Source organism: Engystomops pustulosus, chromosome 4 (assembly GCF_040894005.1).
Source record: "Engystomops pustulosus chromosome 4, aEngPut4.maternal, whole genome shotgun sequence".
Classification (NCBI taxonomy): Eukaryota; Metazoa; Chordata; class Amphibia; order Anura; family Leptodactylidae; genus Engystomops; species Engystomops pustulosus.
Window position 1 is genome coordinate 85,450,134 of NC_092414.1, and position 144,179 is coordinate 85,594,312.

The 144,179-nt window shown below is 42.3% G+C and overlaps 1 protein-coding gene and 1 long non-coding RNA gene across 2 annotated transcripts; one reads left to right on the top strand and one right to left on the bottom strand.

Annotated features, from left to right (window-relative positions):
- Positions 1-18,144: 18,144 nt before the first annotated feature.
- On the bottom strand, positions 18,145-114,702 carry LOC140129025 (uncharacterized). The gene is made up of 3 exons (XR_011855254.1): positions 114,599-114,702; positions 107,342-107,556; positions 18,145-18,770 (listed from the first exon to the last, which is right to left on the bottom strand). It is a non-coding gene; the product is annotated as an uncharacterized lncRNA (long non-coding RNA).
- On the top strand, positions 34,503-39,263 carry LOC140129024 (parapinopsin-like). Its single transcript, XM_072150673.1, has 4 exons — positions 34,503-34,882; positions 35,724-36,052; positions 37,445-37,690; positions 39,110-39,263. Exons 1-4 carry the CDS (start codon positions 34,555-34,557, stop codon positions 39,242-39,244), a joined length of 1,038 nt encoding a protein of 345 aa, XP_072006774.1. The 5' UTR covers positions 34,503-34,554; the 3' UTR covers positions 39,245-39,263.
- Positions 114,703-144,179: the final 29,477 nt, after the last annotated feature.

A 144,179-nucleotide genomic window follows, 5' to 3' on the forward strand; every position in this document is an offset into this window, starting at 1 on the left:
TAAGCCCCAGTCCAGAAGTTGATAGGACCAGTTCCCTGTACATCTCAGCCATCTTAACTGTTATAAACCCAGAGCAAAAGCAACAGGAGACAGACGGGTGTTGTGGAATTAATTTAAGACAGCCAGGAAAGGAGTCATCCAGTGTTCCACTATAGGGAACAGGATGTAACCTAAGAACAAAATCACACCTATCAATGTATCCTCAACCATACTTTATGCATGATCAGGCATAGCTACTGCATGTAGCTGTGATTAAAGTAAAGGAGGATGGTTTTGATATAAAGAAAAGAAATAGAGGTTGCACGGCTACCAAAGTGTATCGAATGGAAATGATATGTATTGGAACTTGTCTTGTAATTGTTGTTATTGATACTAATAAAAAAATTTTCTTGGTAATAAAAATGATCAGGCATAGATGTTATAATAGCTAAACCAGTAGTTATCTTATAAGTGAAATCGACACCCAACTGTAGCCAGGCCTCTCATCTAGCCAAGCCAGTTCCCTTACATTGAACTTACATGTGTATTTGTGGCCCTGATGTAAAATTTTGAACCATTCTTTATTTACAATTTATAATAACTGTATTTATGTCTTGATCATTTATAGGCCTTGGGAGCTTCTTTGACCATCAGTCACTTTCAAATCTTTAAATAATTCCTCTGGATCTAGCTGGAACAGGTTACTATTTCATTATGATAATCATGAATATTCAAAACCTTCTCATATAATGGTAATTTCATCTTACACTCTGTTTTCCATGTACCAACCATGGCCAATGGCTAGACAAAACAAAGCCTCTTTCATCACAACAATCAATTATTGTTTTTTGGATCTTTCATCGCACAGCACATTAGGGATGCAGGTATTTGTTAAACTAAATGTTAGAATATGTACAATCAAACTTAGGCAAAGTCTCATATATATTCAAAAGATGTTTCTTCAAGAGAAAAGCAAGCTGGAAGGCTGCATGTTGGGATTATATTACACAAATGTTAAGGAATTTTCCTGTAGACTATGATGTGTCACATCCTATGAAATAATCCAGCATCAGTGTTAAAGTATTTTAATACTTTGACAATAAAAATGTAGATCCAAAAACTATTGCATTAAGAAAAAATGTTGCCACATTTCTATTAAGTCAGAAGGCAAATCATTAAGTCTCTAATTTAAAAAAAGCATCATGTTTAAAAAAATTAAACCCAGTTATTTTTTTTTCAGTAACCTATGTGGTGTTAACATATTCTGCAGCTCTGTATAGGGATTCACATCTATTCTGTATACTTATTAACATCTATTCTCTGAATCCCATATATGCCAGGCCCAAATTTATAGCAAGCCATTGTTATGTTTTAGTGTAGGAGGAAATTCTGAAAAACAGTGTCGCATATTTTTAATCACATATTTCTTTGTGTAGTTAGTAGAAGCATAACTGTAAAAATTGACTTTAAATCTAAGGTAGCTGATATGTGGGGGCCTACACTGCTTTACTTTTCAAGGGGCCCCCACCAGTTCTGGACAGTCAGAACTCAGCTCAGCTGACTCACTGACTGTCTCTGTGTGCGATGCCCAGGGGTCCGTAGCCACCCGAATCACACACAAGGATCATGGATCATCGATGGGGAGATCACCAAAGCACTGTTTAGGTGGAAGTGATGGGACACTGCCGGCATCCTATCACTACAAGCTGCCACTGAAACATTGCTTCTGCGATCTCCCCCATCAAAGGGAGCTGTGTCTTCCCAGGGGCTGGTGGCTGCCCGACAGAAGAGAAAAAAAAGATGGCTTCAGTATTGTAGGATCACTGGAGGGGAAGATGAGGTGAGTATATAGTTTCATTATTTTGTGGCAGGGAGCTGGCTGGCTATACACTACAAGGGCCTAGTAGGCTATATACTATAGGGGGATGTCTATATACTACAGGGGATAGAAAGGCAAACAAGGGGAAACCAAATAGCGCTCAAAGAGTAGTATTCTTATTCGAGCATGGGTGATGCTGATAGATGAAGACCATTGGACTGAGGCTCACCAGATGGGGTTGTGCTATGTTAGGCACAACACTAATAAGCGTTTGGTTGTATGTCGGTGAGTGAGGGGGTGCTGCCTACAGACAGTGGATATCGGGACGTGGTTGCCAGGACGGTCACGATCAAGATATGCAGAGGTAGGTTAGGAGTTGTCTGTTGCGGCGCACACACAGGTTCAGATACGATACGTCATATTAAGGATAGCATTTATTGATAATCTGGGATCACAGGAGACATTCAGACTGTGTTAGTTTTTTGTAGAGTTCAAGTGCAGAATTCACAACATCTCTGGGGAAACCTTTGTCACAAAATCTTCTAGAAAGGATTTCACTCTGTTCAATAAAAGTTTATGTCTCCGTGCAATTTTTGCGTATATGGCGGAACTCGCTCTAAGGAATATTCCTTTTCCATTTTGTGTGATGGGGGGCCTGGGGGCCGGCTGGCTATATGCTACTGGAGGCTGGCTATATACTACTGGGGGTAGGCTGGTTGGGGCTTGGCAATCTCCATCAGCTGCATAGAGATGAATATAGCAAAACATTTGTTTACTCCATTCATTTCCGTGAGCAACAAGGTGTCCGATGCAGGTACTTTAAACCCCTATTCTCATCATCTGTGGGGGTCTCACCCCCTCCGATCAGCACCTTGATTGGTGGGGAAACCCCTTTAATAATTCAAATGGGTGTGGGCTCTTTATATAGAGGCATTTACATGCAGGCAGTATATACATTAATAAATTCGAAGGGTCTGTATGTAAATGAATTTGAGTGGGGCTGTAGATAATATAGATAACATATAAATTTGTCATGGTTGCACTGTGTTGTACGTAAATGAATAATGCTGGGGTAGGGTATATTATTAAAATTACTCATATTATGCAGTCACATGATGCATTTTCTTTGTGTTTTGAAATGCATTGCAAACGCATTGGCAAAATGCATGTGTTGTGTATGTGGAAATGTGTGGGGAAAATGCACAAGACTTAACATTTAGAATTGTGTGGCAAGACACGCACTTAAAAGCACCGGGAAGAAGAAGGTGAACTCTGGCGGACCTTTGCGTGGAAGCGACGGATGCAGGAACTCAGGCGCACAATCTTCATGAATAGTGCCGGACTATATCCTCGTCGGACCGTCTGAATCGGGGATCGCGACTGGACCAGGTAAGTAAATTTGCCCCATTGTCTATGGTATTTTTGTAGCTGCAGTGTGATGTGCTGCTGGCGCTGAAAACATATAGCGAATCTTGTGGCAGATGAACCATGGCTGGGAGAAGAATAATTAAAGTCCCTGATAGCAGGGCATATTTCCTTACTCTCATCACTATGTACCTTCCCAGGACATAGGAAGCGACGAGCACTGCAGTGGTGAAGGAGACATCAGCTCCGTTCCCTACTACATGGAGCAGTAAGCGGAATGACAGCTGCCAGGAGTAAGAGACATCAACAGGGAACATGGAGAACCCGGAGTAGAGACAGAAGTACATATTATTTGTAATTATGCAGGGGGGGGGGCACATTGAGGGGAGTTGACATTACTGGTGGCTCTGGAGAACATTAAAAGGGGCTGCCTGTGAGGACTTTATTGGCGGCTTTGCAGACTTTACAGGGGCCTGTGAAGACATTGGGGGCGTTGTGGGGAACTTTACAGGGGGCATTGGAGACATTACTGGGGGATGTGAGGAATATTACGGAGGCTGTGTAGACATTAGGGATGGCTGTGGGGAACATTACCGGCGGCTTTGGGGATATTACTGGGGGGCTGTGGAGACATTATTGGGGCTGTGGTGGACATTACAGGGGGCTTTGGGGACATTACTGGGGGCTGTGAAAACTTTGGGGGGGTGAAGATTATGGGACCCCCACAGCTTCATTACAAGAAGCTGTGGGGGTCATTACAGGGGCTGTAGCAGACATTTGGGGGGCTGCGAGAACATTCGGTGTGCTGTGGGGCACATTACAAGGAGCTCTGGGGATATTAAAGGGGGCTGTGAGTACATTAGGGGGACATTACTGGGCACTCTGGGGGACTTCTTAGTCGGCCTGTGGGGAACATTACAGGGGGCTCTAGGGGATATTACTGTGGGCTGTGCGGACAGTGCTTAGTGTACTTATTATTAAGTGAGGGGATTCTTTATGTGAGCACGATTAGGCAGGGCTTTATATAGTTACGTGTCACATTGAGGGCATATTAGTGTAGATTGCATTCTTACTTGTTAGTTCAAAATTAGGGAACATTATAAGGTGAATGTAATGTAAATTATGGGGCCTTATACTGTGGTGGGGCAGTAATTGTGGGCTTTATTATAATAATTAATAATAATACCACTATTTATGTAGGTCACACAGATTACATAGCGCTCCACAGAGCTTGCCAAATCAGTATAAAGTGTGGGGGCCACACAATGGGTACCAATTACTTTGTGTAAACCAGAAAGTTTGCAATATATTTATATAGATAGATAGATATACAGGGGTGGACTGGGAATTTAACCCCTAGGTGCACCAGGACGTTATAGTACGTCCCCGGCGCTACATGCTCAGCGCACGGGGACGTGCTATAATGTCCTGCTTCTGGCACCGGCTAACGAACGGAGCCGGCACCAGAAGCAGCGGCTGTCAGCTGTCTATCACAGCTGACAGCCTGCGCTAACAACCGTGTGTTAACCCCTTACACGCCGCGGTCAAGCATGTGCCCCGGAGCTGCCCGATGTCCGAGGCAGTCAGACCCCTATTGGGTCTGACTGCAAACTGTCTGAGCATGCGTGAGCATGCCAGACTGATTACACTGCTCTACAATAAAATTGTATTGTAGAGCAGTGTATTGAACTTTAACCAGCGATCAGAGCATCACTGGTTCAAGTTCAAGTATGTATAAGTAAAAAAAAGTGAAAAACACTACACATTACAATAAATAAAAAATAAATACATTAAAATATACCGTATATACTCATGTATAAGCCGAGTTTTTTAGCACAAAAAATGTGCTGAAAAACGTCCCCTCGGCTTATACACGAGTCACAACGAGTTAAAAAATACTTAAAAAAAAATAAACTTATATACTCACCCTCCGGTGGCCCCGATCTGCAGCGCTGCTCCCCCGATGTCCTTTTCTGGCTCCCCCGATGTCCTCTTCTTCAGCGCTGCTCCCCCGATGTCCTCTTCTGGCTTCCCGGCGCCTCTCTGCCCTCTGTACATCGCGCTGGGCACGCCCGGGAGACAGCAATGGCGGCGCCCAGTGCGATGTACAGAAGACGGCGCGGAAGCCAGAAGAGGACCCGCGCGGACATCGGGGGAGCAGCGCTGCAGATCGGGGCCACCGGAGGGTGAGTATATAAGTTTATTATTTTTTTTAATGCTGGGCTGGGCTGTATACTACTGGAGGCAGGCTGGGCAGTGCTGTATACTACTGGGGGCAGGCTGGGCTGTGCTGTATACTACTGGGGGCAAGCTGGGCAGTGCTGTATACTATTGGGGTCAGGCTGGGGTGGCTGTATACTATTGGGGGCAGGCTGGGATGGCTGTATACTACTGGGGGCAGGCTGTATACTATAGGGGGCTGGCTATATACTTGGGGGGGGGGTTCTGTGACCAATCCATTTCCCACCCTCGGCTTATACTCGAGTCAATAGGTTTTCCCAGTTTTTGGTGGTAAAATTAGGGGTCTCGGCTTATACTCGGGTCGGCTTATACTCGAGTATATACGGTAAGCCCGTAAAATGTCACTTTCCCATAAAAACACTTAATAAAGTATAAAAAACACAAAAACACAAAAAAAAAACCCTGCATATTTGGTATTGCCGTGTCCGAAACAATCTGTATAATAAAACAGAACCGTTACTGGACCCGCACGATAAACGCCGGAGAAAAAAAATGCAAAAACGTTCTGAAGTGCTCTAAAAAGTGATTTCAAAAATGTTATGCACTCTAAAATAAGCCCAATCAAAAGAGCAACTCTTCTCACAAAAAATAAGCCCTTAACCAGATTTGTCAGCCAAAAAATAAAAAAGTTATGCATATGAAAAGATGGTGATGCTAAAATGAACAAGATTTTCTTTAAATTAGTTTTTATTCAGTACAATTGAATAAAATACACAAAACCCCCACATATTTGGTATCCCTGCGTCCGTAACAATCTGCATAATAAAACGGAATCATTATTAGAACCGCAAAGTGAACCTTGTAAAAAAAAAAAAAAAAAAAGCTCCAAAAAAATGATAATTTCCAATGAATACTCTATAAAAAATGCTCTAAAAAGTGATTTAAAAAATGTTATGCACTCTAAAATAAGACCACTAAAAAGAACAATCCTTCTCGCAAAAAATAAGCCCTTAAACAGATTTGTGAGACGAAAAATAAAAAGGTTATGCATATGAAAGACGGTGATGCTAATTTTCGTATTCGTGGCGACCCATATTTTTATAGTATGTTAACCACCAAAAAAAAAAACATAAAATTTTCCTAAAAATTGATGATTTTCATTTCCTCCACCAACAGAGTTAATAAAATCTCACCAATTAGCTATAGATGCCCCAAAATTACATACCAGAAAAGTGCATCTCATGTGCCCCTATAGGTCCACATTAAAAAAAGAAAAAAATTATAGCCTGTACATAGCAAATCTGATCTGTATGGCGCCTCCTTCCCTTCTATGCCCGGCCGTGCGCCCATACAGCAGGTTACCACCGCATATGGGGGATTAGTACTCGGGAGAGATTGGGTAACAAACTTTGTGGAGCCTTTTTTCATTTAATCCATTGTAAATGTTTAATTTTCCACCCAAAATGAGTGTATTGTGAAAAAATATTACAATTTGCAGACTGCACCTCCATTTTGTTTTAACCCCTATAAAACACCTAAAGGGTTAACAAACTTCTTAAAAGTGGTTTTTCATACGTTGAGGGGTGTAGTTTCCACAATGGGGTAATTTATGAGTCTCGCTATTATTTAGGCCTATCAGTGTCAATTAGAAGTTGTGAAGGTCCATCTAAACACAGGTTTTGGTGATTTTACTAAAAATGTGAAAAATGATACCTAAATTCTGAGCCTCATAACATTCTAGTAAAATATGTGGAATCTTAAAAAAACTATTCCAACATAAAGCAGACATTTGGGAAATGTAAGTTATGAATTTATTTGGGTGCTATCATAACTAAACACAAAAGATTTCATCCAAATTTTTAAACTAATTTGAAGTACAATGTGTCACGAGAAAACAATCTCAAAATCCCCCGGATATCTTATAGCGTTTAAAAGCTATAACCACTGGCCACTGGCCACTGGCCACAGTGACACAGGCCAGATTTGAAAAATGGGGCCGCGTCCTTAAGGCTAAAAGAGGCTGAGTCCCGTAGGGGTTAAAATGGCCCTGGAAAAAACAGTAAACAGTAAAAACAGTGGCCCCATTCTGTGGGTGGGGTAAAAACAATTAGGCGTGGCCATGTGATGTGGGTGGAGTTACTAAACTCCACACTAATTGTTTATAGTATATAGTACTAACAGTATACAGCCAGACCCCCCTATATATATCTGCATATAGCAAGAGAGTGCTCCCAGTATATAGCCAGACCCCCTGTATATAGCCAAACAACCCCCCAGTATACAGCCAGGCAGTCCTGCCAGCATATAGCCAGCCAATCCCCCCCCAGTGTAAAGCCAGCCAGTCCCCCCAGTATATAGCCAGCCAGTCCCCTCAGTATATAGCCAGCCAGTCCCCCCAGTATATAGCCAGCCAGTGCCCCCAGTATACAGCCAGCCAGTCCACCGAGTATACAGCCAGCCCCCCTTTATATAGCCAGCCAGCCCCCGTGCATATCGCCAGCCAGCCCCTCCAGTATACAGCCAGACATTCCCCCCAGTATACAGTCAACCAGTCTCCCCAGTATACAGACAGACAGTCCCCCCAGTATGTAGCAAGCCAGTCCCTCCAGTATGTAGCCAGCCAGACCCCCCAGTATATAGCCAGCCAGTCTCCCCAGTATACAGCCAGCTAGCCCCCACAATACATAGCCAACCAGCCCCTCCCCATTATACAGCCAGCCCCCCTGCATATAGCCAGCCAGTCAACCCCCAGTATATATCCAGAAACCCCCAAGTATACAGCCATCCCCCCAGTATACAGCCAGACAGCTCCCCCACAATATATGGCCAGCAGTCCCCCCAGTATGTAGTCAGACAGTCCCCCCAGTATATAGCCAACCAGTCCCCCAGTATATAGCCAGCCAGTCTCCCCAGTATACCGCCAGACAGCCCCCCCCCCAGTATATGGCCAGACAGTCCCCCTAGTATACAGCCAGCTAGTCCCCACAATATATGGCCAACTAGCCCCTCCCCATTATACAGCCACCCCCCTGTATATTGCCAGCCAGTCCCCTAGTATACAGCCAGCCCCCCTCCAGTATACAGCCAGCAAGTCCCCCCAGTATATAGCCAGACAGCCCCTCCCCAGTATACAGCCAGCCCTTCCCGTATATAGCCAGACACCCCCCAGTATATAGACACAAAAAGCTCCCCCACAATATATGGCCAGCAGTCCCCTCAGTATATAGCCAGACAGCCCCCCCCCCCAGTATACAGCCAGTCCCCCCAGTATATAGCCAGACAGCTCCCTCCAGTATATGGCTAGCTAGTCCCCCAAGTATATAGCCAAACAGCCCACCCCCAAAATATGGCCAGCAGTCCCCTCAGTATATAGCCAGACAGCTCCCCCAGTATACAGCCAGTCCCCCCAGTATATAGACAGACAGATCCCTCCAGTATATAGCCAGACAGCTCCCCCAGTTTACAGCTAGACAGCCCCCCCCCCTCCAGTATACAGCCAGTCCCTACAGTATATAGCCAGACAGCTCAGTCCAGCAACTTGTGAATGACGCTGAGCGGGGATGTCATCAATTATTGGTAATTTTGTCAGCTCAGACAGAAAATAGGATAGAATTAACCACTGCTTGGCTTGGACTAAACATTGTGTAAGTAGAAAGTTTATAAATCAGGTCTCTATCAGTTTAAGGGCAAATCTGGTAAGTCTGTTGGGTTTCCTAACACAACATTAGCACACGGCGACGGAAAGGTGTGCGATCGGTAACCAACTCCCAGTGTCTTTCATTTATACAATAGAATACCCCGGGTCCTGGTTACCGGTCGCATGGGGAACCATTATTATTTCCCTTGAACAATATTAACTTAATTGAAAAAACATTGTTGGAAGGGCCCCCATCAGTTTGCACCCAGGGACCGCTACCACCCTTAATCCGTCCCTGCTCTTCCCTCTGCTCTGAGTGACAGCTGTAGTATCCAACCCACAGCTGCACTGCTGCCGCTACATGAGCATAAAACTCTGCTTAAACCAAAGCTAGTGCTAGCCTCAGCAGCACTCCATATGCATATTAGAGGAAAGGATGTAAAACAAAATCACACAAAAAGTGAAGTAAGGGAGACCTACCTCCTTATATTTGCTCTAACGTCTTTGAATATATGCTTTCCCATCGACTTCTTTTGACTTTCTATGATATTCATAATTTTTTCGTTAGGTTAGAATCAGGTTGAACTGCAACCACTAAGGGTTAGACAAACGTGATAATTTATATCTGAATCATCCAACATCCAATATCTGAGTGGTAAAAGCATGGAAACCTTTGCTTTCAGTATCTGGTGTGACCAAGCAGTTGATGTTGATTCCCCGATACAAAGTAGCATTAACTCTATTATGTTGGTGGAACTGTTTGATGTCCATTCACAAGATCAGTATAAGTATCAGTATTCTTTATTCCTCAGTACCATTATTTGGTAGAACAACATATGTGCTTGTCAACTCTATGCACGAATTTAGACATTTCTCAAGGGTTCAGAAGTGTTTAAGGCTGCATTCATACAAATGTTTAATTTTCTCGTATTTCTGTGCTGTATGATACTGTATGTATGTGGCGTTTATTTTTATATCTGTTTGCAGCACATATTTATTTAACCCATATTTTTACGTCCCCATAGACTTCTAGGGCATACTGAACTGAAATACGGGAGAAAATAGGATTTTCTCTATATTTTTAAATGGCTCGTATACAGTACGGTATGATGTAAAGAACAGCAATGTAAATGGTTAGATGTTTTGTCCATTGAAATTAATGTGGCCGTATGTAACCTGTAAATAAATGGTTTGGTACGGGTAGCATATGGCCATTTTCATACGTTTGTGTGAATGCGGCCTAAAGCACCACTGTATAAAGTAAACCTCATATGTTCTAATAAAAAGGGAAATGGGTAAAGAAGGGAAGTTGAAGGTCTTTAAAATATCACCTTTATTAGATATGCATTAAAAATGGTCAGTGTCTCCTTGGCTTATAAAGCAATACTCGGATCCCAGCCCACCTCTGTCCTTCTGGGAAGTGGAACTAAAACAGAACTTCTTGGAAGTTCAATGGCAGATAGCCCTACAAAATAAGTATACATTTTCCCATTGTAATAACCACCTGGAGGCCTCACAGAAAATTTTGAACAGGTGGTACCTACAGGGGGTACCAAGGGCCCCCTGAGTGGCCCTGTTATGCCCGGGGATGGACTCTCTAAAAAAAGGAGGATAGGGCTATCAGCTTCCATATCCTCTCAATATAAGGCGCACCTCTAATAAATGCCTGCTAAGACATCTAGGTTCATATATAAGGCGCACTGGAGTATAAGGCGCAGGATCAAATGCAGTACCTAAAAATGACCAGCAGGTGGCAGACCTGTGCACAGTTCAAGCCAGCTACACTTCCCGGGAAACTTGTCTTCAGCGTGTCAGAGAGCTCTGATCTCAGAGGTATGGGCTGCTGGGGGTTAATGCAGGGTGATGCAGCAGGGTTTAAGGGTCTCCGTCTGCCCCTTCTCCTTCCCTCCTCAGCCAGGGTGTTATTCCTGTGGGGTTCCCTGTGGCTCCTTCTCTTTCCCCTGTTACAGGGCTGGCAGGTATGGGGGATTGTTTACTGATGATGATGATTGCCTCCTGGTCGGCACTATGGCAGCTCTGGTCTCTCCGTGCTAGGGGAGGACAGGATGGGCACAATGTTAGTGTGGTGCCAGGGCACTTCAGGAGCTAGGGACCCTGTATACTGTGTGGGAAGGTGCAGGAAATTTCTGGGGATGGAGCTATTACACACTGGTAAATTTACAGTACATCTTGTCTGTAGTACATTTCTGTATAAGTTCATATATAAGGCGCACTGGCCTATAAGGCGCACCTTTGATTTCAGAGAAAATTAAAGGATTTTTGGTGCGCCTTATAGGCCGAAAAATACAGTACAAGAATGAATCTAGCTTGGTTGTGGAAATCTGATAAGATTCCTGAAGTCTCTGCAATAATAAATTAAATTCAATACAATTGTGTTATTGGGTAAATTGGCTTGGTTTTAGTGATCTCTCCATACTCACCTCTTCTTAATATAAATATTTGCACAATATGTAGCTCCGGCTCTCAGGTCAAGGAATAACTGTATTTAACTTGTATTAATGTATTGCAGTCAGAGGTGACCTATATGTTAGGGGTCTCCATCCGCTTTTGTTGTATGTAAAAATATTTAAAAACATCCCAATAAATAATATGTTGAAAATAAAGAATTGGTCATAAACTTGCTAAAAACTCATGAAAGTATAAAGTTACGTTAGAACCAAAAAAATTGGTAAGTGTCATGTATTCACACTTACTAAAATTCCATAAGAAGGTTAGGTGCTGTGTGCACAAACTTCTTATTTGCTAAGGGCCTCTATTCAGGAGTAAGTCCCCTTATCAATATGTCCTGGTACTCCTGATTGTAGAGTGAGTGCCTGCTGTTGTCTAGGACTTCAATAACAACCAGTGGGTGAGGTTACCTGTGTGTATATATCACCACTGATAGGGACACAAACACGGCTCTAGGTAGCAGCTGTGCACACCAACCAATCAGTTTCAACCAAGGATGTCTTCTATTGGAGACAATGACGCTATTTTAAAGTTGTAAGAATCATGTGTATTTGGGATATGAGCTAATAGTTAATATTATGAGTACATGGTTCTTTTGGAAGTGATCAAATATTTCCCACTGAGGTTACACATAAACACAGAACAAGCTACTTAGAAGGTTTTAAAGCCACTAATTACAATGGTCAAAGTAGTTTAGTCACGGAATCCTGAAACAGGAAAGTGAGACAATGGAAAATGAATAGTACATCCTTAGCACTGTCTAGACATTTTTCCTGCAGATTTTGGTGTAACTTTAAAGAAATCAGTATGTCTGGTAACAGAGAGAAACTGACCTTATGTGAAAATAAGTGATACACAAAAATGTTAGAAATACAATCAGCATTGGGTTTATAATGGAAATGACGCATCATGTGGCATAATATATAAAGTAGACCCTGCTTCTCCGACACGCCGTATATATATTAGGAGGCTCCCTACCCAGCATATAATTGCATTCTAAGCTTCGCCAGAACAGGCATAGGTAATAGCTAGTGCACAGGATTGGGGATGCCCTGCATTAGCCCACTTCACTGGCCAGCATGGGAACAGGAATAATGCAACTATTTTTCCTCTTACAACACTTATAGGGGTGTGAAGGGGGAATATAATTGCAATTCCATGTGATGCAATGAACTGTAATTATTTCAAGGCTTGCGCAGCAGAAAACTGGCATACAAGCCTTGATAAATGTCCCCCAAGTAGTACTAATGGTGACATATGGACATTGACAGTGCGTCTACGAGTGGGAATACTGCATAATAGATTGTGAACTCTTCCAATTACAGCTCTTATTATATAATCTAAGGTTAATCTTAAAATTGAGCATTTATAGTCCAAGTAGCAACAAGCTTTTAATCAAACATGTAAATAACATTTGATGATTGATCTGGTGCTGGCACAGTAAAATTTTTCGGTTTTTTAAGGATTATACATTCCATGGAATTAACATGTATCTATTGTTGAAGATCATATGACAGCAGTCACAGCAAGTCTTGACTAGTTTTTATTGTAGTTGCCCACTAACACTCTTCATGAAGACAATATTTCTTTAATGGGGTTTTCCAACTAAAGAAAACTTTAAAATTCAATCCCCTAGTGATTGTACACAATAAAGATAATTTTTAACCCCTTACTTTACAATTTTACTCAGTTTTATTGCTGTTTTAGCTCCTATCACTCAGTGATGGTCAGTGATAAATCCCAGAGTATGAGCCGACATATTATGATCCCTCTAGTGCTGTGTGATACAGTGCGCTGACAATGTGGTTAGATTATTAGGGCAGAGGGTTTATATACACTTTCACACATAGAAAGAAAGCTCTCCTCATGCTGTGATGTGTTGGTTGCCGGCAGAAAGTCAGTGTGTGCGAGCTTGTGCTTGAATACAAGGGTGGGGCTACAGGCAGAGAGCAGAGAATAGAGAAGAGCTCAGCTCCACAGCATCAGCAAAGATGGCTGCCGACCCTAAAGTCAGAAGATACAGGGTCAGAAACCATGGGCAACTGAAATTGTGTACACCAGGACTGATAGAGACAGGCTGGACTCCTATCTGTGAAATGCTGTATTTTTGTTAATAACAGTGAATTAGAGTATGTGTTATTTTGTTATCCTGAGTACATGTAAGAAACTTGTAATGTAATGTTTCTGCTTTTCAATATCGTATAATATAATCTACAAAGAATCAAAATAGTATACATAACACTTTAACAGCAAAATATTTGGACTGTGTCTCATAATGTGCTCAGCATGTAAGCTGGGAGTTTTCCTGGGATATAAGCTAAGAATATGCATAAAATGATATGTAAATATAGCCTACTTCTGTTATCTTATTTACATCACTGACAGAATTATTATAGTCGTAATAAGGTGAACATCGAGTACAGACCATAGATAATGTCCCCACTTATCAACACCTTCCATCTTCACAGAGCATACCCAGAAAAGTATCCATAGGTCCCAATGAGTCAACACCAGAGCATTGCGGCCTATTGTCACAATGGTGCCTTAAAACCCATCACTAATCATGCTACCATAGACAGATTGGGGGCATAAAATTTTCCAATCATCCAGAAATAGAGAGGAGTACCTATGCAAATACCAGTTAGGATTTTAAGAATATACAGTATTGTTCAAAGATGCCTTTATTTACTATGCTGTAAGGTAAAAAAATATATATTAGTATATACTAGTTTTACAAGTGTTCTTTTATTCCACCGTTTCAGCCTCTTGTTTTCTAAAAAGATAACATTCCACTATTTAATAATCTTTATTTATATAACACCATCATATTCTGTAGCGCTTTACAGGCTCTGGGGAACATATACAAATAAAATAAGACATTACAGAGTAGTCATAGAGAACAATAGGAGTGAGGCCCTGCTCACAGGATGAGGAGGTGACACAAGAGGTATAAGAGCTTATATAATGGTCCAGCCATTCTTTATAAAGGAATAGAATAAAAATAATGCTGCTCCATGATCCAGTCATGGATATACAGAGGCATTAGGACTACTGAGAATCCTGCAGCTTGGTATTTAGATTTTTACCACATAACAGATGGGAGGAGTACATGGGATGGGTTAGTAAAAAGAGAGTTGAAGTGCAATGCAGTTAAGGAATATAGTGCTTGTCTAGAGAGATGGTTTTTAAGAGCATATTTGAAGCTTTGGGAGTTGAGTATTAGCCTGATAGTTCGAGGAAGGGCATTTCAGAGAATTGGTGCAGCTCGGGAGAAGTCCTGGAGATGTGAGTGGGAAGTTTGAATAATGAAAGAGAACAATCTAAGAGAGGTGTCTGCCATCTTGAATGGTACTATGATAGCCAGATGCCCAATGATGCCTTTTTTAGATGTTGTACAAGGTAGTGTGGCCATATACATCAAAAGCTATAGTTTTATAGATGAGACTATACATGTAGTTGCAAAAAAAGTATGTGAAACGATCTGGATTGTATGCAACTTCTGAGGTTTTCGAACAGAAGTGTCACTGTGATGTGATTGCAGGATAACAGTCAGCTTCAATCGGACTTCGAGTGCAGCAGTGCACCAAAATTTCAATAAGTGTTCTCTTTTGGTCAGTGGCTACACACTAGGAATTTGCATATACCTGACTTGAGGTAATCTATCAGGTTAGCATGCTTGCACTGCCCTGTTTCCCTGCTCAAGAGCAAAACTAACAATGAAGAAATCTTATATAGATTTCTGACTAGTGCTGACCCAAGTTGCTGCATTCATGGTTGCCTACTTATTCATCAAGACAGAAGTTTACTCTGCAATTATTTATCATTTCTATTAGGAAAAATTGTCAACAGCAAATACCAATTGAAATATGATTATCTTTGGCAAACCGCTTCAATTAAAAGAAACCTCCCATGATGAATCTACTATCAGAAGATCTCCTGCATGCCTCTGCCATAATCTGTAATTTAATAATCTGAAACCTAACCTTTTAAAAAACTTTATTTTAGTAATATGTAAATTAACTGCAGAGGCTACTGGGGCGTGGAGTAGCCTTAGCTCACAATTCCCGACCAGGCTAGTACACGCCCCAGTAGCCTCTAACGTTAATTTACACATTAACGGTTTCACCTCAGTATTATCGGTTTTACCTTTGAGTTCCAAGAAGTGCCAAGATGTAGTTCAACTTCAGGAATGAGTAATAGCGTCAGAAGATCCAGTAAGGTGCATATTCACATCAGGATGCTTTAGGACAGATATTAAGTAGTAAAACTATCATAATTGGAAGAAAGATTAAACAAAAAATATTTGTGCACTATCTGCATCAGTCTCACCATTTTTGGTCTCTGGCGCAAAATGTAGACTACACATCACATGCAATTTAGCTGTGTAAAATACAACTACACCGGGTTTTGGAACTGTAGTGGAATTGCCTGGTAAATAAGTCATGCCAGCTTTTTTAGTGTTGCGCTATGTAAATGTAACTTTCAACAACAGCAGCATTCTGAATATGCCCTTTGTGATCAATATTTCTGTTCATGAAAGTAGGACAAAATGAATAGAAAAGGCATCTTGAATAAAGCACAGTACACAATACAAATCTTCCTCATGCACACAAAATGGCTCTTGGCAGTGGCGTTACTTAAAGCTGATTGGCCTCAGTGCAAAGTTTCTGCCAGGTCCCCGACTTTAATGTATTGTTTATAGTACTAGTCTTCTCGTATGGGAAAGTGGCACCTTAGGGGCCCCCTAAGACATTTGGGCCTGGTTGCGAGCGCACTCTCTGCACCCCCTCAAGTTAAGTCCCTGGCTCTTGACTGCCGCTGAGAAGACCATATTCTTGAGCCAGTAAGAAAGTACCTGCCATTTTACAGATCATTCTTGTTTAGTAAAGTCTCAAAACCAGCTACAATTATGCATCTTTTATTAACCTATGAATCTAGTATGTTAGTTATTTCATCACAGATCCCTATAGAGCTTTCCAATACATTGGGGGCATTCATTATGCCTTCTCTGCCAGAAGGCACCTGTATCCCACCAGGTTTTCTCTTTTCTAGAGGGTGGGCTTGGTGTGAACATCCAGCCCAGTACAATTACTGTAGTCTCCACCAGAAAACTGATTGAGACTATAGCACAAGACTCCACCAGTATAGACTTGGTCTACAGGTCAGAACTGGCAGAGTTTGTATCTATATCCACTGAAAGCCTCTTATGAGCCTCTTATTGTATTGTATGGGTGCATTGCACCAGCGGGGAATATGAAGACTTATGTTGAAAACACCAGTGTTAATGAATTCCCCCCACTGGCTTAATACATAGTGAAAATGTCAAAACAGTTGTACCTTCTACCCAAGATCTCTACCTCAACATCACAACTACTTCATTATTTGTCCCATGAAAGCTTTTTCAGCCATACTAAAGCCTAACTTGAAGGAACTTGGGGAACTTGGGGAACTTAGGGAGCGACGAGGGCTCTGACGGAGGTACCTCGGACCCCATCAGACCCCCCGTTCTCGTGATCTGTGGGGGTCTCATTACTGATCAGCAAGTAAGGTGCTGTCCATAGAACTTGTCTGGCGGATAAAACCCCTTTGAGCTTGCTGTATCCTAAACCACTTTCAAATCATAAAAAAAACATTTGCCTTAAACAGATTGTGTTACTAAGTCCAAAAATGCTATATGACATGGATCATTTGATTGCTGCTGTACCCCTGGTCATTTTGTTAGTATTCAAGCAAAGAGGGCAGTGTGTTCTTGGCTAAGTCCAGACAAAGTGTGAGAGTAGTCACATTACTGTATCCTAGACTCAGATAAGAACCATATGAAATAGAATTATTGGTGTGATTACTGCTAGCCTCGTCATGTCATTGGGGCTCCAGAGGTTTGGCCAACCTATCCTCTGCATATCCACTCTTAACTAAAGATAAAGCTTTTACCATGCTTTCAAGAGTTAAAAGCTATGCCCCCTAACCACGGTTACCCAGGAAGGAGTGGGGATGAGTAGTATTATACACTTGGTCCCTGTAGTTCTCCTCAGTGCAGCCATGATGTGCTTTAAAAACAGTTTTTTTTGCTGAGAAAAACATGATAATACTTAGTTTTCACTATATGGTGTGCTGTGGTTTTACTATTGAAGAGTGCCACCTTCTGTTAGAAAATTGTATTACAATAACCGATAAAGGAAAGTAAATTTCTAAATATACAGTAGCTAAACATTGTAACGTTTTATCATTATAGCGAGCATTATATGAGTAAGGCTCTGCAGCAGTTTTTAAGACCCCATTTCTATGGGAATGGCACCCTTAAGAAAGTTGAGGGAAAACTTTTACACTTTTTGTTTGGGAAATGCAATAAATTTATGGACATTTATTGCTGGATCTTTACCACTTATAGTAACATGGAATTTTGTAAATTAAAGATGACATATAAGGATACAAAGCCATACATGCTTCTTTACACTTTAACAAAAATTGAAACCCAATAATAGATTCACAAATAATCAGGTCAATTGTCCAGGATACACAATCTGTATGCATCTGTAGCATAGGTCAGTTAATCGAGAACACACAAATTAATTGGTATAAGCAATTTTAAAGGACTGGAAAAAGACAGCTGTTGCAACTAATTTCCAAATATTCATTTATTATCTAAAATATTTTCAAATAACAGAGATGCAAAGCCTATAGCCCGAACAGCTGATAAGTGAGGCTTCGCAGGTATAAATTTAGAAAAAGCTGAGTGGATAGTTTGTATAATGTGTTATTATGATATATCATAATGCATGCAAGACTGGAAATGATTTTGACATTATCATAAATAAATGTACCCTCCGGCTGACTTTACATATTGAAAGCAAGATGAATGCACACGTATAGCGTAGCAATCGTTTGGAGAAATGATTGAAGTTTAATTTCTAATTACATACATCCTAAAGCAGATAGAGATTAAAAGCTGCCAAATCTGCGACAGACAGAATAATGAAAGAGTAGGAATGTTTCAGGCAACCATCTATTTAGTCAAATTATGAATAAACTTTAAAAGTACAAGAATTGAACAAATTATAATGTAAGGTTAACTACTCCAGGCAAAAGTCATAGAGCGTGATGTATTATAGTGGTGGTGCATGACACTGGGATCTCTGTCCTATTATGGAAGAACTGAATAACCATAGGGCTCTTTCACATTAGCGTTGGTGCGTTGTTAGCGTTTTGTCTCCACTGTGTCTCCAATTTTCTTCCGTTTTGACTGTGTTGCATGATTGTCTCTGTGATGTGATGACTTTTTATCAGTTTTTGGGGGGACCCATAAGCTTCTGTGATCTGCATCTGTGTAAAAAATTGGATGTATCATAATTTTTTCCATGAACAACAGATAAATGAAAATACACGCCAGTTTGAAAACAATGGCTTTGTGAGGCATCCGTGGAAATCACTGAACCAAGGATGCGAAAAACAACGCCAATGTGGAAAAGCCTTTACTCTGAAAGTAATGATACTTCATCTTCTATGATGTTATTACATTGATACAATTTATCCTAAAGTGATATCCTTTATCTAGTCTTTGGTTTCTCTTTACTTTGGCTTAATTTACATGAACGTGACAAATTTTTTGTTTGCAAATAAGAATGTGATGGCTCATTATTTTACTTCCTGGTTTTTGCTTTTTTTTCAACCGTTCCTTCAGTAAGTACAGTGCCTACAAGTAGTATTCAACCCCCTGCAGATTTAGCAGGTTTGATAAGAAGCAAATAAGTTAGAGCCTTCAAACTTCAAACAAGAGCAGATGCATAAATCTTACAAACCAAAAAGTTATGTTTCTTAGTTATATTTTAATAAATTTTAAACATAAAAGTGTGGGTCAATTATTATTCAACCCCTGGGTTTAATATTTTGTGGAATAACCCTTGTTTGCAATTACAGCTAATAATCGTCTTTTATAAGACCTTATCAGGCCGGCACAGGTCTCTGGAGTTATCTTGGCCCACTCCTCCATGCAGATCTTCTCCAAGTTATCTAGGTTCTTTGGGTGTCTCATATGGACTTTAATCTTGAACTCCTTCCACAAGTTTTCAATTGGGTTAAGGTCAGGAGACTGACTAGGCCACTGCAACACCTTGATTTTTTCCGTCTTGAACCAGGCCTTGGTTTTCTAGGCTGTGTGCTTTGGGTCATTGTCTTGTTGGAAGATGAAATGACGACGCATCTTAAGTTCCTTGATGGAGGAACTTGGCCAAAATCTCCAAGTAGGCCGTGCTATCCATCTTCCCATGGATGCGGCCAAATGGCCAGGCCCCTTGGCTGAGAAGCAGCCCCACAGCATGATGCTGCCACCACCATGCTTGACTGTAGGGATGGTATTCTTGGGGTCGTATGCAGTGCCATCCAGTCTCCAAACGTCACGTGTGTGGTTGGCACCAAAGATCTCGATCTTGGTCTCATCAGACCAGAGAACCTTGAACCAGTCTGTCTCAGAGTCCTCCAAGTGATCATGAGCAAACTGTAAACGAGCCTTGACATGACGCTTTGAAAGTAAAGGTACCTTATGTGCTCGTCTGGAACAGAGACCATTGCGGTGGAGTACGTTACTTATGGTATTGACTGAAACCAATGTCCCCACTGCCATGAGATCTTCCCGGAGCTCCTTCCTTGTTGTCCTTGGGTTAGCCTTGACTCTCCGGACAAGCCTGGCCTCGGCATGGGAGGAAACTTTCAAAGGCTGTCCAGGCCGTGGAAGGCTAACAGAAGTTCCATAAGCCTTCCACTTCCAGATGATGCTCCCAACAGTGGAGAGAGGTAGTCCCAACTCCTTGGAAAGGGCTTTGTACCCCTTGCCAGCCTTGTGACCCTTCACGATCTTGTCTCTAATGGCCTTGGAATGCTCCTTTGTCTTTCCCATGTTGACCATGTATGAATGCTGTTCACAAGTTTGGGGAGGGTCTTAAATAGTCAGAAAAGGCTGGAAAAACAGATAATTAATCCAAACATGTGAAGCTCATTGTTCTTTGTGCCTGAACTACTTCTTAATACTTTAGGGGAACCAAAGAGAATTCTGGTGGTTTGAGGGGTTGTATAATAATTGACCCACACTTTTATGTTTAAAATTTATTAAAATTTAACTGAGCAACATAACTTTTTGGTTTGTAAGATTTATGCATCTGTTAATAAATCCTGCTCTTGTTTGAAGTTTGAAGGCTCTAACTTATTTGCTTCTTATCAAACCTGCTAAATCTGCAGGGGGTTGAATACTACTTGTAGGCACTGTAAGTACCTAAAAGCTTTACCCAGGTCGTACTTACACTGATAAGTTTGCACCTATTGCTTCTAAGATTTAGTACCAAAAAAAGAAAAATAAATACTTACCCCACTCTGGCTCCCAGTTTCCCTGTTGCTCCTCTTTGGATTCCTTGGACGTAGGACATCACCCGAATTCTCCTTTTTCCAGGGGACTTTGAATACTGTATGTCCCCCAGAATCACAGCTCTTTAACATGTACCTGATGTTTTTCAGTGGGCCATGAATAATTGCACATTTATCTCAAAAGCTATTACATTATTATTCAGTAATCAATAAACCAGGTAAAAGGTCTGCGGTCAATTATAAATGTGGCATTTGCATTTCGAAGCATTTGTTGTGAACCCACAGAATGACATCAAAGGAACTCTAAATGAAAACAAAATTGACCATTATCAGGCTGAAAAAAGAGGAAACAAAAAAGCAAGTGAAAATGTTCGGAATGGCCAAATCAACAGTTTGGTACATTCAGGAACAAAATAAAAAGACATTTTACTCCATAGAGTACAAAAATCAATGCATAATGTTGTAAAAAAGACTTTTAATTGTGACATTTAATCTTGACATTATTTACCTAACTGAAGAACACAGGAAGTAGGTGTATCATTGTCTGCCATATAATGAAGACTTTACCAGAACAAATACGGAAGGTTCAAAAAAATAATGGTAAGAAGAAAATATGGAGAAGGCTTGGAATAGTTCATGATCCAAAGCACACCACATCCTTGGTAATGGTGGAGATTAGAGATGAGCGAACATGCTCGTCCGAGCTTGATGCTCGGTCGAGCATTAGGGTACTCGAAACTGCTCGTTGCTCGGACGAATACTTCGCCCGCTCGAGAAAATGGCAGCTCCCGCCGTTTTGCTTTTTGGCGGCCAGAAACAGAGCCAATCACAAGCCAGGAGACTCTGCACTCCACCCAGCATGACGTGGTACCCTTACACGTCGATAGCAGTGGTTGGCTGGCCAGATCAGGTGACCCTGGGATAGACTAGCCGCTGCCCGCGCTGCTCGGATCATTCTGTGTCTGGATGCCGCTAGGGAGAGAGCTGCTGCTGGTCAGGGAAAGCGTTAGGGTGTTCTATTAGCTTACTGTTAGGCAGGAGTGATTCTCAAAGAACCCAACAGCCCTTCTTAGGGCTACAATAACGTTCTACTTTTTTTATTTTAATTTGCATCTAGTACCATTTTGTGAGGAATTAGCAGGGGGACTTGCTACCGTTGTGTTTAGCTCTTAGTGGCACACATATCCATAGCAAAGACCGAAGTGGGAAAATTTAGTAGGGGTTGGATTTCAATTAGGCACTAACTCAGTGTCATCTCATCTGGCATAGTAGTGTGCTTTGATACTTGGCTAGAAAATAGCCATAGGAGAATACAAAGAGCTTACTTACGCATACAGTAGCGTTCTATATATTTGATTTCTGGTTGATCTGCTGGTGGCTGTACTTTCTGCAGTGCATGTACTAGCCAATTCTGAGCAATTTGTAGTGAGACTTGCGACCGCTGTGTTCTGCGCTTAGTGACGCACATATCCATAGCAAAGACCGAAGTGGGAAAATTTAGTAGGGGTTGGATTTCAATTAGGCACTAACTCAGTGTCATCTCATCTGGCATAGTAGTGTGCTTTGATACTTGGCTAGAAAATAGCCATAGGAGAATACAAAGAGCTTACTTACGCATACAGTAGCGTTCTATATATTTGATTTCTGGTTGATCTGCTGGTGGCTGTACTTTCTGCAGTGCATGTACTAGCCAATTCTGAGCAATTTGTAGTGAGACTTGCGACCGCTGTGTTCTGCGCTTAGTGACGCACATATCCATAGCAAAGACCGAAGTGGGAAAATTTAGTAGGGGTTGGATTTCAATTAGGCACTAACTCAGTGTCATCTCATCTGGCATAGTAGTGTGATTTGATACTTGGCTAGAAAATAGCCATAGGAGAATACAAAGAGCTTACTTACGCATACAGTAGCGTTCTATATATTTGATTTCTGGTTGATCTGCTGGTGGCTGTACTTTCTGCAGTGCATGTACTAGCCAATTCTGAGCAATTTGTAGTGAGACTTGCGACCGCTGTGTTCTGCGCTTAGTGACGCACATATCCATAGCAAAGACCGAAGTGGGAAAATTTAGTAGGGGTTGGATTTCAATTAGGCACTAACTCAGTGTCATCTCATCTGGCATAGTAGTGTGCTTTGATACTTGGCTAGAAAATAGCCATAGGAGAATACAAAGAGCTTACTTACGCATACAGTAGCGTTCTATATATTTGATTTCTGGTTGATCTGCTGGTGGCTGTACTTTCTGCAGTGCATGTACTAGCCAATTCTGAGCAATTTGTAGTGAGACTTGCGACCGCTGTGTTCTGCGCTTAGTGACGCACATATCCATAGCAAAGACCGAAGTGGGAAAATTTAGTAGGGGTTGGATTTCAATTAGGCACTAACTCAGTGTCATCTCATCTGGCATAGTAGTGTGCTTTGATACTTGGCTAGAAAATAGCCATAGGAGAATACAAAGAGCTTACTTACGCATACAGTAGCGTTCTATATATTTGATTTCTGGTTGATCTGCTGGTGGCTGTACTTTCTGCAGTGCATGTACTAGCCAATTCTGAGCAATTTGTAGTGAGACTTGCGACCGCTGTGTTCTGCGCTTAGTGACGCACATATCCATAGCAAAGACCGAAGTGGGAAAATTTAGTAGGGGTTGGATTTCAATTAGGCACTAACTCAGTGTCATCTCATCTGGCATAGTAGTGTGCTTTGATACTTGGCTAGAAAATAGCCATAGCAATAGGATAGCATTGTTTGGTTTTAAAAACTCAAAAAAAAAAAAAAAACACAAAAAAAAACAAAAAAAACACAAAAAAAAACAAAAAAAAGTAAAAAAAAAAATAAAGTTATAACTCTCATTTTAAAAATGTTTAACCCGAGGGCTAGGGGTAGAGGACGAGGGCGGGGACGTGGGCGTCCAACTACTGCAGGGGTCAGAGGCCGTGGTCCTGGGCGGGGTGAGACACCACCTGCTGATGAGGGAGCAGGGGAACGCCGCAGAGCTACACTCCCTAGGTTCATGTCTGAAGTTACTGGGACTCGTGGTAGAGCACTGTTGAGGCCAGAACAGTGCGAACAGGTGATGTCGTGGATTGCTGACAATGCTTCGAGCAATTTGTCCACCACCAGTCAGTCTTCCACGCAGTCCACCCATGTCACCGAAATCGCCACTCCTCCAGCTCCTGCACCTCAGCCTCCTCCCCCCCAGTCTGCCCCCTCCCAGGAAAATTTGGCATTTGAACCGGCATACTCTGAGGAACTGTTTTCTGGACCCTTCCCACAGTCACAAACCACTTGTCCGGTTGCTGCTGAGCAATTTTCCGATGCCCAGGTTTTCCAACAGTCACAGTCTGTGGGTGATGATGACCTTCTTGACGTAGTGGAAGTGTGTAAAGAGGTGTCCGACGATGAGGAGACACGGTTGTCAGACAGTGGGGAAGTTGTTGTCAGGGCAGGAAGTCCGAGGGGGGAGCAGACTGAGGGATCGGAGGATGATGAGGTGACAGACCCAAGCTGGGTTGAGAGGCCGGGTGAACACAGTGCTTCTGAGACGGAGGAGAGTCCTCGACCAGAACAGGTTGGAAGAGGCAGTGGTGGGGCCAGACGGAGAGGCAGGGCCAGAGCTGGTGCATCAGCGCCAAATGTGTCAACTAGTGAAGCTCCCGTGGCGAGGGCTCCTGCGGCGAGGGCTAGATCTTCAGAAGTCTGGAGGTTCTTTAAGGAAACACCGGATGACCGACGGACTGTGGTGTGCAACATTTGCCAAACCAGGCTCAGCAGGGGTTCCACCACTACTAGCTTAACTACCACCAGTATGCGCAGGCATATGAATGCTAAACACCCCACTCAGTGGCAACAAGCCCGTTCACCTCCGGCCGTGCACACCACTGCTCCTTCCCCTGTGTCAGCTGCTAGTCAGCCCCCTGCCCAGGACCCTGCCACAAAAACCCCATCGTCGCCTCCACGATCCTCCACAGCATCCACCAGCGTTCAGCTCTCCATACCCCAGACGCTGGAGCGGAAACGCAAATATAGTGCAACCCACCCGCACGCCCAAGCCCTTAATGTGCACATCTCCAGATTGCTTAGCCTGGAGATGCTGCCCTATAGGCTAGTAGAGACCGAGGCCTTTCGCAACCTCATGGCGGCGGCCGCCCCTCGGTATTCGGTCCCCAGCCGCCACTACTTTTCCCGATGTGCCGTCCCAGCCCTGCACCAGCACGTGTCAGACAACATCATCCGTGCCCTGACCAACGCCGTTTCTGACAAGGTCCACCTGACCACGGACACGTGGACGAGTGCTGCCGGGCAGGGCCACTATATATCGCTGACGGCACATTGGGTTAACTTGGTGGAGGCTGGGACCGAGTCTGACACTGGGGCTGCTCATATACTGCCGACGCCGAGGATTGCGGGGCCTACCTCGGTCCAGGTGTTTCAGGCCTACTATGCCTCCTCCTCCTCCCACCCCTCCTCCACCTCCTCCTCCGAACTACCATCCGTGGGCACGGCGCCATCAGTCGGTAGCTCTAGGCACAGCAGCAGTGCCGTCGCTAAGCGACAGCAGGCGGTGCTCAAACTGCTGAGCCTAGGCGACAAAAGGCACACCGCCCAAGAGCTATTACAGGGCATCACGGCGCAGACTGATCTGTGGCTGGCACCGCTGAACCTCAAGCCGGGAATGGTTGTGTGTGACAACGGCCGTAACCTGGTGGCGGCTCTGCAACTCGGCAGACTGACACATGTGCCATGCCTGGCCCATGTGTTAAATCTGATAGTTCAGCGTTTCCTCAAGACATACCCCAATCTGTCTGATTTGCTCACGAAGGTGCGCCGCATCTGTGCGCATTTCAGGAAGTCCAGCCCAGATGCTGCCACTCTCAGGGCAGCGCAGCGCCGCCTCCAACTGCCCGCTCACCGACTGTTGTGCGACGTGCCCACGAGGTGGAATTCAACACTGACCATGTTATCCAGAGTTTACCAGCAGCGCAGAGCGATTGTAGACTGCCAGATGTCAACATCCACCAGAACTGGTAGTCAGGTCAGTCAGCTTCCTCAAGTCTACAATGAGGAGTGGACGTGGATGTCTGATATCTGTCAGGTGCTGAGTAACTTTGAGGAGTCAACACAGATGGTCAGTGGCGATGCCGCCATCATCAGCCTCACCATCCCGCTGCTTGGCCTGTTGAAAAACTCTCTGGTCAGCATGAAGTCGGAAGCTTTGCGCTCGTCACAAGAGACAGGGGAAGAATATTCCCTTGTTGATAGCCAAAGCACCCTCAGGTCTGTTTCTCAGCGCATATCGGAGGAGGTGGAGGAGGATGAGGAGGAAGAGGAGGAGAATGTTGGTGAGACACAAGAGGGGACCATTGTTGAGTCCTTTACTGTTCAGCGTGTATGGGCAGAAGAAGAGGAGTTGGAGGAGTTGGAGGAGGAGGAAATGGACAGTCAGGCCAGTGAGGGGAAATAATTCTTACGCGTTGGTACTCTGGCGCATATGGCAGATTTCATGCTAGGCTGCCTATCCCGTGACCCTCGCGTTCAAAGAATTTATTCCAGCACCGATTACTGGGTGTTCACTCTCCTGGACCCACGGTACAAGCAAAATCTTTCCACTCTCATCCCTGCAGAGGAAAGGAGTGTGAGAATGCATGAATACCAGCAGGCCCTGGTGCACAAGCTGAAACAGTATTTCCCTTCTGACAGCGCTAGCGGCAGAGTGCGTAGTTCTGCGGGACAAGTAGCGAGGGAGAGTAGGCGAGCAGGCAGCTTGTCCAGCACTGGCAAGGGTACGCTTTACAAGGCTTTTGCCAGCTTTATGTCACCCCAGCAAGACACTGTCACCTGTCCCCAGTCTCGGCAGAGTAGGGCTGATCTTTACAGAAAGATGGTGAGGGAGTACGTAGCTGACCATACCATCGTCCTAAATGATCACACAGCTCCCTACAACTACTGGGTTTCAAAGCTGGACATGTGGCACGAACTGGCGCTGTACGCCTTGGAGGTTCTTGCCTGCCCTGCCGCTAGCGTCTTGTCCGAGCGGGTTTTCAGTGCAGCTGGTGGCATCATCACCGATAAGCGTACACGCCTGTCGACTGACAGCGCTGAAAGGCTGACGCTTATTAAAATGAATAAAGGCTGGATTTCTCAGAATTTCCAATCTCCACCAGGTGAAGGAAGCTCAACCTGAATAATTGATCCACTCCTCCTCCTCCTCATTTTCCTCCTTCTCCTCCTCTTTGTACAGTAAAGCAGAGGAAAATGGCTATTTTTTGACAGGGCCCACTGGCTCTTGCTATAGTACTTCATGCATTTAATTTTTCTGGAGGGCCACCTACCCGGTCCTCTGTTTGAAACAATTTTTGTGAGTGCCACATACAGGCACTCAATCTATTCCATTTTACTGCAGGGCCACCTACCTGCTCCTCTGGTTTGAAACATTTTTGGGACTGCCACATACAGGCACTCAATCTATTCCATTTTACTGGAGGGCCACCTACCTGCTCCTCTGGTTTGAAAAATTTTTGGGACTGCCACATACAGGCACTCAATCTATTCCATTTTACTGCAGGGCCACCTACCTGCTCCTCTGGTTTGAAACATTTTTGGGACTGCCACATACAGGCACTCAATCTATTCCATTTTACTGGAGGGCCACCTACCTGCTCCTCTGGTTTGAAAAATGTTTGGGACTGCCACATACAGGCACTATCCAAATTAAATTGTCTCCATAGCAGCCTCCACACGTTGTCTCCATTGCTACCTCCAAAAGTCGTCCATATAGCTGCCTCCATACATCGTCCCTTTATCAAACGAGGTGTGTCAGGCAGAAATTTGGGTTGTTTTCATGGATTCCACATCAAAGTTGTTAACTTTGTCGCCACCCTGCTGTGTTATCCACAAAATATACTGGCAAACTTTTACCATTTAGGGATATTATTTCAGCGCTTCTTGCGCATCTGTTTACATTCCCCTCACCCGGCATATCCTAAACTTATAAGAACGCTACTACACTTGATCTTATACAAAAGGTTCTTAGAAGTGCTGTTTGGGGAGTAGCCTAGAGACAGGGGCTTGAATTGGCGAAAGCTCGCCTGGCAGCGGAGCGCCAGCTCCATGCGCATCATGCGCTTCTTGCGCATCTGTTTACATTCCCCTCACCCGGCATATCCTAAACTTATAAGAACGCTACTACACTTGATCTTATACAAAAGGTTCTTAGAAGTGCTGTTTGGGGAGTAGCCTAGAGACAGGGGCTTGAATTGGCGAAAGCTCGCCTGGCAGCGGAGCGCCAGCTCCATGCGCATCATGCGCTTCTTGCGCATCTGTTTACATTCCCCTCACCCGCCATATCCCAAACTTATAAGAACGCTACTACACTTAACTTGGTGCAGGCTGGGACCGAGTCTGACCCTGGGGCTGGTCATATACTGCCGACGCAGAGAATTGCGGGGCCTACCTCGGTCTAGGTCTCAAAGGCCTACTATACCTCCTCCCACCCCTCCTCCACCTCCTCCTCCTCCGAATTACCATCCGTGGGCATGGCGCCATCAGTCGGTAGCTCTAGGCACAGCAGCAGTGCCGTCGCTAAGCGACAGCAGGCGGTGCTGAAACTGCTGAGCCTAGGCGATAAAAGGCACACCGCCCAAGAGCTATTACAGGGCATTCCACATCAAAGTTGTTAACTTTGTCGCCACCCTGCTGTGTAATCCACAAAATATACTTGCAAACTTTTACCATTTAGGGATATTATTTCAGCGCTTCTTGCGCATCTGTTTACATTCCCCTCACCCGCCATATCCTAAACTTATAAGAACGCTACTACACTTGATCTTATACAAAAGGTTCTTAGAAGTGCTGTTTGGGGAGTAGCCTAGAGACAGGGGCTTGGATTGGCAAAAGCTCGCCTGGCTGCAGAGCGCCAGCTCCATCCCAAGATCCAACTAACATAGTTGCAGCACCTTTAATCTACTACTAGTTCACTGCCTCCATAATAATAATAATAATAATCTTTATTTATATAGCGTCATCATATTCTGTAGCGCTTTACAAATCATAGGAAACAAATACAAATGTAATGTAACAGAGCACAACATTTGTATGGAACAACAGGAGTGAGGTCCCTGCTCGCCAGAGCTTACGGTTTATGAAGATGATGGGGTAACACGAGGTAAAAGAATATTTAATGGTCAAGCCATTCTTCTTAGGGAATAGAAAAAAATATAATAAATGGAATTGCTGTCGCTTGAACCACTCAGCCGTCATCTTATATACCAGGTCCAGGGTGAATGGGACTGCAGAGAAGTCTGGTGCCTGTTGGTTGCTGGATAACAGATGGGAGGACGACACAGGACGGGTTAGTAGAAGAGTTAAAACTTCATGCAGTTAATGAGTGTTATAGGCTTGCCTAAAGAAATGGGTTTTAAGAGCACGTTTGAAACTTTGGAGGTTAGGTATTAGTCTGATAGTCCAGGGCAGAGCATTCCATAGAATTGGTGCAGCTCTAGAGAAGTCTTGGAGACGCGAGTGGGAGGTCCGCACTAGGGTAGAGGTTAATCTAAGATCACTGGCGGATCTAAGAGCACGGGTTGGGCGATAGACTGAGATAAGAGAGGAGAGGTAGGGGGGTGCAGCATTATACAGAGCTTTATGGATGAGGGTTATTATTATTTTAAACTGTATTCGAAAGGAGACTGGCAGCCAGTGCAGCGACTGGCATGAACTGTAAGCATACATGGTCCCCTTATCAAACGAGCTGTGTCAGGCAGAATTTTGGGTTGTTTTCATGGCTTCCATGTTAACTTTGTCGCCACCCTGCTGTGTAATCCACAAAATATACTGGCAAACTTTTATCATGTACCGATATTATTTGAGCGCTTCTTGCTCACCTCCTTTGGTTCCTCTCTGACACCCATTGGTTTGAAGCCTGAGTCCAATTAGGGTATGTCGCCATGCCACTCTCTAGCCTGCTGCCGCTGCCTCTGCCTCTGCATGCCGTCCCCTATAGTGTCAGGGTCAATTATTGGATGTTTTACATGCTATCTAGCTTCATTCTGTCACTCTGTCATGGCCATGCTGTTGCCCATAATTTCGGCATAATGGTGCGATTAAGCAGCCTCAGAGGCATCCATGCATGCTGCCCCTGCTGTTTCCTGTCCATTTCCGTGGTGTTTCCATCCTTTTCTGAGGTTCCCAGGTGTTTGGCCAAGCTTCCCTGTGCAGAGCCTTGGTCCCCTTGAAAAATGCTCGAGTCTCCCATTGACTTCAATGGGGTTCGTTATTCGAGACGAGCACTCGAGCATCGGGAAAAGTTCGTCTCGAATAACGAGTACCCGAGCATTTTAGTGTTCGCTCATCTCTAGTGGAGATGTAATGGTATGAGCATGCATGGCTTTCAATGGCAGTGGGTAATTTGCAGGGTCAGACTGAGGCGCCAGGGAATCACCAACCACCAGTTAAATTGATTCTGGGGCCCACCTACTGCTACATAGAAATATAATACCTGTATATAATTAGGCTGCATTTACAGGATGCATTTTAATTGTGTTTTGAAAGGCACATAAAATGCATCAGACAAAACGCATCCCAAAACACATGAGTATTAATGATGGAAAAATTGCAGATGTATTTTGAGGTGCTTTTTACCCAATATGTTTTCAAATGCAATGCAAACACATAGGGGCAGATTTATCAAGCTGTCTGAAAGTCAGAATATTCCTAGTTGCCCAAGGCAACCAATCAAAGCTCCCCTTTAAAATATTCATGAGCACTGGTAAAATAAAAGCTGAGCTGTAAATGGTTGCCATGGGCAACTAGAAATATTCTGACTTTCAGACAGCTTGATAAATGTGCCCCATAATGTGAATGCAACCTAAGACAGTGTGCACAAGATGCGATTGAATTGCATTTCAAAATGCATTCATTCTGTAAGTAGTAACATGTTTAGCTGAGCCAAAAAAACACTTGTTGCTACATATGAGACACAAGCAATTAGGTTTAAACACTAAGACGTTCAGGGAGGAGATTCTCCAGCTGCGCTTAAAATCTATTTTAAAATGTAATTCAATCTTGTGAAAATGGACATAAGGTGCAGCATTAGGTAGGACCTCTTATTAAAAGCAAGCTGTGCCTCTGCCAGCTACTTTTGTGCCCCCTTCATCTCCGCCTCATATTTTGGCCCCTCATCTCCACCTCATATTGTGGCCCCTCATCTCTGCCTCATATTGTGGCCCCTCATCTCCGCCTCATATTGTGGCCCTTCATCTCCACCTCATATTGTGGCCCAACATCTCCGCCTCATATTGTGGCCCCTCATCTCCGCCTCATATTGTGGCCCTTCATCTCTGCCTCATATTGTGGCCTCTCACCTCCTCCTCATACCGTGGCCCCTAATCTTACAAATAGAACCTCAATTCTTGTGAAATCCTTAAAGGGTTAAACAAGCTTGCCAAAGGCTGTTTTGAATAGTTTTAGGGGTGCATTTTTAAAAAATGGGGTGATTTGTGGGGAGTTTATACACTATATAGAACTTCGAAAACCCTTATAAAAATGAATTGTCCTCTAAAATAATTGAATTTGAAATTTACTGTTCGAACTATAAGCCTCTTGACATCCTAATAAAATAAAATAACATAAAACATTATGGCAACATAAAGCAGACATATGGTTAAGGTTGGTTAGCAACCAAATTACGCAGTTAGACTAACTATTTGATGAGCATAACATTTAAAAATCAGAAAATCACGAGTTTTTCAAAAAATTTTAAACAAAATATAGCATTAACATGAAGTACAACATGTAAAAAAAAAAAGTCTAAAAATAAACTCGCATTCTAAAGTTATAACTGCTTATTGTGGCACATTTAAAGCATCAAGCTGTGTCCTAAAGGTTATAATTAGAGATGGGCGTATTGATTTGAACAAAGTGAAATTCGCTGCGAATTTCAGGAAAACGTTGATTATTAACGAATCCGAGGTTTACAGTGATTTGTGGGAACATAGTTTTTTTTTCCCCTTTACTATCAAAATGCGCATGAGCACAACATGTTACATGGGTCCGAGAACTCTGGGAAGAAGAGAGGAACACCCTCGATGACATGTGCAGACCTGTAAGCCAATCAGCGAGCGGCAGGCTTATATGATTAAGTTATAATAAAGTTGCAGCTTTATTAAAAACAGGAAGCCATTTCCAATCGCGCCATTTCACACTGCATGTGCAGTCTCCAGCGTCTAGCTTGTACTGTACTGTGCTATAGTGATTTCTGCTCCAATCCCAGGGTGTTCATTTTGGGGGATCTGTATTCCCCAAATTGCAGTTCTTTTTAGTTGCTGAAGTTACTAGCAAGAACTCTGTGTAAAATCTACATAGTTTCCGGAGTGATTTTTGCTCCAATCCCAGGGTGTCCGTTTTGGGGGATCTGTATTGCCCAAATTGCAAGGTTTTTTTGTTGCTGAAGTTACTAGCAAGAAGGGATCTGTATACCCCAAATTTTTTTTTGGCAAAGACATAATCATTTCAGGGAAATTGTAATGAATAGTGCATGTGGCGTCTCTAATCTTCAAATTCAAATTTAAATTAAAAATTTTAAATTCATTTCAAAATTCTAATTCATTTGAAACTTAGTCATTGTGCCACACTGTAGCCTACCATGTTGCTGCCACCTAAAGAATTTGTCATCATACCACTCTCTGACCTCATGCTGCTGCTGCCACCTCCACACTTTGTCATTGTGCCACTATGTGGCCTACCATGTTGCTGCCAGATCTAGAATTTGTCATTGTGCCACTCTCTGACCTCATGCAGCTGCTGCCACCTTTGCAGTTCTTTTTTGGCAAAGACATAATATTTTCAGGGAAACTGTAATGAATGATGCAGTGGCGTCTCTAATCTTCAAATTCAAATTTAAATTAAAGTTTCAACTTCAAATTAATTTCAAACTTCAAATAATTTCAAAATTCAAATTCATTTCAAACTTCGTCATTGTGCCACACTGTGACCTACCATGTTGCTGCCACCTAAAGAATTTTTCATCATGCCTCTCTCTGACCTCATGCTGCTGCCTCCTCCACACTTTGTCATTGTGCCACTCTGTGGCCTACCATATTGCTGCCAGCTCCAGAATTTGTCATTGTGCCACTCTCTGACCTCATGCTGCTACTGCTGCTTCTGCCAACCTCCAGAATTTGTCATTCTGCCACTCTCTGACATCATGCTGCTGCTTCTGCCACCTCCAGAATTTGTCATTGTACCACTCTCTGACCTGATGTTGCTGCTGCTGCCAGCTCAAGAATTTGTCATTCTGCCACTCTCTGACCTCATGCTGCTGCTGCCACCTCAACACCTATGCCACTCTTTAACCTCATGCTGCTGCTGCCAACTCAAGAATTTGTCATTCTGCCACTCTCTGACCTCATGCTGCTGCTGCTGCCACCTCAACACCTATGCCACTCTCTAACCTCATGCTGCTGCCAGCTCAAGAATTTGTCATTCTGCCACTCTCTGACCTCATGCTGCTGCTGCGGCTCCAGAATTTGTCATTGTGCCACTCTGCGCCCTACTCATGCTGCTGCCAACTGACCGCTGTCTCCCTTGCACACCCTGTGATTTACATAAAGCTATTTTCACCCTCCACCACTCCATGATGTTGCCACTATGTTTGGTTTTCCCCTTTATTTCATCTGTCAGATGAAAAGCTTCAGGATTGCCAAAAGCAGGAGTGGATACAGAACACAGAGGACATGCAAATATCCCATTTACTGGTCATCTCTGTCCTGTTTGTTTTTAGCTTTAGCAATACTGATGGATTATTGACCGATTGAAAGCGGACACTGACAAATGAAAAGAAGGGCAAAATGATCAGTGAAGTCAGTGCAAAATTACTGCTGTCCACTCTTTTGTGGGGTTTCTACATGTATCCTAATTTAACACAACAGGTTCTGTCGTAATCTATGGAATCATCTGACGTTACCTTGTCAGGCTGCGTTCCCACTTCGCTTATTTGGGGAAGTTGGCCTATGTAAGTGCACATGGAAGTGAAGAGTGAAGCAATTCTAAGAGCCGCGGCTGTCATGTGCGTGTCATACTAAAACACAGAATTGTTTGAAGACCAAACCACGCTCCCTATGCATATTATGCATTCTTTCTTATGGCACAACGTTCTACAACACCCTACAGGCTCTCTGTGATTCGTCATGATTCAAATCGGGTCGAATCGATAAATTCTTCGAAAAATTTGGCGAACCTGGTCGAATAGAATTATGAAAAATTTGCCCATCTCTAGTTATAATGAGCTGTGTCCTTAACGGACATCTACCATTACTTTACTGATGGTAGATATATCCTACTAAGAAGTTCCTGAAGAACGGTGGTCCTCAGGACTCTACTTTTATTATAACTTTATACGCTGCAATTGCGTAAAGTTATGAAAAATTCTGATAATAAAACAAAAAAAAACACATGTAACAAACGTAATGCACCCCAGTTCTTACATAACATGTATTATATAATGTATTTACCTGTACTGTTATTAAATAATTGCCTTCTGGAGCCAATATATAATCTGATTAGGTAAGCCCCTAATACAAGTGTCCATAGAAAGAGAGGCAGATGCTCCTTTAATTAAAACATGTATCCATTCTTTATCCTATTCAAAACAATAAAGCTAAAAGCAGTTGGAACATGACAGCTGAGAAGCAGGAAGACCAGAAGCTGTGACATCCTGAAGACATACAAGTCTCCAAGAAGGAAGCTACTGATCAATATGTATCCCAATATAACTCCACCTGACCTGACAGAAAACTTTACAGCAAAGCCGACCATATTTCCTAAATCTGGATATAGCATTTTGTCATTTCTTATGTTTTTAAATGCTATATTTTCTATTTTTAACAATTTGTTAGTGATTTTAGTAACTATTAAATACCCACAGCTCCGCAATCCCATCAATATTTTCATTCTGAACCTATCGTTTTCGGATCTAATGATGACACTGTGTGGTACCACCATAGTCGTGAGCACAAACTACCACGGCTATTTTTACCTGGGTGAAAAATTCTGTGTTTTCCAAGGATTTGCTGTCAATTATTTTGGTAAGTTACAACAAATGGTTGAATATATCTGTACAATAATAAGAATAATAAATACTAAAATTATTAATACTAAATAATAAAATGAATCCCAGATGTAGATCACACAATTGCTATTTATATTCACTTTACTTTGCTTATTTTAAGTTTCGCATCATCCACTAGTAAAACTGTTCTGCATTCTTTTTTGTTTTTCAAGACCTCTGTTTGCTGTCATTGAATGTGTATTTTCTTTATTTTTCATATTTAGATGCTTAAAACCACTGCAGACCAAATATTTCTTTTTGATACATTTTTATCCGGGCCAGACAATAATCTGTATGCTAGATACAAGAAAAGCTCTGATCTCGCTTATTCCCTCAGTCAGGTACAATGTATAAGTGCAGATACAATTCATTAACCTGAAGCTGGTTGAGATCACAGAGGATTGTCTAGATATCATACAGTAGTGTTCCTTGCTCGGTTATAAGCAGAACAGTATCTATATAAGATTTTGAGCTACTAAATGATTTTTCAGTCACTTACAGGAAACAGACATCTTTAAAATTGTAAAAGAATTATAATAGTCTTTACAAATTATTTAAGAGAATATTAAATTACATTTTTGTTGCATATTCCTTAACACAATATACTGTTCTATACAAGGCACATTTTGTAACCCTTCCTATATATTCCCATATTTTCTCATATTTCAGTGTTGTGTTCATGTATTTTAACATTTAGCTCTGTACTTGCGCCCTCTGGTGGCAAATAACTTTCCAGCTGATAAAATATTTTTTACTGTTTTCTACATTATCAACCATTTCCTAAAACTTCTTCTCTCAACGATCACTTTTTGTTACAGGAATTGTGTCCCTCTGGTCACTGACAATTCTAGCATATGAGAGATACAATGTGGTCTGTGAGCCAGTAGGAGCATTGAAGCTCAGCACTCAGAGGGGATACCAAGGTCTAGCATTTATCTGGCTCTTCTGTCTTGTCTGGGCTATAGCGCCACTGTTTGGCTGGAGTTCATATGGACCTGAAGGTGTTCAGACTTCTTGTTCTATTGGTTGGGAAGAGAGGTCCTGGAGTAACTACAGTTATCTGATTGCCTACTTCCTGACCTGCTTCATCATTCCTGTGACCATAATCGGATTTTCATATGGAAAAATACTTCACTCATTGTATAAGGTATATTGTCACATACACACACTATTTCATAAAACCCTTGCTCATATTAAAAATAACTAAAAATTAAGGAAAACATTTCTGGGTGCAATAATAGGAGGCAATACTAATGTATTACACATATATAGGAAAAGAAAAAATACAATGGATTATCCATAAGAGGATTAAAATATCTCCATTTCAGCCATTAGAGTAATTTCACTGCTTCCCTACAAATCCACCTACTTATTGCTGCTTACAATCCATGGGTCAAGGCTGGAGGCTGTTGTAAAGGCAGTGTCCACAGTAGAAGTATAATAGCCTTCTATCAGTCCTGAGGGAAAATAAAATATCTTAGACTAGGAAATCTGTGAGGATGTGAATCCTTATTGTAAGCTCAGCATGTTCTTACAGTATTTACAGTAGTGGTCACATTAGTCCTTATGCTGCAGTTGCTGCAGGTACAGACCAGGAGAGATTGGTGTCCACCATTTAAATGGAACCAAAATACAGAACCTGAGTTTGTATGTTATGTAGCAGCAGTCATCAGAGCTCTATTATCGTGAAGCAAGATGAGCATTGTACCTCAGAGGCCACTCAGAGGTCTGAATGTAGTCTTTTTTATTTGGTGATCTCGGGGTTTTGGGCTTGTATTTTAGAATATTGTTTGGGGTCTGCTTCTATTCTATGGTTTTATTTTGGGATCTTTTAAATAATCCTGTTCTAGACTGCTATTGGGACTATATTACCACCCTGGGGTGCTGGACAATGTGAAAGGGTTGACAGATCTATGGCCAGCAGTGGGTAAAGACTTTGTGGATTACCGGTACATAGTGTGCCTAAGGGTTTTTGATCTTGTGAAGGTGGTAGGATTTTGAAGTCTATTCAGGTTTGAAATGAATTAAAATTTACAAAGAAATACAGATTAACACTATGGATGTATATGCTGAAAAGGAGTTGGTTTTAATTCCCAAAATAGAACTTTAGGACTTGCTATATGATTTGTTCACCTTGGACTGTGACCCTTCACGGCAAGACTAACATTTTAGAACATTTCTTTCACTGCACATATCTTCCACTGCACTAGCTGGTGGATTAGAACGTCCTATGGTTTTTAAAGATGATGTCATTCTGAACTTTATAGGATCCCTGTAATGGCAGGCCATATTGCAAGGGAAGACAGCCAGCACCCACTGTGTATGGCCAGGCTTCTGCAATGTTGGAGTCGTGTAAATTTGCTATGGCAGATGGTTGCCCAAGGAAACTAGGTATTAATGTGTCTCATAAATCCATTATTTTCAACCTATAATATTAGTGTTGTTGCAGCAGTATCACTTTTTAATCACTTTTTAAACATTTTAATCACTTAAGACATAGATTATAACTCATAAATGAATTGTGTTTATTTTCTCTAAGCTTAACAGGAAAATAGAAGATCAGGGAGGAAAGACAAACCCAGAGGAAGAGCTCAGAGTAGTAGTGATGGTGCTTTTCATGGTGGTTGCTTTCCTGGTATGCTGGCTGCCATATACAGTGTTCGCTCTTATTGTCATCATTAAACCAACTCTCTATATCCATCCTCTGGCTGCAACTCTACCAACATATTTAGCAAAGACAAGTCCTGTCTACAATCCAATCATCTACCTCTTTCTAAACAAACAGGTAATGATGTGAGAATGCAATATGTTCCGTAAAGCATTGTCATTCTAGAAGACTTTTACCAGCATTATCTTTTTATTACTAAGTAGTAACCATTATCAACCAGCAGTGTGATTACAGCTCCTTTCCTCTGCTTCTTTCATTATGTCTCACAGTCTCTCTGTAAACCTTTAGCTGACTGTTTAGTACTTGCTTTGCTATTTCCCTTATTCACTACTGTACAGTACAGTACAATCATTACATTTCTGGATTTAAAAATAGGAATTTTTTTCTAATGTACCTGAAAAAAATGGATTCCATTATTTCATTTCATTTGTATAGGAACGTGTTCAGATAAGTTTATCCTAATTTTTATCATTATAATGTTAAAGGGGTATTCCAAGAATCAGCATAATTCATAAAATATAAGCTAATATGTAATTAGTTGTTATTTAAAATTTTGTTCCTCTTAGCAGAAACATTCTGGAGACATACACAGTAATGAAGAATTAAAATGTTACTGGCCTTTTTATCAGTCCGTTATTTTCCTCCGCGCGGAGCAGACACATGACACAAGATGGCCGCTGGTCACATGTCCTGCACCTGCTTGGGCAAGCCATGTGATCACTACCACATTTTAGTCGGTTGGTTGCAGCACATCCAGTATGGCCAGTGTTTTGGTGATGTGCCATGATGGCAGTTACACATCAATACTATGGTAACAGAGCAGGAAAGTCTATTACATCATTATGGGGGACAGAAAAAAGATGGAGGAGGAGTTACTGAGAACTAAAGGGTCAAGAGACTTGTAGTTTCCAGTGGCAGACATCTTGGTTATAACTTCACCTACTTTAGAAAGGCCATAAAATTTAGTAAATCATAAAATCAAACTATTTAAGCTCCGTTTTGTATCTAATGACATTGAGTGTTGTTATATTCATTTATTTATAGCATCATGGGTTTTTGTATCAGACGTTTATATTCCCGGAATACCCCTTTAATATTTCAAAATTGCTGAAATTTTGTACCCCTTCTTTTTAATCCTCTTCATCTAATAGTCGTACATTATCCAAAACAATTTCCTAACACTGCTAATGATCAGCTATGATATCACTTACAATCTTGTTTATCATGGTTCATTGAGCTTTTCTAACTTACCCATTAAAACAATTAGTTTATAATTTTTCTTTAGAGTAAATAAATTAGTTTATGATTTCTGTTTAAAATAAATAATCCAGTTTGCAACACTACTGCAGAGTATAATTTACAATAACCAGCCATCCCCATGGCTGTCCTCACCTCTGTCACAATCAAGACACTCACAGTAGTAGCAGCTCTATTAGTACAAGAATATTAGAAAATTTGGTTGACATCTCCTTAAAATCACTTTTCAGAAAAGAAATCGGTTGAAGATGAATATAAACAATACTGTGTTCTCCTTAGTTCCGCAGGTGTGCTGTTGAGCTGTTGACCTGTGGCCACATTGACCTATCTGAACCCAAAGAGGAAACCATCTCTATGGCCGGACCAGTGGAAACTTCAAACGCTTCTAAACCCAATCAAGTTGCACCAGCTTAATAAATACAATATGAGGAAATTCAGGAATTTCATGTCTATTTTATAAAATGAACTACAGAAAAATGTACCTTTCATGCTAATGAAAAATCAAACACAAATTGCACTGATATGTATTAGATGTGCTGAGCATCCGCTAAAGTTGATTTTTTTTATTACATTTGTTATCATATGCAATAAAAATTACATGAGTTCAGTCCAAAATAAGTTTGAACTGAACCTAAAACTCATGTATAGAAATGAGCTAGATCTGCCAAATCCAAACCTGTCCAGGTTAGTGTAATGAACCCTAGCGTTCACCCCCACTAGTATCATGTGTGCAGCACATGGTTGTTAACATTGGGAGGGTAAGCCGAATGTTGTACTTATGTTTCGCACAGGTGGTTTGAGTCTGCTTGTCATTACTCATGAATAACAAAGTCTACAGACCCTTAAACACCTATATAACTAGGTCATAGCCCCGTATAACTAGTTATAGATCATCTAGATCTGCAGTAGTTTTGTCCTATTTTTTCAGAGAGAGTTAATATCACAGTTTCAGCGATATGTATGAGTAAATGGATGGTAACTATCAGCTTTTTATAAAATTCTTTCTGCAGTGCTGTTAAACAATTACATTACATTTTGAAAAATAAACTTGGCCGTGCTACCAAACTTCAATGGTTCAAACTAAAATGACAGATTCAATCCATAAATTGTCTACTGAAGCCATGGGCATTGCCTTTTCTATATGCGCTATGACATCACACCTATACAGCCTCCTGGTTGGCTGGGAGAATTATTTGCAAGGGGTTATGGGGTATTCATCTTTTCCCCTCTGACACATGGCAGACAACATATAAGTGGGTTCTACCAAAGCTAACCACAATTTCAGTTTCATGTATGTTCAGTAAGTGTAGTCCTGATCAATTTAGCTTGCTCAGCACCAATAGCAAACAAAAATGCAACTTTTATTTTCACATCTGCTCTGACAAATATTTATCCTAATTACTGAAATATTCCTGTTCCTGTTCCATGATAAAATATTATGTGGGGGTCACGTGTGTTACATTTTTCTGGCTGTGCATTTTTCACCACAAGCAGCTAGAGAATCCATGTTTTCTTTTTAATGAAATGAAGAAGATATCAATAAATGACAAGGAGCTACATGTCTCATCCCCTTCCTTCAGAACACAATTCTTTATGAATTCTTGCTCTTAACATTGATCAAAGGTTGGAAAGTTGCTTCAGGTCAGATTACATTTTAATTATAGAGATACAGTTTCAGGTCAGGACCTTAAAAAACTACTGTTTAAGGTTCAAGAAGAGCTGTCATGATGTTGTCTGATTCATTTAACCTGTTGCTCCCTCCAGGCATCCTCCTGTAAGTATCCCATTACATAGTCATACATGTATACCATGTTATATAGAGTATTTTAAGTTTCAACATCACAGCAATTGCCAGTGTCTCCTTATATCCAAGTTACTACAATATGCTTTCTGTTTTAGGTTACAGCTATAATCCCCAAAAACTCAATTCCCAAGAACTTGGTTTTATAACCCCTTAACTACCAGACCCTTTATCACTTTTCACTCCCCACCTTCAAAAATCTGCTGTGTAACAAATTGCAATTTGCAATTTATAGTGACAGTATTTAATATTTCATGCTGTTTACTGGAAAGCAGGAAAAAAAATTCCAAATGAAGTCAAACTGGTGAAAAAATGCATATGTGCGATGTTCGTGTGGGCTAGGATTTTCGGCTTTTACATTGCACACCAAATGACATGTCTCCTTTATTCTTTGGGTCGGTACAATCATGAAGATACCAAATTTATTTAGTTTTTTTGTTTTTTTATTGTTTTTTTTTATGATTAAGACATTTGCAAAAATAAAAACCTCCTGTACATAAAAAATTTGCCAAAGGCAAATCCTTTATTCCATTGGCCCTCTCATTGAATCAGAATTCAGAGAAGTAGATGTAAAGAGCCTATATGATTGGTATCATATGAGGTAAATAATTGTACATGTTGTTTAAATTGGTTTTTATTGTGTTATGTATTTTGTAAAGTTATGTTCTGTTTATATGTAAGTGATGTGATTTTCAAATTTCCCATTATCTATCTATCATCCCTTGTATATTTTAAAGGTCTGTCCTCAGTCCACTATTCTCATGTCATCTACACCAACACTGACATTTGAAAATCACCTATACATATATGACACAAATATCTAAACATTCAATTCTAACCGGTTGCATTTGACCCATCTAAAAATGCAAGCAATAGCTTCATGCATTGAGAAGAATTAGACTGATGTAGGCATCTGCCTAAGGCACATCCAATTTTAATAGTTAGGGAGTAGAATTAATTTTAAAAAGTCTTCCTAACATTTTATTCTAGATTTGTTTATGAATGGCTGGTAAGTATAAGCACATAAAGGTCTTCTAATGCGCTTTTCCCACTGAGAGGAAGCACTTATGATAGAAGATAAAGAGAGAGATTTGGTTCATGCAACTTTTTTTCTGACTTTTTGGAAAAAAAGATCACATAAAGTTAAGCACAACAGAACAGAAGAACACTACAGATAGATTTCCTAAAAGCCTAAAGGCACTTTGATAAAGGGCAGCAGAGTGCACAAGACAGACTAAAGACTGTCAAAAGGAGCCTGCAAGATGATAAAACGTTTGTCATAGTTTGAAACTTTAGATAGATGTGTGCTTTAACCAAGTAGATGCCATCCCTGAATGCAGAGAAGATGACCAGGTCTTAAAGGAAATCTACCGCTTGCTTGGTAATTACTTAAACTAAATATACTTTCCTCTTGGCATCTCCTTCTAGATCCCGACATATCTTCATTAGTCTTGACACGCTGCCTTTTAAAAAGATGATTACATTACCAGGCTCTCCATCAGCTGAGAGGTGGTCACTAATCCGGCACTCACCGGCTTCGGGGACGAAAAATACTTTATTGAAGGGAAGTCAACAGTGCAGGAGTGATGCTGGCCACGGATAGGCGACGGCCCGGTCAAGCGACGGACAACAAATAGAGAATATTACCGTATATACTCATGTATAACTTGAGTTTTTCAGCACAAAATATGTGTTGAGAACCCTACCTCAGCTTATATGCAAGTGTATATAAAAAAATTTACTACACACTTACCTTCCAATGCTCCGCGCTGCTCCTCTTTTGTCCCCTCCTCACTGGTAACAGAACGATATAAGAAGTATCCATGTGCTCGGCCCACCAGGCATGGACACGTCTATGTCCACTCTGTTACCAGTGAATAGGATAAAGAAGAAGTGCCAAGCAGAGAATCGAGGAGCACCAGAAGGTGAGTATGTAAATTTATTTTTTTCATACAATAATGGCTGTATTGGGCATTTAATTACAGGGGGGGGCTGCTGATGCATGTGGCAGTATAGGGGGAGGCTGCTACTGCATAGGGCATTACTGGGGAAGGGTGCTGCTGCTGCAATTGGTGTTGCTGGAGGATGTTGTTGCATAGGGAATTACTGGGGGAGGCTGCTGCTGTATGGGCCATTACTGGGGGAAGCTGCTGCTGAATGGGGCATTTCATTACTGGGGGAAGCTGCTGCATGAGCATTACATTACTTGGGGAGACTGTGAATGGTGCATATCCCTCCCTAGGCTTATACTCAAGTCAATAAGTTTTCCCAGTTATGTGTGGTAAAATAAGGGGCCTCGGCTTGTTTTGAAGTAGATACGGAAAATCCCTTAAAAGGGTATTCCGGGAATATGAATGTCTGACACAAAAACCCATGATGCTATAAATAAATGATACAACAATACTCATTGTGTCATTAGTCACAAAATGGAGCTTAAATAGATTTTATGATTTACAAAATGTATGGCCTCTCTAAAGATGGCTGCCATTGGAAACCACAAGTTCCATGATCCTTTAGTTCTCAGTAACTCCTCCTCCCTCTTATGCTCTGCTCCCAGTGATGATATGACAGACTTTCTTGCTCTGTTACCATAGTAATGATGTGTAAAAATCCATCACCACAACACTGGCCATACTGGATGCACTGCAACCAACCGACTACAGCCAAACATAGTGGTGATCACATGACCTTCCCAGGCAGGTGCAGGACAGGTGATGTGTACATGTGACCAGTGGCCATCTTCTGTCCTGTGTATGCTCTGCAACGGACCGCGCGGAGGAAATTGACGCACTGATTAAAGGGCCAGTAGCATTTTAATTCTTCATTACAGTGTATGTCAGCAGCATTTTCTGCTAAGGGGAGCAAAATTTTAAATAACAACTAATTACATATTAGCTTATATTTTGAGTATCCATTTGTATATGAATTATGCATGTTCCTGGAATATCCCTTTAAGTCCTAAGTATTACAGTGGAAAGGTCAGACTAATTGTTATAAGGATGCCCTCAATATTAATTGTTTACTATCGCGGTCCCTGTCAGAAAAGAAGGAGGGGAAAAAAAAGAAAATCTACTGAAAAACAAATATAAACATTGTGTTAACAAAAAGTAATATAAAATATAAATAAAAAGCATTGTTCTAATGCCATCCCTTTTATGTGCAGCAGCCCCAATCAACAAGTGCTCTTCGTGAGGTGAGTAAAATGTGGATCTATAAAATAATGATGAAAACATATATTATGTATAAGTGTATTTAATATACTTCACTTAAATTAAGTTACAGCATCAAAGTGGCTTCTTTAAGACATCCATAACATTTTAAATAAAAAGTGATAAATCGCCTTAATGTATAATTCTCTGATATAGCCATTTTGATGGGTGTCCATAGCTAGCAATTCTTTCTGCAAACTTTTCACAGCAAAAAGGGGTATTCCCATCTTCATTATTTATGACCTATCCTGAAGATAAGTCAGAAATTGAGGACCACCTTCCGCTGACCTGCTTCCTTCAGCCAGGCTGAATGGAGGGAGTGCTGCGCATGTACGACCACTCTCCATTCAACCTTATAGGAGCTTTGACAAGAGCCGAGTCCTTACATTTGGAGCTCCCACAGAGTTATATAGAGAGAGTCTGTGCAGGTACAGCGCTCTCTCCATTCAGCCTGGTTGAAGGAAGGAGGTCAATGGATGTCTGTTCCCTAGATAGTAGCGTGTCCCAGAAGTGGGCCCTGCATCTATTATCCTTACCCAAAGACATGTCATAAATATTGAAGATTGGAATGCCCCTTTAAGTTCTTTTTATCCGACTGCTGAGGTCCTATATTATAGAGCAATACATATTTTTGCCTGTGTTTATGGCCCATGCAGTCTTTTTCTATTGTCATCGGCGTATGCTCTCATCCACAAGTAACTGTCCAGTGGTTCGCATGTGGCCTTAGCCAGAGAGACATTGACTGCTTTATGTCTTGAACATTGTACGGAATATTTAGATCAGATAAACCTTTCCTGTCTGTTTGAAGTCAGTAAAAGAAAATGTCCTAATCATGTTTTACAGGACTCCAGAAACCCTCATTTTCAAGGTGCAGGTTACAGGAGATAGTTATGGCATATCCTGGAGATATATCCTTAGGATGCAAGAAACAATTTATCAAATACAGCAGAAATTCCCAGTGTGGGAACACAATTGTAACTAGAATGTGCACTATTCCACTTTACCAGCAGAGGTCTCCCTTGTCCCATTTATTTAATTTCATTTACCAACTGATTTTTTTATTATTATCTAACAGAATTTGAACACATATACTGATGATATTAAGCCTTTTTTGGAGCTTATTTTAGGAACAGATTTATCAAAAATATGACAAACAGCCCAATTTATAAATTAAAAGTACAGTTCCATTAGTAGTGCTTCCATTTTGTTCATATCTGCTTGTTTAATACACTGAGAGATACTGTGTAGGCATAAAGTGGTATACAAAGATCATAGGGTCTCATTGCAAACATATATACTAATATATACCAATTTTCCAATATACTTTCTGTATCAATTCCTAGATCTCTGCTTGCTGTCTTTCTATAGAAAGCTTCTTTGTTTACTCAAGTGGATAGAAATCTGTCCATGGTCATGTGATGGAAACACAGATGCATGGCTCGTTAGTATCACAAGGTTCTGATTACTTTCTGTGATAATAACGGCTTGTGTACCTGCGTGTCCATCGTAAGACCATGGACAAATTTCTATCCACTGGTAGTAAACATAGAAGCTTTCCATAGCAGGACAGCAAGCTGAGATCTAGAAAACTGTGAAGATTTGCTATAGAAAGCATTTTGGAAAGTTGCATACCCTTTCATTACACAATCAATATCAATTATTTGCTGAAAGTGGACAACCCCTTTAAGTCACATTTTCTTTCTTACAGGTGTGTCTGACGATCTGGGTCCGCTGCATACAAGGTGAATATCTTCTTTATTAGTAGCACAGGGAGGGGGGTAGGCAACTTTCCCACTATTTCCCAGTGGGACTATAGAACTTGTGATTATATGCAGGCAGTGTAAGAACGAGGGGACATGAGTAGTGGGCAGTGTAAAGAGTGTCAAAGTGAGACCCATAAAAAAAGAGTCTAAACAAATGTGATTTTTTTTTTTTTGAGGGGAAGGGTTGTAAATTCCATCGCCTTTGGAATTTGTTTTATTGTTACAAAGTTAACCGGATTCATAGAATATAACAGTAAATATATAAAATATTAGAAAGTACATTTTTACCTTTAGTAATCCTTTATACAGCCCTCTTAATGGAAGAACTGAAAAGTTATGGCTATTTTAATGGGCGGAATAAAAAACAGAAACACCAAAAACAGAAGTGTGCTTGGTCCTCAAAGAATTAGAGACTGATTTTTTTTCTTCCAGTTGTGGCTGTCGTTAAGCAGTAGTGATGAGTGACAGCTGTTAAAAGGAGCCTCTCACCATTTCTTAGTGTTAGTATTAGTAATTATTCATATTCCTGAGAACATTCTAGAGCAACTTTTATTAGAATTATGTGTTTCTGTTATTCCTCCTAGAAATTAATCAATACATTAAAGTTATATAAAACGATGATCCTGAACAGTTTTCTAGAAAAAGTAATTAATGAATAAAAGCTGAATAATGTTATGAGAGTTGACAATTCCTCTTTAGCACCTTAATGATGAGTGGAGTACTAATAGTGCTGGTCTTTAAGGGGTTGTCTACTTTTATCAAATAATTGATATGGTTTGTGTAATGTAAAGTCATTTCCAATATATTTTTGTATCAATTTCACATGGTTTTCTAGATCTCTGCTTGCTGTCATTCAACAAGAAGCTTCAGTGTTTACATCACATGACCATGGATTTTTCTTTATCCACAGGAAGTAAAAAAATGAAGCTTCTTGTAGAATAACAGCAAGCAGAGATCTAGTAAACTGTGAGAAAATGATACCGAAAGAATATTGGAAGTTGTATAATTTTTCATTACAAAAACAACATCAATAATTTGCTGAAAGTGGGGAAGGTTCTCAGACTGAACCTTCCTCGTAGCCTCCCTATATCTTCCCCATACCCTCTATACCTGCTGTGTAATACCTCACTGTATTACACAGCAGACACCTGCTGCCAACACCTGCAGTTGGTAACCATTTAAGTTCCACATACAACGATGCCTGTGACTCCTAAGAGCACCTAAATGCAAGCCACACCAAATTGACTGAGATTGCTGACCCCATTCCTCATCGGGGGAAAGCAATCCATTGGCATGACAACTAGGAAACCTCTCTGAGGGTCGGATTCAGGTGCAGAATATTTAGACCCCAAACAGGGCCTGAACAACTATAGCTTGGTTGTCATTAGCTAGATTTGTGGTGGTGTGTTAGCCATTTTGTCTCATTAATAATAATAATAATAATAATCTTTAGTAATCAAAAGACAGTCCCTAAAAAGGTAGCAATGAAAACATTAGTTCATCCTGCAAAAATGACACCTTACACAGCACTGCCCACTGAGGTATGAAAAAGTTATGGGCAACAGAATATGGTGATATGGCTATTTTGTTTTTGTGTGAAAGATTTTCGTTATTTAAATGTATTAAATATAATAAAACCTATATAAATTTTGTATCTCAATAATCATGCAGACACAAAGAATAAAAAGGTCTTTTTGCACACGACAGTGAAGCCATAAAAACAGAGTCCATAAGAAAATGTCACTAATAGAACGAAGTGCAAATTTTTACACAGAAAACAATCCCTTATATATCTCTGTAAATGTAAAAATAAATAAAATGTTGTTTTTTGGGAGTAAAGGAGCAAAAATCAGGCACAGAAAAACTAAGTGATACAAAGGAAGGAGGGATTGGTTTTTGGAGTGCAGATTTTACTTGAATTGTTTTCAGGTGGAAAAATACCTTTGACATTCAAGGGGCTGTCACTCTCAATGACATTTTTCTTCAGCCAGGTGATAACTGCTGTTTATGGTGCTCATTCAGATCACAAGATGGAACAATGTTGGCATAATAGTGCAGCAATTTTAGGCTATGCCATGCCCAATGTGCTTACAGTATGTGTCAGGAAGCTGTTAAAGAAGTCTAAAACCTACGTCTTGCCACATCTCAGACTGTTGTGTCGGTCCACTACATCATCACTTGTTTAGATTAACTACTGTATTAACAATCCCTCAACCAGCTCACCAGGAAGTACATGGAGAAGTGATTAACCTTACAGCTACTGCTAAACCCCAAGTGGGGCAAGTCACACATACACCAAAGCTAAATTTACACGGGTTTTCCAAACCTCAGGAAAAGCGAGCTACATAGAATTGTTAATGCTTGAAAATGACAATGTTAATATTTTTGTCATAATTGTGACTTTACTAACAGTACGCGTTTACGTAAACAATGATCATTTACATGGCACACTGTAAAATAGAAATTATAATTTTTTAACAAAAGTCTACAATAGTTTTGTTTCTAATGTGAACCTGTTAGCATGAAAATGCTGTGTCGTCTGAAGACGGCCCACATTTACTAACAACAGTGAAAACTGCACTATGTCCAATTTACCTGTGTACTGTGCAGAGGGCTCCAGATTAATGATTTGTGATGAGTCTGGCGCCCCCTACACTGCTGTGATAGAGTGAACCCACTTATTTTTTGGTGCACCTTTAACAAGGGGCGTGTGACACATTTCTGTTGAGTTTTGCATGATAAATGTAGAACACAGTCTGACCGGAACCAGAACTCCCATTTCAGTGCAGAAATTTGTGTCGCATGAAGAATAGTGCAGCGTGCGCCACAATTAAGTCACTTAAGCCAGAAATGTGTCTCGGACACTTCTTAAATACCTGTGAAAACAGTTTGCATTGTAAAGAATGTTCATAGTCCAACAGAAAACTGGCGCAAGGACCTTAGTAAATGTGGGGCAGTATATTATAGAGAAGGATGAGCTAAGCAGATGACCATGTGTCTGCGCACATTTTCTGTCTGACTTCGACTAAAAAGAATGTGCAAACTACTTGTACATGTATTTAAGAAGTGTTAGAGACACATTTCTGGCACAATTGTGGAGCATGCTGCACTATTCTTCATACGACACAATGGGCATTTCAGTTCCAGTTTGCGCCAGTTTTGTGCCGCAGCTGCACTGTGTCCGCCGCACCATAAAATTTTGCACCTAATGGGGTATTCATTAATATGCCACACTTTGCACATAGTTCAGTTTGCAACTACTATTGATTAATGTGGCCTTTGTATATGGTCCTGTCTACAAGCAGCATGTTATAAAGCAGAAAGACTGAGCAGATTTGCCATTTGGGTAAAAGATTCTGTAAAAATTGTTACTTATCCATGTATTTCTGTTTATTTTTATATTCAAAGGAACATTTAAGGCATAGACCTTAAATAATGGGCAAATAGTTTAGAAAGAAGCATCTAGAAAAGGCATTGATTGGATAATGCATATTATTTTGGTACTATATAGTAATATCATTTGTTCTGTATATGATGGCAATAAGATGGCAAGTACAGGCGGTCCCCTACTTAAGGACACCCGACTTACAGACAACCCATAGTTACAGACGGACCCCTCTGCCCCTTGTGACCTCTGGTGAAGCTCTCTGGATGCTTTACTATAGTCCCAGACTGCAATGATCAGCTGTAAGATGTATGTAATGAAGCTTTATTGATAATTCTTGGTCTAATTACACTAAAAATTTTGAAACTCCAATTGTCACTGGGGCAAAAGAAAAAAAATTGTCTAAAACTTCCATTATAAAATATACAGTTTCGACTTACATACAAATTCAACTTAAGAACAAACCTCCAGACCCTATCTTGTATGTAACCCGGGGACTGCCTGTATAAAGTTCTTAAATGGTATATAGTTTTGCTCAGTGACCAATTCACTGGAGAACAATAAGCAAGAGAACAATAAATCATATAAATCTTTATTTATGTAACTGTAACATATTCCGCAGCCCTTTACAGAACATGGGTTACAGATACAAAATTAGACATTACAGAGCAATAACTCAAACTCTATGAAATAAGGAATGAGAAAAAGAAACACAACAGGAAACAAATGACATAAACATAAAAAGTGGATAGAATGGCCAACTGGGATGTAAGTTAGAAGGACCCATGTTTGGTGCTGAAACATAGCACTACAGTAGCACCTGCTCAGTAGGACATACTTTGTTCCATTGGACACCCACCATGTAAACCCCATGCAGCTTTGTTTAATAAGTAGACACAGTGGGTGTTCTTTATTGAAACACAGCCAAGCATTTGCCTAACACTTGTAAATTAGATTAGGTGAGACAGCCGGTGTTTACTTTTACAGTTCAGAGCCCAAGTACTAAATGTGCTCAAATACATGACTGAGCAAACAGCTTCAACTGACATGAACATCCTTACATATGATTCACATTCATTTATATAATATTACAACAGCAATAACTGGTAATAAAAGAAAATAGGAAAGAAAAATGGACATTGAGAAAAAATTAAAGGAGCGACCATTGCTCCTTTCTGCTGATAGTCCACTCATCTATGTCAGGATACATGGATACTCATGTGTTTTAAGACAGTCAGGCACCTGCTGTAACTGCCCGGATTAGAGGAATTTACTCAGGTTTCTGGAGGAAGGAACTCATTCTCATACCCCATGACACCTCCTCCACAAAAAAGATGCAAAGCAATATATAGTCACATATGGCACAAATGAAGACTACAGATTCTCTTGCAAACTAAACAGCACATTGACATAAAAGTAAAGAAAAATGCTTTACATCTCCAAATGTTGTAATGCAAAGACTATTTATTCTGGTCATGGCTGCAGTTTTCAAGCATTATTGCATTTCTGGCAGGTATCAGACAACCTCTTTAAATCAATGAATATAGTGCCAATAATAACAACTCATCCCTCAAATAAAAAAACAACTTTTCTAAAAGGAAAATAAAAAGCTATGGCTTTTGGTATGTACTAGTGTATATAACAAAAATAATACCTTGACCATTAATCTGGGCCATACTGCCATAAAATTAAATATACGTCATATAGCAGTAAGGAAGCTGTATGTAACTTCCGCAATTGGTGCTGGCCCCGATGACAGCAGTTAAAGGAAACCTACCACCACGGATCTACCTATTAAGGTATTCAGGTATTAGGTGCCTTTATTGTACTTGAGTATAACCATTTTAAGGGCTAATCCTCACGTCCCCTGTATCTTTTTATAACTTTTATTTCCCTAATATGCTAATTTTCTAAACAGGCTACTGGGGCGTGGAGTAGCCAGAGCTGAGGCTACACGGTGTGGCTACTCCATCCCTCCTTTTGCCTCTTTGATCCTCCCTACCCCCATATCTGCTGCAAAGCTGGCGTTTCGCTCATGCCCAGGCCCGCAGCTGCACGGTCAATGCTCCAAAGCATGCGCAGAACTTCGGCTTCGCGGACGAGGCTGCGCACCGAAGATATGCGAGTAGGAGGATCAAAGGGGCTACTCTATGGCCCAGTAACCTCTTCAGGAAATTAGCATTTTAGGGAAATAAAAGTTATAAAAAGATACAGGGTAAGTGAGGATTAGCCCTTAAAAGGGCTATCCTCACATACAATAGAGGCACCTACCACCGAATCTACCTTAATAGGTAGATCCATGGTGGTAGGTTTCCTTTTACCTGTTAGGTGTGACTACAGCACCTATCAGTGCTGCACATGGGTGTTGCAATTTTGCATGGCCGATCAGCGCCCCCAGTGACATCATTGGAGGGTGCTGATGTGTTGCCATTAGAGCCTTTTAGAGGCTCCCATAGTTGTCATTCGGCATTTTGTATTACAGTCTGCCAGAAGCAATACAGTTCATTGCAGTTTATTGTATGACTGATCAGACTACCTACATTTAAAGTACTCTAGGAAGTCTGGAATATTGGTACAAAAAAATTGAAAAAGTTTAAAAATATGTAATAATATAATAAAAATAAATAATAAATAAAAAATCTAATCACCCCCTTTCCTTAAGACACATAGAAAAAAAATTAAATCCTAAACATGTCAGGTATTGCCGTATCCCATAATGTCCGGTTTTTCAAAATATAAAAACAATTATTAGTAAACCACATAATGAAAAATAGCACCCAAATGTCCTAGTCAACAATAAACAGTCAACAAAAGGTCATACAGTAACCAGAATGGCATCAATGAAAATGTCATTTTGTACAACAAAAAATAAAACCTTACACAGCTCCGTACATCAAAGTAAAAGATATTGGTGTTAGAATATAGTCAAGCAACGAGATTTTTCTCGTACAAAAAATTTCAACTTTTTTTCCAAAGTATGAAACCATATTAAAACCCATATGAATTTGGTGTCTACGTGATCATATTTACCTAGTGAATAAACGGGATTTGCCATTTGGAACGCACAGAAAAAGATGTAAGACACAAGCCTGCAGGAGAAGGGCAAAATTGTGTTTTTCTTCCATTCCTTAAACACTGAACGAAATATGAAATAGTGAATACCAGAAATTAGAATATGTCCCCCAGATAAGTCCCACAATCTCTGTAAACAGAAAAACAAAGAAGGCATGGCTTGTGGAAAGAGGAAAGAAAAAAACAAAAACGCAAAAATCAAAAAAAGGCTGGTAAGGAAGTGGTTTACATCCAAAAGCTGGTCACTCAGAGGTTAATATAATATTATGATCTTATTATTATATATTTATTATTAATAGTGATGTATTGCAAACCATGGACTAGTGTAATGTTGTGTTATAGCATTGTCTTTTGTGTGCTGGATTTTGCTCTGTTTTCATGTCTTTCTTATATTTTGCCTTAGACCTTTACACAAGGGCATTCTCTCTCTTTAGTCTTTTCATTTGTCACTTTTGACAGAAACGCATAGGGTAAATGAATGCTCATATAGAGGTCACTGACCTCAGCGGACTCTTAACACACAGGCTATTGCAAAGGAAGATGTCAGTGGAGGACAGTGGATAGTGGATATTTGTTTTCTCAATTCCTCCATTCAGATCTGTAATCTCTATTAGACTTGCTGTCTCCAATCAATTTTCCTGTAAAATCAGTGAAGCGGAGAGAAAAGAATGTAATCAAAATATGAAAATTCTTTATTCTGGGCTGGAGAGGCTTAAAAGCCAGTAGAAGATGGCATCAAGAGTGAACTCTCATATGATATCCATTAGGCAAAGTACCATGAAGCTATTTCTGAACAGCTGTGCTTCTGACATGTCCTACTTTTCTAGTTCTATCATGCGTTATTTGAAGAAATCCATGTGTATGGGCTGCACATTTTCTCACAGAAAATATTGATCCTAAGGGGCATGATTGTTCATTCTTTAGTGCTTAACAAATATGCACAATAATAATAGTGACAGTTACATAAATAGAACATCATACAGAATCTAAAAAAATGCAATACAATATTATTTTTAAAGGCTACACCTATTATGTGAATATTGAATATTGTAGGAGCCAGTATTCAGATGGAAGATTATAATATGATCTGGAGTGTTGGATGTATGTAAATTAAAAAGTGTTTAGCTTGTGTCAAGCGTGTAGCTTGGAGACCCTGGACACCAATGCATCTGAAAATCTGTGAAAGAACCCCTACATACCTTGTGTCATGTATGTAGTAGGCTTCCCTTAGGCACCTTGGACCAGATGGGATTATTACTTCTCCACCCAATGTAGTTTTGCCCTTGCTTTAGTAAATCTTCTATGATATACAGTAGGCTCTACTAACACTATACAGCAGGGGCGCACAACCTTTATCGGCCTGTGATACAACACTAATTACCACTCCAGAAAACAAATACTGCATTCAGATGAATAGCAGACAATAATAATAATGGAGACCCCAGTGCAGACATTAATTATTTAGACTCCAGAACTCCATAAATAATAATGAAGACCCCCCTAGTAGACAAAAATAATACTAATGGAGACCCCAGAGCAGACTTTAATAATATAGACTCCAGAACAGTAAATAATAATGGAGACCCCCTAGCAGACAATAATTATAATGGAGACCTCAGAACACATCATAATAATAATCAGGACAGTCATCTTTTTTGATACTTGAGCTGCTGATGCAAACTACCCAAAGCAGAGTGGCGTCCAGAGCAGCCGAGGACACAGAAGTCTTCAGCTGACAAGTATTCACCACTCTCGGATCCTTTCCTTCTCTGACTGCTTCTTTGATTCTGTTCTTAATGTCAGCAGATACTTCCTGCATCAGGAGATAGAGAATGACAGGAGAGGACCTGGGAGCAGGGAGTATATGTCAGATGTACTCACAGCTACACCCATGAACGTTTCCATTGAATAAGGAAGGACTCATTGATTTCTGTCTGGTAGGTAGGTACTGACAGCAGGTTGTGCACCCCTGCTATACAGTTTATGTAGCATGTTTCACCAAGTGTTTCTTAAAGGAAACCTACCACTTGAAGTGGCAGGTTTCTGATGGAAATACCGGGCACCAGCGGTATCGCGGTTTAAAACACTTTTTAAACTTTATAGCCGGCGCAGGGAGGTACGCGCTCGGCGCTTACCATGCGCGCGGCTACATAGGAAGTGAAGGAGAGCCGCACGCATGGTAAGCGCCGAGCGCGTACCTCCCTGCGCCGGCTATAAAGTTTAAAAAGTGTTTTAAACCGCAATACCGCGGTTTAAAACACTAACAAGAATAAGCTCCGGCACCAGCTCACCCTGAGCTGGTGCCCGGTATTTCCATCTGAAACCTGCCACTTCAAGTGGTAGGTTTTCTTTAAGCAGGTCATATCTAAAGTGAGTCATACACTTGACAATACAACTCCGTTATGCCATCCCTTGTGCCTTATGCCTTGTTGAATTTGATGGGCTCAGCTACTTAAACTGTATGTTCAGTTTTAAAGATCTTAGATTTTCAGAATAACTTGTTGCGCTTTAAAAATATTCTTTACAAATTGATCTCAGCCTTCATCTGGAGGCTCGGCTTTCTGCCAAAGGTTTGCATTTACATTAGCCTTGCATATGTGAGTGGTAAAACCTGCAAAATCCGTGGTAAGAAAGTGCAAGATGCTTTACCAGTCAATGGCCTCATATATCCAAAATCTCTAGTGTATCACCGAATATTAAGTGCTTTGCTTGCCTACTGCAATGGCTTAGACATTACTCCGGTGGTTAATTGCTTTTAATCATTGTGTTTAGTGAGACCAAAACCCTACAGTAATGTTTTCTTGTAAATTGAACGGTCTGTATCTATGTTATGTGCACATCATGCAGAATTACATGTCCTCCCAGGTTGAATCACCCTGTAATATTTATATAAGAGTGACCCAGATAATGCCAGTTATATAAACAGATTTGGTAACAGCAGTGTATTCAGTCTGTATGAGCTCTACTGAAAAACAGTAGGCACAAGAATTATAATACCTTCTGTATGCAATGTGATTTTAATTAAATACATAGCATATAGTAACAAGCTCTTAGATGGTGCCATAAGTATTCTGGAAGAACTTTATCACCAATCTTCTTACAGACAAATCATGTTTAAAGTCCCGTTTCCGAAATATTTGTCGGTTTTTATGCCCCTAACGCCACTTTGGGCATGAAGGCAGAGGCATGGCAGGCGGGGCATAAATAGCCATGAGGCGAGTTCAGCCTCTTGTCTCAGGCAGCTTACTACAAAGCAGGACCAGACTCCTAAAAATAGTGTCTCTTCACAACTAAGGTTGGCATGGCTAAGACACACTGCACGTAGGACCCCCTTACTAAAAAAAATAGCCAGATATATTACTGTTGGATGAGGTAGAGAGGGTGTTGTTTTATAGCTTGCCTCAGGTAACAGAGAGTTTAGGTTAACCCCTGGGCGTGAACACCCTGGCACACCGTATTTAACTATGACAGATAACCGTTGGACACTATATCTGAAATCTCTGCCAGGTCTAACCTGCCAGTGCTGGAGCACACCTCCACATATACTATGAGGCTGGAGCTTCTTAGTATATCTGGCATGTGCCAGACCCCTGCCAATACATGGACAGAGGAGCAGTTGGGAACAGCGCCCTCTCCAGGTTAGGAGCTGTCTGAAGGAGTCAGTAAGTTCCAGGTTATTAGGTAAACAGCAGCTGTAGATTCTGCCTAAGCAGGAATGGGTTAAGTGATATGATTCTGTCAGCCAATTGTATTGTACCATGTACACTGGAGTGTGATTGGAGAGTGAGCCACCTGGACAGGGAGGGGCTAGGTTTTCCAAGTAGGTCAGTTCCAGAAAGAACTTGGAGCACATGCTCTTATCACAGGCCTCTTAGGCCTCAGCTCTCACTATAGAGCACATCCTGTCACAGAGTAAAGAGAGGGATAGTGTCTGTGCACCATCCGCACTGACACTCAGCTAAACCGAGGACAAGGGCTGCAGCGTCCACAACTGGACACAGCTCCATCCCAGCCTGCATCTACTACCAGGTTGGTGAACCATTCCTGAGGACCAATCTCCCTGACCACTCCAATCATCTGGAATCTCCAGTAATCCGGAATCTGTTCCAAGATCATTTTGGCCATTTGCCTGCAGTTGTCCTAATAAAGAACCATGAGTTATTTTGCACAACGTTGCCTCCGTCTGGTCCCTGGATATGGCTGTATCACCACGGGCTCCCCATCCATTACCCAGGGACATATATTACAGACACTAAGGGGTTGCCCCAGGGACAACCAGTACATCAGCCTCTCCCTCCATATTTCTTGCACACACCACCTGCTGGAGACCTGCCAGGCTGTAGGACAGCCCTTCGCTCCCTATACCAAGCACCGATACATCAGCATGCATAGGCCTCAACCGCCAGCCACTCCGGTATTCTGGGCCCCGGCTGCTTCCAGGCCCCACGAAAAGGCTAGGCCCCGGTGGGGGATGTTGCACATGCAGTACACTGAAGTTCAATACACCCCCTCTATGTTTTGATTTCATACTATAGAATCGGTCAGTTTGTAACCACTTTAGGTTGTAGTGCCAGGAATAGGACAACCCAGCTTACTTCATTGAACTTCAAAGATCCCATTGTGGATAGCTGTAATTTTGGAAATTAATTTCAAGAATTTTAAATAGCGATTAGCAGTCAGGCTAGTAGCAGCAGAATCCAGGTGTGGTCTGGAATGAATAGATGTCACAATATGCTGGAGGCCAGAAGCACCCACTTCCTTCTATTGACTGTAAACATTGCCTGTGTTCTACTAATGGTGCACAATGGAGGATATGCAGTCAATTTAACCTTTTCATGGCTGCCATTTCCTGTTGTACTCTCATCACATCTGCCAAGTAAGGAAAACAATTCAGGTATGAAAATTACTGAATTGTTTCATATACACCATGGTAAAAGTTAGATACTTTTAAAAAATATTATCCAATTTGCCCTTTTGATGGCTTAAAGATAATCACATCTTACTCACTGCACAATTGCTGAGGAGCAGGGAGACGGATCAGAGGGACAAGGGAACCACAGTCACAGTCTATGAGTAGTGTCCCAGGTTTCTCATACTTCATTCTGATGATAGATTTCATTTCCGTCAAATCTTTATATCACATGTCCAGTTGGTAGGTAAGTCCCATTCAAATATAGAGAACTGAGCTGCAATACCAGACAAAGTCACAATTCAATTTAGGGCACTGTGTTTTCGGAGGCAATGAAGAATCAATAGAGTCTCTGTGCTTTCTCTAAATAACTGAATAGTGTTGGGTATTGTGGGTCAGACTCCTGATCTATAAATTTACGCAGAGAATTTTGGCATTTATTTTACTGGATTGCAATGGAGTATGGAAAATAGATCAGTTCTGATGCTGTATCTCTGTAGGGAGTGTTGGGAGCCTGGTTCTGATGCTGTATTTTCAGTTCTGGTGCTATATTGTATGGTATGATCATTATTATCGTGCTGTATTTATGGTACAGACATCTCATTCTGTATTTCTGTACAAAGCCTAATCCAGGTGTTGTATTTATGTTTCTTTCATTTAAGAGTCATTCCGGTGCTGTATTTATATACTACGCTTGGTTCTAGTTCTGTATCTATGTACTAAGCTTGATTATGGTGATGTACTAAGCTATAATAATGAATTTAGGTGGAGGCAGTATATTTTAGTTTGTGGGACACTGTATAGGGTGCTGTAATTACTAATATTTTATTTTGGGGAGCTCTGTTGATATTCTAAAAACTTTTGTGGAAGAGGCAACTTTTCACAGTTTTCTTCTGTTGAGTAAATTTCCCAGAAAGTGCCCCAGGGACACAAAACTATAATAGAAAACAAATAATATACAAGGTCCTCCAGTTTCCTCCCACACTCCAAAACATACTGGTAGGTTGTTTAGATTGTGAGCCCCATAGGGGACAGTGACTGATTTGGAAAGCTCTGTGCAGCGCTGTGTAATCTGTGTGCGCTATATAAATAAATTATTTTATTAAGATTGGCCCTCACTGTCTACATGAACAGTCTAATAGATGTTTTGCAGTGAATAAACACACCACATTTATTTTGTAATAAAGAGTGTAAGGCTAATATGAAACCTTAAAGGGCTGTTTCAAATACAGATGTTATTTCTTTTATATGCCTTATTCTCTAATAATTGTGCTGTTATTGAACCAACATTGTAGATGCACCAGATGCTAAACTATCAACAATTCAGAACAAACTGTCCAGATCACTTAATACAGATTGTACCTTTATTAAACAGACATGACATTAACTAGTAATCCAACCCAGACAGCCTCAGTGATACATTAGATGGGAAGCAGAGAGTTTTGTCCAGGTGGACCGGCCATTATTGGAGGACTGCTATGTAACTGAATCTTCATGTTTGTTTTCTTTTGGGCAATGTTATTTTACACTGCTTAGTCTGCACAATTTACACTTGAGAACCCACACCCACATCCAGCAAAGCTGACAGCAGGAAAAGCTTGCCTGACCTGTTTGCTCTTTGGATCTGTCTGTGTTATTAACAGCTGATCCAATCTCAATGAGATAATATAACCACCCCAGGCATTAACATTGTACCTAAAAGACTGGAGAGTTTAACAATGAACAATAAGCCACAAAAGCAAAAAGAAAATGTCAGTGTTCACTTTCCCACATCTTTTTTATCCCTTTTGCAGATATACATTTCAACATGCACCAAGACCCTACAAAAAGCGATTATGGATATCATTTTTACAGCTTATTGTATCTTTTGGAACAATTTGTTCAGTAAGCAAAGCCCATCCCTGGCCCATTCCTGGTTGATAACACCTGTCTAGATGGTTATTTGGTTAATTTAGTTCTGTTAATATCATTATCAGTGGTAGAATTAGCAATACATAGTCCCTAACCTGAAATGACATGTCCAGGAAATAAGGTTTCAATGGTTACTGATGCCTTCAATCTAAGATCTTTCTTGTGATTTTACTGCAGCTTTTATAAGGCTACATGCACACAACCTTTGCTTTGGTCATGTACACGTCATTATTTCATTGGTCTCCTACACATGGCCATGGTTTCCATAGCCCCTTGTATGAGCCAATTAGGGCAGTTATTGACCCCTCACATGCCACTGATACATATAGGCTTGAAAGAGCCTTTATTACACAGTAAAACTCAGACAGCGTGTGCCATGATGCAGCATGGGTTTTGTACAAAGCAAAATGGGAGGGGGGAGGGAAAGGGGTACAGGGTAAATTGTCACAGGTCCGAAGCTTTATTGAAAACTAACAGACATAAGAGGAAGGTAAGGGGGAAGGAGCGGATGGTGAGTCTTCTACTTCCTGGATGCCTCAATCTGTAAAAAAAAGAGGCATAACTCCCTAAAAAGTCCACAATCAAATACAAGGCAAAGTCCACGAGAGAAACAAAAATGAAGAAGTGGGCTTGTTATTCTTCTGTCCAATGAGGCATAGTCTCTGAGCTGTCTCGTGACTAGCCGATGACAGTCCTGGATACACAAAGTTTCTCTGTGCAGGGTGAGGCACCTCCTGGTGTACCACAAGACGTCTTTGAAACCGTTCATAAGACACCAGGCATGCTGGATGGCTCCCACTGTGTGGGTGCCTTGGAACAGTCCATAAAGAGCAGCATGGCAAGTCTTGGTGTTCCTAGGCACAGAAAGTAGGAGTTCATGTTCCAGGGCTTTCAACAGACCCTGAGCAAAGGGGTAATCCCAGAACAAGTGCAATTGCAATAATGTCTCCTCCATGCCACTGACATACACACAACATCATGGGGTCCATTGTCTGCGGCCCGAGATTGTACACATTTGTGTGCAGATAGCTTTATTGCGATCCTTTAGTAATGTCACAGAAGTACTTTGACTAAAGCAGCTGTGACACCGAAGCAAAGAAACACATCTGTGATTTTCTAGTAGTTTACCTGTCGGAAACCTATTTGTGATGTCATAGCCATTTATTGACTTTTAGACAAACAGACAGAAATCTACTTATGATATCACGGCTGCTCATCTTCCTTTTAGCCCCATTAACCCGCAAATGCCATAAATATCCCCATTTGCCATATGCCAAAAAAGCGGTATGTTGCAGCACACATACGGCACTGTACCGTTCCGTAGCCGGGAGAAACAGAGGACATGTCCTATCTTTCCCCGTAATATGGCGTTGTGCACCATATATCGCTATCAAGAGCGATGGAGGTGAGCATTGTAGTGTGAATGTAAGCTTTTTTGTCCATGATTATGGGGGTTGCTATGTCGCATGAACTCTAGTAACAACATTTTTTATGTTTTACAGCAGCCTTATGCCCATAAGCAGCAATAGTCTGGAACAGGGATACAAAGGTCTCTGCAGAGGTTTCTAGGCATGCTCTGAGCAGTTTGGAGGTGTAAATAAGTTGTGACATTATCTATTTTGTCAATAATGGATATAATGTTAGTTTTTATAATGTGTTATCTTCCATTGTAATCCCTTCTGCCTTGTCTGTGATGTAAATTTGGTGACTGCTGCACAGATATCCCCTACAAAATTTGGAAGTGTCAGCCTATTTTTAGGCATAGTGACCAAGTAAAAGTGTCAAGGTATAGTTCTTTTAATTAATTGTATAATAAAAAAATCATTAAAAAAATCTTTAAACATTTCTAAAAATATTTTTAAGAAAAATGTGTTTGAAAGATTTCCGGATTACTGGTAACCCATCTTTAGATGGCTTATATAATAATTGATGGAGATATACATATATAATAATGACACACATTGAGCATATAAAAAAAAATTTAATATTTTTCTAGCATACCTGATACAATAGCACTATTGTCCAGCATCATCTTGTTTCATCATATGCCTCCCAGCGTATTTAGATCTAGTACCAGTGATTAGCTTGGTGTCTTCAGTTTAAAGGAACAAAGAATACATTGAACAAACCTACTTGTTCTAGACATTTATACATATAACTGTAACACACCTTCTAGTGTCATGTAATATATATAAAGATATCCTACGAACTGTTAGGGTAAATATACATTGTCACGGGTGGTCCCGCGATCCCCGTCACGGATCGCGGGCTCACCCGTGCCGTCGGTCCCCCGCCAGCGCACCGCAAGCGCTACTCACGGGTCCCGGCTCCTGCCCCTCCGGCGTCGGCTCCGTCCGCAGCTTCCTCGTCCCCTTCGGCTGTGCGCGCGCGTCCCCGACGGGCACGGCAAGTTCTGTAAATTTAAAGGGCCAGCACGCCACTAATTGGCGCTGGCCTTTTCCCTTTAATTATTTAACCCTGCCTCTTCCTGTTACCCTTGCCGGATCTTTGTGCCTTGCGCCCTAGAGAAAGCTGTATTTTGATGCCTTGTGCTGTTCTTGAGATTTCCTGTTGTGACCCCAGTTCCGTTTCTGACTACGCTCCTTTGCCGCCTGTCCTGACCTGTTGCTACGACTCTGACTACGAACCTGCGCTGCCCGTCCTGACCTCCTGCCTGACCCCGACTACGAGATTGCCTGCCGATTCTGTACCTCGACCTTGGCTGCCACTGCGGACAAGTCACGCCTGTGGAACGACCTGGTGGTACCACGCCGCAGCAAGTCCAACCCGCTTTGCGGCGGGCTCTGGTGAAAACCGGGTGCCACTTAGACTCCGGTCCCAGGTAGTGGCTTGTGCCATCGTCCGCAGTGGTTCAGAGGATCCACAACCTCTAAGCCTGACATACATGATATGTAGGAGAACTTTCAGTAACTAAAAGAAAGTAACTTCCAGCTTTCCCACCTCAATGGAGCAGCTTCCCACGGCAAACAATCTCCACAGGTGTTTGTCCTGATTAAGGGCTGGGGTTCCGCTCAAAACGCGTTGATGCTTTGACTTGCTTCTATGGATTGGTTATGATGTAACCCAAATAAAGTTAACGGATGTCGGGAACCTGGCTGGACTGTGATTATGTTCTTCTAATGTGCTTATCTGTATGACTTTTAAATCAGATAATAAAGAAAAATTATTTTAGAAGATCTCTGCTCCTGATGGACTCGTTTTTCCTTCTCTGATTGCTGCACAACTTTCAGTAAGTATGCCATAAATTTGAATAGGGTTTGTAGAAATTCATGAGCCTCGAGGCAAAATACTTAGATGCCTAATTGTTATTACACCTTTAGGGGCACAAACAACAGCATGCCATCGGCATGTGAGGTCCAGTCACGTGCCAATGACAAGAGAAGAGACTCACTGAGATTTACGGTTGGGCAGTTTACGGTTGGGCAGTAGCATCTACAGGACAGTGGAAACCATCTGCTACACAGGCCCCCAAACAATGTTTATGTGCATGCTGCCTTGAACATTTACGTGTTGTCCTCCCCGAAACAAAACAAAATTCTCTTGGAGAATGAGATTGGTAGATGCTACCATTTAAACCCCCAAATAGTTTTGGATTTATTCTGCATTTAAATGGCTATGAAGCACCTGTTTTTGAGTCCATATTATTGGCATAAGAGCAGGTCTGACCACTTGTCTTATGAACGGAAATAGCATCTATGGTTGTAAGGATTTGCTCTGTAATATGCCCCCTAACTTTTTTGGCTAGATGAAAGACGCATTATTGTGGAAGCTTCATTGCATAGAATCCTTGCTAAGAGACACACAAATATAATTACCAGTTTCAAACTCATTTTTCAATGTAACGTTTTTCATGAAAGCACCAGTTGTATGTTTGTAATAAGTCTACTTAGTATCCCAGGAAAACCTTTTTAATCTTCTGTATCCTCAGGCAAAAAAGCATATTGATTGCTACACAGACTACTAACATCCAAGTTACATGATCCAGCCTGAGACAAATGAATGGGAGGGCACAGTGTTTTCAGTCATTTACATCAGAGGTCCCCAACCGCCGGTCCGCGGACCAGGACCGGGCCGTTGGAGTTCATCAGCCGGTCCGCGCAGGGGCGGCACCGGCCAGCACTGAGCTCTCGCACCGGACGGGACCACGTTGCAGCCCTCCGTCCGGCACCTTGCTCCCCGGCGATGCCAGAACCTTGCGCACACCCCCGACACCGCCGGCACCTTACAGCGGCCCCCAGACCCTGCCGGCACCGAGCTCCCCCCCCCTCCAGGCTCTCGGCTCCCTGCTCCCCCTGCCCCCGCTCAAGCTCCAGGCTCCTTTCCCGCTCTCTCCGCTAACGTCCTCCCGGCTCTCCGCTCCCTCTGGTTCCCGGCTCTCCGCTCCCTCTGGTTCCCGGCTCTCCGCTCCCTCTGGTTCCCGGCTCTCCGCTCCCTCTGGTTCCCGGCTCTCCGCTCCCTCTGGTTCCCGGCTCTCCGCTCCCTCTGGTTCCCGGCTCTCCGCCCCCTCTGGTTCCCGGCTCTCCGCCCCCTCTGGTTCCCGGCTCTCCACCCCCCCGCTCCCGTCTCAACCTGTCTCTGCTAACGCCCCCCCAGGCTCTCGGCTCCCTGCCCCTGCTCAAGCTCCACGCTCCCCTACTGCTCCCTCCGCTCTTGGCTCCCTCTGCCACCCCGCTCCCGGTTCTCGGCTCTTGACCTACCCGCTTCCGGCTCTCCGCTCCCGGTTCCCCTTCCACTCCCGTCTCAATCCGGCTCCGCTAACGTCCCCCCCCCCTCCAGGCTCCCTGCTCCCCCTGCCCCCGCTTAAGCTCCAGGCTCCCTAGCCTCCCGGCTCTCACAACCTACTCGCTCCCGGCTACCTCACCGCGCCACCACCACTGCAGGACAAGGCACCGAAATTTCCAAGAACACAATAGGTAAGGTTACTTTATCTTTGCATATATATGTGTAATATGTGTATATATGTGTAATGTGTGTATATATGTGTAAATATATGTAATATGTGTGTGTGTATATAAGTATGTGTATATGCTGTATCTACTGTTTGTTTATGTGTATATATGCTGTATGTATATGCAGCATTTGTGATATTTGTGATATTTATCAGGGCTTCTATTTTGTACTACATGGCAGTACTCGGTATGCATTTTATACTACTTGGCGGTACGTTGTATCTATTTTATAATACTTGGTGGCATGCTGTGTGCATTTTATACTACATGGCGGTATTCTGTATGCATTTTATACTACATGGTGATACGCTGTATGCATTTTATACTACATGGCGATACGCTGTATGCATTTTATACTACATGGTGATACGCTGTACGCATTTTATACTACATGGCGGTATTCTGTATGCATTTTATACTACATGGTGATACGCTGTATGCATTTTATACTACATGGCGATACGCTGTATGCATTTTATACTACATGGTGATACGCTGTACGCATTTTATACTACATGGCGGTATTCTGTATGCATTTTATACTACATGGTGATACGCTGTACGCATTTTATAGTACATAGTGATACACTGTATGCATTTTATACTACATGGCGGTACTCTGTATGCATTTTATACTACATGGCGGTATTCTGTATGCATTTTATACTACATGGCGGTAATCTGTATGCATTTTATACTACATGGTGAAACGCTGTACGCATTTTATACTACATGGCGATACGCTGTACGCATTTTATACTACATGGCGATACGCTGTATGCATTTTATACCACATGGCAGTACGCTGTATGCATTTTATACTACATGGCGATACGCTGTATACATTTTATACTACATGGCGATACGCTGTATGCATTTTATACTACATGGCGATACGCTGTATGCATTTTGCATTGCTTTATTTTTACACCAAACCAATATGATGGATCTGGTTCAGACACTCCCTGATATCTTATATTATAAGCTCCACCCCTCCATAACCCCACCCCATATGACCAAAGCCCCGCCCCCGCCCCCACCGGGCCATGGAAAACTGGTCTAGCTTAAAGCCGGTCCCTGGTGCAAAAAAGGTTGGGGACCTCTGATTTACATGATAAGTCTACTTGTGAGTTACATTTTAGACCTGTAGGCCATAGACTAGTGACAAAGGGATGTTGAACACCAGAATGCATACAGAAAGCCATTAAAGTCATGTGAAAAAGAACATTGGAGTAGACAGCCACCGCAACCAATTTGACTACTTCAGCTAAGTGCAGCTACAGTTGCTCAAGGGAAGATAAGTATACAACTACTCCATTGTGAAATTGCACAGGATATCCACAGCAATATAATCAGTAGCAGATTATAACATGGGCAGTTTGGACGGCACAACAGGGCCCAACTGGAGCCATGGCCTCCTAAACCACCCAACAAGTTTGATCATGCCCTGTACATATAATGAAGACAAGGCCCTCCAGCACATGTGTCAGCTCTTAACATACAAGACCGCACTTGATGAAAATCCTACCTCAGACAGCAGATTGCAGAGCACAAAGGGGGAGCAGCGGTGTTTCACTTTTTGCCTCAAGCAGCAAAAAAGCTTGAATCAGCCCTTTTAACACCCCTATATACAATAGCGTTTGCCGGACCACTGAAGGAACTCTAAAGGTCCTTAAATTTCAGAACTGAAATCCGGCAGAATAGACCTCATCTCCTTTCCCAAGAAGCTTGGTTCTGATACCGTGGGAAGGCAAGAAATGTCAAACCATAAAACCCCACAATTTTCAAATAGCCCATGGTCCATGGCAGTCTTAATCCATCTCTAAACACAATATATATTTGTGTGGAAATATGTGAATGGTATGCATTTTTAACATTTTTATTATGCAGCGTAGCATAATTTTGTAAGGAAAAGATCGGAGTGCGTTGGAATACAAGGGACAACACAAGAAAAGGGTGAAAAGTGCAAATGTCCTATATGCATGTTAAACTATCTCTGGTAAAATCAATAACCTGCACAGATCATAAGTCATTTTTACAATTTATTTGAGGGAACAAAAGTAAAGGACGGACTTCCTGTAATACAAACAAAAAGTTTATCCAAATATAATCCAATTAAGTGTCATGTAAACATGTGAAGCAATAATATGTACTATAAAAGCACATTAACCTCAAGCAATATATTCTAAAATTGATTAAAATTAGTTTTTGTAGCATAATGTACTTCCAAATGACATTATGAACTTGTCTGCAAAGTTTTCCCCATTGCTAAACCCAATTGTAGAGTTTTTTTGCTTATATTGGCAGCAATTACAACTTATTTTTGTATATAGAGAACATTTTGTTAATGTGGCACTAGTCAGTGAGAGCATTATAATGAAAGCAGTACTTCAATAAACACAAGAGTTTAGAGGAAATCTACCATCAAATCAAGCATTATAAACCAGATGCCACATACTCATAAATCCAGGCACCATGACTGTGGTAATCTTATTATATTTCTTATCCATGGCCTACTTCCTTCTAAAATCAACTTTTAAAATTTTGCTAATGAGCCTGAAGGGCTCTAAAGGGTGTTACCAGAGCCCTCTGTGCTGCAGATTCACAGGCTGTTACAGTATGCAAGCACTTTCCCCTCTTACTGTGTGCTGTAACTTCCTCTGGTGCAGTAAGATTACATCAGGCAGCGGCAGGAGGAAGTACTGAGGGAGCAGAGGAGGATACAGTGAAACAACCTGTGAAGTTGCAGCATAGAGGGACTCTGGTAGCACCCACCAGAGCCCTTGTGACTCATTAGTATAATCATAAAACTTTATTTCAGAAGGAAGGCAGCTGTGGATAATAAACATAAGAAGATTACCACAGTCACGGTCCCTGTATTTTTAAGTGTCACTAATTTATCATGTTTGATTTTGATGGTAGATTTCCTTTCAAGATAGATTTGTTTGTCGAAACAGTGCTGTCTACAGTTGGGAGTCTGTTCCTTCTGGAATAGATATACTGGTTTGATTTTAATCCTGCATCATGTCATACGGCCTCTTGTAGGTCATGCTTGATGTCAAAGGAGCTGCCTTACAAGGTAGTGGTTTTCCTTATCCCATCTCGGAAAACTTTGCATATTTTCCCAGAATCCCCTAGTGGAGCTTCTATGGCTATAAGATTCCACATGCCTACACGGTGGCCTTAAATTGCAGTCTCCGTAAGGAGAACTCTTACTTCCCGACCCTAGTCACAAGCCTCACACACAGCCATACCAGTTCCCTACACTGTACTGAGGAGACACAATCAGGTGGAAACAGTGCTGTCTACTGGAGTCTGTTCCTTCTGGAATAGGTATACTGGTTTGGTTTTAATCCTGCATCATGTCATAAGGCCTCTTGTCGGTCATGCTTGATGTAAAGGGAGCTGCCTTACAAGGTAGCTAAAAGAGAAGCAATTTTCCTTATCCCAACCTGGAAAACTTTACATATTTTTCTAAAAATACTAAGGCATTTCAGTTGCAAATGACTCTAGTTTTCTGTTGTAGACAGATTAAAACTTCTTCCCTAATGTGTCCTTTAAAAATGAGGAATTGTTCAATGAGTTGTGATAAGTCACAACATAAACAATTAAAACCAAATGAAAAAGTAAAGTTTGGTGCATATGGTTATTTACTGTCATTTGTGATATCCCCTGAAGCCATGAAGAGACTGCTGAATAGCACATGCAGCAGTTAAGAACCATGTCTGTACATGTTAGAAGGGAATTTAAGACTTCTTCCAATAATTCATTATCACGTAGTATTTTTCAATATTCACTCACTGAGATCCTGCTACATGTTTAGCCATGTCTGCAAAAGAAGTTTTACATTGGGATTTCGGCAAAGACTTTGATTCTTGCCAATAGGGTGCCCCAAAATTGTTAAGCAACCTAAGACTTTTTTGCTGCTACTGTTCCCCTGGATGAGCCTGGCGTATTTGTTTTTGTGTTTTTGAAGAATGATGTTATATATTTGCTATTTTGTCAGTTGATAAAGCAACTATATAGTTTTAAGGACAGTTACAAGGAACAAAGAGGCCAGAGACTTGTAATAATCTTGGTGCATATTGTGTCTGTGGGCCTGATGATTAAGGCCAATGTTTTTAACAAGAAAGTAAAGCAATAAAAACAGTATGTGGGATATACAATCCATAAGATCCAAGCTAAGTTCAAAGTTTCATCATTTTACACTAAACCTAATCTAATAAAGATCTTAAAATAAAAAGTATTTGTATATCTTTATAAAACCCCAGTAAGTTTTAATAAGCATTGGTTGCATTATTTTTACTTGTTTGATACAAATACAAATGCAGCTCTTTGCGTCTGATACCTATTCTATACTGAGGCCTGACAAGTCACTGTCAAACATTTCACAGGAAATTGTGTGTGATTAAAGAGGTAAACTTCATTACCAGCCATCCCAGAAGTGTCACAAAGACTAAATTGTCACATTGAGATGTATTTGAATGGAAGGAAAGGCCGAGAACACAATGGATTTGGGCGTATTTGATATTGGCCAGGAGTTCCTGCATACGTGGCATAAATACTGAACTTCATCTTAATTGCTTTTGTCTAGCTCAGTCTACAAAGATCTTATTCCAATTTCTGTAAGTGACACGACTTTGTTATTTTAACTGCCAGCATTTCAGGGATCTGACACGTGTTTTGTTAAGTTGGGAAGGAAGGTTACTGTAGAACAAAGGAAGTCTGGAGCCCTTATGCATTGCATAGGGAGAAAAACATTCACTGGGGTTTTTCATAAAGGAAAAAAGTTATATCCCTTATACTTTGTCAACACAAGGATAGCTGTAGAAAGCCCATTTCCATTTCAATGAAGGCAACAATGCAAAACTAGCCATGAATAGAATGCTTTGTCTAGATCAGGGGTGTTGGGGTCTATGATTCTCTTCAGCCCTTGTAAGCACCATACTGGATGTAACCTTAGAAGTACCAACTACCACAGTACATCCAAAAGTACACCCTTTTTCAAGATAATTATGGACACCCTAGACAAAAAAATGTATTAGACCCCAGACCACACAAAAAAAATACTCACCTCTATTGTTCTTCTGCGCTAAGCACCAGACTCAATTTTCCATATATCCTCCTGCCAGGAGATTAGGGGCAGTAGTGGATTATAATATAGGCGGTTAAGGCAGTAGCCCAGCCTCCAAAGGTCCTCAAACCACAGATTGAAAGCAGGTAGAAGGGATGCATGCTACATTTCCAAATAAGCTTGATTCTAGTACCTCATGTAAGGAGTGAATTCCAGACTTGTAGGGGCTATAAAATTCATACAGGCCAGGGCCCTTGGCAGTCTAAATCCGTCCCTGGTTATGGTCCTAGGGTTGTGCAACCATGGTTTGGGGGAAAAGTGTCTGACAGTACTAGCAGTGGGTTATCTTTCTCAAGAACAATCTGAAATCCAACGAGGCAGACTCTTGAAGTTTTTTGCCATCAATAGGCAGCCAGGTTACATCAAGAAAAATGTCAACCTATATAGGAGCTCATTGTAATTATGGAAGAAAATATGCACGGAAAACAATAGTTTCATTATTGCACAATATTGACATGAGACACTTGACTCAGTCCTGATTGAAGAATAAATATTTGTCTTGAGCGGACAATACTGGGTGAATTATTGAAGACTGTTTACATTGAGTACAAGAAGACATTGTGATGGTAACACTGCACATATACTAGTTATAATGTTATACTTCTACAGCTATAGGCACAACTTTATTAACTGTATAGACAGAATAACCATATGTAAGGTATGTGGAAAACTATCTGACTCACTGATTTATGAGCGATTTTTTAGGATTCTTGATAATGATTGATAGTTGGTTGTGCAATCCCTGAGACCCTGGTAATCAGTTGAATTAGGAGGCCATGACACGACATGAAGGTGCTGGGCCCTAAAAGAAAATTTGTACATGGTCCCATGGTAAAGTTTAAAGTACTGGTCTTTTCATATGGTTCCTGTCCCTTGCACAAACATATCCATTGCAAAAACATATCCTCCTTAGGCCCCTGGCATTGATGCTTCATTGGGAGCTGCTATCCCTTCATTGTTTAGTAAGTACTGGGAGTTATGTAACACAACCTCACTAACTTGAAAGGGTAGTGCATACATCAGAATCACTGGGGGAGATTCATCATAGCGGCGATGTATGATTGCAGCCACGCTCCCCTTGTCGCAATGGGTTCATCAAGAGGATGATCTAAATGCTCCGGACGCTGTTCAAGGCTCTTAGTAAAGATCCCCAAAATAAGTCTCCGCTTTAAGGGTGAGGCACTTAATTTTTCCAAACAGTAAAACCTTTGGAGCGTGCAACCTACGTATTTAACATTAGACACTGAAGGACTAAATGGCCTTTTTGTATGGAAGAGGTATACACACGTGGCATGTATTTAGAGAAGGGAGGGGACCACTAAATTCCTTCCTCTCACCTGCACTGAAGGGTAAGTCAGTAGCTGCCTCTCTCTGGAGCTAAACCAATCGGAGTTCAGTTCACCAAGCACAATGTTACAGATGGAGGTAAACTCTCAACCAACCCTTAGCGTTCCCACACAGCATAATACCCACCTGAACACACTTACAGTATAGTCTGACTCAATGGAGTTAAAGGGCCCACGTGGCTCTAATCCACTACTGTCATAGTTCATTACAGGCATAGCCAACTCTGACGATATCAGAATCTAATGGGATGTTCTCACTCATCGCGACACAGCTTCTTATTCTATTTATCTTTTTGGTGGGGAAAACATTGTAACGGCCTGTGAAGCTGCAGAAGGGAGGAGCTCTGGTAACACCCCCTAGAGCTGGTGCCTGGATCTATGCGTAAGTGTCCTTTGTTTATCATGCCTGATTTTGTGGGTAAACTTCCTTTAAATTCATACTACTACGCTACATTGCAAACTTAAGATGGGAAACTAATGTGTTTGAGTATGGCAGTCAACGGCTCTGCAATTCCTATTTTTGAATGAATTTAGCTCTTAATGCTGGTATTGGAGGTATTAGAAGCTATAGAGTAAAGGAGAGGCACTTAGATTTAGTTTTTCATACATGGGGGGACATTAATCATACTGGGGCTCATTTACTAAGGGTCACGCTGCTCACTTTCATCGGACTGTGGGAATACACTGCTTGCACAGGTATTTAGCAAGTGTCTGCCCTGGGATTTTGGCGCTGCTGCACTGGCTTCCATGCTTAGGTGGCGTGCTGTCGGACAACATGACTGAATCGGGCTGAACGCGGGTTTTAACTTTCAAATTGTGTCACAAGCCCAAGCACTTACATGCACCAGTAAAAAGATGGTGAACTCTGTCAGACCTGAGCGGGGAAGCGACACATTCAGAAAATCAGGTGCACCATCTTAGTGAATCGCGGCACTGTGCATTATACAATGCACTTTCGTGAACTCTGGGGACCGGGTAAGTCAATGTGCCCCACTGTGTCTCAGGTTTCCCTTTTTTTTGTGCCTGGTTTGTTCCTTTTCCTGCCTTCTTACTTATGTTTGTTGTTGTTTTGCCTGATTAAAATCGGTTATGAATTGCACCTAATTTGTTGAAATTATTCCCATACAAAGTATACTCGAGTATAAGCCAACCTGAATATATGCAGAGATACCTAATTTTAACACAAAAAACTGGGAAAATCTATTGACTCAAGTATAAGCAGAGGGTGGGAAATGCATTGGTCACAGCCCCCCCAGTGTATAGCCTGCCAGGACCCTAGTATATAGCCTGTCAGCCCCCTGTAGTATATAGCCTGCCAGTCCCATAGAATATAGCCAGCCTGGCCTCCTGTTGTAAAAAAAAAAAAATTAATACTGTACGCACCATTCCGTCGTCCCCCTTGCTTCGGATCCTCTATGGGTAGAGTAGCGGAACAACCCGAAGAGGTGCGGAAGGACGCGAAGAGGACCCAAAGGAACCGAAGAGTCACCGCAGTATCGGAAGGAAAGAGGAAGGAAAGAGGAAAGACGGGGGGCATCGGAAAGGTGAGTACAGTATTAATTTTTTTATATAGACACAAGTATAAGTCGAGTTAGGGTTTTCAGCACAAATTTTCTGCTTAAAAACTCGGCTGATACCCGAGTATATACGGCAAATCTCTTTGTGACCAATTATGAAACTAGATTAAGAAAAGGTGTGACAGAACCTTCCTAGATTAATTTTTGCACAAAAAGTAAAATAAAGTACATTTTGTTGTAAGCGTATTTTAATTGTAAGACTAAAAGACTAAAAGTTAAAGATGTAAAAAAGATGTTAAAGATTTTCTTGCTCAAATTAGTCTCTGCCTTTTTTATTATAATTTATAGGAGTCCTGTAACATTTTAGATAAATATGCCAAATTTTCCAGGATGGGATAAGGAAAACCACACTTCTTTTAGCTACCTCGTAAGTCAGCTCCCTTGACATCAAGCATGACCTTCAGGTAGCCTTATGACATAATGCAGGATTAAAATCAAACCAGTATATCTATTCCAGAAGGAACAGACAGCAGTGTTTTGACCTGGTTGGGTCTCTTCAATACAGCATAGGGAACTGGTTTGGCTGAGTGAGAGAGGCTTGAGGTAAAGGGAGCTGCCTTACTATTCCTTCTGGAATAGATGTACTGGTTTGGTTTTAATCTCACATCATGTCATAAGGCTTCTCGAAGGTCATGCTTGATGTCAAGGGAGCTGCCTTACAAGGTAGCCAAAAGAGGTGTGGTTTTCATCATACCATCCTGGAAAACTTTGCATATTTTCCCAGCATCCCCTAGTGGAACATCCATGGCTACACTGCAGTCTTAATTGGCAGTCTCCGTAAGGAGAACACTTACCGTATATACTCGAGTATAAGCCAAGACCCCTAATTTCAACACAAAAAACTGGGAAAACCTATTGACTCGAGTATAAGCCGAGGGTGGGAAATGCATTGGTTACAGCCTCCCAGTATATAGTCTGCCAGCCCCTGTAGCATACAGCCTACCCAACCCCTGTAGCATACAGCCTACCCAGCCCCTGTAGAAGGAAAAAAAAATAACACTGTACTCATCTTTCCGACGTCCCCCATAGGTCCTCTTCTGTCTCAGACAGAAGAGGACCTATGGGTGACGTCAGAAAGGTGAGTTTTGTCTTTATGTTTTAGTTGACTTGAGTATAAGCCGAGTTAGGGTTTTTGAGCACAAATTTTGTGCTGAAAAACTAGGCTTATACTCGAGTATATAAGGTACTTCCCGAAAATTTTAAATTTGCACATTAAGATAACAAACCCACTCTAAAGATGGTTTTATAGAAAATGATGAAGTAGTTACTTGAGGCCATTTTAATGGTAAGATGATGAAATTTTTATGGTGAAGTATTTTTTTCATATTGCTTAGAGATAATTTTTCATTTGGGAGGCGAAGACCTTTTTATCCAGTAACGAAAAGGGTGGGGTTTTTTCAAGTGCTCAGAGCAGGTTAGTTTTTGCGAGTTTATTTGGGTGCAAAATAATGATAGATGCAATGCAATTATCTGCAACACACCCATTCACTACGTCAAATAAGGCACAGGCACTCAAAACCAATAAGTGCCGTAGCTTTGCCTGCACCAAAAAAATTGCCAAGCGTGATTCTAAAAGCTATTATAAATCTCCCCTATGCTTTTCCACTTGGGTTAGATTGTTAAATAATCAACCAAATCTGTAGTGTGTTGTTCACAGGGTCGATTCTAGTCTTTTTGCTGCCTGTGGCGAAACTTGAAAATAATCCCCCACACGCACCAGATAATGCTACCTTACACACTAGTAGTGACACAGACCTTAGTGACATCTAGTATGTAGTACCTTAGAGGTGATGCTCCATCAGGAAGAGGACTTCTTTGCAATTTCTCCCAGCCATGGTTTTTCTCTGCTGAATTCACAATAACGTCTTCAGCTCAATGAAGCACATCCCATTATACACCGCCTCCCCCAGTATACACTGACGGCCGTTCTTCCGAGGTCCTGCCAGCCGTCCTTCCGAGGTCCTGCCGGCCGTCCTTCCGAGGTCCTGCCGGCCGTCCTTCCGAGGTCCTGCCGGCCGTCCTTCCGAGGTCCTGCCAGCCATCCTTCCGAGGTGGCTCCCCACCGCAGCAAGACCATCCCGCTTTGCGGCGGGCTCTGGCGAAGACCAGGAGTCCACTTAGACTCCGCTCCCGGGTTGCAGCTAGTATCGTTATTGCCTGAGGTGGTCCAGGGAGGCCAAAGACTCTGCCCATAGACTCTCTGACGGTTCGTCCCTACGAACCGTGACAGTAAGATCCGGCCATGGACTCCGCCACAGTCTAGTATCCTGCTAAAGCCCTGGACTGTGCCAAGGACCCACGGCAGCCTCTGGGTGACCTTCCCAGCCGTATTGCCCAGCTTTCTCAAGAGATTACTGTCCAAAAAGAACTCCTGGACAAACTCGCTGCCACCCTTCGACAGATGATTGTCCCCCAACAGCAGGCTCCTGCGACTCCTCCTCCTGTTGCTTCCGTCAACCCGCCATGTTTTTTTTTCGGCAGTAGACTCTGGACCCGAATTTTTGATGCCTAACAAATTCGAAGGCAACCCCAATTTTTGCAGGAGCTTTGTTGCCCAGTGCTTGCTGCACATCAAACTGATGTCCTCCCAGATCACCACCGAACGCACTAATTTGGCATTTGTCTCTTCTTTGCTCTCTGGAGAGGCCCTAACCTGGGCTACCCCTTTGTGGGATAGTGGTGATCCAGATATGGCTACCTATACCACGTTTCTGGAAAAAATTCGGTCCAGGTTTGAACCACCTCATGTCCGGTCTCCATGCTTGTCCTGCGTGACCCCGGTGTCCCCAGAGTCTCCACCGGCCTTCCCACAGGCCGCTCCAGAGTCTCCACCGGCCCACCCAGAGTTGCTCCAGTCTCCAGTGTGCCAAGAGCCGTTCCAGTCTCCAGTGTGCCAAGAGCCGCTCCAATCTCCAGTGTGCCAAGTCGCTCCAGTCGCTCCAGTCTGCGGTCAAAAGACGTTCAAGACATCCTCAAGATGCCCTTGGCTTGTTCCATACCAGGTCCAAGCGCCACACGGTTGGTCCTGTCTTCACTGTTCCTGCTCTCCTCCTCAGGTGTTCCGGCAGAATTCCAAGTAGAATTGGAGGAAGAAGAAGAGGCTGAAGGAGAAGAGGAGAGGGGTCCGTGTCTCGGATCTCGGGCGCACCCGTGTGCTGCTCGGTCCTGGTCCGGACACTGGTCCAGACTCTTCAAGAATTTAAAGGGCCAGCATCCTCCTAATTGGCGCTGGCATTCCCCGCTCTGCTATATAGCCCAGTGGCTCCCAGCATCACCTGCCAGATCTTCAAGTCATTCTAACTGAATTGAAAGCCTCCTGAGCGTTTCCAGATGCCTCCTTGATTCCTGAGCGTTTCCAGACACCTCCGTGATTCCTGTGGTGTTCTCGTGTTCCTGTGGTGTTCCCGTGGTCCTGTAATCCTGTGGCAGTCCTATGATCCTATTGCGGTCCTGTAATCCTGTGGTGGTCCGGTATCCCAAAGGTCTTCTGAGGTCCTGCCAGCCGTCCTTCTGAGGTCCTGCCTAACCTGTGTCCCTACCTTGGAGGTCCTACCTACCTATTCCCCACGGTGGTCCAGGGAGTCCACAGACTCTGCCCATAGACTCTCTGAGCGTTCGTCCCTACGAACCGTGACACACTGGTTGTTCACATTAGGTTTCAGTTATCTAACGCAGGATCTACTAAGGTTCGGATATGTAAAACCATATAATGCAGAGGGTGCACTTTGTTTTTCTAATGACTGTATTTCAGTTTTAAAAATTTGCACCAAAATTTAATTTCCTGAGAATGGCATGAGTAGAGGAAAAATGTTAGATTATAGGTATAGGGCTATATACACAGCAGGGCTTTGTAGGTAGAACAACTAGAATATTAGATGTAAACTGTTGTCATCTCCAGTGACCATGTTGCATCAATTGTACATTCCAAGCTCATTGTCGGTTGGCTGCTACTTGTTCCTTCATCAGTCATCATAATTGACTGTCCAATTCTTATATAGCAATTCAATGTAAAATGAAAGGAAATGAGCACCAATATTAACTCTTTATTCCTCATTGTTATAAAACATGTTTTATACAAGTTTTCAGTACAATGCAATGTACAGAGTTTTTTCATGATTTTAATGCTTCATGCATCCTTTGAAGAACAAACACACGTAATGGGATTAGGAATATATATTTCAACAGGATGCAACCCGAATCACTGCTCCTCTGTGCCTGCGTCTTGTTGTGACGTGTGGGATGTGCACTTTCCATTTGGATGGCTTAGTAACATCTTATTACTGACCTTCTCAGAGTTGCACAACTGTTATAAAACATGGCATATGAAAGGTTTCAGCCTCTGAGCACTTAGACAGCTGACATTTCCACACACAGTACAGAAAGTAATTTTTAAGCATTGAAAGAAATACTTCAGATATTTGTATTAAACCTTTATCTTTAAGACTCTCATGGATTCATTGGGCTTTTCAGCTTCACTGAATCCAATCTAAGACCTACAGTACTGCATTTAAAAATGTAGACTATATAGAGGAAACTAATTAATCACAGTTAATGTTTTTAATTAAAGTTTTTGCCTTAATTAGAGCTTTTGAGATTTTAGACCATGGGGAATAACTATATACATATAACTATATACAGCTCCCCAGCAACCACTATATACAGCCCCCGCAGCAATCATTGTATACAGCCTTCCCCCAGGCAATCACTGTATACAGGCCCCCAGGCAATCACTGCATACAGCCCCCCCAGCAATCACTGTATACAGCCCCCCAGGCAATCACTGTATACAGCCCCCCCCCCAAGCAATCACTGTGTACAGCTCCCCTACAATCACTGTATACAGCACGCCAGCAATCACTGTATACAGCTCGCCAGTAATCACTGTATACAGCTCCCCAGCAAACACTATATACAGCTCCCAGTAAACACTATATACAGCTCCCAGTAAACACTATATACAGCTCCCAGTAAACACTTTATACATTTACCCCAGTAATCACTATATACAGCCCTCACAGCAATCACTATATACAGCCTCTATAATAACTACATACAGCCCCCCAATAACTATATATACAGCCTCCTAAAATAACAATATACAGTCCCCCTATAACTATAAATACAGTCCCCCTATAATAACTATATAGTCCCCCTATAACTATATACTGGGGATATTGAGGGTGCGGCTGGGGGGAGAAAGCAATATGTGTGGGGGTTGTGGGTGACATCCATTGTTGAGGGGCTGTGGGGACATCACTTACTAGTGAGACTTATTTTGTGTGGGAGAATATTTTGGTGGAGGGGCATTATTTGATGGCTTTTTCTGCACATGATTGGAGAGGGACATTTAAGAAGACATGTCACCAATTGTGGTACCTTTATGAGCTCTCAGGGGGCAATGTAGAAAAATAAACATATATGCTTACCTAGATGTGAGTCCGATGAGGCACATTGGATTCACATCTGAAGTTCTCGGTGATGTGTGCCTCCTCCTGCGAAGACCCTGGCTTCATTATGTATGCACTGTGCCCACGGCACATGTATAGTGAAGCTGGGGTGTCCTACACCTGCTTTATTGCCGCACTGCCCAGGCCCCGAGAGCTCCTTGGAAGAACCCCTACCTTGGAACACATACAGGGCACATTAGGGACACTAAACGACAGATCTCCCTGACAGGTTCCCTTTAAGTGTAGAGGCATTACAACCAGTAAAAAGGAGTAAAAAAAAGTTCAAATAAATAAATAAATGATGAAAACATAAAAGTCAACTCACCCCCTTGCCCTAAAATGGAGATAAAAATATAATAATATCATAAAAAAGTTTGGTGCCCACCAAAATGTCTGATTAAAAATTCAAAATCTAAAAATGAATGATTATCTCACACAGTGAACCACATGCAAATTTCCAAATCCACACACTGTAGTGTAGTATGAAAAAGCTCCTGGTAGATGAATGTTGTGATACAGTGACATTGATTTTTGCCCACAAGATGTAAAATTTTTAAATGTATTAAAACATAATACAACCAAAATCATATTGGTATCTCCATGATTGTATGGCCCTAAAGAATATAGGGGGTGGGGCATTTGGACCATAGAGTTAAATTCATAAAAACAAAGTCAAAAAGACCACCACATTTGGAATTTGTCTCTGGCTTCCCAGTTTGTAGCTTGGAATATAAAATGATGTCACTATGCCCAACTGTTACGCATAAAACAAGCCCTCATGTATATATAAAATTAAAGGTCTTTTGAAAGTAGGAGGGGAAATGTAAATGAAGAAACACAAAAGCATGCTTTCAGGGCTGATTTCAGGATTCAGGGCTGATACACAGATGAGTTCCATCCATGTCCACACCCTTCATAATAGTGGTATGGTGAGTGGCAGTACAGATATTAGTGACTATACGCTAGTTTCCCACATAATTTTTCAGAATCTGTGAGAAATGAAAAGTTGTGTTTTAAATGATTTGTTAGAGCGGCTGATACAAATGGAACCATAGTTCCTAATTTTTTGATGTTAGTAGAAAAATGAATTCTGTGGTTCACAGCCATTGCAAACCAGCAGATGGCAGTGTTTGGCATTTCAATATTTCAGGCAAATAAAGTTTCTGTTAAAAAAAAAACACAATCCAACAATACTACAAGCTCTTATTACATGAAAATACTACTGGTAAGTATTAGGGTATGTTATGAGCATGTGTGAGGAGTACCTACAAGCACAGTCTTATGGAGCTCTGTATACAATATATAAATATATATATGCAATCCTATACTCACATAACAATTCTAGTGAAAAAAATTGTTATTTATTTTCCTCCTTTTGCTATTTGCATCTTCAATGCCTTAGGCCTCTACATAACGTATGATAGAAATAGATTTATGTGTAGACTCATTCGGGCACATTTACTTACATTCTCCCTGTAGTTCACAGAAAGTGCATTGTACGACAATAATGCACTGTGCCACGATTCACTAAGATTGTGCGCCCGATATCCTGCAGATATCCGGCAGATTTCACCATCTTTTTACTGGTGCATGTAAGTGCATTGTTTTGCAACACAATTTTAAAGTTAAATCCCACGCTCAGTCCGAATCAGTCGGATCGTCCAATGGTATGCCCCCCAATTTGTATCACATGGAAGCCAGCGCAGCCGTGCCAAAAAACGATTGCATGCGCCAAAATCCCAGTTACATATAACCTAATTATTACAGCAGAAGAAAGGGATAACAAATCTTACATATTTTCCCTTTAAGTAATAATAATGGCTTCCGAAAACAGTGAGGGAAGGTGTGACTAAACTTTTCTATGTAAAAATTGTAAATCCATCCATGAACATTGTGTAAAACAGTGTGTTATAAGGAACCATGCACCTGTGTGAGATTACACGACCATGGATCGGGGTTTATCCACAGGAAGTAAACGATCAAGCTTCCTGTTACACGACAGCAAGCAGACAATAAGCAGAGATCTTGCAAACTGTGAAGAATTTTTACAGAAAGTGATTTGGAAAAATGTTGAACTTTTCATTACACAAACAATATCAATTATTTGCTGGTATGTGCTTAAAAGTGGACATCCTCTTTAAGATAAGAAATGTTGATGTCTATTGCATTTTATTCTTGTTTTTGGTTTCAGTTTTTTCTCCTCATTGTGCTGTTTTATTATTCTTAGTAAAGCAAGTAAAAAGAATTACTATCATGTATTACTTTATAACCAGTACTGGATAAAGTATGATCAGGTTGCAACCTCCACAGCAGACCCTGATGTGTGTTTCACCCCACCACTATGAATCAGCAAACAGGGCTCAATGGACTCTTGTGTCAATAGACAGGAGCCCCAAAAATGGGAACCACACCAACATGGTAGTTTTAATCTATCTATTCAAGGGAAATTATGAATTATTTATTGAACCTTTATATTTATTATATCATAAGCCCTATCAATAGTATATAGGGATTAGAACTGATTTAAAATGAATCTTCTCATTCTTTAACCTACAGAATGTTTGAGCTTTGCAGACTTCATAGGGGGTTGTATTATCTAATGAGACAAAATATCAGGGAGTAGATGCTTGTCAATAAGAGATTAAATAAATGTAAAAAATGTACATAATTTAATAACAATTTTAGTACATTTTAATTTTGCACCACCTCAGGAAAATATAGAAAGCTCTTGGCTGTTTGGATACATATGCCTTGTACCTTACTTGAATACTTTGGAGTATTAATGCTTTCTGTTTCAGGGAACTAAAAGAAATTAGCTTGTGCTCTATTTTATTGTGGGTGTGGTTGGTAAGTGGTTAAAGGCTTACCTAAACCAGCTCTTCTGTAATTGAATTCAGCTTTGTGCCTGCTTGGGTAGTTAACATTTCTGGCTCATCCCTGTCCAGACCAGCTTTGTTATATGCAGTGGCTCTGATTCTTCAATGTGATCAAAGTTACAATATTTTATTATTTATTTCCCTCTATGCATAAAGCAGTTGTTCAGGACTGAAAATAATGACCCATCCCTAGAAGAAGTCTCTAATTAGAGATGGCCAACGCCAGGGACCTCGACAACCAACCAATCAAATTGGCAGCTATTTTTGAGGTTGAGCTGCAGTACTAGAAAGAGTTGATAAAATTCAGTCAATATGTTAGAGGCTCCCCAAATGGACACCACCAAAAACAAACCCTCAAACAGCAACATGCATGGAAAAATAAAAAAGTTACAGCTTTTAGAACCCAGTGGAAAAAGTGGTTGTATCCTGAAGGCCAAAACTAGCTGCATCCTCTATGTGCTCTACTGTATGTCTCTAGGTCACATCAAATTTCCAGATCAAATTGCCTAATTAAACTGTGGACAGTGTTCGGGATTCATCTTGAGTCCCTACAATTAACAGTCAACTTTAAGTGCAGATAAGAGCCACCTTCTTGTATTTTTAGACATAGCAAGACTTAACCAATATTAATATTAAGTTTATTAAGTAGCTACATAGCTTTCACATAGAGCCTATGGAAATCCCCGACCTCTCCGTAAGTTACATAGGATACATTGGAGTAAAACTAACTTACAAATAAGTAGGAAGCAGGAAGAACACAAACAAGTTTCCCTGCCTCATGGAAGAAGTATATTGGTGTGAATTGCCCCAATATTAGGGCCAAGCTTTCTATCCCTTCCCGACATCTGTTGCACATGTACACTAGATGATTGATGTCTAAATATTGCACTATTTTAAGAACTAAACCAGCAATATACCACAAGCTAAACCACCATAGGCCGACTGCAACTACAGTATTTAAAGGGAAGGTAATAAACGAGATACCTATGATGAGCAACCCCCCTGCGGCAAGTAGGTGGAAGTCCTTCAGTTGCTATGGCTGCCATATGTCTTGTGAAAGCTCCCAAGCATTAAGCCCTATGAGGGCAGAACCACTCCCCACATTCCCAAAGCCATAAAGTTTTTTTTTAATTTCCGGAGCCATAACATGCCTAATCTGTAGGACAAATTGTACTTCCTAATAGCCTAATTTACCGGAGATCTGGAAAAACATCCCAAAAGCTTTAAAACTGACCAAAAAATGCAGTTAAGCCATTTTCTTGTAAGGTTTGTTGCTACTGATTTCACTGGTTGCTCCAAATAACACCACCCCTTTATAATTTAGGTCAGTATGCTCACACAGATGTCAGCTTTATATAGGGTAGTTTTGTTAAGTCTTGATGCCAAAAAATTGTAAACATTAAAATAAAATATTTAAAAAATAATATCTTTGAATGACCATAATCTGACATCTGTAACGCTCTGACGATTTGCACATTTGGGTGTATTTTTTGGGTGTTATGAAACATAGGATATTGTTACTGGGATCTTCATGGTGTCAGGAGGAGGTATAGAGGAAGTAGATGATGAGTGATAGAATAATGTTTTCTTCATCTAACCAGATATACTACAAAGTTTCTATATTCGCTTAAGCTGCTGATTTACACAACACTGCCCATTTACCAAATATCATAAGCATCTTGGTATTGAATAACCTATAATGCTGAATACTACAGAACTCATTATTTCTCTAATACAACTTTAAAGAGTCGCTGAACCAAAAATGTATAGATTTAGAGATGAGCCATAAATGTATAGATTTCGAGATGAACCTGTATGTTCTTTGATAAGGAGATGCGGCTTTATTTCCTGTATATACAGAAGCGGGGAGAGTTCTGCTCTAACCGCATTATTTGTGTTTACTGAACCCACATTACATAAATGTTCTACTAATCCTCCGCAACATACAACATCCTGTACCAAATGTCAAATTATCGCATATATCTAGCAGGAGTCTTTGTTTAACCAAAATACCTAGCTGTAATTTTCTATTTCTTATCACAATGTCAAAGCACAGCAGAAGCAGTGGGAGCATATTATTTTAGCAGCAGGGGGTTCTGCTTGTTATCTTCTAACTTTTCTGTATGACACAGATTTGTGACTAAGAAACATTTATGATATTCTACTATAAACAGCAACAAAATGATCAGCATTTTCATTTATGTACTAATTGCTAAAATATGATGGACAGACAAAGAATGCCTATTATTTATAACTAGAGATGAGCGAGCACTAAAATGCTCGGGTACTCGTTATTCGAGACGAACTTCTGCACAGGGAAGCTTGGCCAAACACCTGGAAACCTCAGAAAAGGATGGAAACACCACGGAAATGGACAGGAAACAGCAGGGTCAGCATGCATGGATGCCTCTGAGGCTGCTTAAAGGCACCATTATGCCAAAATTATGGGCAACAGCATGGCCATGAAAGAGTGACAGAATGAAGCTAGATAGCATCTAAAACATCCAATAATTGACCCTGACACTATAGGGGACGGCATGCAGAGGCAGCGGCAGCAGCGGCAGGCTAGAGAGTGGCATGGCGACATACCCTAAATGGACTCAGGCTTCAAACCAATGGGTGGCAGAGAGGAACCAAAGGAGGTGAGCAAGAAGCTCTGAAATTATTTCCTCTGTGAACAAAAGGTTGACGGTATATTTAGTCGATAACACAGCATGGTGGCGACATAGTGACCAAGTTCCATAACGTATCTGGTGAAACACCCGAAAAATGAGCCTGACACAGCTCGTTTGATAAGGGGACGACATTTGGAGGCAGCCATGGAGAGGACTTCCATGATTAAGAGCGACAGTATGGGGCATCCATATTGCGCTTCTATGATTGCAACTGCAGGTCTCCAGCATGGCGGCAACAGACGCGCCGAGTTCCACTATGTATCTGGTGAAACACCTGAAAATTCTGCCTGACACAGCTCGTTTGATAAGGGGACCATGTATGGAGGCAGTGAACTAGTAGTAGATTAAAGGTGCTGCAGTTAAAACTATGTTAGTTGGATCTTGGGATGGAGCTGGCGCTCCGCTGCCAGGCGAGCTTTCGCCAATCCAAGCCCCTGTCTCTAGGCTACTCCCCAAACAGCACTTCTAAGAACCTTTTGTATAAGATCAAGTGTAGTAGCGTTCTTATAAGTTTGGGATATGGCGGGTGAGGGGAATGTAAACAGATGCGCAAGAAATAATATCGGTAAATGGTAAAAGTTTGGCAGTATATTTTGTGGATTACACAGCAGGGTGGCGACAAAGTTAACAAGTTTGATGTGGAATGCCCTGTAATAGTTCTTGGGCGGTGTGCCTTTTATCGCCTAGGCTCAGCAGTTTGAGCACCGCCTGCTGTCGCTTAGCGACGGCACTGCTGCTGTGCCTAGAGCTAGCGACTGATGGCGCCATGCCCACGGATGGTAGTTCGGAGGAGGAGGTGGAGGAGGGGTGGGAGGAGGAGGAGGCATAGTAGGCCTGAAAGACCTGGATCGAGGTAGGCCCCGCAATCCTCGGCGTCGGCAGTATATGACCACCCGCAGGGTCAGACTCGGTCCCAGCCTCCACCAAGTTAACCGAATGTGCCGTCAGCGATATATAGTGGCCCTGCCCGGCAGCACTCGTCCACGTGTCCGTGGTCAGGTGGACCTTGTCAGAAACGGCGTTGGTCAGGGCATGGATGATGTTGTCTGACACGTTCTGGTGCAGGGCTGGGACGGCACATCGGGAAAAGTAGTGGTGGCTGGGAACCGAATACCGAGGGGCGGCTGCCGCCATGAGGTTGCGAAAGGCCTCGGTCTCTACCAGCCTATAGGGCAGCATCTCCAGGCTAAGCAATCTGGAGATGTGGACATTGAGGGCTTGGGCGTGCGGGTGGGTTGCACTATATTTCCTTTTCCGCTCCAGCGGGTATGGAGAGCTGAACGATGGTGGATGCTGTGGAGGATCGTGGAGGCGACGATGGGGTTAATGGGCCAGGGTCCTGGGCAGGGGGCTGACTATCAGCTGACACAGGGGAAGGAGCAGTGGTGTGCACGGCCGGAGGTGAACGGGCTTGGTGCCACTGAGTGGGGTGTTTAGCATTCATATGCCTGCGCATACTGGTGGTAGTTAAGCTAGTAGTGCTGGAACCCCTGCTGATCCTGGTTTGGCAAAGGTTGCACACCACAATCCGTTGGTCATCCGGTGTTTTCTTAAAGAACCTCCAGACTTCTGAAAATCTAGCCCTCGCCACGGGAGCCCTCGCCACGGGAGCTTCACTACGTGACACATTTGGCGCTGATGCACCAGCTCTGGCCCTGCCTCTCCGTCTGGCCCCACCACTGCCTCTTCCAACCTGTTCTGGTCGAGGACTCTCCTCCGTCTCAGAAGCACTGTGTTCACCCAGCCTCTCAACCCAGCTTGGGTCTGTCACCTCATCATCCTCCGATCCCTCAGTCTGCTCCCCCCTCGGACTTCCTGCCCTGACAACAACTTCACCACTGTCTGACAACCGTGTCTCCTCATCGTCGGACACCTCTTTACACACTTCTTCCACAACGTCAAGAAGGTCATCATCACCCACAGACTGCGACTGGTGGAAAACCTGGGCATCGGAAAATTGCTCAGCAGCAACCGGACAAGTGGTTTGTGACTGTGGGAAGGGTCCAGAAAACAGTTCCTCAGAGTATGCCGGTTCAAATGCCAAATTTTCCTGGGAGGGGGCAGACTGGGGGGGAGGAGGCTGAGGTGCAGGAGCTGGAGGAGTGTCGATTTCGGTGACATGGGTGGACTGCGTGGAAGACTGACTGGTGGACAAATTGCTCGAAGCATTGTTGGCAATCCACGACATCACCTGTTCGCACTGTTCTGGCCTCAACAGTGCTCTACCACGAGTCCCAGTAACTTCAGACATGAACCTAGGGAGTGTAGCTCTGCGGCGTTCCCCTGCTCCCTCATCAGCAGGTGGTGTCTCACCCGCCCAGGACCACGGCCTCTGACCCCTGCAGTAGTTGGACGCCCACGTCCCCGCCCTCATCCTCTACCCCTAGCCCTCGGGTTAAACATTTTGAAAATGAAAGTTATAACTTTCATTTTTTTTTTACTTTTTTTTTGTGTTTTTTTTTGTGTTTTTTAGTTTTTAAAACCAAACGATGCTATCCTATTGCTATGGCTATTTTCTAGCCAACTATGAAAGCACACTGCTATGCCAGATGAGATGACGCTGAGTTATCAAAAAATAAACGTAAAATAAAAAGTAAATGGCAGACTGTGTCTAATTGAAATCCAACCCCTAATAAATTGTCCCACTTCGGTCTTTGCGATGGATATGTGCGTCACTAAGCGCTAAACACAACGGTCGCAAGTCTCACTGCAAATTCCTCACAATATGGTAGTAGATGCACTACAGCAAGGCCAGCCACCAGCAGATCAACCAGAAATAAAATATATAACGCTATTGTAGGCCTAAGTAAGTCGTTTGGATTCTACTATGGCTATTTTTTAGCCAAGTATGAAAGCACACTGCTATGCCAGATGAGATGACGCTGAGTTATGAAAAAATAAACGTAAAATAAAAAGTAAATGGCAGACTGTGCCTAATTGAAATCCAACCCCTAATAAATTGTCCCACTTCGGTCTTTGCGATGGATATGTGCGTCACTAAGCGCTAAACACAACGGTCGCAAGTCTCACTGCAAATTCCTCACAATATGGTACTAGCTGCACTACTAGTGCCAGCAAGCCCAGCCACAAGCAAATAAAAAAAAAATGTATAACGTTATTGTAGCCCTAAGAAGGGCTGTTGGGTTGTAGAATCACTCCTGCCTAACACTATTCTAATAGAACAGCCTAACGCTTTCCCTGACCAGCAGCAGCTCTCTCCCTAGCAGCATCCAGACACAGAATGATCCGAGCAGCGCAGGCAGGGGCTAGTCTATTCCAGGGTCACCTGATCTGGCCAGCCAACCACTGCTATCGACGTGTAAGGGTACCACGTCATGCTGGGTGGAGTGCAGAGTCTCCTGGCTTGTGATTGGCTCTGTGTCTGGCCCCCAAAAAGCAAAACGGCGGGAGATGCCATTTTCTCGATCGGGCGAAGTATTCGTCCGAGCAACGAGCAGTTTCGAGTACCCTAATGCTCGACCGAGCATCAAGCTCGGACGAGTATGTTCGCTCATCTCTAACTGAAATATATTAATGTTGTTAAATATGGAAACTGAAAACTCTTTACATCTATCAGATCTAATCACAATCAGTAAAAAGAAAACAAATGTAACATGCTTTCACCAAGAAATCCTTTCAAAATAAAGTACAGCTTCAGCATCTTATCTGCTAAGATGTTTTGTAACATGTGCAGAGAGAATTAAAAGCAGCTGCTGTAGCTTCATTCAGTGCCATATGCTCAGTCATGCATACAGAACACGCTGACAGATACAGAGCAGGGCATTAAAATAGGTCACCACTCATATACTATTAGCTTTGCTAGACAAATTAAAGGGGTTGTCCAGTTTAACCACATTGCAGCAAATAATTGACATAGTTTGTGTAATAAAAAGTTATTACATTTTCCAATTCCATACTTGCAACGGGCAGTTTCAATGTTTACTTCCTGTAGATGATGCTTTTATTACAGAGAGGCATTAATGGACTGGCTTTCTGTGGGCCTTGATTTTAGCATTTTTTCATGCCAGATGTTTTTGCTATAAAATGCCAGTACCAGTTCGAGAAATGAAGGGGTCTCTCCCAAAGGCATACTAGCCCCTATCCCCACAATAAGTTAAGTCTTACTGCCACTCTCTTATATTTTTATGGGACTATCCTTTTATTTTTGTATGCTATAAATTCCATAAATTACAGCAGGTAAAAGGAGCCATGTCACTTCCATATAAGCCCTGGAAGAAGGGTAGGATTCAACAGCCCTGCTTGGCACTGATTGCTGGTGTTAATTCTTTAAATTCTACCGGTAAAGCAGTTAAATTGGGGATGCCCATGTGCACCGCCATTTTGGGGAGAATTGTCGCTCCCCGATGATGAAATGAGGAGAGACAATCCTCCCCAAAATGGCTGTGCACACGGTTTGTCGGCATGTCAGTGCCGGTTCGCATGCGCCACAATGATTTAAATGCCATCGGCAGCTTTTAAGGATCATGCCTATGGTGTTTCTGGTAGGGGTTTAGTGTCGAAACCTAAACAGAGTTTTCAAGTTCTAAGGTCCACTGATCACAAATCCCTAAAATTCTACAATTTATACCCTATCATGTGGACGTGGAATAATTTTTATTAGTGGGAAACCCCTTTAATTTGTGACAGGTAGCTTTATCTTGGATAACATTCTTTGTACGGTATAGGAAAAGATAGTTAGAAGTGGATGAGTTAGTAGTAGTTAAAAGTAGTTGTCACGGGTGTCCCCGCGATCCGCTGCCCCGTTCCCCTCGGGTCAGTACTTACCTGTCCCGGCTCCTATTGGCTCCATCGCGGTCCCGTCCAGGCTGCAGGTCTGTCTCCTGTGTAGGCACGCCAACTCTCTAAGAATTTAAAGGGCCAGCGTCCTCCTTATTGGTGCTGGCATACCTGGCTCTGCTATATAGCCTGGCTACTCCCAGCATCCCCTGCCGGATCTTCAGCTCATTTTCCAGACGCCTCTGAGTTCCCGTGTTTCGTGGTGTTCCCTTGTTCCGTGTTGTCCTGAGGTGGTCCTGGTGTCCTGAGGTGGTCCTGGTGTCCTGTGATGGTTCAGGTGTCCAGTGGCGGTCCTGGTGTCCTGTGGCGGTCCTGGTGTCCTGTGGCGGTCTTGGTATTCTGTGGCGCTCCGAGGTCCTGCTAGCCATCCGAGGTCCTGCCTGCCATCCGTGGTCCTGCCTGCCATCCGTGGTCCCCGTGTCCCTACCTTGGCTGCTGCCGCGGGCCTAGTCGCACCCGCGGAGCGAGCTGGTGACTCCCCGCCGCAAGAACATCCCGCCTTGTGGCGGGCTCTGGCGAAGACCAGGAGTTCACTTAGACTCTTAGACATCCGGGTGCGGCTAAGGTTGTTATCTCCCGCGGTGGTCCAGGGAGTCCACTTACTTAGTTCTAATGGACTAATCCCCATAGATTGTGACAGTAAGATCCGGCCATGGACTCCGCCAAGGTCCTGCATCCTGCAAAAGCCATGGACTGTGTCGAGGATCCGTACCTGCTACTGAGTGACCTCCCTAGCACCATCGCCCGGCAGTCCCAAGAGATTGCTGCCGAAAAGGAACTCTTGGACAAACTCGCTGCCACTCTTTGGATGATTGCCTCCCAGCAGCAGGCTCCCACGACTCCTCCCGTTGCTTCAGTCACCTCGCCGTGTTTTTTGGCAGTAGAGACTGGGCCCGAAAATTTTTTGCCGGACAAATTTGATGGCGACCCCAAATTGTGCCGGAGATTTATTTCCCAGTGCTCGCAGCACCTTGAACTGTTATCCTCCCAGTACCCCACCGAATGCTCGAAGGTGGCGTTCATCTACTGTCTGCTCTCTGGAGAGGCCCTGGCCTGGGCTACCCCTCTATTGGATAGTGGTGACCCGGATATGGTCTCCCATACCAAGTTTCTGGCAAAAATCTGGTCCAGGTTTGAACCACCTCAAGTTCGGCTACCTCGCCTGTCCAGCTTGGTCCCGGTGTCCCCAGTGTCTCCACTGCCTCCCAGAGCTGCTCCAGTGACTCCGCAGCTTCCCTGAGCTGCTCCAGTGACTCCGCAGCTTCCCAGAGCTGCTCCAGCGGAGCCCAAGCCTCCGCAGCTTCCCAGAGCTACTCCAGTGGCGCCTCTACCTCTGCAGCTTCCCGCAGCTGCTCCAGTGTCTCTGCAGCTTCCCGCAGCTGCTCCAGTTTCTCCGCAGCTCTCCGCAGCTCCCCGCAGCTGCTCCAGTGGCTCCGCAGCTCCCCGCAGCTGCTCCAGAGGCCGCGCAGCTTGCCAGTGCTGCTCCAGAGGCCCCGCAGCTTGCCAGTGCTGCTCCAGAGGCCCCGCAGCTTGCCAGTGCTGCTCCAGAGGCCCCGCAGCTTGCCAGTGCTGCTCCAGAGGCCCCGCAGCTTGCCAGTGCTGCTCCAAAGGCCCCGCAGCTTGCCAGTGCTGCTCCAGAGGCCCCGCAGCTTGCCAGTGCTGCTCCAAAGGCCCCGCAGCTTGCCAGTGCTGCTCCAGAGGCCCCGCAGCTTGCCAGTGCTGCTCCAGAGGCCCCGCAGCTTGCCAGTGCTGCTCCAGAGGCCCCGCAGCTTGCCAGTGCTGCTCCAGAGGCCCCGCAGCTTGCCAGTGCTGCTCCAGAGGCCCCGCAGCTTGCCAGTGCTGCTCCAGAGGCCCCCCAGCTTGCCAGTGCTGCTCCAGAGGCCCCGCAGCTTGCCAGTGCTGCTCCAGTGGCACCCCAGACTCCGCAGCTTCCCACAAATGCTCCAGTGGTGCCCCAGACTCCGCAGCTTCCCATGGATGCTCCAGTGGTGCCCCAGACTCCGCAGCTTCCCACGGCTGCTCCGGAGTCTCCACCGGCCTACCCTGAGGCCACTCCGGTGTGTCAAGAGCCCTTAGGGGCCCTAAGGGGGGGGGGTACTGTCACGGGTGTCCCCACGATCCATGTCTCAGATCGTGGGTGCACCCGTGCTCTGCTGCCGCTGCCCGGTTCCCCTCGGGTCAGTTCTTACCTGTCCCGACTCCTGTTGGCTCCAACGCGGTCCCGTCCAGGCTGCAGGTATGTCTCCTGTGTAGGCCGCGCGCTCCCGCTGCTAGGGCGCGCGCGCCAACTCTCTAAGAATTTAAGGGGCCAGCGTCCTCCTTATTGGTGCTGGCATACCTGGCTCTGCTATATAGCCTGGCTACTCCCAGCATTCCCTGACGGATCTTCAGCTCATTCTTCTGAGGAGAAAGCCTTCCTGAGCGTTTCCAGATGCCTCTGAGTTCCCGTGTTCCGTGGTGTTCCTGTGTTCCCATTTTCCTGTGTTTCGTGGTGTTCCCTTTTTCCGTGTTGTCCTTTGGTGGTCCTGCCGTCCTGTGGCGGTCCTGGTGTCCTGTGGCGCTGTGAGGTCCTGCTAGCCTTCCGAGGTCCTGCCTGCCATCCGTGGTCCTGCCTGCCATCCGTGGTCCCCGTGTCCCTACCTTGGCTGCCGCCGCAAGCCTAGTCGCACCCGCGGAGCGACCTGGTGACTCCCCGCCGCAGCAAGACCATCCCGCTTTGCGGCAGCCTCTGGCGAAGACCAGGAGTTCACTTAGACTCCACTCCCTGGTGCGGCTAAGGTTGTTATATCCCGTGGTGGGCCAGGGAATCTAATCCCCATAGACTGTGACAGTAGTAGTGTTTGTAATTGAGGATGCTATGGCATTATAATGGTGGAAGGCCTCTATTTAAGTCAATCCTTGTGACTGCTTTGGGTCCCATGGACCCAATAAGTATTGACCACCCAATATCTTGATATTTAATAGAAATATATCACTATGACAGGAAAAAACTATGGATATCCAGTATCTTTGTCACTGTAAAATGTGTAAAAGCTTAGAAAATGGTTAAGACTCTGCTAATAGATATATGAATATATTAAAAAAAAAATCCGCTGGCCCAACTTTTATGCCCTAAGCCCCATCCTTATCCTGTTCCCTAGTATTCCCACACAATATAATGGCCACTGAAATCAGCAAAATTGATATAATGCCCCCTTCCTGTGGCCACAACGCCCGCTAATGCAAGTAAGCAACAAATGAAGGCCATTCTTCCTGTAGCATATGAAATCCCCCTTTTTGTAGAATCCCTCATAACTCATAATATTCCTCACATTTAATCCCCTTTTTGCTCTGTCCCTCGCTTAGTGAGTCCTTTCATTTATGCCCTTTTTCCCAAGCTTGCCCTGTGTCATCCATCTAATATTGTGGCCCTTTTACTCCTTTCCCTTACATTATGGCCTCTCTACTCTTTTCCCTACATTGTGGCCTCTTTCCTCCACCGCACACTACATTGTGGCTTTTCTGCTTTTTCCCTCAAATTGTGGCCTCTCTCCTCCTTCTAACATTATGGCCCACTAGAGGATGGCAATAGAGTTGAACTCCCCGGAAGAGCAGCAAAGATCCCAAAATCTGGGACTGTCCTGCTGGATGACTTATTAAATCTGTATGCCTAGATTAAAATACTACTTTAAGTTTTATCCAATGGTGCACCCTTTTGAGGCGGTGTACCACGTTTTGGTGAGTTTATCACAATGCTACTAACGAGGGTGTAATATGACCTAAGGGGCATGAATCTGCCTGGCCAACTTTAACCCTGGGTATAGTCTGGACTGTGGGTATACTCTGGCATGTTATAAGGGAAAGTCTGATTGAAACAAGACTTAAAGGACATCTACCACCACATTTAGACGGATTAGGGAGAGATTAACAGGGGACGTGAATAAATTATGTTTCAACGGAACCGAACAGTGAGCACCTCAGGCTCATTTGCATAAACTTTATAAGTGCATATTTAAGTATAGAAGACAGTCCAGAGCATGACAGCAGCGGCCCCGTCACCCCTAAGGTAACGAGCATATGTTTGGGCACAGTCTACCACCCCTAAATGTAGTGGTAGATGCCCTTTAAAATCAGTAACAGAACATGAAACGGTTAACTTTAGCTCCCAAATTCACTTTACTAAAGTACAAAGATATAGTTCATTTTATAACCATTATGACTCTGGACTCCATTTATGTTCATAATGCCCATTTATGTAAAACTCATTACAAAGATGAACTAGCAAAAGGTCAGGATTGGGTTTCATTAACCTACTTACTGAATGAACCCATTGTGTGGCCTGCGTCTTGAAAACTATTACATTTCAACATATGTTCATTGTCACATGGATAGGACATTTGGAGTGTGCTTGATTGTAGCAATTAAAATGCTCCATTTACTGATATATATATATATATATATATATATATACATTCTATAGTAAATGCAATACGTGGTAATATACCCTGTACAACAATATACACAATCTTGTTTTTAAATAGGTTTACGTTTCACTTGTGTAGATAGTAACTAATATACATCTGATACATCTGCCTTACCGGATAATCCTGCGATATGAGATCTCCATGGAAACACATTATAACTATACAGTCACATGACACGTCCACGTGACGATGACGTCACGCTGAGGTGGGCGGTCAGCAGTTCACTGCCCTGCCCCTTGAGAGGCGGCCTCCCCCGCCATCGCGCCGTCCGGGGCACGCCCCCTGATGACGTGAAAGAGGGCCGGCACCTACGGTGGGCAGGACATTGGCTACTTTGTAGCAAACAAGCTGATTTCGTCCAATCAGCTTCGGGCGAGGCTTACCGCCCACCCCACACCTCCAACCTGGTGGGTGGAGCCTTTAGTTTAAAAACCCGACATTCTACAGATCGTCTGATGGCCGCTACAATGCCGTGGGGGGGGGGGAAATGCTATCGGTGCGTGACTAAACAATGCCACACCGAAAACAATGTACCTTAGCACCTCTGAGGACGCATCTAATCTAACAAGTGATGCAGAAACGTGTTAGGTGTTAGGAAGGGCATACTGCTCAAATCCTTTAGGGTGCACCAAAGATTTAGCACCCACAAAAGTGTATTTAAGGGCACCTTGCTCATTCCCTTGGGGCTGACAGAATACATCAGCACCCTTAATTCAGTCGTGTGGGACTATATCTAATCAGTCTCGCTTCGACTTGATCCCCAATACAATAGCCCGATAGCCGGTGAATACGTCAATACTGACTACCCCGTCTATGGACCATTTATACAAGTCCTCATTATTGACCAATGCCTGAATAATCTGGATCCTATATCCAGAAGGGACTAGATTGCGAATGCATATACTTTTAAACATATAATTAATAAAATTTTGCTATTTTAAACATTTCTAATCAGGCAGGCTATTAGTTACTAAATACGTTGTAATATAATATAATAATAAAATGGGACTTCTAGTATTACAGACATTTCATTACAAATGTGTTGTTATCCTTTTATGTGCCTAATTTCATTCTTATTAAAAAAAAAAGATCAAATAAACCGGACTTTAAGTTGTTACTATATTAACACATATTAAATGTATATGAAGCAGTAAGATACAATAATTTACGAATAAGTTAATAATAATTTACGAATAGTTAAGTAGTTTAAAATATGTATCAAGCAACATAATACAATATAAATGTATAAAACATTCTATAATGAGAAAGCTTTCATCCCAATAATTTATCAATTATAATTTACTATCACATGTAAACACACTCGTAAAACAATAATAAAAGTATAAATAATAAACATCCTATTACATTATAAAGTGTATCCTGCATTAAGGTAATATTTCCTGTAAAAGTTATGTGAATATGTGCCATGAAAGGTAAGCGTTGAAGTTAGTTTTTGGGTCCTTATGAATTTTCCATACTAATGACTTAACCTTAGGAGGTAGGACCCTGCACTGATCAGCTTTTCTGCCTGCTTCCAGGTGCTGGAACCTATACAGTAAAAAGAGCACAAAGCAGAAGGCTGTATCCTTTGTATAGCTGCCATGACAAAAAAACTGCATCAAGGCTTCTATTTACCTTCAATATCCCATGGTAAACAATATTCTCAGGAGTGGATGTCCTAGATAATTTAGCCCAAGGTCAAAGTTTGCAATTGCTAAATAACAGCATCTCAGACTCCATAGCCCTCAAGTAGAAAGTTAAACATCAGGCTGTAAAGTCCCATTTATCTGGCTGGAGGGTCTGATATATATATATATATATATTACACCCCTGACTTCCCAGAACTATTGTCCCTTTTTATAAGGTGCACAGATCTTATTATGTTCCTATCAGTCTTGACCCCTATACCCAAAGGTAGAAAATAGGAACCATGGTAGACCTTTGCATTAGTGAATTTCTTTTGGAAGATGATAATATACATTACCCTCAGGGATTTCCCAAATCAACAGTCCTCTTGCTCCAGTTTTCCATATTTGCTACAATAATACATATAGCGCAGAAAAGGAATTCTGAAGACCATCAGGTATCGTAGCAAGAATAACAAGAATAGATCAAATTATGATTAAAGCTTTTATGTTTCTTTACTTCAAAAATATTTGGGATCCATGCATGTCCTCCTCGCACTCCCCTGATGTTTTATGTATGAAGGTAGAGATTTGTAGAGAAAGATTATAACTCTTTAACATGTCAATTACTACTTAATAATAACAATAACTAAGAATAATTCTTTCTTATGCTAAGAAGTCATCTAGTCATGATGGTTATACACTGTCTTGCAGGGTGGGGTGTCAGGACCACCCCTATGACTGGGTGACTGCTTCAAGCAATGACACGTTATACAGAAAATATATCAATCTGTGGGTACTTCCTTTTGCGCTAAATTAAAATTTATAACTAGAAGCAACATTTACATTATGCCTTTCAATAAAAGCCTATCAATAAAATATGAACTCTATCCCGTCTAGTATTTTTATTATCTCAGTATTCAATACAGATTGGAAACAAATCAAGGCATACAATTGAACATTTTGGAATTAATATTCAAGGAGATAAATGCAGACTACCCTTGTGCGATCAGATTCACATGACAGCAATACAAGAGAGGTCTTACAGTGTTTTAGCTGAATGAATGGATCATGTTTCATGCAGTGCAGCTGGTAACCAGACACTGGTAGACCGCCAAATAATTAACATAAAAATAACCCCCTTGTTTCTAACATTGAGGCACTACACACCATCATACTGACCTAGTTCCATAGAAAACATTATACACATTTATTATTATTTAGAGTACCATCATTTCCAGAAGCTGTATATATTAACCCCTTAGTGACCAAGTTCATTTGTGCCGTGATGACCAAGGTCTATTTCTCATAACCAGCATGTGTGACTTTATCCGGTTATAACTTTAGACGGCTTTAACTTACTCAAGTGTTTTTGAGTTTATTTTTCCGAGACATTTTGTACTTCAAGTTAGTGGGAAATCTTGGATATATTTAGCATTTATTTAGTGAAATTAGTAAACATTTTGAAAAAATTAGCTATTTTCCAACTTTAAACTCTTGTGTTTTTCAAACTGATAGTCTTACTACCCAAATTAGTTACAAACTAACATTTACCATACATCAGCTTTGTGTTGGCGTCATTTTAGAAGTGTCCTTTTGTTTAATTAAGACGCTAGAAAGGTCACAAATCGAACAGCACTCTCTCAAATTTTTAAGAAAATTTTAGAATAATTTATTTTAGGGGCCATTTTATTTCTATAGGGGTTTTGGAAGTTCTGTTAATAGAAACCCCTCACATATCACCCCGTTCTATTAACTTCACCTCTCAAACTATTCAAAACAACAGGTAGGAAGCTTGTTAACCCTTTATGTATTTTAATTCAAACAAAATTAAGTTTGGATTTGGAATTCACTAATATTTATCATTAATACGTTCATTTAGCTGCAAAATTTACCCACATTAACTGAATAAAAGTAGAAAATGCATCTAGGAATATATTAGGCAGTTTTTTCCAAGTAAGAGGATGCCCCACATGTGGAAGTAACCGCCTCTCAGGGCATATGGCGGGGGGGTGGAAGGGAAGGAGCACCATTGAGCTTTTGTAGGGCAGAATAGTTTAAAGGTTCCATGACGTGTAGAGCCCCTGAGGCCACGTTCACACGTGGCGTTTTGAAACACAATCCAAAGACTCTACCTGCAATCGCATGTTAAGGTAAGATTGCTTTTCCTTAGCGTTCAGTTGACGTGTTGAAAACACAATGGGGCAGATTTATCAAGTGTCTGAAAGTCAGAATATTTCTAGTTGCCCATGGCAACCAATCGCAGCTCAGCTTTCATTTTACCAGTGCTCATGAATATTTTAAAGGGGAGCTGTGATTGGTTGCCATGGGCGACTAGAAATATTCTGACTTTCAGACAGCATGATAAATATACCCCAATGTTACCAAAATTTGTTATCAGGAGTGGAGCCTTAGGATTGCGTTTCCAAACACAATTAAGAAGGCCACGTGCGAACGTGGCCTCAGGTACCACAAATCTTTATCGAAGAGAATTTGTAAACTTTTTTATTGTGGTAACCGGGGCATTTTAACCCCTTGCCACTGATGGGCTTTTTCCATTTTACTTTCTGTTTATCGCCACTTTCAAAAACCAATAACTTTTGTATTTTTCCATGTACAAAGCTGTATGAGGGCTTTTTTTTGTGCGTAATAAATTGCATTTCCTAGTGATGGTATTTTTTATTCCATGCCGTGTACTGGGAAGTGGAAGAATAATTCAAAATGCAGTAATATTGACAAGAACCCACATTTGTGCCATTTTCTTGTGGGCTCTGTCTTTCATTGTACAATCCAAATGTCATGGCTAATATATTCTTTGGTTTGGTACGATAACAGTGATACCAAGTTTATATAGGTTTTATTAAATTTATAAAAATTTTAATCTTTTGTACAAAAAAAAATTATTACTTTTACCATATTCTAACTCCAATAACTTTTTCATACTTAGGAGTACAGAGTTGGCTAAAGTGTCTTTTTTTCCGGGACAAAGAGACATTTTCATTGCTACCACTTTCACAACTGTGTGACCTTTAGATCAGTTTTTATTACATTTTTGTATTGCGAAAGGGCAAAAAAGTGTTGATTCAGACATATGAGCACATTTTTCTGTTACGGGGTTCACTGCTGGGAATAACCGTTTCTATATTTCTATAGATTGGGAATTTTGGAATGTGGTGATACCTAATATGTTGTGTTTTTTTTACTTTTTTCCACCTTTTTTATTATTTATTGTTTTATATGTGTTACGGACTGTTAGAGCAGGGTCCTGGATGTCATAAGACAGCCGGGGATCTGCTCTTCCCTGCATGGGGGAACCGTGCTGACCTTAGGTTAGACCGATGGAGAAACCCATCGAGCTCTAAGGGGCCTTAGGCTTGGCCGTCTGAGAAATTGTATGGGTGGTCACTAAGAAGTTATAAGAAATCTGCCATAAAAATTCTGCATGATAAAGCAGGGACACCTATTCATAGATCCAGGCACTGTGACTGTGGTAAAAAATTTTCTAGTGAGCCCACCTTGCTCCAGATTCACTGGCTTTTAGACGGTCTCAACCTCCCCCTGCTCCCTCAGCACTTACCACCTCCTTCTGCGTCATGTAATCTCACTGCAGCACAGGAAGTTTCAGCGCACAGTGGGAGGGGGAAGTGCTTCTTATACACTATAACAGCCTGTGAATCCTCAGCATGGAGGAGCTCTGAAAATGGCACTTTCTGGCTGATTAGCATGATATTAAATGCTGATTTTAGAAAGGAGGAGGCTATAGATATCAAATAAAAGAAGATTACGACAGTCACAGTGCCTGGATCTATGAGTAACTGTCCCTGGTTTATCATGATGAAATTTTATGGTAGATTTCCTTTAAAGGAAATGTCTAATTTTAATTAAAACTGAATAACAGGTGGCCTGACTGCGGACGGAGATGGCCGCACACTAAAACCTCTCCTGCCCGAACCCTGCTGAGACGCCGCTACGAACACCGAATCCAGTGTGAAAGTCACCAGTAAATGGGAACCAAGAGGAGAGGGGGTACCCGGACCCCAGCAGCGCCCCTCAGCCGGTCCACGGCCCGCGGAATTGGCCGATTCCTAATGGCAGCGGCGGCCGCCACTCAACCTGCAGCCGCGGTGAACACCTCTTCAGCTCAGAGCCCGGAACCGCAAGACACCCCTGCAACAGAAGAACCGGTGGTTTCCCTACCTGCCTCGGACCCTCCGCCGACAAATCGCGCAGACGAAGCGCCAGAGCCTGAAGCCCCCAGGAAGGCTGCGCTCCTCCAGCTGCACGTGGCCAAGATGGCGGACGACCGCATGGAGGTGAGCGCCGCTGCCCAAATTATCAGCCAGCCGCCAGCAGCAGGAGCAGAGGAAGCACGGGGGGGTTACGACCGGACCGGACACCTCCTGGCACCAGTCTGATGAGGGGATGGAGAGCCTCGGCCCGGGGGAGGTGATGGCCGTAGCTGACAAACTCCTGCAGCACCATGTGGCCAAGATGGCGGACGGATCAGGTACTGTCGAGCCAAGAGGGGGGGGGGCGGCTATCCAGGCCCATCCATGTGGTAGCCCAGGTACATAATGCCCCACAAAGCCCACCTGGGAGAGGGGCTCTTGGGGTACCCCAATATCAAGCACCCAAGCCCGGTGAATCCCCAAGCGTGGCCTCCACATCACAGGCCCAAGGGGTGAAGAAGGTCCTATTGGAGACACAAGGCCCCGCTGTGCGGCCCAAGGCAGGCCCGACGACCCCCGGCCGTGGAGTCAGTACCTCCTGGGCTGAGCAGGTGGAACTGCAACAAGAGAGAGAGTTGGGTCAGGGGGACCCGCAGTGGAGAGAAGGGAAAGAAGGGAAGGCGATTCCATCTGCGCCCCATTCCCCGGTATTATGGCCGGATTCAGGGGAAGAATGGCCAGTCACCCCTGTGACCCATACTCCATGCCCTTCCCCAATGTGGTCTGTGTCACAGCCGTCTCAAGATAGGCCTCTCAAGATAAGTCCTATCTGGTCATATTGCATCTAATACAGAGCTCTCTCAGGGGGGAGTCTTTGAGTCTCAGAGTGATGTTGTCCCAAGAATTTGGCGCACTGGCCGAATTACATGCTCTTAGCTCCCACCTTCACACCATCCCCACCAGGGACGATATGGAGAGTTATGTTGCCAGGTTAGAGCAATCTTATACCGCTGAACTTCACGCAGTGAGGGAGGAAGTACAACAGTTGGAGAGCCATGTATCATCTACTGAGGTCACTCAGCATGATCTTAGTGTCCGCCTTGAGTCACAAGCCGCTACCATTGCTTCCCACTCCTTTCAACTTCAATTCTTGGCTGACCAAATGGATGACGCAGAGAACAGGGGAAGGCGCAACAATATCAGAGTTCGTGGCCTGCCCGAGTCAGTAGAAAACTCTGCATTCCACGATACCCTACGCCAGTTGTTTAACTCCATCTTGGAGGTGCCAGTAGACACTCTGGTGGAGCTGGACAGGGCGCATCACGCACTGCAACCCAAACCTGTAACACTTGAGCGACCCAGAGATGTTATCTGCCGGGTGCACCGGTATCAGCTAAAAGAGGCAATTATGTCCAAGGCAAGATCAGCTGGGGACATTGCTTTCCAGAGGTCCCATATTCAGCTCTTACCGGATTTATCAAAGCTGACACTATTAAAGCACAGAGCATTGAAGCCCTTTTTGGAGGAACTAAGACAACGAAACATACCCTACTCATGGGGCTTCCCGTTTCGCCTCCAGATCCGCCAAGCGGAGCATGGATTTGTTATCCGGCACCCGGGGGAGGTTCCCGCAGTGGCAGCGGCATTACATATTGAAGTTCCCGATTGCCCCCGGAATGAATACCATTAAGCATAATTGTTTGTTTCAAGACATGCTTTCTTCCTCAGGGTTAAAGTACTGGGTAGAGGGACGGCCTTTTTGGACGAGCTTTAGATAGCCGATTAGGCTCCTAAGGTTGGAGATCGTTATTACTATCAGTGGCTTACATTGATGGTAGGATCCTGAGGGTCCATCAGTGGCTCGAGGTCCCAAAGCCGTCCTCTCTGCCCTCCTAATGTTCATTGATGTCTTGATTCTTAAATACTGTTTTCTCTCTTTGTTTATATTGTTCTCTTGAAACTGGATTTGGTATATTGATTTGTTGCAGATTCAATGTGTAATATGCGGTCGTCGGGTGGGGGGAGGGGGAGCCTTCCGTAGTCAGCACACTACCCACTGGGGAATCCGTAGCCAGCGGGTCTGTCTGCGGTATTATAAGTGTTGTCTCCCCACTGATCAGTGTTTGTTTGTTTGGTGTTAGTCTACTTTGTGTTGGCATTGTCCTTTAACGTCGCGTCGTAGCGTTTTATTCCTTCCCCTTGTCTACCCCCTCCCATTTCTCCTGCTATAACACCAGAGGGTCCGACATAGTGCACTATTCTTTCAGCGAATTCTCTATGGATACTCTACGTCTCGCGTCCCTCAATGTTAGGGGACTTAACGTCCCACAGAAAAGGTCGCAGATCCTAGATCCTATATGATATGCACAAACAGAGAGTTAACGTCCTTTTCTTCCAGGAGACCCATTTCATATCCACCAGTGTGCCAGACATTCGGGATCGTTATTTTACATGATGGATCCACAGCGCCAATCCGGGGGCCAAATCGAGGGGAGTGTCGATAGCCTTCCACAAGTCACTGCCACTAGAGGTTATGGCGACAAAGGTAGACGACGAAGGCAGATACGTCTTTGCGAAGGTAAGAGCCTTCGGGCAGGTGCTCACTCTCGCCACCTGGTACCTCCCCAACACTGGCCCTGTACCCGCATGTAGGACAATGATGGGCACAATGTCGGACTTCATAGAAGGACACCTAATAGTGGGGGGCGACTTTAACTTTCCTATGGACCCCTCAATGGATACTTCGGGGGGGCGGGACACTATCCCACTCAGCCACCTCCGGGGCCTACGGAGAGATCTACATGCCTTGCAGCTGGTTGATATCTGGCGGGTTCTTCATCCGCGGGACCGGGACTATTCCTACTTTTCCCCCGGCGCATGGCTCCTATAGCAGAATTGATTTCTTTCTCTTAAGTCACAACGCTCTTAAATGGGATCCCACAACATCAATCGGGAACATTCTCTTTTCAGACCATGCCCCAATTTTCTTGATGCTGTCCATACAGCGCCATAGTCGCAGTCCCTGGAGGTGGTGACTGAACGACAACCTCCTCAGGGACTCCGTTTGTGCAGAGGAGATCAAGGAGCATTTAGCGTCAGTTTTAAACGGCCCGGAGTGGAATGGTCCAACATGCTCTACACAGCAGTGGGAGCAACTCAAGGGGGACTTGCGGGATATCTTTATTCGGCATGGTGCCCGCCTCAAGTCGGATAACAATGCACGGATCGTTGCTCTTATGGCACAGATCCAGACACTGGAGTTGCGCCACAAGTCCTCCCTGACTGCTTCCGATCTGGCAGAGTTGATGGGAGCCAGGGAATCATTGAGATCTCTCTTGGACCAAAAGTACCTACAACACCGGGCTAGGTTCCAGAGCTACTTATACGACCACGCGGACAAATGTGGTAGACCCCTTTCCCGACTGCTACACCCCCGCTCTCAGGCCTCTTATATCCCTAAGATCAAAGGCTCTAAGGGAACGGAGGTCTTTCATCCTGATGAGATATGTGATAGTTTCGCATCCTTCTACACCTCGCTATACGACATTAGGGGCAAAGAGGGGCCCGCATCATTTCCCTCCCAAGTTGCCCGCATAGACTCGTACATAGTGGAGACGGGTCTGCCAGTCTTGCCCCCAGAAGTCTCCGATACTTTGGAGCAGAATATCGAGACGGCAGAAGTGTCGGCTGTAATTAAAGATACTCCGGCAGGGAAGAGTCCTGGACCTGATGGGTTCACCCCGGCCTTCTTTAAACAATTTAGAGAACTGTTGTCCCCTTTGCTGGCCAAAGTGTACGGAGCTGTATCCTCGGTCTCGGGCTTTTCTCCCAGTGGTATGGAAGCTCACATTAGTGTGCTGCCCAAGCAGGGTAAGGACCCTTCGCTGCCGGCTAGCTATAGACCCATATCCCTTATAAATGTGGATGTGAAGTTGTGCTCGAAAGTTTTGGCGGAGAGGTTGGCCCCCCATATCCCGACAGTAATACACACCGACCAGGTAGGATTTATTCCTGGGAGGGAGGCGCGAGACAACCTAAATAAGACTTTCCTCCTAATGTCCCATGCGCAGGCGCGCTCTATACCCTCTTGTCTACTCTCTGTAGACGCAGAAAAGGCCTTCGACAGGTTCCATTGGGGCTTCATGGTGGCAGCACTTCGGCAGATCGGGTTGGGACCAAAGTTTTTGGGGAAAATCCTGGCCCTATATTCCAAACCTACCGCAAGGGTGAGTGTCAACGGGAACCTATCCAAGCCCTTCCCCATCAAAAATGGTACTAGGCAGGGGTGCCCGCTATCGCCCCTATTATACTTCATAGTGATGGTGCACGTGGCTACTGCCATTCAGAAGAATCCTAATATTCACGGGATCACAATGGGCTCCAGACATTGTAAAGCTGCGTTGTATGCAGATGACCTGTTGTTGTATGTCTCCCAACCTAGAATCTCCTTACCATCACTCATTCAAGAGTTCAAGAGATATAGTGCGGTTAGTGACTTTAAAATCAATTATACTAAGATTGAGGCTCTTAATGTCTCCCTTCCAACGTCAGAGGTGGATCACATTAAGGATAACTTCCCCTTCCAGTGGCGGCAAACATCCCTCAAATACCTTGGAATCATGGTTCCAACTGATCTGTCGAAGTTATACGCTCTTAACTATTCGCCCCTTCTAGATCGTACACTGAAGGACCTTCAAACATATGATCGCAAGCGCCTTTCATGGTTCGGTAGGATTAATGTCCTGAAAATGGATGTACTCCCACGCTTTTTATACATCTTTCAGGGCGTGCCGATACTTCCCCCCCTGGGTTTTTTCCGTACTTTACGGTCCGCCATGCTGCGATTTATCTGGGGATCTAAGCGCCCGAGAATAGCTTGGAAGACACTGATCAGACCGAAGGCTATGGGGGGCGGGCCTTCCGGACCTTAGATTGTATCATCAGGCCTCGATACTTCTAAGATTGCTCGACTGGACTTACAATACGGTATCTAAACAATGGGTCGCCCTGGAACAAACCTGCTCTTCGGCACTTCTTAAATTGTTGCCTTGGGTTCCAGCGGGAACCTTCCCGGCTCCTTCTCCTCAGGCATTCCTGCTTAGGGATGTGCTGCGCTTATGGAGGTCTCTGATAGCGAGGAAGTCCCTGTCCCGCGAGCTTAGCCCCCTTACTCCAATCTTTCGGAATCCGGGATTCCAACCGGGAATGGCTAGATTGTCCTTCCTAGGCTGGGGGATCTTGGAGGACCCACGGATGATGGGCCACACAGGCAGTTCCTGGTTTGAGTATTCACAATTACGATCCTTTATAGTGGGGTCGGGTGACGCGGCGGCCTTTGCCGATTCCCTTACTGCCTTCGAGGGATTATTCCGACTAGATTCTACCCCACCACACGCCATTTCCCAAATTTACACCATCCTGACGGACGACTCTAAAACTTCAGAACTCCCATTCGTAAGAAGCTGGGAACGTGAGCTAGGCGCCCCGCTGACACAGGAGGAGTGGGACAAATCTTTTCTCTTCACGCACAAGATGTCCTCTGCTTGTGCAGCACAAGAAAAGGGGTATAAGATAGTGGCACGGTGGTACCGGGTGCCGACAGTGTTACACCTGGCTTTCCCTTCGGTTTCGGACGTCTGCTGGCGCTGTGGATCCGAGAAAGGGGATATGTTGCATGTCTTGTGGAGCTGTGAGGCCCTCAAACCCTTTTGGAGCCAGGTGTTCGACATGTATCAGCGAATCTCTGGCAAAACGGTGACCGCAGGTCCAGACATAGCTCTTCTTTCAGTTCTTCCGGGCCAAATAGGAGCTCAAAAGAAGGACATACTGCGTTTTTGCCTGATTGCAGCTAGGGCGGTAATACCACGCCACTGGCGGTCAACCACATGTCCGTCCTTGGCCGAATGGGCAAAAGAAATGTCTCACCTGTTCCGCATGGAGGAACTAGCTATATTAACACCAGAGGCCCACGAGAAGTTTCTCCTTGTATGGTCCCCTTAGATGAGATTTAGGGATTCCCCGGATTTTAAGGCTCTTTTTGAAGTTCAGGCTCCTGGTTAGGGGTCCTTACATTTCCTCGAGGGATGTGAATTGCCTGGTCATGGGAGGTGCGGAAACCCAGAAGCCTTCCTAGCTCCCTTCAGCACACGCTCCTTAGGACCCCCCCCTCTTCCTTGTGTACTCCATTCCTTTTGTATCTGTCTAAAATGATGTTACGTCTTGTGATGTGTTTGTTTGTTTCTTTTTCTTGTTGTTTGGCTCTTTATCAGCATTCTCTTTCCAAGGGCACAACTTACCGCAATCTGTGGAACTAAGCCCGGCCCTATCTTGTAAGGTAGAGGGTAACACACCTATGGGGGAGCGATAAAGGAGGTTAAAGGATATACTCTCTGTAAAGCTTTGTCACGGAGTCTGCTTTCCTTCCCACTCGGAAAGCCTTTCTCCTTATATAGGGCCTCACTGAAGGTTAAGTGTATGTCCTGGATATATGTTTACCATACATTGTATCTTTTGTGTCGACTATTGTAAGATGTTTCTAATGTATTGTGAGTTTTCGTTCTATAAAACTGATTCAACATAAAACTGAATAACAATCTTTTTTGTTTAATCGATTTTTATTTCTTGATTGCACATTTTATTAAATATAGATGGGATATGCAAAGTTTCTTTTTTTATCAATAATCAAAAATTCCTAAAAAATAGTGGGAATTGTCAGCTCTCCTGAGCCATGAGAAAAATCCAAAATTCGAAGGCTGGTTTTTGCTATTTTTTATGCTTGCCTTTTTTATATTTTTCCTGTCGATATGTACAATGGTTTTTAATTATGTTAAAATAAACTAATTATGGATTTTTAATACAAATGTGTGGATTTTTTTTCTGACCTTAAATCTGTTTTCGCATATGCTTGCTTTAAAAAATATGTTAAGACTAAAAACTTGGTTAATGGGTCACATGCTGGTGACACCTTCTCTTTAAGAGACTATGAAAAGCATAAACTCATCGACAAACTGTTACCTAGTCCAAAGGACTAATAGACTACAAGTGAAGGAAGGTGGAAGGAAATGGCCCACAACAATGAGCCAGGTGTGGCACGACCAATCAGAAGGAGGAACATGAAGGCATTGTGGGGCTTGTAGGAAAGTCCCATCAAGATTAAATCCTCTGCACCTTTGTAATGGAAATCCTATAATTGGCTAAAATATGCAGAAAGAATGTGTTTCTTTAGATAATTTTCCCTGACAAATGACCATTTTTGGAATTGCATTTATGGCTTTTAAAGAGCGTAAGAATGAGCCAAATAAATGTGCAGCCATTAAAATACACTTATGAAGGGAAGGTATACAAGCTAATGTCTAGGAAATGTGGAAAGTGTAACCTAAGTATCCAGGGGAAGATAAAAGCTACTAAATATCATCTATTCATCATCCTGTGGAGAGTTTAAAGTTCATCTGTGTATTTTCTTTTAATCATACTTCTAGTTTTCCTTCCAGACCATGAATTTGCTTTCTCTGGCTAACCAAAATCCCAGGTACTATGAATAGACATGTTTGAAGTTTGTTTCTGGGTGGAAAAACAAGCAGGAAATTCCAGTGGAATAAATCAGTGGCCCTCTTTGTGGGCAGACAAGCCTGTTTCCAGTTATGCAATACAGAGAAAAAAACATATCCCATGTAAAATGAATTCAATGGGTTTGCCCATGAAAGTAAATTCTCAAATTTCAATCCCTTAGTGATGTTTACACAATAAAGATTTTTTATTTTTAACCTCTTACTTTACTCAGTGTTATTGCTATTTTAGCTCCTATCACTCTCTGGGCTATTCAGTTTAAAAAAAAAAAAAAGATAAATCATCATTACTCATACCTTGATAGAAAGTTTATCCTGTCAGTGAATAGTGTGCACTAGTACATGGATCATAGTGATCTTGTCATTGAATAGCACAAAATACTATGTGGATAATAAAAGTGTTAGAATGCAGTAATATGTGGATTGTAAAAGTGCTCTTCTCATTAAAAAGTGCACAGCAGTAAGTGGTTCATAAAAGTGTTGCCTGTGAATAGCGTGTAATAATAAGTGGATCTTAAAAGTGTTGTTCTTAGTGAATAGCGCACAGTAATACAAGGATTATAAAGGCACTCTTCTAAGTGAATAGGGCACAGTAATATGTAGATCATAAAAGTGCTCTTCTCAGTAAATAGTGTGCATTACTTCATGGATCATAAAAATGCTTTTACAATACAGGTTTCGATGACCACATTACATGTGGAGAAACTATCATGGTAAGAAATACACTAGTGACAATAACAAATAGACATGGGATAGGTAGACATGCATCAGTGTTTCTACAATATATGCAAGTGGAGCAGGTTGAGGTAAAGCCAGAGCTTTTGCACAAGTAGCCACCTATAGTGGCGCAATCTTGATAGTACATCTATCCTAAATGCGACTCCAAGCCCACAAGATTTAGAGTAGGTGGGCAATGGAGGACAGAGGTAATGATGTGACTTTGCTGTTCAGATAACATTGTGAAAGCGCACGATTGGCAATTAGTAATTTGTTCATTTCTGGTTCAATTCTGGTATAATTCAGTTTGTGTACTTATAAGTTGCACTTAGGAATATGCAGTTCAAGATAAATGTCTGGGAAGACCTATGGTAAGCAATTTATACACACAGGTGAAAACTAACAGGTGAGAAGACAGAGGGTGGATAGAAGACAGAGAATGTGTCAGGAAGTCTCTGAAAACAGCAGGGAATTAGTTATGCATGCACACATACGACCTGAGAACAATGCTGCAGATAAAAAACTATTGCTAGAGATGACTGAGATGAAGAGGATGAGAGAAACGAGTGATGGTGAGATCAGGTGAAAGTGATGGCAGATGATGACAATGAAAATGATGGAGTGCAAGGTCATATCTATAAATCTACATTCTAGTATAAGTCAGTTTCTGCACTTAAGAGTAGCACTTAGGAGATGCACTGCAAGACTGTAGTAGTTAGTTTCATCATCCCAGCCACATCCTGATTGAAATTAGTCACTGATGCTGTAATGATGCCTAGCAATGATATGCTGTTTGTACGGAGGCCTGTGATTTGCTGCAGTAGTAAACATCACATTTCTGTTGACAGGGAAGACAAACAGAAGGCACAAAGGGGGCAACATGACAATTCCCTTTAATTGTTTAAAAGCATGACAAATGAAACATACAAACCTCTGTTATTATGTTCTTTAAAATAAATTATGATAAAGCGAACCTGTCACCAAGAATGCTATTTTAGCTATGGACAGGTTAGAATAGGCTATGCTATACTGATTTTAAAAATGCATATGCCAGCATTCTGAATCATTTCAGTAGTTTATATAAGTTTAATTCTCATTACCTGGCTCCCTGCAAGCAGCATGTGGTGAGTTCCTGGGAGGGAGCAGCTGCAGTCTGTGTGTGTCTGTGTCAGTCTCCTTTCCTCCAACCTCATCCAGCTCCCTCCTGAGCCACTGCTCCACTTCCTGTCATGTGCATTGAGCAGGTAGGGGAGGGAGGGGGAAAGTAATGTAAAATGTACCAGTGCTGTATATCAGAGATATACGTTATATATACCTGTGATAAAGACCATAAAAGAAAAGTATGAGCCAGGTATTGTTTTGTTGAAAACAACAGCAGCTTGATTTGGACTGAAGGTATAAAGTATATAAAATACAAATAATGAGTTAAAAGAGAGGAAATACATCTAAAACAAACTACTTTAGACAAAATTTCCTACAATGTCCCATAAAAAGAGAGACCACTCCAGATGGTAGCCAGACCACAACATAGAGAAAGTGTTGGAGATGCTACTATCATAACACTCGAAAAAGGGGCACAGAAACATTTTGTACGATTGCTTTGTATAAAAAGAGCTATGTTAGAGCTTATTCAGATGGTATCAATAAATGTCTGTTGTACGGATCACTTACATATATTATATGTATGGTAAGTACTTACTCACCAACTTTCACTTTAAAATGTGTTTTCAATTCCTGAAGTTCCATTTATCTAAATATACATGTTCAATATGCTTTGCCACAGGAACATGGCAGCCAGCTGTAATCCGCAGCACTCATGTTTCTAAATTTTATGTTAACTTTTACAAAACCAAAGCCAATTTATTACTTTCCTTTTAAGAAAAATATACTGTACAATTTGATTTCAGCATTAACTCTATGGTGCAATTATAGCAAGTAACCCAATCATATTCCGCAACCACGATTACTTCTCAATATTGCACAATGATTATTTTGGAACATTATAATTCAGTTTGTACTTTATTTTGTTCCAGTCAATATTTCTTTCCTGTGCAGAGCTGGCCCTATCATATACTTGCGGTTTAGTTATATATAATGGACTATGCTGAGTGTTTCAGCTGTTGCTATACTGCATGTCTTATCATGTAGGTACAGCCAGATGGTGTCTATTTTATCAATACAGCTGTTGACAGATATTATACTGGGAACTCTCGCCAGTGGTCATAGACAGTTGGCACTGTGTTACACCCAATGCAATGAGTGAATAAACAGGACTTCACAGGCAGATGGAGAATTTACTCTAACCCTGACAGCTGAATCACTAATAATTGTCCTGCACTAAATACTGTGGATTGCTGTGAACCCTTCAGTCTTCTTACAAGTTGTTCCCTATCTATATTTAAACACTCTTATATAGTTATATGAAGTTTCTGTACATTTCTTTTATCCTGGTCAACAAGCTGCCAGAGCAAAATAAAATAATAGCTTCATCAAATGTGTTTCCATAGTGATCGGCAGTCTCAAGAAAATCAATTCTAATAGCTAATGTGTACTTTACCATCAGTTTCACTAGTAATAACCCAGCATGTATAGCTGTGTATTACTGAAGTTTATAAAACCTGCATTCTGTTATGTACCGTTGTAAGTGAATTATTACCTTAAAGAGGTACTTAAGCCATTGTCTTTAATGGAGTATCCAGAGAGTACATTGTAAGCATCTGCTATATTTGAGAAAGCTCTGACACTGGGGATAAATAGACAGTGTCATAGCTAAGAGAAAACTGGGGTATGTGCCAAATTCTGGTTATTGTGAGAATGTCAACAGCCCACCTTTATGTACCCTGGGTTAAGGCAAAACAAGCTACAACTCTACACAGGGGTACTGAGACAGGAGGTCAATACACGGGAATAACTCACCAGAAACAGTTTGCTCTTAGGCATGAAGTACAAAGATCCGGCAGGGTGCGCAGGGAGAGGCAGGTTTAAATAGATTTCTGGGAAATGGCCAGCGCCAATTAAATGTGAACTGGCCCTTTAAATTTCCTGAAGCCGGCGTGGGCTAGCCCAAGGAAACGAGGACGTGCACCCACGGGCCGTGGAGCGTGGACATGTGAGCAGCACGGGCGCCGCGCCAGAGACCACACAGGGGCACAGGTGTGCCCGCGACCCGCAATATGGGTCGTTGGACCACCTATTACAGAGAGCAGGAACAGATGTACAAGGATTTCATGTGTGAAACTCTTTCTGAACATAAAATTTGGTGGGTGGTTTGGGTGGCCATGTGCTTTCCATGAGTTCTGGGCCCAGGGAAACTGCCCAAACCGCCTATACTATCCCCGTCTCCTTGGGTGCTAGCCCAAGGATACAGGGACGCCCTCACACGGACTGTGGACCGGGATCAAGAGCGGGGGACAGGTGAGCAGCATGGGTGCCGCGCCAGCAAGCACAGAGGGGCACGGGTGAGCCCGCGACCCGCGATATGGGTTGCTGGAGCATCGTGACAGAGAGCAGGAACAGATGTACAAGTATTTCATGTCTGAAGCTCTTTCTGAGCATAAAATTCGGTGGGTGGTCTGGGTGGCCATGCGCCTTCTATAAGTCCTGGGCCCAAGGGAACTGCCCAAACCGCCTATATTATAATCCACTATTGGGGGAACTGTAACCATTGTGTCAAGAAAACAGACAACATTAAATAAAAAAGAAGGAAAAAAAAGCTAAGTTACAGTACATGGGTATAAATGAAAAGAGTGTGTATGCACGCAGCACTCTCCATTAACTCCTTATGATATGGGCAATTTAAATTTTTGTCCCCCAAGCTTCCTAAAAACATTGTTTTGTATGTTTCATCAACATTTTTTATGATTAGCATTCATAAGGTATTGTGCAACAAAAACGCTACTTATTTGTACAGTTGCAATAGGGGGGGGTGGGGCACTTTAGTCCATTCTCTCCTTTTTGTTTGTTTCCATTTTCCTGGACACAAAAGGGTGTCTCTCAAATGATGGGGACCCTTCATCTCACAGACATGCCCTAAATGTGACCTTTACAAGCATTTACAAGCATAAAACATTTATCAGAATACAGAATACTTTATTGAAGACCACATTGCTTCTGCTTATATTAGGGAGTAATCCTGAAAATACAAACCTACACTCACCGGCCACTTTATTAGGTACACCATGCTAGTAACGGGTTAGACCCCCTTTTGCCTTCAGAACTGCCTCAATTCTTCGTGGCATAGATTCAACAAGGTGCTGGAATCATTCCTCAGAGATTTTGGTCCATATTGACATGATGGCATCACACAGTTGCCGCAGATTTGTCTGCTGCACATCCATGATGCGAATCTCCAGTTCCACCACATCCCAAAGATGCTCTATTGGATTGAGATCTGGTGACTGTGGAGACTGTTTGAGTACAGTGAACGCATTGTCATGTTCAAGAAACCAGTCTGAGATTATTCCAGCTTTATGACATGGTGCATTATCCTGCTGAAAGTAGCCATCAGATGTTGGGTAGATTGTGGTCATAAAGGGAAGGACATGGTCAGCAACAATACTCAGGTAGGCTGTGGCGTGCAACGATGCTCAATTGGTACCAAGGGGCCCAAAGAGTGCCAAGAAAATATTCCCCACACCATGACACCACCACCACCAGCCTGAACCGTTGATACAAGGCAGGATGGATCCATGCTTTCATGTTGTTGACGCCAAATTCTGACCCTACCATCCGAATGTCGCAGCAGAAATCGAGACTCATCAGACCAGACAACGTTTTTCCAATCTTCTACTGTCCAATTTCGATGAGCTTGTGCAAATTGTAGCCTCAGTTTCCTGTTCTTAGCTGAAAGGAGTGGCACCCGGTGTGGTCTTCTGCTGCTGTAGCCCATCTGCCTCAAAGTTCGACGTACTGTGCATTCAGAGATGCTCTTCTGCCTACCTTGGTTGTAACGGGTGGTGATTTGAGTCACTGTTGCCTTTCTATCAGCTTGAACCAGTCTGCCCATTCTCCTCTGACATCAACAAGGCATTTCCGCCCACAGAACTGCCGCTCACTGGATGTTTATTCTTTTTCGGACCATTCTCTGTAAACCCTAGAGATGGTTGTGCGTGAAAATCCCAGTAGATCAGCAGTTGAAATACTCAGACCAGCCCTTCTGGCACCAACAACCATGCCACGTTCAAAGGCACTCAAATCACCTTTCTTCCCCATACTGATGCCCGGTTTGAACTGCAGGAGATTGTCTTGACCATGTCTACATGCCTAAATGCACTGAGTTGCCGCCATGTGATTGGCTGATTAGAAATTAAGGGTTAACGAGCAGTTGGACAGGTATACCTAATAAAGTGGCCGGTGAGTGTATAGGGTAGTTGTTATACAAAACCTATTTCAACATATCAAGCAACTTATAGGCTTTAGTGAAGAAGACAATAGGATGCATGACAGGGGTCATGATTTTACTGCCAGTTGAAAAAGCAGCAAATTAAATTCATCTAAATGACAGAGAAAACATACATGATTTGCTATGTTAGCCACTTTTCTCTTCCATACACTATTACTTGTGAATATGTTCAGTGAGGAAGGGCATGTATCATACATAAATAATTATACAGTGCATTTATATGGTGCCACGCTTTACAAATCATTGGGTACATATACAAACAAAATAAGACATTGCCAAGTAATAAAGATCCCTGCTCACAAGAGCTTACATTCTCACCATATGCTCCATTTTGTGCTGTGTATACAGTGGTATATGTCACACTTCTGGTGTAGAAGAGCTTTTTACATAGGTAATCCAAAAAACATATTTTATGAAAATCCTATCCTACTGTTTGGAGCCCTATTACTAAGCTGTATAAAATAGAGCAGTAATATATGCATGAGGTCTACAAAAGTATACATGAATATCTTAGCCTATATTCCCCTTTACTTTCCAGATGTGGTCAACTGCTCCCGGGATAAGAAGACTGGCTGACAGTGAGTATATACATATGTGTGTATGAATATATAGATGTTTGGATGTGTATAAGCTCTATATGTGTGTATATGTAAAGTGTATGTGCTGTATATGTTTGTATATGTGATGTGTATATGCTGTATGTGTGTATATATGATGTGTATATGCTCTATGTGTTTGGATATTTGATGTGTATATGCTGTATGTGTGTGTTTTTGTGATGTGTATATTCTCCATATGTGTGTATATGGTGTATGGTATATATACTGTATGTGTTTATGTATATAATATATGGGAGTAATTTATCATTAGGCCGGCTCCTTTGGACAATTCTATGTCTATTTGTGGAGCTGCGCTGCCCATAAGATTCATCAAAGTGGCTTTGACCCTTGGCTTTGACTAATGATAAATGAACCCCTATGTCTGTATATGGTACTGTATGCATGTGTGCTTATGAAGTATGTGTGTATATGGTGTGTGTATAAACTGTATTTGTAATAATATGATGTCTATATACAACATGTTTGTATATTTGCTGTGTATTTATTGTATGGGGTTTATTTATCATTAGGTGACAGTTCTATGTTTTTTTTGGAGCTCCGCCTTGGCCGATTAATAAATGTTTGCTTGCTCTAATTGCTGTGTGGGTTATTTTTTTTTCAAAAAGTCTCAAAATTCATAAAAAGTCCGAGGACTTTCACCAGCAGGGGACTGGAGTAACTATGAAACTTTATATGGGACTTTTTGCACAGTGTTGCACTAGCAGTAATTTTCTGTCTACACCAGATTAATGAAGTGGCGGAAATAGTCCTGCAAGACATTTTAGCAGCGAAAAGTCCCAAGAAACCTCAATGCAATTTTTTGAGACCTTTCTACGCCAAAAAAGCACAGCAAAACTAATTATAAATTACCCTCTATGTTAATATGTGTGTATAAGATGTAAACATAGGGGGTTGTTTAACACACCCCCGCTGCTCTGGTGCAGCCAGATAAATCAAGAGGCACTATTCTCTTGATGTTTCTGGCAGGGGAGTGTACAGCGTTTATTTATACACCAGGGCCTGTCTGGCGTAGAAATAAACGCAGCCGGTGAATTTTCAAGTATGAAAATTCTCTGGGTGCAGCAAGTGCGCAGGCGCAGAGACAGGAGAACCCTGCACTGGGCTACTGCCGGCCAGGTGTGTCCCCCACCCCCCCCTCATACCCTTCCATGCCCCTGGCGTGAAGGTGGTGGAAAGGGAAAAATAATCGCAAATGTTAGCAATAAGTGTGGCGTGGCGCAGAAGCTCTGATAAATACCCCCCATTCTGTATATGTGTAGGCAGGGATAGCTGTGGATAACGTATGCAAATCTAGAAAGGTAAATAGGGAGATTCTACTAACTGTATGTGAAGGAGAGCTGCAGTTTTTCACACAATGTGACGTTGTGCCCTTAACAAGGAGTCTGTGTCTGAACCAAGAACCTAGTGGTAATATCTGCACATAATTATGAAGTGTTGCCTGAGTGACAACTGCTTTAAGTCATTATGATAATGGCTGGTTGGCTGAAATCCCCAGTTGTTGGTAACTCTGGATAACAATCACAGGACTGTTTAAGACGTCTCTTATTCGTAGTTATTACGTACATTGATCTGTGAGACGAAGGCTTCACATATGTGCAAGTTGGAAGTTAGTAGAACATGCAATGATTTCCCAATTCATGCATCTAGAATCACATTTCTTGTAACAAATTCTGATGTCAAAATGCGTCTATAGATATGTATGTAATAAAAAAGGGCCTGTACTGAATTTTATGATAAGCTTGTTGAAGCATGCAGGGGTGCCTGCACTCTGATGAAAGAGGTCAGTGTGCGCCTCTGCTCTTCATTAGGCACAGACATGCTGCATCAATTACGTCTATGAATAGATGTGTGGACTATGGATCAGAAATGCTAATATCACTTGGGCTATGAAATGCCAGCTTTGTTTTGAGGTATTTGCAGTCTCTGCTTCTGTACATGTAATAAAAAGGCAAAGTTATATTACAATTTGGAGTCTACAATAGGGGAAAAAAATAAGATATTAAACAATATGGTACCTTCAAGACACCATGGAGGTTATTTATCATTAGGTCGGCAGTTCTATGTCTGTTTTTGGAGCACCACTACCCATCAGATTAATAAAATTTTCTTATGCTCCATTTTTTTTTCAAAAAGTCTCAAAATGCATAAAAAGTGCAACTTTAAAAAAAAAAAGTTGCAAGTCATTAATCTGGCTTTGCTCGGCATCATAATAGCAGTAGTTCTATGTTTATGGCATTATAGTGAAGTGGCGGAGATAGCCCTGTGCGATTTTGTAGCAGTGAAAATTTATAAAAAAAAACCTATACCAATAGAAGAAAAACAACCGCGGCACTCACCGGTTGGAGGTTTCTTTATTTCGGTTTCAGAATAAAATCAGTCCGACACTAAAGAAACTGGGCACTAAAATTGCAGTTTCTATGAATGCTTGTTCTTAAAGGGGTTGTCTGAAAGGGAAATAAAAAACATTGGTGGCTAGTTAAAAAAGAAAAAAAAAAACTTTAAATTACCTCCATGGAAGCCACGCTGCATTCAACTTCTGACAGGCCACCCCCACCCGTCCCTATTCCTAGGGCTGTAAAATGTGGGATGGGTGGGTGTGGCAGGCCTGAAGCTGAACGCAGTGCAGCTACCATGCCCCTGTTTGTTTACGGATCAGAAAGATGGCAGTGCGGGACCGCGGAGGTTAACCCTTTTATGCATGTAATGGGCACTAAAATGTCAAAACAAATTGCCATCGATATAATATATACGGAAGGCTGAGGACTCCAGAGAAAGGGTCCACCTTTACTGTATAACGGGAAAAAGTCCTTAGTATGGAAAGGGGTACTCCCATTTTGGCAAATTACTGTTATTATGTATATGATGAAAAATAATATAATTTCTGTATGAATTCCTCATGGTTTTCTAGATCTCTGCTTGCTGTCCTTCTATAGAAAGCTTCTATGTTTATTTCTAGTGGACAGAAATTTGACCCTGGTCACACAGGTGCATGGCTTGTTAGTATCACAGAGAGTAATCAGGGCTGTGTGATATAACGAGCCGTGCACCTGTGTGACCATGGTCAGGTTTTTGTCCACTAGAAATAAACAACAAAGCTTTCTATAGAAGGACAGCGAGCAGAGAATGTAATATTCTGCATGGTTTGCACGTAAAAAAGGTGAAAAATATGTTGGATTTGAGATGGATCTAGGTGCATAAGATTTGCATCAATACAAAATACACCCAAATACATCCATGTATGAAAAAGGTGTATTTCATGCTACTTTTTAGCATGCTATGGAGTATGATCCATAATGTATGACACACCTAAAGATCAGCTTGACAACTTCCAACACATCCAAAACAAATCAGACTCAGATTTATACATCATAAATACACTGATCTGACGTGTAAACATAACCTAAATATCTGTATTCATTTTTGTTGCCCAAACAAGGGCTGACTTGCACAACACACCCAGTATCTACAGAAAAGTATCATTCTCTTAAGGGAAATTCCATGACAATTCAGATGTATTGAGGAAGTGGTAGTGCATAGGCGAATGAGAAGTACCGTATGTTTGTTGTAGGGTCTGGAATTATACTAAAAATACAATGGGGAAATCCCACCGTATATTATTACAGCTTGTAAAAACCTTTGTAAAGGCTGTATGACTGCACAATGTATACAATTTGTAAGCGGTCCCAGATTTCTTAATCAACAACAGACCTATTACTTATGAGGCTTAACAAAGGCAGATGCTATATGCCAAGACTTCAAGGGGGTCTGTATGCATTCCTCCAATATTTCCATTAAAAGAATATTTCACATAGTTTTGTCTCTGGCTAACTAGGTTCCACCTTGTACAGTTTATTAAAGAATAGGGCACTGTAAAAATTACAGGATAGGTGCACTGTAATAAATGATCAGATTTTTAGTAGTTAAAGTCCTGGGAATAACACTACTATAGATCTGAAAAGTCATTAATAATAGGTATAGACAAAAGACAGTCTGCGGTTAACTCCTCCATAATGCAGCTATTTTGGACCTAAAAGGGAACCTGTCGTCAGAAATAGGCCTAATAAACCACTAGCAATATGTTGTCAAGCAGCTGAGCAGATTCTAGATCAGGTTTCTTACATGGCCTAGGGTGGTGGCATCATCCAGAAAATCAACTTTGAAGTGAGATTTTACTTGGTTTTATGACACTGATGTCAAGCTCTCCCTGCTTTAGAAGGCCCCTTCACTGTAATTGATGGCCCTGTATATAGCGACATCATTGACCAGATCTCCTGAAGTCTGGCACATGATGTCATAGGTGAAAGTGTTCAGAGGCAGGGAGAGCTTGACTTCAGTGTTAAACTCTCCTCCTCCCTGACTCCAATTAACATCTCACTTCAAAGTTGATTTTCCGGGTGATGCCATCAAGCTGGGCCATGAAAAAAAACATGATCTAGAAGCTGTTCACCTGCTTGACAACATAATGGCAGTGGTTTATAAGGCCAATTTGTGATGACAGGTTCCCTTTTATAAGCAAAAAATGTCTTCCATGTTTAACCTCTGAAGCTATTATTCATTATATTTTCATGTTGCAGGCAGGATTTTGTGTTTAACCATTTTTAAGGTCGATTTACTAGTCCTAACATAAAAACATGAAAAAAAAAGTGTCAAATTAGACTATAAACTGTGTGTGACACTGGAAAATGAATCTAGCACATTGTTAGGTAGACTACAAGGTCAGTAAAAAGTCAGAGGACAACAATGAATTTCTAAAATGAATGGGCAAATGACATATTTGAATACCCCAGCAAGTATCCTGTGAGAGGTCTATCTTTAATGCTTTCTCTGGAACATGGTCACCATCTTGGTACAAGTGAAATAAGACCAGAATTGTCTCGATATTTTTAGTGCTTCATTTGCGTCTCATTTTGTTAATCCATTGTAAGGATACATCAGGCAGCCTCTCGGAGAGTACTTACAGTGGAGGGAAAAAACATATCCCACTGTATACACATATAGTAGGATACGTCATCCTGCTACGCACCAGACTGTATTTGGCTTCTCCCAATGTTCAGAATACTTTCCAACTGATGTCACTGTCCTTATATAGACAATGAAATCACTGGGGACCTCCTTGAGCACACACTCACTGGTGGCCGGGGGAGGACTCCAATGGCCTCCACTCAAATGTATATATCATTCAGCAAGAGGAAGCAGGATGTGAATACATAGCATAGTGTTTTCTATACTGTGTTGTCCACAGTATATGACATATACTGAGCAGACAAAGGCATATCTGTATTTATATGCTAAGCATATAGATCAGGAGCTTTCCAGGTATATATACTGTGCGTATACAAATACATGATGTGAGCCTTGCTTGACACAAAGATTCTCTGGAGATTCTCAGGATTATAATGAGATATTGAAAGACTGATTGTGAGAAATGTTTTCTGAGATAAAACTGGTCTTCTTTAACATGCTACTTGACCACCTTTCAATTGGAAAATGCATTTGATTCACTATGGTACCTTTGGAGACAGCGGGTGTGTTCTGGACATAGCCTTAAACATAAGCCCCCACCTATTACTTGCTGGGGTATTCAGATATTTGATTCAAATTTAATTTCTAAACTAATAGAGTGTCCTGTGACTTTTAGAAGGATTAGAAGAAGTAAAAATAGCTAATCAATGGTATGAATGCTCTCCTTTAGGCTAGTTCGGTCAGAGCAAGTCAGCCAGCATATAATCCACTTTACCCAGAGGCGTAGCTACCAGGGGGCAAAGGGGGCAGTGGCCCCAGCCTCAGAACTGATAAGCTGTGTCCCTAGAACCACATATAGAGTTGTATACAGCCCTGATCTAGACTCTGTGGTAATACATGCCTCCTGTTTCGTCCCACTCCAAAACATACTGGTAGGTTGATTAGATTGCGAGCCCCATTGGGGACAGGGACCAATTTGGCAAGCTCTGTGCAGCGCTGCATAATCTGTGTGCCCTATATAAATAAAGGAATTATTATTAATTATTGTGCTGCTTCCAAACACACATGTATAACTGTTGAACTTCCAGGACCTGTGACAGTGCTCCAAAGGTCCATTTTGGTCAGCAGAGCAGGAAGAGGGAGAGAGTGTACACGTGTGAGGTAAGTATGAGTATTTTGTGCGTCTCTGTGTCTGTTTGTCTGTCCGTTTTCTGTATGCCTGTCTTCTTTGTAACTCTTTTCCTACTTAGGGAATAGCACATGACTACATCTATCCTACATTAGGCTATTGCACAGTACTACTACTCCTATTCTGTGAACATAGGCACAGCACAGTCCTACTATTCATATCATGTATACATGGGCACAGTACAGTACTATTACTCCTATTATGTATACATGGCCACAGAACAGTACTACTACTTCTATCCTGTATATAAAGAAGTAGCATGGTACTACTTCTCCAATCCTGTATATATATGGGCACAGTACTACTACTCCTATCTTATATATGATAAGAATAGAGGGACTATGCTGTGCCCATATATATATGTAAAATCCAAAAATGAAGCAGCACTCCAATTCCATGCAGGTAAAAGGTAAAGAAGAGTTTATTCTAAAACTGGCAACGTTTCAGTGTGTTACCACCTTTCTCAAGCCAGTAACACAACGAAACGTGTATATAAATATATTTTCCTGTACATAAGAACACAGCACAATGTCAGGTTGATGGATGTATATGTAAAGACTCTGACGTATTTTGGCCTTTGTGTTGGGAATCCAAATATGTCACCAATTATGTATTATAGTGAACTTAACAAATCCCAGATGCAGCTGGTAGAAGTGGTTGTGGCATCCCTGTTCAGATGGAAGAGACAGTAAATGTGGATAAATACAGAAAGAGATGTCACATGTAAGTTACTACCACTATATATGGTGACAATATTGGTATAACGGTAGTTGGGGACCCACTCGCTATGTTTTGCCCCCCAACCCACCCCCCATCCTTATACTGAAACCATGGCTGTGCCCATCAGCTGTACAGTACTTACATGGTGGATGAGATTAATTTAAATCTAACCTACATACTGTCACAAATTTACAATATCAATCTATGTTCTTGGTGGCTTTCAACCATAGCAATGCAAACACTAATAACAGTAGGAGATCCCCTGTTATTAGTGCAAAAATGCAAAACCACCTCAATGTGGGTGACCTTTGCTGCATCAGTTTTCAAACAAAATTGAATTGTCACATGTAGATATAACCTAAATGAAAGGTCTCATGAGAGACAGTTGTCTATAGTTTTACATTCTATTTTCATGATCTTTAAAAACTCAATTTATATTTAGTAAAAGGTACCATTTCCTGCATCTTTAGCCCTGACCGCTGTACTTAAAAATAGACTGACACTTGCTAATTCTCTAGAGGTTTTCCATACTGAAGTAATCTCATTTACATAACAGACAAGCTAAATAGCATTACAACAGAAGATAACACCTCTATAGAAAACATCATCATTGTCACTTAAGACAATAAAGTGGCAAGGTCATAGCTTTATACCTCCTGTTTGCACCGAGCATTCCCAGAAATCTCTGCTAAAACCTCCAGTGGGCTCCAGACCATTACTGTCTAAGCAGGTAAAGCTGACGTAAGGAATATCACTAAGTGCTGTTACTAGAGATCAGACAAGATCGCAGCATCCGTATTCACAGACAGAAAATAACATTTATCAAACGTACTAGAAAATAATTGCAGATTTAACACCTGTGGTCATTTTCATTTAATTGTTATCCATGTCCTCCTTCCTTCTAAAATTAACTTTGGCTAATGAGCCAAAAGGGCTCTGTGGGTGTTACCAGAGTCCCCTCGTGCTGTAACTTTACAGGCTGTTACACAGTGCAGAAGCACTGCCCCTTCCAATGTGTGAGACTATAGTAGGCAGTGGGAGAGGGGAAGTGCTGAATGAGCAAGGCGGAGAGTGAGACAATGTAACAGCCTGTGAAGCTACAGCACAGAAAGGCTCTGGTAACAACCCCACCGAAATCCATCATTTTAAAAGTTGATTTTAGAAAGAAGGAGGCCATGGATAACAAATATAGGAAGATTACCATAGTCACAGTGTCTGGATCTATGAGTAAGTGTTTCTAGTTTATCGTGGTTTTTAATTTCCTTTAAATCTTTACTTTCTGTAACTGGATAGAATTATTTCCTTTTGGAGTTGAATGGTCAAGGGAAATATTCTAGAAGTATACAGTATATTAGATACACTGCTCACTAAAGGAAAAAGTAGGAGCAGATAAAAGGGACAGAGAAGCTTTTTTCCTTAGAGGTTACCGTATATACTCGAGTATAAGTCGACCCAAGTATAAGACAAGGCCCCTAATTTTACCACCAAAAACTGGGAAAACCTATTGACTCAAGTATAAGCCGAGGGTGGGAAATGCATTGGTCACAGACCCCACCAGTATATAGCCAGCCAGCCCCCTATAGTATACAGCCTGCCCACAGTAGTATACAGCCAGCCCAGCTTGCCCCCAGTAGTATACAGCCAGCCCAGCTTGCCCCCAGTAGTATACAGCCAGCCCAGCTTGCCCCCAGTAGTATACAGCCTGCCCATCTTGCCCCCAGTAGTATACAGCCTGCCCATCTTGCCCCCAGTAGTATACAGCCTGCCCCCAGTAGTATACAGCCTGCCCCCAGTAGTATACAGCCACCTCAGCCTGCCCCCAGTAGTATACAGCTTGCCCCCAGTAGTACACAGCCTGCCCCCATGTAGTATACAGCCAGCCTGCCCCCATGTAGTATACAGCCAGCCCCATGTAGTATACAGCCAGACCCCAGTAGTATACAGTATGCCCCCAGTAGTCCAGTAGTATACAGCTTGCCCCCAGTAGTATACAGTCACCTCAGCCTGACCCCAGTAGTATACAGCTTGCTCCCAGTAGTATATAGCCTGCCCCCAGTAGTATATAGCCTGCCTCGTGTAGTATACAGCCCAGCCCAGCCTGCCCCGTGTAGTATACAGCCACCCCAGCATAAAAAAAAAAAAAAAACTTATATACTCACCCTCCGGTGGCCCCGATGTGCAGCGCTGCTTGTCTTCAGGCTTCAGCGCTCGTCTTCTTTCTTCTGCCGGGCGCCGCCATTGCTCTCTCCCGGCCGGCGCCTAGTATGACGCGCCGCTGCTGACATCATGCTAGGCGCTGCCCGGGAGAAAAACAATGGCGGCGCCGAGCAGAAGAAAGAAGACGGGCACAGAAGCCTGAAGACGACCCGTGCGGACACCGGGGGAGCAGCGCTGCGCATCGGGGCCACCGGAGGGTGAGTATACAAGTTTTTTTTTTTTTTTAAGTAATTTTTACTGACTGACTGACTGTATTGACTCGTGTACATTTTTTGTGCTGAAATCCTCGGCTTATACAAGAGTATATACGGTAAATTAAAAGTTAGTAAAAGATAAGTAAAAGGGCTATCCTCACATCCCATAGATGCACCTACCACCCGATCCACCTTAATAGGTAGATCCGTGGTATTGATTTTTGAAATAAAGATTTGTTTAACTATGTTTTAAATACAAAATGTACTTCCAGCTTATTCATTCTTGGTTTTCTGAATTTAAAAAAATATATATTTTTTAATATACAACTAAACACAACATCCTACATGATCCTAACTGAGACTCCCTGAACTCACTTTGTTAGGACATACAAATATCTCAGTCTGCAGTAACGTATTATATGTTATCGATATAATTATTATGCTTGTAATTATTTGTAATCGTTATTCTTATATATAGTCAGCAACTAGTAAATGACCCAGTTTTCTAACTCCAAGAAGAGAAAGGATTATAATCAAAACTGGGCATTTAGGTCACAATCTTCTAACATATGGTTATAGAGGAATGAGTGCTCAATACTCTTACAACACATCACAGTGTCGGAAGTCAAGTTACCTGGGTGGCAAAATGGGTTACTGTCATGTGGCAACACTATTGGTGGCTAGCTTACAGGTTGTTCGAATTCCTCCAGAACCAGTGAATATTTTCTAAAAACCATTTTATCATTTTCATGCATTACATTAACTATGACAATTTCTACTTCTAACTGGACACAGCACCTGTTTCCCAGCATGCATCAAGATTAGTTTGGCGGTGTATTTACATGAAGCAGATGGGCACTTACATTTTATTCCAATACCTACCATAGACAGCAGATGATTTTATTGTTACAACTGAGCTGTTAGCTTCTTCAATTACAGAAATGTTAGGTAACACACTAAGAATGATGAGCTCTGATGACTAAAACACAGTAACAAAGCTGTGACCCAGATTAATAAACTAAGCTTTCATATAAATAAGTCAAAGTACGTTTAATTAAAAATTTCCATTACACAACGACATCTCACCAGAGATGAGGTGGGGAAAATAAATTCTGATCCCAGGCAAATTTTGCAAGTCTTTCCACCTACAAACAATGGAGAGGTCTGTAATTTTTATTCTAGGTACACCTCAACTGTGAGAGACATATTCTAAAAATAATCAAGGAAATTCCATTATATATATTTTTTTTAATAATTAATTGCAATTGCATAGGTCAGATGTTTCCTGTATTTCTTGACCAGGTTTGCACACACTGTAGCAGGGATTTTGATCCAGTGGGACACGAGACGGGACGGGTAGGTACGCAATAGTCATCTACGTCAGTTAATATGATGATAGATGTCCGTTAAAGTAAAGTAACCACTAAAATCTACTTATTAAAGAATCAGTGGGGCACATTTCCTTACCCTGTCACCGGAGTTCATAGAAAGTGCATTGTCCCAGTAGAATGCACTGTGCCGCGATTCACTAAGATGGAAAATTCACTAATTTGGAAATGCCAAATGTTCTTTTAAAATTTTGTGTTCTTACTTTTGTGTTTGGTTTTTATGTAGAAATGTGGGTTTTCATGATTATTGCTTTGCCTTTATTATTTATTTTTTCATAAACAACTTTTTAAATTTGCTTTGCCTTTTTTTTGTTCACAGTTTCATTTGATAAGTTATTGCTTGGACGCTTTATCAACTCATACACTACAGTACTTATGTTTTGCAGTGTGGATTAATGGTCAACCCACACACAGTGGGGAAAAGCCTTGTACATGGCGCAGTCATACGTCAAGTAAGGGGTTAACACCATTGATCAGTTTTATCTCTAATTCCAGGTGTTATAGCAGAGTGTCAACTGTAATACAAAGCTGACACCTGCTGTGTATGGCACCAGAGTCAGTGCCAAACTGAAACCTAAAAAGACTACATATATGCAAACTTTGGCCCTGCACAAAGCCCAGCTAACACCAGCATTTATATATAGTCAGATAAATACCAATTCATGTAAATTAGGAAATTTATTGGGCGATTTATAGATCAAACACCCATTGTGTTTTTCTTTATCTAGCTCCTTGTTAGAGAAAAGTATTGAAATATTGAACAGTTGAACATGTGCATTCAAATGTTTTAAGAAAGTCATAGTACGGTAAGTTTACCTTTAAAGGTTCATCCTGAAATTTCACCCACAAGCCAAATATCCCAGAATTTTTGTCAGAGGTGTTTATTGGTTACTGCAGTTTCATATTACACTTCTGCTTCCCTGTTCTGATCATCATTTTCACATTCTATAATAAAGTCATCTAAAAACTTCTGAAATCTGATTATTATAAAGAGCAGTAAAAGGTCACAGTTTTTAGGAACATCTTTTTCTGGCAAGCATAAAATTTTGACTTTTTTGTAAGAAGATATAATTTCTCGGAAGAGAAAGCAAGCCTGATAAAAAAATGCCTGTTATAACATAACAATTCACGATGATTTAAAGAAGAATTTTACTCCTCACACCAGTAATACCTGTTGATTAGGGTTAAAAGTCCTCCCTATATCACCTAAAATAATTTGCCACTGAGGCACTGTACTTTAATCATTTTAAAGGAAACCTACCACTTGAAGTGGCAGGTTTCCGATGGCAATACCGAGCACCAGCTCAGGGTGAGCTGGTGCCGGAGCTTATTTTAGTTAGTGTTTTAAACCGCAGTATCGCGGTTTAAAACACTTTTTAAACTTTATAGCCGGCGCAGGCAGGTACGCGCTCGGCGCTTACCATGCGCGCGGCTCTCATTCACTTCCTATGTAGCCGCGCGCACGGTAAGCGCCGAGCGCGTACCTGCCTGCGCCGGCTATAAAGTTTAAAAAGTGTTTTAAACCGCGATACCGCGGTTTAAAACACTAACTAAAATAAGCTCCGGCACCAGCTCACCCTGAGCTGGTGCCCGGTATTGCCATCGGAAACCTGCCACTTCAAGTGGTAGGTTTCCTTTAAGGTACATTTTATATGCAAATCAGTATAGATGAGTCAGATTCTGAATAGGGGAGTCATGTTTTCTCCAGGCTGCCACTGAACCACGCCTCCCTCTTTTGATTGACAACTCAGTGTCTCTTCTAGCCTCGGCCTGAGGAGGCAGGAAGTACACCGTATGGTTTATTTAACAATGACCCCTGTGTGGGTAACTGCAGATCTTGTCACCATTTCATGCACCCTGTAATGGGCCACTCAATTGTGGAGCTAGATGCAAGTAGGTGGAGCCAACATAGACAAAGGCAGAAAAAGTTTGGGTAACGATTTTACTGATGGGAGGAGACAGATTTAATCTGGGGTGCCTGCTCTGCACTTTTCAAAAAATGCACAATGGGTGGGGTGAGTAAGGATTATTCTGCCTGCTCTTGATGACAGGTTCCCTTTAACTTCAATTCTATTTTGTATTATTCCTCCTACAAAATTTTCAACAGATAGTCAGGTGAGCATGCCTGTATGAGAGTATATACCTCTTTGACAGGGGGAATAGCAGCATAGAGTTGTCAATCAGTTTACACATTTATGGGAGAAATGACTGTGGATAAGTATCCAATGACAAATTACTTTTCTCTTCCACATTTCATCTCCTGATTATGTCTTCTGTGCTCCATTCTATAGAATACAGTTCCCCAATGGATATATTTTTGGCATTCCTATTTGTTCCTAACGTGTATTACAGTGGCATTTCTTTTTAAGGGTTGTCGTATAACTTTCATTTAAAATTATCTTATGTGGACTTCATATAACTTGGCCGAGTAAAAATATCTGCACTATTTTGTCAATCTGTTACCCATGTCACATAAGTCTGCACTCTCCACCTATACTGACTTGCACAGCTCTACCACATTTCTGTTTCTAACATAAGAAGCTTGATGCAAAATTAGTGCCATGTACTCATGATGGATTTAGCATCTCTTCAGACACTGTGTCAAGGTGGGACTCCTAAAGTACAACTCCAAACTAAATGGTAGATCAGGGAATTTAAAATGCATAGGAGGGTGCATTTCAGTTTCCAACTTTATCTGTTCTTCTCTTTTAGGAACCAGTCAGGGAGAACCTGCATCTCATTTCTGAGCCCAATTTTTTGGATTCAGCTCCGGCGCGATTCACTAAGATCGTGCATCCGGGTTCCTTCCTGTGATGCAGCTGCACCGAGGTCCACCGGAGTTCACCTGCTTCTTCCTGGTGCATGTGAGTGCTTGATCTTACGACACAAAACCTTTTTTAAATTCTGCTGTTTGTCCAAATCCGTCGGGTTGTCCGACGGCCAAGCCCCCCAATTTCTGTCCCATGCAAGCAGGCGCCGGTGCGCCAAAATCCGATCACGTTTGCCAAAATCCTGGGGCAATTTGTCACAAAAAACAGAAATATTCGGGAAACCCAACGAAAGTGTGGCATTCAGACCCTTAGTAAATGAGCCCCATTGTGTTACTCCTCTCATGCTCTTTAGCTTGGAAGTTCTCAAATCCAAATCCTCCTATTGTCTTATCTGGTAATTTGCTAATTTGTCATTTTGATTTTGGTTTTGCTTCCCCACCTTCTACAACGCTCCAGAATAAGCACAATACCATTTTTATTGTTATTATTTCATGTATGTTTGTTTTTAAATCATTAAACTATTTTAAATCTAAAACATTAGGGAAATCAGACTGTTAAATGTAATAAACAGAAAAGTAATACTTACGTACCTTTTACTTCTATCATCTTAAAAAACAAGATTTTTCAGTTAAGATAATAAGAATATTGTTTAAGTAGAATACAGAGATTCAGAGATCAATGCAAAGTGGCTACACTACTGCCAGTGGAAACATGCTCTTACATAAGCTGTGAGAGGAAACTTGGCGTCATAACACATTCTCTGAATTTACCAGGAACCTGGAATAATAATTATCATAATCTGGATCATCTGAGGTTACTAAAATGAATGGAGTCTTATATTCAGAAGTGGACTACATCATTGGACTAATTAATAAAGCACGTTTAGTAAGAAAGGGCCTAATCTATTCAGAAATTGTAGTCCCCCTCCAACAGTAAAGTATGCACATATACAATGATTTCACAGGCTATAGTTATGTCCGAAAATGTACCATTATTTAGCAGTATCAGTAAAATTCTGTATAATTCTCCCACTGAAGGAGCTTTAGCAAGGGTTGAACTGGCGTCCCCCCACCTTATGTATGCTAAATGGAGAAGCTGTAGCCTGCACCAGTTTCCGGACGGGATCTTGCATTTAATTGCATGGCCGTCGGTTGAGCACCAGATGATGTACTGGATTTTCAAAAATTTTTGCTGTAATGGGACCAAGGGTTATCATCATTATAGACACCTTACAGCTCATCATTGCAGCCTGGGACAAAAGTAATAGCATCCAGAGAGCTTCACCAGAGATCACAGTAAGCAGAGGTGTGTGTCTTTAACTAGGGGTCGTCTGTAAGTCGGGTGTCCTCAAGTAGGGGACTGCCTGTACTTGGTACACAAAACCCATTCTCATACGTACATTTAATGATTTCTCTACATTTACGGCCACAGGTTAGTTTAGTAATATGACAGTGGAAGTGCTACTTGTCAGCTGATGGGTAATAATTTTAGTTTAATAGTTTTCTGGGCTAAAAATATTGAAATCCTTAGTAACCTTAATAGCTGTTCGGAGCAGCAGATAAACAGAGAATGGAACAATAAGCAAATAGTTTTGTTTTTGTTGGACCTTAAGCAATCTGATATGGATGACCTATACTTAGGAGAGGTCATCAATATTTTGGCTCAGAAAATGCCATTAACTTATTCCAGAGCACACTAGACACAGAAAGTGTATTTCCTGCCTTTTTTATGAATGTATTTATTTTCTCTCACAATCCAAACAAGCTTTTTAGCTTATCATAACATTAACCCTACCATCTGGTACGATTTCTGCTTATGGAAAGGAAGACTAAGCCCTAGTGGACTGATGTCAGTAAATAATACTCTGCAGTGTTCTGTGATATGATGGCCTATAATAGTAGGAATTAGAAAAAAACAGATGTCTATAAGGCTTCATATTGGTTTCAGAGTCTGCATACAAAACTCTCAAAAGTAATGAAATTTGTTTCTACTGCATTTGCTGTAAAACTAGAATAATTTCTCCCATTTCCATGTGGTATTGAAGTGAAGCAACCACAATCAAAATGCAATGTAATTATCCAAATGTTGTATAGCAGGAGAAACTGAGTAGATAACACTACTAATCTGTGAAGTCATGAAGGTGACAGAGATACATGACAATCACAGATAGCACCACATATATATATGTACATATATAACAGTATAGTAAAAAAGAAGAGAGATATAAAAGTGTAAGTGTTGAGTTATACTAGATCTTATTCCACGAGATTCATGGGTGGGTTAAGGCTGCCATGGGTACTGGGCTGTATGAATAAACCCAGAAGTCTAGGGAACTATAGTGTACCTCAATTATCACAGGTGCTCTGTGAGCCTCTGTAAGGGCTTTTACTATAAAATCCAGTCCAAAAATGTTACAGAAAATAAAACTCACCCTGAAACTGCGGCATGTTGCCAGACTTGGATAAGTCAAATTGTATGAAGCTAGACTTTATCCATAACCTTCTGCCAAAGTATTTGATTAAATTGTATTTTAAGTCTTACTTTAAATCCAGTCTAAAATATGGGATGTTTTAGTGCAACAGACTTCTGGCTATTAGAAACAAATGTATCCATTTAACAGACACCATAACAGCCGATAGGAGACTTATAGCACTGTATAGCTATTCTTGGATTCTTTCCAGCCCTTCCAATAGATAGAGATATATATATATATATATATATATATATATATATATATATATATATATATATATATACTTACAACATAAGACTAAACCTATATGTAAATGGAGCCTTACCCTAAGAAACAATCCTGCTTAGGATAGACTACATACCATAAACGCCATACATTTATACAAAAGAGTTGCTACAATAAGAGGAAAGGTTTAGATTAATCCTAATGAATATTTTATCTGCAATGGCTGTATAAAATTATGTGAAAAAGGCATAATGCTTGAATTTTTTATGAGTTCCTACTCTCAGAATATTGTTTCAGTTATTGCTCTATATACAGAAAGAACCCATTACTTTCCCTATTTAGCTTTCTCAAACCCACACACAATAACACTCAGTATTGATTTTTTAGACTTAATCTATGGCATTAGCTTTAATGGTTTTTGGTATATATATATATATCATACATGATGTATCATTTAATAAAACATATAAAATATATTACATTGTATAGTAAAATATCAGGTTGAAAATGCTTGAATGAAATCTAGGAAGTGCTGTGAAAAAAAAGAGTTATAAAAAGCAACTACAGGGTGCCGGGTGCGATGTCCGGTGCTCCAGGCTGTTAACTATTCACACCTCCTGCCTGATAGATACCTCCTTCTCCCATGCTGGAGAGGGAGGCGACGTCAAGCAAGAGACGTGAATAATCATCGTGCCCGACACTCTGAAGCTGTTTTTTATAACTTTTTTATACAGCGATCCTATGATGTCAACATTAAAGATTCTGGAGAGGAGGGCTATATGTTAGTATGTTTAGTTTAATTTTACTAACATATAGTATTTGATTTCCTTTAAAAACAAATAATATATTACAAGAGATAATTACACCTCCAATAAATGGATGTGTAATACAACATTATGCTTTCCTTAACAGTTTCATAGAGCTTGAATGGAGCAGTGTTGTGCACGCTCTACCTGCACTACCACTCAAATTGTGGGGATCTGTTTCTTGTGATCATTTTGGATACCAGCTGTCAGACCCTCTAAAGACAATGAAATATATCCTATTTAAAGATGGCCTGTCACCCCAAAAAATGTATTATGAGCTGCTTACTAAAGTAAGTAGTTCCTAGTGCTACCCTATTTTTAGCAGTGATAAACTGCTAGCTTTATCAGAACCCTCCAATAAAGCCAGTAGACCCTGCAGTGCTGTACCTTCGTTGTACCTACTGAGCCTATGGCGTGGGAGGGGTGGTCCGTGGAAGAAGCAGCACCTCGGACTGCCCTCTCATAAATACGCCGGACCACTGTAAGCTTGGTCCAGCGTTCCGGGGGTATGGCGCTGCAGTGTTTGCTAGCTGTATCAGAGGGTTCTGAGAAAGTTAGCAGTTTATCATTGATAAAAATGGGGAAGCGCTAGGAGCTGCTTCTTAGTGTTTCTAGCTGCTTCTAGTTGCAACTAGCAAAATATTGATGGATGAAAGATTAAGTATATATGTAAATGTTTCCTCATACTAGACACATTCACTCAGGCTAAAATGTTATTCTTCCTAAACCAGTATAAAGAGAGCTTACACAATTGACCTGCTTTAAATTAAAATCCTATCATTAATCCATTGTGTGAGTCTGAGCTATAGATTATTGAATTACTGTCTTGATCCAATTCACAAAGGCACCACTTTATGTTCCTGCGGTGAGTAGAAGAAGAGGATAAAGCCCTTCCTCATAGCCCACTGATTACAATCTGTAGTCGCTGAGGAGCATATGGACATGTTATGTCGTATATATTTGATATAACACGGCTAACTCGATCTATGCTTCTGACAGCACCTGGTGATAGAATGACCTCCTGTGGTTTAGGCATCTGTGCTATCCATACTTGTGTGTGCAGACAAATAAGCCATTAAATATCTAATCTAGTGACTGTTAAGATAGAATAACAGGGCTTAGGCAACTGATTTCTAAACCATAAATCCTCTGATGGCTATTGCAGTTCTTGACATATGGCTACATTGCTAGTTTTGTAAGCTGCACATGGAAATATAAATTGAAGATAAAAGTAACCCAATATTACAGTCTGCATCTCCCATAATCTCTCCAGATGACACTCCATTGTTTAAATTTCCTTTACATATGCTGGGACTAAAAAAAATAATTTTTGGGTTCCTCACTCTCCTCTAACGTTGGTTGATACCATTAGTTATAGATTTTGAGATGCCTGATTCTTAGCAAGTAGACAAACGTATTTCTCCCTCTCCATTAAAATCATGTGCATCCCTGCTAAACTGAGGAACTTAAGATTAACCCAAAAGTGTTCATCTAGCAGCTAAGTAACGTATAAAGGCCCATTCACTAAAGTCATAGATGAGATATTTGCTACAGTCCAAGAGATGGTTATACACCAGCCCATAATAAACTGGATTAGTCAAACCCCTTAGATGCATCTTATTCCTAAACTATCAAGAGCTGCACATCTATTGTAAATATGCTGCATGTAACTTGACAATTATTCAAATGTACAGTATGACCATTTTCTGGATGCCTCAAACTGATCACAATACATGTCAGGGTATAATTTTATAAAGCATAAATTATATGTATATATTTTATAAAGCATACGTTATAACTAGAGATGAGCGAACATACTCGTCCGAGCTTGATGCTCGTTCGAGCATTAGCGTACTCGAAACTGCTCGTTGCTCGGACGAATACTTCGCCCGCTCGAGAAAATGGCAGCTCCCGCCGTTTTGCTTTTTGGCGGCCAGAAACAGAGCCAATCACAAGCCAGGAGACTCTGCACTCCACCCAGCATGACGTGGTACCCTTACACGTCGATAGCAGTGGTTGGCTGGCCAGATCAGGTGACCCTGGGATAGACTAGCCGCTGCCCGCGCTGCTCGGATCATTCTGTGTCTGGATGCCGGTAGGGAGAGAGCTGCTGCTGGTCAGGGAAAGCGTTAGGGTGTTCTATTAGAATAGTGTTAGGCAGGAGTGATTCAACAAGAACCCAACAGCCCTTCTTAGGGCTACAATAACGTTATACTTTTTTTTTTTTTGTTTGCTTGTGGCTGGGCTTGCTGGCACTAGTAGTGCAGCTAGTACCATATTGTGAGGAATTTGCAGGGGGACTTGCTACCGTTGTGTTTAGCTCTTAGTGACACACATATCCACCTCAAACACCAAAGTGGGAAAATTTATTACGGGTTTGATTTCAATTAGGCACAGTCTGGCAGTTTCTTTTTATTTTACGTTTATTTTTTCATAACTCAGCGTCATCTCATCAGTGTGCTTTAATACTTGGTTAGAAAATAGCCAAAGGAGAATCCAAACGGCTTACTTACGCCTACAATAGCGTTATATATATTTTATTTCTGGTTGATCTGCTGGTGGCTGTCCTTGCTGCAGTGCATATACTAGCCAATTGTGAGGAATTTGGAGTGAGACTTGCGACCGCTATGTTTAGCGCTTAGTGACGCACATATCCATCGCAAAGACCGAAGTGGGATAATTTATTAGGGGTTGGATTTCAATTAGGCACAGTCTGCCATTTCCTTTTTATTTTACGTTTATTTTTTCATAACTCAGCGTCATCTCATCAGTGTGCTTTCATACTTGGTTAGAAAATAGCCAAAGGAGAATCCAAACGGCTTACTTACGCCTACAATAGCGTTATATATATTTTATTTCTGGTTGATCTGCTGGTGGCTGTCCTTGCTGCAGTGCATATACTAGCCAATTGTGAGGAATTTGGAGTGAGACTTGCGACCGCTGTGTTTAGCGCTTAGTGACGCACATATCCATCGCAAAGACCGAAGTGGGATAATTTATTAGGGGTTGGATTTCAATTAGGCACAGTCTGCCATTTCCTTTTTATTTTACGTTTATTTTTTCATAACTCAGCGTCATCTCATCTGGCATAGCAGTGTGCTTTCATACTTGGCTAGAAAATAGCCATAGCAATAGGATAGCATTGTTTGGTTTTAAAAACTAAAAAACACAAAAAAAAACTAAAAAAAAAGTTAAAAAAAAAATTAAAGTTATATAACTTTCATTTTCAAAATGTTTAACCCGAGGGCTAGGGGTAGAGGACGAGGACGAGGGCAGGGACGTGGGCGTCCATCTACTGCAGGGGTCAGAGGCCGTGGTCCTGGGTGGGGTGAGACACCACCTGCTGATGAGGGAGCAGGGGAACGCCGCAGAGCTACACTCCCTAGGTTCATCATGTCTCAAGTTACTGGGACTCGTGGTAGAGCACTGTTGAGGCCAGAACAGTGCGAACAGGTGATGTCGTGGATTGCCGACAATGCTTCGAGCAATTTGTCCACCAGTCAGTCTTCCACGCAGTCCACCCATGTCACCGAAATCGGCACTCCTCCAGCTCCTGCACCTCAGCCTCCTCCCCCCCAGTCTGCCCCCTCCCAGGAAAATTTGGCATTTGAACCGGCATACTCTGAGGAACTGTTTTCTGGACCCTTCCCACAGTCACAAACCACTTGTCCGGTTGCTGCTGAGCAATTTTCCGATGCCCAGGTTTTCCACCAGTCGCAGTCTGTGGGTGATGATGACCTTCTTGACGTAGTGGAAGAAGTGTGTAAAGAGGTGTCCGACGATGAGGAGACACGGTTGTCAGACAGTGGTGAAGTTGTTGTCAGGGCAGGAAGTCCGAGGGGGGAGCAGACTGAGGGATCGAAGGATGATGAGGTGACAGACCCAAGCTGGGTTGAGAGGCCGGGTGAACACAGTGCTTCTGAGACGGAGGAGAGTCCTATAGCAGAACAGGTTGGAAGAGGCAGTGGTGGGGCCAGACGGAGAGGCAGGGCCAGAGCAGGTGCATCAGCGCCAAATGTGTCACGTAGTGAAGCTCCCGTGGCGAGGGCTCCCGCGGCGAGGGCTAGATTTTAAGAAGTCTGGAGGTTCTTTAAGGAAACACCGGATGACCGACGGACTGTGGTGTGCAACCTTTGCCAAACCAGGATCAGCAGGGGTTCCACCACTACTAGCTTAACTACCACCAGTATGCGCAGGCATATGAATGCTAAACACCCGAATCAGTGGCACCAAGCCCGTTCACCTCCGGCCGTGCACACCACTGCTCCTTCCCCTGTGTCAGCTGATAGTCAGCCCCCTGCCCAGGACCCTGGCACAAAAACCCCATCGTCGCCTCCACGATCCTCCACAGCATCCACCAGCGTTCAGCTCTCCATACCCCAGACGCTGGAGCGGAAAAGAAAATATAGTGCAACCCACCCGCACGCCCAAGCCCTTAATGTCCACATCTCCAGATTGCTTAGCCTGGAGATGCTGCCCTATAGGCTAGTAGAGACCGAGGCCTTTCGCAACCTCATGGCGGCGGCCGCCCCTCGGTATTCGGTCCCCAGTCGCCACTACTTTTCCCGATGTGCCGTCCCAGCCCTGCACCAGCACGTGTCAGACAACATCATCCGTGCCCTGACCAACGCCGTTTCTGACAAGGTCCACCTGACCACGGACACGTGGATGAGTGCTGCCGGGCAGGGCCACTATATATCGCTGACGGCACATTGGGTTAACTTGGTGGAGGCTGGGACCGAGTCTGACCCTGGGGCTGGTCATATACTGCCGACGCCGAGGATTGCGGGGCCTACCTCGGTCCAGGTCTCAAAGGCCTACTATGCCTCCTCCTCCTCCCACCCCTCCTCCACCTCCTCCTCCGAACTACCTTCCGTGGGCATGGCGCCATCAGTCGCTAGCTCTAGGCACAGCAGCAGTGCCGTCGCTAAGCGACAGCAGGCGGTGCTCAAACTGCTGAGCCTAGGCGATAAAAGGCACACCGCCCAAGAACTATTACAGGGCATCACGGCGCAGACTGATCTGTGGCTGGCACCGCTGAACCTGAAGCCAGGCATGGTTGTGTGTGACAACGGCCGTAACCTGGTGGCGGCTCTGCAACTCGGCAGACTGACACATGTGCCATGCCTGGCCCATGTGTTAAATCTGATAGTTCAGCGTTTCCTCAAGACATACCCCAATCTGTCAGATTTGCTCACGAAGGTGCGCCGCATCTGTGCGCATTTCAGGAAGTCCAGCACAGATGCTGCCACTCTCAGGGCAGCGCAGCGCCGCCTCCAACTGCCCGCTCACCGACTGTTGTGCGACGTGCCCACGAGGTGGAATTCAACATTAACCATGTTATCCAGAGTTTACCAGCAGCGCAGAGGGATTGTAGACTGCCAGATGTCAACTTCCACCAGAACTGGTAGTCAGGTCAGTCAGCTTCCTCAAGTCTACAATGAGGAGTGGATGTGGATGTCTGATATCTGTCAGGTGCTGAGTAACTTTGAGGAGTCAACACAGATGGTCAGTGGCGATGCCGCCATCATCAGCCTCACCATCCCGCTGCTTGGCCTGTTGCAAAAAACTCTCTGATCAGCATGAAGTCGGAAGCTTTGCGCTCGTCACAAGAGACGGGGGAAGAAGATTCCCTTGTTGATAGCCAAAGCACCCTCAGGTCTGTTTCTCAGCGCATATCGGAGGAGGTGGAGGAGGATGAGGAGGAAGAGGAGGAGAATGTTGGCGAGACACAAGAGGGGAGCATTGCTCAGACCTTCACTGTTCAGCGTGTATGGGCAGAAGAAGAGGAGTTGGAGGAGGAGGAAATGGACAGTCAGGCCAGTGAGGGGAGTGAATTCTTGCGCGTTGGGACTCTGGCGCATATGGCAGATTTCATGCTAGGCTGCCTATCCCGTGACCCTCGCGTTCAAAGAATTTATTCCAGCACCGATTACTGGGTATTCACTCTCCTGGACCCACGATACAAGCAAAATCTTTCCACTCTCATCCCTGGAGAGGAAAGGAGTGTGAGAATGCATGAATACCAGCAGGCCCTGGTGCACAAGCTGAAACAGTATTTCCCTTCTGACAGCGCTAGCGGCAGAGTGCGTAGTTCTGCGGGACAAGTAGCGAGGGAGAGTAGGCGAGCAGGCAGCTTGTCCAGCACTGGCAAGGGTACGCTTTACAAGGCTTTTGCCAGCTTTATGTCACCCCAGCAAGACACTGTCACCTGTCCCCAGTCTCGGCAGAGTAGGGCTGATCTTTACAGAAAGATGGTGAGGGAGTACGTAGCTGACCATACCATCGTCCTAAATGATCACACAGCTCCCTACAACTACTGGGTTTCAAAGCTGGACATGTGGCACGAACTGGCGCTGTACGCCTTGGAGGTTCTTGCCTGCCCTGCCGCTAGCGTCTTGTCCGAGCGGGTTTTCAGTGCAGCTGGTGGCATCATCACCGATAAGCGTACACGCCTGTCGACTGACAGCGCTGACAGGCTGACGCTTATTAAGATGAATAAAGCCTGGATTTCTCATAATTTCCAATCTCCACCAGGTGAAGGAAGCTCAACCTGAATAATTTATGCACTCCTCCTCATTTTCCTCCTTCTCCTCCTCTTTGTACACTAAAGCAGAGGAAACTGGCTATTTTTTGACAGGGCCCACTGGCTCTAGCTATAGTACTTTATGCATTTAATTTTTCTGGAGGGCCACCTACCCGGTCCTCTGTTTTAAACAATTTTTGGGAGTGCCACATACAGGCACTCAATCTATTCAATTTTTCTGGAGGGCCACCTACCTGCTCCTCTGGTTTGAAAACTTTTTTGGACTGCCACATACAGGCACTCAATCTATTTCATTTTTCTGGAGGGCCACCTACCTGCTCCTCTGGTTTGAAAACTTTTTTGGACTGCCACATACAGGCACTCAATCTATTCCATTTTTCTGGAGGGCCACCTACCTGCTCCTCTGGTTTGAAAACTTTTTTGGACTGCCACATACAGGCACTATCCAAATTAAATTGTCTCCATAGCAGCCTCCACACGTTGTCTCCATTGCTACCTCCAAAAGTCGTCCATATAGCTGCCTCCATACATCGTCCCCTTATCAAACGAGGTGTGTCAGGCACAAATTTGGGTTGTTTTCATGGATTCCACATCAAAGTTGTTAACTTTGTCGCCACCCTGCTGTGTTATCCACAAAATATACTGGCAAACTTTTACCATTTAGGGATATTATTTCAGCGCTTCTTGCGCATCTGTTTACATTCCCCTCATCCGCCATATCCCAAACTTATAAGAACGCTACTACAGGCAGTCCCCGGGTTACATACAAGATAGGGACTGTAGGTTTGTTCTTAAGTTGAATTTGTATGTAAGTCGAAACTGTATATTTTATCATTGTAGTTCCCGACAATATTTTTTTTTGCCCCAGTGTCAATTGGAGTTTCAAATTTTTTTGCTGTAATAGGACCAAGAATTATCAATACAGTTTCATTGCAGACAATTTTAAGCTGATTATTGCAATCTGGGACTATTTTAAAGCATCCAGAGAGCTTCACCAGAGGTCACAGTGGGCGGAGGGGTCTGTCTGTAACTATGGGTTGTCTGTAAGTCGGGTGTCCTTAAGTAGGGGACCGCCTGTACACTTAACTTGGTGGAGGCTGGGACCGAGTCTGACCCTGGGGCTGGTCATATACTGCTGACGCCGAGGATTGCGGGGCCTACCTCGGTTCAGGTCTCAAAGGCCTACTATACCTCCTCCTCCTCCCACCCCTCCTCCACCTCCTCCTCCTCCGAATTACCATCCGTGGCGCCATCAGTCGGTAGCTCTAGGCACAGCAGCAGTGCCGTCGCTAAGCGACAGCAGGCGGTGCTCAAACTGCTGAGCCTAGGCGATAAAAGGCACACCGCCCAAGAGCTATTACATGGCATTCCACATCAAACTTGTTAACTTTGTCGCCACCCTGCTGTGTAATCCCCAAAATATACTGGCAAACTTTTATCATTTACCGATATTATTTCAGCGCTTCTTGCGCATCTGTTTACATTCCCCTCACCCACCATATCCCAAACTTATAAGAACGCTACTACACTTGATCTTATACAAAAGGTTCTTAGAAGTGCTGTTTGGGGAGTAGCCTAGAGACAGGGGCTTGGATTGGCGAAAGCTCGCCTGGCAGCGGAGCGCCAGCTCCATGCCAAGATCCAACTAACATAGTTTTAACTGCAGCACCTTTAATCTACTACTAGTTCACTGCCTCCATACATGGTCCCCTTATCAAACGAGCTGTGTCAGGCAGAATTTTGGGTTGTTTTCATGGCTTCCACATCAAACTTGTTAACTTTGTCGCCACCCTGCTGTGTAATCCCCAAAATATACTGGCAAACTTTTATCATGTACCGATATTATTTGAGCGCTTCTTGCTCACCTCCTTTGGTTCCTCTCTGCCACCCATTGGTTTGAAGCCTGAGTATGTCGCCATGACACTCTCTAGCCTGCTGCCGCTGCCTCTGCATGCCGTCCCCTATAGTGTCAGGGTCAATTATTGGATGTTTTAGATGCTATCTAGCTTCATTCTGTCACTCTGTCATGGCCATGCTGTTGCCCATAATTTTGGCATAATGGTGCGATTAACCCCTTAAGGACGGAGGGTTTTTCGCCTCATTTCTCGCTCTCCAACTTCAAAAATCCATAACTTTTTCATTTTTCCGTGTACAGACCTGTGTGAGGGCTTATTTTGTGCGTAACAAATTTTCCTTTCCCGTAATGTTATTTATTTTAACATGCCGTGTACTGCGAAGCTGAAAAAAAATTCCAAACGTGGAAAAATTTAAAAAAACCGCACGTGCGTCATGTTCTTGTGGGCTCAGCTTTTACGACTTTCACTCTTCGCTTCAAATAACACCTCTACTTTATTCTTTGGTTCGGTGCGATCGCGGTGATACCAAATTTATACAGGTTTTATTGTGTTTTAATACATTTTCAAAAATAAAACGAATGTGTACAAAAAAGAAAAAAAAATTTTTGCCATCTGCTGACGCTAATAACTTTTTCATACTTTGACGCACGGAGATGTGTGAGGGGTGATTTTTTGCGAAATGAAGCGCCGTTTTCATTGCTACCATTTTGAGGTCTGTGCGACATTTTGATCATTTTTTATTTAATTTTTTATGTTATGTAAAAAGGTGTAAAAGTCGCATTTCGGACATTTGGGCGCCATTTCCCGCCTCGGAGGTCACCGCCGCCCATAACCGTTTTTATATTTTGATAGATCGGACATTTTGGGACGCGGCGATACCTAATATGTTTGTGATTTTTACTGTTTATTATGTTTTATATCAGTTCTAGGGAAAGGGGGTTGATTTGAATTTTTAATATTTTATTAATTTTTTTTATTTTTTAAACTTTTTTTTTTCTTTTTTTTTTCACTATCTTTTAGACCATCTAGGGTACATTAACCCTAGATGGTCAGATCGCTGCTACCATATACTGCAATACTTCTGTATTGCAATATATGGCATTTTTGCAGCACATTCATTACAATGAGCCACTGGCTCATTGTAACGAATCTGCAGCTGCCATGTAGCCTCGTGTCAAGAGAAGACACAAGGCTACCATGGCAACCGATCACAACCGATCGCCGACGGCGACTTTGCCGGCGGCAAAGAAGGTGTTAATAGCCGCGATCGGTGCAAGCACCGACCGCGGTTATTAGCGGTGGGGGTTTTGTGCAAAATGCAAAAACCCCCACCTTTGTATGAAGAGGACTCTTCTTGTATGAAGAGCCCGTGAGCCCTCTTCATACATCCCTTATACCTCTGCGCCGTAGAGCTACGGCGCAGAGCGTTAAGGGGTTAAGCAGCCTCAGAGGCATCCATGCATGCTGCCCCTGCTGTTTCCTGTCCATTTCGGTGGTGTTTCCATCCTTTTCTGAGGTTCCCAGGTGTTTGGCCAAGCTTCCCTGTGCAGAGCCTTGGTCCCCTTGAAAAATGCTCGAGTCTCCCATTGACTTCAATGGGGCTCGTTATTCGAGACGAGCACTCGAGCATCGGGAAAAGTTTGTCTCGAATAACGAGTACCCGAGCATTTTAGTGCTCGCTCATCTCTAGTTATAACATTTCATTTGACTCCTGAACTGTGAACTGAACTCTAATATAATACTCACATTAGAGTCAGTCCAGCTCAGCAATAATTAGGCTCAGCAATAATTAGGTAAGCTAATAGATTTACGCAGATAGTAATAGTAACAATTGTCTGCCTGTTATGTGCAAATATTTGTGTAACTCGGCCATCCAAGATAACTTACCACAGAGGGTTAATTCAAACTATTCTTACAGTCAAATACCAAAAAGCAGTATATAGGATCAAAGATTCATACCACTATCAATACACAAGTACCATGCCTGTATTAGATTAATTCAGACTTTATTAGACCATAAATTGACACAAAAAATATAATAAAAACAAGATTAAAACCACAGAAACAACAAAACAAAAGGGTGGTGGTCAGAGTAGTAATAACAATACATCCCTCAGTGGGATATCACAATCAGGCACATAAAGGACAATCAAGTTGTAAGTTATGAAGGTAGTACCAATGCCCAAAACAGGGCACAATGTAGCCCGCAAGTGCCTACCAATGGTGTTCGAATCACCAGACCACCACCACAGCACCCCGACGTACGTTTCGCCGTCGCTTCCTCAAGGCGGTGTCAAGGGGGTGTATTCTTACAGTCAGTGGCATAGCTAGGGGTCCCACATAGGGGGGTAAAACCCACCCAAGTGGGCCCCTAACCCGTGTATACCAGGGTTCCATCATACAGTGACCATATAGTGGTAGATACTGGTTATCTTCAGTCCTCCTTATTAATATTCACAGGATATAACAATGTAGTGACTTATAGGAGACATCTCTGTAATCATACCAGTGCTGCTCTTTTACCAGCGAGATTTTGTTAAAGAGCTTGTAAGTTGTTTATACTTTTTAAAATGTGAGTCTGATGAAGCACATCCAGAGCTCTTGGTGTCTACACTCTCAATGTTTCAAAGCTGGGACTGTCTAGCTTTATAGTGCATGCTGCATAACTACAGCATTGGTCCAGTGAACCAGGGTGTACCACTTCGGCTTCACCAGCAACACCCCGGACAAAGGTCATTTTTTTTTATGCGGTCAAGAAAGCTAATCATGCAGGTCAATTTGGATTACTAAACCACCAGTCAGAAAGGATCTCTTCTTGGGTTCTTGTCCCAAATTCACCTGACAGGTTTCCTTTGAAGGGATCCTGTCACCAGGGACCTCATTTTCACTAAAGACAGATTTGTAAAAGCCTATGACACCTGCAGACAAAATCCTGGGGTAGGGCTTTGGTTTGGATGCATTTCAAAAAACAACATGTGACTTGTCTGAGCTGCAGGCTGTCTCTTTTTTTTTTTGCTCCTGTACAGCTTGTCCCTCCCCCACTGATGTCAGCTCACCAGGCTATGACTTCTGTGAAGGAGCAGGAGGTGGAGCTGTACAGGAGCACAAAGGTGGGGGCTAATATCTGAGGAGTGAGTAACACAGACAAGGCACATGTTGTTTTTTAAAATGGATCCAAACCAAAGTCCAGCCCCTGTGACCACCCCAGGATTTTGTGAGGGTGCAAGAGTAAGGTATAACACACAATTATATTGTAATGCAAATGCTTAGAAAAGGCAGAAAGGCAGATTTGCACTGCAGCTGTTATGGGCTTCTGCAACCTGTCTTTATTGAAAATGAGGTCCCTGGTGACAGGTTCCCTTTAAGTTTACGACAAGATATATTTATTGAAAGCCGTCACTTTCATGTTACAGATCTGTGCATGAGGTCAGACATGGAAAATCTTCAAATGGCTTTATCGTTACTAGTACTGAGCTGTGCCCATATTTACAGGATAGAGGTAGTAGTACTGTGCTGTGTCCAGGATAGGAGGATTAGTGTTGTGCTGTGCCCATATATATACAGAATAGGAGTAGTAGCACAGTGCTGTGCACATATATATATATAAAATATAGTAATGTAGTGTCCATATATATAGTAAACTGAGCAGATTACCTTAATTAAGAGCCTGCAACACTATAAAATAATGTGGCGCAACTTGCACTGTGTAAAGAAAGTGCAAAGAAAACCTAATGCTTGTATTCACAATAAATCAAATCCAAAGCAGACCATAGGCTTCCAAGACCTTTTTATATAGAAAGTTTACTTTTTTTATTTAACATTTCAGAACTCTCAAAGACAAGTCTCCAGTTGTTCATGAGTTGCTACCCTCACTAAGGTCACAAGTATAATCATGTATTTTTCAATAGCCTTTTCTCTGCCCATTAACATTCTCAGGGTACTGCACAATGATGCTCAGGGCATGTCACTGATTCTTCATTGCAGACCTGCAGAGGGAGGATTAGGTGTTCGACTATTTGTAAAGAGTGAGCTCTTGGCTAGGAAAGGCTTCATTACCAGGAACATGATATCAAAATCTTTCATTTCTTCTGCTGACTGATGCTGACATCCATCAAGTTCAGCGGTTGAGAAGAAGCCTGGGCAAACACCCAATGACTCAGTGTCCTCTTGTATAACATTGCATTATACAGTAATTCCTTTGAACACTTTCTTTCAGATAAAGAAATTGAAGTCATGTGAGACATAGCCATTAACAATAAACTTTTTACTTGAAACCTCTGAAAAAGTTAATGATGAAAAGTTGCATTTCCCCATTGGTTCCTGAGGGAGCACAAAAAGTCTTGTTTCCTCAAATGGGGAGACCAATGCTATTAAAGGAAACCTACTATTTGATTAAATGCATTATGAAACAAACATACCTTGAGAATTCTGTAGCTACACTGATGCAGGATTATATATCTTGGTTAATTGCTGTGCTGAGTGGTTTTGCTGATAAAACAATTATAAATTATGATAATGAAGCTGTCTAGCTCCTTTGTCTGGCTCAGCTTCACCTAGCACATTAGTTATTCACTGCAGAGGATGATGTAATCCCTGGGTTGTGCCTGAAGGCAGGATAATCAATCGCTACACAATCCCCCAGCTGCTGTGTATGAGTGATCCAGCTCAGCTTGATTAGGCATGTCTGTACTATGTACCATGTGTAATACAAGCTCGAATAACTTGTGCAATCATGCAATCCAGCTTTCCCAAGGTCCTGAATGTTATAATTGTTTTTTTCAGCAAAACCACTTAACTCAGGGATTAACCAAGAAATTATCCTGCATTAGTGTAGCTACATCATTCTCAAGGTATGTTTGGTTCATAATGCATCAAATCAAATGGTAGATTTCCTTTAACACCTTAAGGACACAAAATATTTTGGCCCTCAGGCCACATCACTTTTTTAGTTTTTCCATGCTCAACTTCCAAAGGAATTCCTTTTTTTTTTAATCGGACATGGGCATATGAGGGCTGGTGTTTTAATCGGTAAAAGTTGCATTTTCCAATGGTTTCATGTGTTAACTCTTTCCTGTGGGAGAGCGGAATAACAACTTTTCTTCCACTTGTTTTTCAATTAAATATTTTTATTACTTTAGCGAAAAAAACACCTCTTTGGGAAAATAAATTTTCTGCTGTGTCATCATATTCTGAGAATTATAACTTTTTTATTGCTTGACCAAAAGATTAATATTAAGAGTCATTATTTGATTATTATTGGATTGGACAAGATAACGGTGTGATTGGTATTATTTTAGGGTACACCCAACTATTTGATTGCATTTATAACATTTTTTGGGAGGTAGGAGGCACTGAAATTGCCATAAAGAATTTTTATACCCTTCAAAGTACTGGTATAAGAACATTATATCTTATTAGCCAAGGTCACTAGGGACCCAATACCCATTTAGTGTTTTTCTTTAACACACTATATAGTTACTTATGGGGAAAGCGTGATTTGTGGGGTGTTTTGTATTATCTATATTTTACTTTTATTTTAAAACTTACCATAATTTAACATAGGGCATTTACACATGCGATACCTTGATTTCTGGTATAATACTTCTGTACAGCAATGTATTATGTAAGTTTTTCACCAATAGTCATACTACTAGATCCAGCCATGGGCTGGGGCTAATAGGATTCCAGATTTGGTAGACACAGAAGCTTGATTGCAACAGTTAAGGGGTTAAACTTCCATGCAGTCAGATCTCTCTGTTCAGGGCAGATGTAGTATGAATCAGACTGTGTATAACAGCTTGTCTCCTGCTGCTGATTGCACTGGCACAATGGAAAAAGCTTGTCCCAATGCGGGAAGTCCATGCTAATAAGGCATTTTCGTCCTGTGTCCCTGCATCCGGCATTATATGTGTTGCTGCTGTAAAGAACAGGGCAGTTTCTAGGTAATTTGTTGTACAAGGCGAATCTTAACACCCCCCCCCTCCCAGGTTATTAAAATATATACAATGTGCCCTGATTTTTTAGCATAAACAGCCCCCTACAAATTAAAAATATTATCCATTTATAAGTGGATTATAGTATCGGCAGCTATCCCACTATGTTAGCTTATATGTTGCTCTCCCCCGTATTAATTGTGACATATAGTGTCCCCCTTTAATTAAAATGTGCAGTGACTTTCACATTATAATATTGTGCCTGTCATGAATATATATAATTATAATAGTGATTTAAATATATACTTCACCAGCACAAAGCTTAGTACATAAGTACAGCATCAGTATGGAGTTCAATACAAAAGTACAGTACTAGCCCGAGCACAATGAAGCCCCCCCCCCCATATATAAGTAGCCTTAGAACAATGCAGCCCCCCAGTATTATGTAGCCCATCCTGTATATAGGTAGCGCCAGAACACTGCAGCCACCACCCTAGTATATAGGTAGCCACAACACAATGCAGCCCCCCCCCCAAGTTATAGGTATCCATCATATTGCAACCCCCCCAGTATAAAGGGAGCCAGCACAATGACAAAGTATATAGGTATCCCTAGCACAATAAAGCCCCCCCAGTA

What these genes read in the sequence shown, in the direction of transcription:
- LOC140129024 (XM_072150673.1), top strand. Translation starts at nt 34,555, where the DNA reads ATGTATCCCAATATAACTCCACCTGACCTGACAGAAAACTTTACAGCA. An exon ending in TACTTCACTCATTGTATAAG is followed by an intron (nt 36,053 to 37,444) that starts GTATATTGTCAC and finishes ATTTTCTCTAAG; the next exon opens with CTTAACAGGAAAATAGAAGA. An exon ending in ACCTCTTTCTAAACAAACAG is followed by an intron (nt 37,691 to 39,109) that starts GTAATGATGTGA and finishes TGTTCTCCTTAG; the next exon opens with TTCCGCAGGTGTGCTGTTGA.